The sequence below is a fragment of the Numenius arquata genome, chromosome 3, assembly GCF_964106895.1.
Source record: "Numenius arquata chromosome 3, bNumArq3.hap1.1, whole genome shotgun sequence".
NCBI lineage: Eukaryota > Metazoa > Chordata > Aves > Charadriiformes > Scolopacidae > Numenius > Numenius arquata.
The window spans coordinates 37689413-37791353 of NC_133578.1; the positions used below are offsets into that span (position 1 = coordinate 37689413).

General features: G+C 46.1%; 8 protein-coding genes across 10 annotated transcripts; all 8 read right to left on the reverse strand.

The window, feature by feature from the left end:
• Positions 1–2120: 2120 nt before the first annotated feature.
• Positions 2121–17659, reverse strand: LOC141463450 (nucleoporin NUP35-like). The gene is made up of 8 exons (XM_074145834.1): positions 17503–17659; positions 14718–14833; positions 13957–14026; positions 13206–13347; positions 12788–12857; positions 3367–3495; positions 2589–2759; positions 2121–2198 (listed from the first exon to the last, which is right to left on the reverse strand). The coding sequence occupies exons 1-8, from the start codon at positions 17657–17659 to the stop codon at positions 2121–2123; spliced, it is 933 nt and encodes a 310-aa protein (XP_074001935.1).
• Positions 17660–21010: 3351 nt separating this feature from the next.
• LOC141463451 (nucleoporin NUP35-like) lies at positions 21011–25736 on the reverse strand. Its single transcript, XM_074145835.1, has 6 exons — positions 25625–25736; positions 22894–23035; positions 22476–22545; positions 22257–22385; positions 21479–21649; positions 21011–21088 (listed from the first exon to the last, which is right to left on the reverse strand). The coding sequence occupies exons 1-6, from the start codon at positions 25734–25736 to the stop codon at positions 21011–21013; spliced, it is 702 nt and encodes a 233-aa protein (XP_074001936.1).
• A 1228-nt stretch (positions 25737–26964) lies between these two features.
• On the reverse strand, positions 26965–36599 carry LOC141463452 (nucleoporin NUP35-like). The gene is made up of 9 exons (XM_074145836.1): positions 36443–36599; positions 33641–33756; positions 32880–32949; positions 32129–32270; positions 31711–31780; positions 31492–31620; positions 30717–30842; positions 30273–30346; positions 26965–27310 (listed from the first exon to the last, which is right to left on the reverse strand). Exons 1-9 carry the CDS (start codon positions 36597–36599, stop codon positions 26965–26967), a joined length of 1230 nt encoding a protein of 409 aa, XP_074001937.1.
• A 3352-nt stretch (positions 36600–39951) lies between these two features.
• LOC141463453 (nucleoporin NUP35-like) lies at positions 39952–44680 on the reverse strand. Its single transcript, XM_074145838.1, has 6 exons — positions 44569–44680; positions 41835–41976; positions 41417–41486; positions 41198–41326; positions 40420–40590; positions 39952–40029 (listed from the first exon to the last, which is right to left on the reverse strand). Exons 1-6 carry the CDS (start codon positions 44678–44680, stop codon positions 39952–39954), a joined length of 702 nt encoding a protein of 233 aa, XP_074001939.1.
• Positions 44681–45909: 1229 nt separating this feature from the next.
• LOC141463454 (nucleoporin NUP35-like) lies at positions 45910–55542 on the reverse strand. Its single transcript, XM_074145839.1, has 9 exons — positions 55386–55542; positions 52584–52699; positions 51823–51892; positions 51072–51213; positions 50654–50723; positions 50435–50563; positions 49660–49785; positions 49216–49289; positions 45910–46255 (listed from the first exon to the last, which is right to left on the reverse strand). Exons 1-9 carry the CDS (start codon positions 55540–55542, stop codon positions 45910–45912), a joined length of 1230 nt encoding a protein of 409 aa, XP_074001940.1.
• Positions 55543–58894: 3352 nt separating this feature from the next.
• Positions 58895–74337, reverse strand: LOC141463455 (nucleoporin NUP35-like). Its single transcript, XM_074145840.1, has 8 exons — positions 74181–74337; positions 71484–71599; positions 70723–70792; positions 69976–70117; positions 69560–69629; positions 69341–69469; positions 59363–59533; positions 58895–58972 (listed from the first exon to the last, which is right to left on the reverse strand). The coding sequence occupies exons 1-8, from the start codon at positions 74335–74337 to the stop codon at positions 58895–58897; spliced, it is 933 nt and encodes a 310-aa protein (XP_074001941.1).
• Positions 74338–81359: 7022 nt separating this feature from the next.
• Positions 81360–87710, reverse strand: LOC141462764 (nucleoporin NUP35-like). 3 transcript variants are annotated; one of them, XM_074144755.1, is made up of 9 exons: positions 87214–87320; positions 86246–86416; positions 85125–85252; positions 84506–84566; positions 83763–83904; positions 83294–83363; positions 83075–83203; positions 82375–82545; positions 81360–82013 (listed from the first exon to the last, which is right to left on the reverse strand). In XM_074144755.1, the coding sequence occupies exons 1-9, from the start codon at positions 87245–87247 to the stop codon at positions 81936–81938; spliced, it is 984 nt and encodes a 327-aa protein (XP_074000856.1). In that variant the 5' UTR covers positions 87248–87320; the 3' UTR covers positions 81360–81935. The 3 variants fall into 3 exon arrangements, with proteins under 3 accessions (XP_074000856.1, XP_074000857.1, XP_074000855.1); XM_074144756.1 differs by lacking the exon at positions 87214–87320 and adding an exon at positions 87677–87710 and having other exon boundaries at positions 81720–82013; positions 86246–86419; XM_074144754.1 differs by having other exon boundaries at positions 81720–82013; positions 85125–85260; positions 86239–86416; positions 87214–87247.
• Positions 87542–95218, reverse strand: DUSP19 (dual specificity phosphatase 19). The gene is made up of 4 exons (XM_074144758.1): positions 94931–95218; positions 94561–94607; positions 93360–93512; positions 87542–88752 (listed from the first exon to the last, which is right to left on the reverse strand). Exons 1-4 carry the CDS (start codon positions 95151–95153, stop codon positions 88531–88533), a joined length of 645 nt encoding a protein of 214 aa, XP_074000859.1. The 5' UTR covers positions 95154–95218; the 3' UTR covers positions 87542–88530.
• Between the last annotated feature and the right edge of the window lie 6723 nt (positions 95219–101941).

Consider the following 101941-nt stretch of genomic DNA (forward strand, 5'->3'; position numbering starts at 1 on the left):
AAGAGCTACCACCTTTGCTAGAAACCGGAAAGCTGGCAAGTCTAAAGAAACGCACAGCAACAACAATTAATGTCTTCTTGCTGGTGTTCGATTTACCATTACCAAGAACAAAACCTATACGATTCCATATATTGGCAAGCTCCGCTGTTAATGCCATAGTCATCTGGAAAAAGTAGTCTCGTTAATATTAGACTGTCCTCTAGCCTGTATACAAGGGTGACCTCTCTGCAGTTTTTACTTCAGGACCTTCAGTCTGCAAATGAACATTTTCATATGTTCACAAGCACAATTCAATTACAAAGAAAGAGAAACCGTGGCACCTCAAAATCAATGGCCCGTTAGGATGGACAATTCTAACTCCATTTCATTGATTGACACGTGATACTACATGCTGTCCTAGTGCAAGCCTGGAAAATACTGCAGGCCTTCCCTCAGTTTCACTGAAGTCAGCAGCACGATCTTATCCACCGCTGCAATCCTACACAGCAAACACATCAAATTGGCAAACTTTAAAAGGAGAGCTAAGAGCACTCGGTGGGAAAGCCCAGTAACTCAAAGTACCGGCCAGCCGAGACAGCACCTTCTGCAAGAAAACCTTGTTACTTTGCAGCAAAGACGACGTTTGTTGTTTTTTTTTTTTTTAAAGAGGAAGTTTCAGAAGAGATTTGCAGAGAGAAGTGCAGCTGAAGACCTTTGAGAGCACCCTGCACTGGGAAGCAAAGCCTGGAAATCGGCACGACTGGATTTTCACCTGGCAAACACCCGACTGACCCACACTGAAATGCCACTGCGGATCCACACTAACACAGCCACAAATCAAAGCAGTAACAGTTGCCTGTAGTTTCCAGAGGACTGGAGAAAAAGCTGCTCTCTTCCCAGACAAAAGAGACCTTGATCTCAAAGACCAGGAGCTTCCATGACACACACGGTTACCCAAGACGCTCACCTCCAACAGAAAGCTTCAAGGGGGGTGCGGTGGGGGAAGTTCAATTTAGGAGAGAAAAAAAAAATCATCATTCGGCCAATACCTTTGTGCTGGTGGCATCCAAACCTCTATGACTAACTCTGTCAGTCATTTGGGTCAAGAGTTCTTGACAAGACAATGGGAGAGAAGGAACAAACGGACCTAAAACCAGGTACCCCAACCCTCAGCGGGCTGATTGTCCAAGAAACTTGGCTATACCTCATGAAATGCTCCCTGGGGGGGAACTTAGCAACTAATTGGAATATGAAAGCCACTCTTCTAGAAGTTAGGATACCCACCTCCACCTGAAGACCCCCACCCATTGAGCCAGCACAGGACAATTAAGAGACACTGCCCCTTTAATTGAAGATGACCACATTTGACACCAACCAGCTTCAAGACCAGGAATTGTGAGCACCAGTAAAAAGCTGATGAACAAGGAATATGTTAATTATGGTAACTTAAAATGTACAACTGAATGATTGTGTCAATGCTGGGCGGGCCAGCTTTGGGGAAATACCCCCTTGCCCCTTTTCTGCTAATAAGTAGCTAACACCTCCACCACTCTGTGTGTCATTGCCTTCCACACGGGGTAAACAATCCCACCTGTTTGGGGACAACACTGGTTTGGGATGGAAGTTGATTGTCTTCATAGTAGCTAGTATGGGGCTGTGTTTTGCACTCCTAAGAAACCTCACACTTGTTTAAAGAACAAGCTAGCTTTATTCATAAATCACAGAGTTAAAAGGTTGCTATGAGTTTTGAAGGTTCTTCCAGAGATAATTATAAAATAGCAAAGAATGCTAACAAAACGGCAAATACTAGGAACAGTCCCTGTCCCGAGGAGCCAGCTGGGCATAGGATTCTTCCTCCAAGGAGCACAACACCTTTCCAGAAATAAAAAAAAAAAAAAAAAAGAAACAAACAATAAGATTAAAGGCATCAGTAAATAAAGCTGCCACTTTAAACATTTCCAACTTACTGGGAAGAAATTTACAAAAAGTAATTACAGAGGAAAAAACGTAATTGCTGACAGGTTTTCTAGAATCAGGCAATCGGAGCACAAATGGGAAAAAAAGCTCTTTATTTAAACTTGCTGATTTTTTAAAACCATGTCTACATTGCCACCACTTAGTGTGTTGAGTCCTCCTGTATATTACCAGCCAAACACAGATTCCAGTGCTTTAGATACAATGCTCTCACCTTTCCTAGGAGTCTGTTTTTTCAAAAACACCTAGAAGGAAAGGAGAAAGAGGAACAAGGGAAAAAAAAGAGCATTCGTTATCACACTTAATGCTTTTTCAAATCCCCACGGCTTTTTCTTCTCCCAAGTGCTGCTATATTTTGACAAAGTATGTTTGAAAGATTTTCAAGACCTCTGGAAACGTGAAAGAAAATTCATTTCTTTATTTTATTACTATTATTATCATTATCACCATTATTGTTATTTACTATTATTTCTTAGACTGAACAGAGCGAGTTTGTACTTGAAGCACATCTTTAAGGAAATGACAGGAGGAGATCATCAGGGCTAAGCTCACACTGAGGTTAATGCGCGTACAGCCTCATACAGCTAAGAGGAGGCAGCACAAAGAAACACACGCTTCCCTTTCCCTTTAATTACCTGATAGTGACTGGAGTAACCTTTACGTGCTGGTGCAAGAGGTCTCATCGTGGGAAACCTTGTCATACGGTTTGCAGGCTGTACTGGTGCGCTGGCGACTGGTTGTGTATGTGGAGTAAAAACTGAAGACATTGAAGATGTAGCGCTTCTTGCAAAGCTTTCCATCACACTCTTAAAAAGAGGAATAAATATAATGTAAACAAGTACTAAAAGGCAGTCCTAAAAACCAATTAGCCTGAAATACAGCCAGCCCTACCCCAACCACTATGGAAAAGAAAGGAAGGTGGCTCGGTGGAGGCAGGGTGTCTTGCTCACAAATTCTCAATCAAATGGACCAGGATAAACACAAGAGCCAAAATCCCATGAAGAGTCCCATATAAATGAGGAACGAGGGACAATTAGGAGCAAGAACAGTCTCCATCTGCCACCACGTATCTACGGCAGGCCTTAGATGCCACCAGTTCCAGCCTAGGAAACTCTTTGAGCTCAAGCGTCTCCTATTGTGTGCTTCCACTGCAGATCTGGTGCAGCAACACCATCCTGTGCACTAGAACTTCCGAGCAGCACAGAGGTTTCCACGCGTGACCCTTCTCAGCAGGAAGCCCTGTCAAACACTTCAGAAAAACTCGTGTAAGGTACAGGAGACTCTACCTACTGAACTTAACTGCCCAGGCAATTTGCAATTCAAAAAGGAAAAAATAAAAGATGTCGGGGCAAATAAAGCGGAAGACCAAAAGCAGAGCGCCTTCTACTTAAATACGAGCAGCTGTTAACTCACTTTATCTGTACACGGCTTGACACCAATCCTGATGCAGTCACCAAAAATTCTTCCGTCTTTGCTCAAGGCTTTGCGGGCTTCAAGCTTAGACTGATAGCAAATGTGCATCCAGTTTCCTGTGTTGGACATCTAGAGGAGATTAAGGCACCACTGTGACATTCAGCCTTTTAAAGAAGGAGCCAGAACCTTTCCAGAAATGAATCCCAATCTAAGACATACCACATGCTTTAATATGTTTCCATACTGAGCAAACTGATGAAGAATGTAGGAAGATGATGCTTGACTAAACCTGAATGATGAAAAAAAAATATGCAAAAAGTTACAATGAGTAGTTTATGAAGGCTGGTGCTACAAGAGAACCCTAGGAAGGGGTTTTAGATATCCAAAAGAGACCAGGGAATTCATGCCGTTTTAGAAGCAGCGACTTGAAGAACACTCTCTTCAGATGCTTCACTAACAGAGGTGCATTTACTGACTTTAACCACAGCTGTATTTCCGGCAGAACCTAGGAATGCCAGACAACAGCAACGTCCAAGTACCTCTTCCCACATGTTACCAAGATTACACCCATGATTTTTCCTATACTTTGGAAATCCACTTACCCATATACGGTTACCCATCTGCCATCACCTTGATCCTGTGCTCTTGGAGCATAAACCGGAGCATAAAAACGATCTGGCTGAGCAGGAGACAGAGTCATGCTCCTTCGCTGCCACGCACTTGCAGGACTGAGCATACTTGGAGCTGTTAAATTGAAACGGCATTCGTTAACAAATCACTTTTGCCAGACAGACATCAATTTTGCTTAGGAGCCTAAACTGAAAGAATCAAGTCAGTCTCAAGCATTTCACTTGCTTATGGAAGACCCTGGGAGAGACTTAGTTGCAGACACAGACAAACAGCACATCAACCCAACCTTCTCATCTGCAAGCACACTAGGAAGACTTGTGACTCACAGCCCCGCTTTCCCCTTCAGCCCTGAACACCAGCAGCTGAACACAGACTCCCAAGAGGAACAAGAAAGAAGCAAGAAGCCATGGGCTCATACAGAAGATAGGAAACCTTACAAAGATGGAAGGAGACCCATCCAGCTCAGTGCCTTCACTCAACTACAGCCGCCTCTGCGCTCAGTTCAGCAACACATGTTGAAGAGGGACTAAGTAAAGCTGATTGCAATTCAGTCAGTCCCATTCAATTCCCCATTACCATCCACATCTCTTTTGAAAAGTTAGTAAAGAAAGATGCAACTCCTTTGTAAATTAGCAGGATTTGATGCAGCTTTAATGTAAAGATTGTTGTCTCTTGAGGAAAGCAGTAAGAAAGTCAATTTTCTATTTGGACAGGATATCTACCTGGTCCAGGATTTGGTTGCATAGTTCCATGGCTCCATATTAGAAAAAAGTTGGGCTGCATGAAAACACAGAAAGTGTGACAAATCATTCTCACAGGTACACTTCCCAGATCAGCAGCGATCATTTCCAAGGAACTTGAGCATCAGGCAAGTAAGAACAGACATTCCCATGTATATTTAGTACAAGATGATTAAAAGGTACTCATGAGAAGTTATTTGACAGTGTTTTTACATTCCAGCACACAGCCTAGCAGAGTCTGGACATGCAGGAGCCTCAGCTCTCACATTCTGGCATTTCCAGCTGACTACCAAGCCTTACAAGGTCTACAAGAAGAAAGCTTAGGTAGGCTTAGGGTGAGCTTTAGGAAACAGGAACCCCAAAATCCCTTACCTAACAGCAGTCCCATAGGCTTTGAGAAACCAAGTAGCTTTAGGTATTGGTATAGGTCACCAGCATCTGAATTTCACTGTCTAAAAGGTTAGAAATCATGAGAACATCATCCCCACTTGTAATCCTCAGCGTTCACTTTCGTTTCCTCTTAGTGCAACAGCACTGTAGGGAAGAATACTTCCAGTGTTAGCAGCTACTCACATTTTGAACCCACTCGTGCTTGACTGCTCAGCTGGGCAAAGTAGAGCAGCAGTTGACACAAACGAGTTAAAAGAATTCACTGAAGCACTGAACTACCTCACATCTTCTGCTAAGAACAAGTCAGTAGCTAAGCCACTTACTGGTATTCTTGAGCTTAGAGGCGTTGATCCAAGTCCAAGATCAGATAATTCATCATGCAGACTTCTAACTGGTGGAGGATCAAATCTATTAATACGAATAGGAGCTAATGGAAGTGAGGGAGATCCTTCTGCAATCAAAAGGAAAAAAGAGCCTGAGAAGTCTTGGAGTTTTACTCCACTGCTACACGTTCTTGAAACTTCAACAGGAAATTCTGCCGGGAAAGACTCTTGATTCTTTCACGGGGGGTTTACAAAATCATCAGGCCCACCAAACTCTTCAGGTTGGAATGTTCTAGGTAAGAATTTCACACACGTTTCACGACCTGCTGCCTTACACAAGAATCATCTAAAACTTTCAGACCTCCTAGTAACCCCCTATAGTCACTGTCGCACCCACTCGGACTTTTAAAACAGTTCCGAGCATAGCTACACCTTCCTGCTTTAAGGCAGGTTGGAGGTGGATTTTAATTGTCTCAGAGACTAACTCCCCTCCAGCCGAGAGGCAAAAGCAAGGCTTTTAAGACTCAAGACATTCTACATGCTAAAGAACCCTACCACAGTGCACGCAGACATTGCACAGGCTGCCACATTCCCACTCTCCAAATTCCTTCCCCTCCCATTAATCTTGTAGTCAAGTAAAACGGAAGCTCTTGAGAGCAGGGATGAGCTTGCATTTAGACAGGATGAAGTTAAGGCAGCCGCTCTCCCATTTGCAAAACTCTGGGACTTCCAGGAGAGCAGGGAATTAAACCGACTGGAAAACCTTGACCTATCTCTGCAACACCTTCTGTGTGTTCACCCCAAGGGGTAAAAAACCTCACACTAATAAAAACCAAACCCAAAATAACCCCAAACACATCCAAGAAGTATTACAGCGGATTCTACAAAGCACTCTCCTCCCAGCAAGTTTTCAGTTACAGGGACATACTTAACCACACCTTTGGGGAGGCCTGTGTTAGTATCCGACTGCTCCCCCTTTTCTGGAGTTGATACTCTGAGGCTGGAATAAACCCTTTTAAAAACAGTCAGGTGAAATTCACATGATTATCTTCAATTTCAGAAATATGTCCCTCAGAGACTTTTATTTGGCTGGAGGGGATGGGGGGGGAATACGGTGGAGGGGGGAAAGTGCGGCCAAGATGAAGAAGCAGGAGACCCACGGACCACCAGTCCTAGAATATCTCAAGTTGGAAGGGTCCCATAGGGATCATCGAGTCCAATTCTGCTTGAAATTGCAAGACAGGAATATCTACAATTGTCTTGCATGTTAATTCTCAGCTTCTCCTCCAGAATGACTAGCACACTAACACCGTCAGCTATTTCGATTATGCCAACTGATCTAATGCAAGAGCTAAGATCGCCCATGACGTCAAATTAATCAGTGAAGCTGTCAACGACTCACTCAGACAGCTCAGAGAAGAAAACAGACCTAGGATACCACCATCTTAGGAACAAGTCTGACAATCTGTAGGTGACTTTTTAGAATTCATCCCAAAGAAATCAGCAGCATTAGGAGAGGATCCTCTTACCTTCCCTGTAAACACAACATTTCCTGCACCAAAACTGCCATATTTAAAACATCTTTTAAACTTAAGTTTACTTGGAAGAATTTAGCCAAACTCCATTGAATACACTTGAGTTTATTCGACAAGTTGAGCTCATTTCTAGGAAGTTACAAAGCTACAGGAATTCAGGCCGAATTCAAGCCTGCAACGGTCCTGTAGAGCAGCAGCCAGACAGACCAAATGTCAGTTTCCAGGGGAATTTTTCAGCACGGAACGAACTCTGACCTGCAACTGGTGACCACATTTCTACACAACGACTGAAGGGCCGCTTAAAGTAGAGTCTGGGCTCCCGACCCAAGTAAACCGCCCATAATGCCAAAAAGCTCCCAAAAGCCGGCCGGCAGGAGAGCGGAGAGAGGAGGAGTATGGTCCTGCGGGATTATCCCCTTCCTCTGCACTATCCCCCCCCTTCCTCCCCGTTCCTCAGTGCCTGGTCATGGGGTTCATCCCTGGGGTCGTATGGGGGTGGTAGATTATCTAGGGGCTCCCACTTTTCTTCTTCCTTTTTCCCTTTCTTTTCCGCAAGATCCTTTGCCGTATATAAGGTGCGAGACCCTCTCCAACAAAAAGCACATTCGCTTTCCTCCTGACTTGCAGGCTTCTTACTATTTACACATGAATTCAGAGCCTGACAAACCCAATCTTCCCTGGACCCAAACTTTGGCCGATGCAATGGGTCAGACCTAATGGGTTCTTTAACCCATTCAAACACACAGTACCGTACCGTCCTTTTCTTATACTAGGCCTATATCCCATTGTCTTTTCCCCGGGTACAACCTTGCCCCCAATTCCCAAGCATCACCTTTAAGGACTGTGAGGTGGAATGCTCGAGGAGGGATCCTTGGATCCTTCTTTTTCTCTTAAAATCCCTTTTCCTAGGCCTATTTCCCATTATCTCTGTTTCCCGACGGACACCGTTCACCTGGAACCTTTTCACTTCGCCCCTTCTCCGGCCGGTCTCCTCACGGAGGAGCGGAACTGCGGTTAGAAGGGCTCCACACTGGCTTCGCAGATAATTCTGCGTCTCATTCACACACTCTCAGCCCCGCTCTCCCAGCCGCCCGAGTAATACCGAACAGTCGGTTTTCTGACCCGGGTCCCGTGCACAGAAATTACCAGCTGCCGCGCGTAACTCGGTTCCGTCAATTCATCAGCTCTTCCTTCCCCCTTCTTCTTTGCTTCGAGAGTCCTCCCTCCGGACAGGACCCGCTGCCCTTCACGGAACGAGACAGTAGGTTGGAGACCACTGAAATCAGCCGGGCGCGCCTCTCCGCTCTCGCTGCCCCGTCCTGCAGAAACAGGGGTGCTGATCCCCGACGAGCCCCCACATTGTGAGAAACGCTCGCTCACGAATAAAACGCAAAGAGGACAAAGGCTTCGGAGCAAAGATAAAAATTTATTAAAACAAAATGAATGAGTCGGCTGAGTCGGGATCCCCCCCCGCTCCCCAAAAGAGGCACACCCAGTTACAGAAGTTCAGGTATTTATACCTTCCTGTCCCTTCTCCCATTGCTTCGGTACTTCAGGGCTCACTTTCTTTCGCCATCGGTGAGCCTGTCACAGGCTCCATCCACTCTCTTTCCTTTTGAGGAGTTGTTCTCCTAAGTTACCCGATCCTACCCACGCCCCCAGCAACCAACCTCCTCCATACATCATCCCTCTCCGTGCCAAATGGCCAAAACCCACAACGTGGCTGAAGCAAAACCCGAGTTCATCTCCCACAACCGCATCGGGTAAAGAGCCCATCAGGAACTTTAGGCCCCGAAGGAAGGCATCAGCTCTCAGAAACTATTCCATTAACTCACAACCCTAACTGGGGAGATACGCAGGCTTTCTCAAATGCCTTTCTGCCTGCAGAGGAAAGGAGAACGGCGTTAGATTAGAAAGAAGAGGGAGGAAAAAGGAGCAGCAGGAGAATCCTCGTCAGTGCCTGCCTTTGGGGGAGGATCCAGACTGGGATGCGAATGCTGGGCTGGGAGAGGCTGAACTGGAGCAGTCTCAGGAGCTAATACTATCTGGAATACAGTGTGGGGTCCCAAACCCAAAGAATCCCTCTAAACTATAGGAAGAAAGTCCGTCGGCGCTTTCTGAGAAATTACGTGAAGCAGCTGAGAAGTGGACTGATTGGAGCCATACGAGGAGGCAAATCAGACAATGTTCAGCGTGTTCGATGCGTGACCTGCCTGGACGCGACGACCAGTTTGCTCAGTTACTAAGCCTCCAGACAGCCGGAATTCAGCAGCACTTCTTTTCAGGAGATGGTTATAGGAACCTCTCCTCGTACAGCTTAGTGGAGATTTATTTGCAGGCACAGACAAACAAGCATGCCAGGGAGTTTTAGAACTCGCAACCCTACTTTCCCCTTCAACCCTAGAACACCAGCAGCGGGACACAGAATCCAAACAGGAACAAGACAGCACAATTAAGCTACAGCCCTGTACCCCATAAACAATTTTGGACCATCTTCAGGGTTCAAAACAAAGAGTCTCTTAATAATAACTGGGTAATCCACACTACAGAACTATCAACCTACTTGAGTCAAAGAAATCCATAAAAGAAGACCAAAAGTCATTCACAGGGCTTTTAATTACGTATTCATTTCTAAAGGTAACTTCACCAACTGAACTCTCATTTATAAACACTAACAGAAAGTTGACAGGACTGGTTACGCTTTGATACTAACAACAGGAGCTAGCCCTGAAAAGGTTTACTTGAAGACCTTCCACGCATTTCAGAGACCCTTCAGACATGTCATTCTCCACATCCTCCGCCCTTTCACACACGGCCCCTGTACACTCATACAATTAATAACGATATTATCAGGCACACTTTGCAACAAAGCTGTGTGGTGGTTTGTGCCGCGTGGGACCGGAACATTCTCATACGTAGAAAACCCAAACCATCGATGCCGGGGTTTAACTAGTGCTCAACACTAAGGCAACGTGTGAAGTCTTAACCAGCAGTCTTTACCAGCAGAAGCCACCTCAGAAAAATTTCTTCATGATACTGTCCGGAAGTGCGCACACTTACCTGTTCTGAACTCTCTTCTCCTCCTACTTACTACTTCCAGAACCAAGTAAACAACATCCGCTGCTCCCAAGTGCTTTTCCTCTACAGGAAGCTGCAATGACCTATCAGTAAAAGCATTCCTCAAGCTATGAGAAGCAAGAGACTGAGGCAAACAACCGGGGGGAAAAAGCACCAACTTAGCACACTTCAAAATCTGGTACTTTGGGGTAAAATACGTCAGCCAAACTACCGGCTTGGGCTCCAACTCCTTCCGTATGCATTTAGGGATAAGCCATACCATAGGATGTCAGGCTCAGCGTATAAAGCTGGGGGAAGGAGGAGGGAGGGGGAGGTGTACAGAGTGAGGATGTCTGTCTTCCCGAGTCACCGCTACGCGTGATGGAGCCCTGCTTTACTGGAGACGGCTGAACACCTGCCTGCCGTTGGGAAGCGGTGAATGAATCCCTTGTTTTGCTGTGCTTTTGTGCGTGGCTTTTGCTTTACCTGTTAAACTGTCTTTATCTCAACCCACGAGTTCTTCCTCACTTTTGCTCTTCCCCTTCCCATTGGTACTACTTCAGTAAAAATCAGCAGCATCTGCTCTGCTGATCACACTTCAGCAAACATTTGGCGGCATCATACTAAAGAGTTAGGAAAGACCATTTGCAGTGCTCTTAACAGAACTCACACCTGTTGAAAAAACAACCTAAGAAAAACTTTATTTAGCATTATCTATAAAACAAAGAGTTAGAAGGTTGCTATGACATTTAGAACATGATGCATTTACAACAGCAGATAATTATAAAACAGCAACAAATGCTAGCAAAAACATTGACATCACAAATGCTAAGAACAGTCCCTTTCCCCGGGAGCCAGCTGGGCATAGTGTTCTTCCTCCAAGGAGCCCAAGACCTTTCCAGTAGGAAAAAAAAAAAAAAAAAAGAAAGAAAGAAACAAACAAACAATAAGTTTCAAAGCATCAGTACATAAAGCTGCCATTTTAAACATTTCCAGTTTACTGGGAAGAAATTTACAGAAATTAAGGACAGAGGAAAAATGTCAATGCTGACAGGTTTTCTACAATCAGGCAATCGGAGCACAAATGGGAAAAAAGCTCTTCTATTTACAGTTACTCCGTTTTCAAAACCATGCCTACGTTGCCATCATTTAAAGTGCAAGCTACATCTCTGCTGAATTAACTGAAGGCACAACAGGTGGGATGTAAGTTAAAACACTGCCACTGGTAGTCATACAACTAACCACGGATGCCAGTGGCGTATTTCCAACCCTGACCCACTTAGTGTGTTACGTCCTCCTGTGTATTACCAGCCAAACACATATCCCAGTGCTTTAGATACAATGCTCTCACCTTTCCTAGGAGTCTGTCTTTCCAAAAACACCTAGAAGGAAGGGAGAAAGAGGAAGAGAGAAAATAAAGATCATCGGTTAGCGCTTTTTTAAATACCCAGGGTTTTTTCTTCTCCCAAGTGCTGCTATATTTTGACAAAAGACGTTTGAAAGATTTTCAAAACCTCTGGAAACATGAAATGAACTTAATTTCTTCATTTTTTTACTATTATTATCACCATTATTATTATTGTTGTTGTTCCGACTGAACAGAGTGAGTTTGTACTTGAAGCACACCTTTAAGGAAATGACAGGAGGAGAAGATCAGGGCTAAGCTCACACTGAGGTTAATGTGCGTACAGGCTCATACAGCTAAGAGGAGGCAGCACAAAGAAACACACGCTTCCCTTTCCCTTTAATTACCTGATAGTGACTGGCGCAAGCTTTACACGCAAGAGGTCTCATTGTGGGAAACCTCGTCGTATGATTTATGTGCTGTACTGCTGTGCCATCAACGGATGTAGATGTAGAGCTTCTTGCCATCACACTCTTAAAAAGAGGGATAATATAATGTCAACAAGTACTAAATAGCAGGATTTCAACCTTTATTATCTAGCATTATTATTTGAATGATCTAGCTCAGGATCCAATTAGCCCAAAAAACAGCCTGCCCTACCCCAACCACTATGGAAAAGAAAGGAAGGTGGCTCGGTGGAGGCAGGGTGTCTTGCTAACAAATTCTCAGTCAAACGGACCAGGATAAACACAAGAGCCAGAATCCCATGAAGAGTCCCATATAAATGAGGAACGAGGGACAATTAGGAGCAAGAACAGTCTCCATCTGCCACCACGTATCTACGGCAGCCCCTAGATGCCACCAGTTCCAGCCTAGGAAACTCTTTGAGCTCAAGCGTCTCCTATCTCGCGGTTTCACTGCAGATCTGGTGCAGCAACACCATCCTGTGCACTAGAACTTCCGAGCAGCACAGAGGTTTCCAAGCGTGACCCTTCTCAGCAGGAAGCCCTGTCAAACACTTCAGAAAAACTCGTGTAAGGTACAGGAGACTCTACCTACTGAACTTAACTTCCCAGGCAATTTGCAATTCAAAAAGGAAAAAATAAAAGATGTTGAGGCAAATAAAGAGAAAGTCATAAAACAGAGCGCCTTCTACTTAAATACGAGCAGCTGTTAACTCACTTTATCTGTACACGGCTTGACACCAATCCTGATGCAGTCACCAAAAATTCTTCCGTCTTTGCTCAAGGCTTTGCGGGCTTCAAGCTCAGACTGATAGCAAATATGCATCCAGTTTCCTGTGTTGGACATCTAGAGGAGATTAAGGCACCACTGTGACATTCAGCCTTTTAAAGAAGGAGCCAGAACCTTTCCAGAAATGAATCCCAATCTAAGACATACCACGTGCTTTAATATGTTTCCATACTGAGCAAACTGATGAAGAATGTAGGAAGCTGATGCTTGACTAAACCTGAATGATGAAAAAAAAAATATGCAAAAAGTTACAATGAGTAGTTTATGAAGGCTGGTGCTACAAGAGAACCCTAGGAAGGGGTTTTAGATATCCAAAAGAGACCAGGGAATTCATGCCGTTTTAGAAGCAGCCACTTGAAGAACACTCTCTTTCTAACTTGAAAAAAATAACAGGCAGCTTATGTTCAGGTGCTTCGCTAACAGAGGTGCATTTACTGACTTTAACCACAGCTGTATTTCCGGCAGAACCTAGGAATGCCAGACAACAGCAACGCCCAAGTACCTCTTCCCACATGTTGCCAAGATTACACCCATGATTTTTCCTATACTTTGGAAATCCACTTACCCATATACAGTTACCCATCTGCCGTCAAGTTGATCCTCTGCTCTTCGAGAATAAACTGGAGCATAAAAACGATCTGGCTGAGCAGGAGACAGAGTCATGCTCCTTCGCTGCCACGCACTTGCAGGACTGAGCATACTTGGAGCTGTTAAATTGAAACGGCATTCGTTAACAAATCACTTTTGCCAGACAGACATCAATTTTGCTTAGGAGCCTAAACTGAAAGAATCAAGTCAGTCTCAAGCATTTCACTTGCTTATGGAAGACCCTGGGAGAGACTTAGTTGCAGACACAGACAAACAGCACATCAACCCAACCTTCTCATCTGCAAGCACACTAGGAAGACTTGTGACTCACAGCCCCGCTTTCCCCTTCAGCCCTGAACACCAGCAGCTGAACACAGACTCCCAAGAGGAACAAGAAAGAAGCAAGAAGCCACGGGCTCATACAGAAGATAGGAAACCTTACAAAGATGGAAGGAGACCCATCCAGCTCAGTGCCTTCACTCAACTACAGCCACCTCTGCGCTCAGTTCAGCAACACATTTTGAAGAGGGACTAAGTAAAGCTGATTGCAATTCCGTCAGAGTGGAAAAGTATTTCACATCCACATCCCTTTTGAAAAGTTAGTACAGAAAGACACAACTCCGTCGTAAATTTGCAAGGAGTTGATGCAGCTTCAACAACAGTCATGATTTTTGTCTGTTAGGCCAAGCAGTAAGAAAGTCAATTATCTATTTGGACAGGACGTCTACCTCGTCCAGGAGTTGATGCCATAGTTCCAACCAACGGGCTCCGTCCTAGAGAAGAGGTTTTTTTCATGGCCTGCAGGAAGACACAGAAAGTGTGACAAATCATTCTCACGGGTACGCTTCTCAGATCAGCTGAGATCATTTCCAAGGACTTGAGCATCAGGCAAGAACATTAACTGGTTGCCTTAAGGTCCTCCTCACTTTTCAGAGTAAGAACAGACATTCCCGTGTATATTTAGTACAAGATGATTAAAAGGTACTCATGAGAAGTTATTTGACAGTGTTTTTACATTCCAGCACACAGCCTAGCAGAGTCTGGACACGCAGGATCCTCAGCTCCCACATTCCGGCATTTCCAGCTGACTACTATAGCCTTACAAGCTCTACAAGAAGAAAGCTTAGGTAGGCTTAGCGTGAGCTTTAGGAAACAGGAACCCAAAAATCCCTTCAGTAAACGCCTCTAGTGCCCATTAAAAGAAAAGATAACGCGTATTTGGACCCTTCTGTCCATCAGCAGCCCAATACATTAACAAGAAGGGGAAAAGCTGCAACAAGTCTGCATTTGTCATGGACAAAGCACAGCAGAGGCAGGATTTGCATTTGTCATTCTCTACAGTACCGAAACGCAAAACCAGGAGATGACAGCTCCACAACTGCAGCTCGCGTTCAAGCCACACAGGAACAGGCACACCAAGCCACCAGACTAAGCAACAGCATGAGCTGAAGACTCACTGGGCACTTTTGCCAGTATCAAAGCCGCTTACTGGTGTTGATGAGCCGAGGGGTACTGATCCACGGCCAAGATCATACCGGCTTCTAACTGGTGGTGGATCACGTCTCTCTTCATCTGTAGGGACTACTGCTGGTAAGGGAGATAACCCTAAAATCAAAAGGGACAAATGAAGAGCCTGAGAAATCTTGGGAGTTTTACTCCACTGCTACTTGTTCTTGAAACTTCAACAGGAAATTCAACCAGGAAAGACTCTTGTTTCTTTCACTGGGGGGTTACAAAACCACCTGGTCCACTGTGTCAGGGACAATAGAGGATGGCCCTGGTGAGACACGATGGAAACTAACTAGGCAAACTAAGTCCAGTACACGCGCCGAGAAAAACAAGGGAACTCAGTATTGTTGTTGCCAAACTATGTGCGTACCCATGAGAACCTGACCTTCAGAGAAGGAAAACAACCAGAAGAAGATGCAACAATGTGGTCGCGTATCAGAAAGCCGCTGTTAGCCCAGTCGGAGCACGAGTCTGGGAGGCTCACTGCATGCACTGGCCACGCGTGCAGCGACCCGAGCTGGTGCTTTCCCACTCGCTCCGGTGCAGGATATAAGGGGGCTGTCTTGGGCAGTGGGAGAGAGAGACACGAGCGCACTTTGAAGTTACAGGGGACGCCCTGAAGGTGCTGTGCCTACCTCCCCCCCACCATACCCATGGGGCTCCTCGCCATCCTGCTGCTCGGCGGTGCTGCTACTATCTTTGGGTTGGCAAGGCTCTCCTAAATAACTGCTGTTCGTTGGTAAAACTCTAAGTAACTGTGGTTTCTTGGTTAAACTCTCCTAAAGTAACTTTTGGTTGTTGGTAAAACTCCTAAGTATTTTTTGGTGCATTTGGGAATTGCTTATCAAGGCTTCACAATAAAGCAGAGTTAACATTTTGTTTTTCATGTGAACTCTCATTTCTACGTTGGAAACCAGATACACCCACCAAACTCTTCAGGTTGGAATGTTCTAGGTAAGAATTTCACACACGTGTCACAACCTGCTGCCTTACACAAGAATCATCTAAAACTTTCAGACCTCCTAGTAACCCCCTATAGTCACTGTCACACCCACTCGGACTTTTAAAACAGTTCCGAGCATAGCTACACCTTCCTGCTTTAAGGCAGGTTGGAGGTGGATTTTAATTGTCTCAGAGACTAACTCCCCTCCAGCCGAGAGGCAAAAGCAAGGCTTTTAAGACTCAAGACATTCTACATGCTAAAGAACCCTACCACAGTGCACGCAGACATTGCACAGGCTGCCACATTCCCACTCTCCAAATTCCTTCCCCTCCCATTAATCTTGTAGTCAAGTAAAATGGAAGCTCTTGAGAGCAGGGATGAGCTTGCATTTAGACAGGATGAAGTTAAGGCAGCTGCTCTCCCATTTGCAAAACTCTGGGACTTCCAGGAGAGCAGGGAATTAAACCGACTGGAAAACCTTGACCTATCTCTGAACACCTTCTGTGTGTTCACCCCAAGGGGTAAAAAACCTCACACTAATAAAAACCAAACCCAAAATAACCCCAAACACATCCAAGAAGTATTACAGCAGATTCTACAAAGCACTCTCCTCCCAGCAAGTTTTCAGTTACAGGGACATACTTAACCACGCCTTTGGGGAGGCCTGTGTTAGTATCCGACTGCTCCCCCTTTTCTGGAGTTAATACTCTGAGGCTGGAATAAACCCTTTTAAAAACAATCAGGTGAAATTCACATGATTATCTTCAATTCCATAAATATTTCCATCAGAGGGTTGTATTTGGCCAGAGGGGGATGGCAGGGGATAGGGTTGAGGTGGGGAGCAGGGCGGACAAGATCCAGAAGCAGGAGACCCACGGACCACCAGTCAGAATATCTCAAGTTGGAAGGGTCCCATAGGGATCATTGAGTCCAATTCTGCTTGAAATTGCAAGACAGGAATATCTACGATTGTCTTGCATGTTCTTTAATTTTCAGCTTCTCCTCCAGAATGACTAGCACACTAACACCGTCAGCTATTTCAATTATGCCAACTGATCTAATGCAGAGCTAAGATCACCCATGACGTCAAATTAAGCAGTGAAGCTGTTAACGACTCACCCAGCTCAGAGAAGAAAACAGACCTAGGATACCACCATCTCAGGAACATGGGAAAGGGCTGCTTCTAGTCAGTACAAGTAGGCAGCTGGAAAGGGATTAGCATTTACAACTGGGAAAAGTCACTACTCCAGCCCAGCTACAGCAAGCATCAAGCCTGGGAATACAACCAGTTACTGAGTTGTTGTAACTGAAACAACTGGTTGCTGAGTAAGGAGTCGCTTGTAGTTCTTCTCCATCCAGCTGTTACAAGCCGGACAATCGGTAGGTGACTTGTTAGAGTTCATCGCAAAGAAACCAGCAGCTTGCACGAGCTGCTTTTCGGCTGCCAGCAGACGTGTCTGTTTGAAACAGAGAGAAAGCACTGATGGCCGTTCTCGCAATTGACTTGTGAAGAGCTGGATGAACTGATTTGACCTTACGAGAGGTTCCTCTGACCTTCCCTGTAAACGCAACTCTTCCTGCACCAAAACTGCCACGTTGACAACACTTTTTAAACTTCAGCGTACTTGGCAGGTTTTAGCCAAACCCCAGAGAACACGCTTGAGTTCCCCGATCGCTCAACGAGTTGAGCTCATTGCTAGGAAGTTACAAAGCTACAGGAACTCAGGCCGAATTCAAGCCTGCAGCGGTCCTGTAGAGCAGCAGCCAGACAGACCAAACGTCCCCTCTCAGGAGACTCTTTCAGCACGGAACAGACTCTGACCTGCAAGCAGCGCCCAAAATTCCCACACGCTGACTGTGCGGCCGCGCAAATCGGGTACGGGGCGACCCACTGCGTCGGGTAACGCGCCCATCAGGAACTCGGGCAGAAAGCGCCCATCGGCTCCTGCCTTCCGAGAGAGCGGGGCGCCGGGAGCCATCGCCTCGGCTCCTGCGCTACCGCCAAAAAGCTCCCGAAAGCGGCCGGGCCGCGGCGGGGGGCAGAGCCGGGCAGCCTGGGCCGGGCAGCAGCCACCTCTGAGGCGCCTCGCGCCGCCCAACGGCCGCCGGCAGCGGCTCGCGCGGGGCCCAACGGCCGGGGCCCGGCGGCGCGGGGCCGAGGCGCAGAGGGCGCGAGGCCGGGGAGGGGCGGCGGCGAATTGAGGGGGTTTGGTGTTTTCGGTGCTTTCGGTGCGAGGTGTTAAGGGTCGGAGCGCACCCTGGCTAATAGTCGTGTCCCAAAGCGGGATTCAAGGCAGAGGTTTACGCTTTCCCAGTGCACCCGCAGCGGCAGCAGACACCGCAGTAGAAGCTTCCAATACTCGGTGTGGTTTAGGGGACTTTGGTGATCGATATTTGTACAGCAGAAACGCTTCCCAATCCCTTGTTCAGACTGTCCTTCACGCCTTGCAAATTGCTTTAGTTGTTTCTGAATAAATCACTATACTTCTCCTGGTCTGTCTCATACGACGTATTCCACCGATAACACCCTGAATATCTGGTAGACACACATCACCTTGCTCAAGGTCCATTAGATGCCCATCTAGGGTCAGGGGCCACAAAAGTCTCCCAGAAATACAGCAGCTCTGCAGCTGCTCCTGCATCCCGTTTTGTTACGCTGTGACAGCCTGAGCTCCTGCAAATCAACTTGTTCTCCTCTCCTGGGGCACCAGAATGCCAGCTGCCACCACTGCGCTGCCACTAGTAATAATATATAACCTGTACTAGAGCTACAGCTGTAGTGTCAGGAGGTGGACGCCACGATCCTTACGAGTCCCTTCCAACTCACCCCATTCCATCAGTCTAGGTCTTTCAGGACCTTCCCTCGTGGCAATTCTATAGAGAGCTCAAAAAACGTTTCAAGACTCACCTAGTAGGACGCTCGCTGAGGACTAAACGGTCAAACCCAAAAAGACAGTCACTCCCACCACCTCCTCCATTAAAATACTAATCTCGCAGCTAATCACTGTATATCCATCTATGAGGCTAGTTGTCTCTGTAACCAAATACATAAAGCACATTTTATATTCTGAATGAGGCAAATATCTAGGAACAACAGTAGATTCACTTCCAGAAAGACGCTTTAAGCCTTTAAGTCAAGATGTAAATTCATCCTCTCCCCCGCCTAGAATTTACCTGCAGGGAAAGCAGTTTGATACTCCTCATTCTAAAGAGCTACCACCTTTGCTAGAAACCGGAAAGCTGGCAAGTCTAAAGAAACGCACAGCAACAACAATTAATGTCTTCTTGCTGGTGTTCGATTTACCATTACCAAGAACAAAACCTATACGATTCCATATATTGGCAAGCTCCGCTGTTAATGCCATAGTCATCTGGAAAAAGTAGTCTCGTTAATATTAGACTGTCCTCTAGCCTGTATACAAGGGTGACCTCTCTGCAGTTTTTACTTCAGGACCTTCAGTCTGCAAATGAACATTTTCATATGTTCACAAGCACAATTCAATTACAAAGAAAGAGAAACCGTGGCACCTCAAAATCAATGGCCCGTTAGGATGGACAATTCTAACTCCATTTCATTGATTGACACGTGATACTACGTGCTGTCCTAGTGCAAGCCTGGAAAATACTGCAGGCCTTCCCTCAGTTTCACTGAAGTCAGCAGCACGATCTTATCCACCGCTGCAATCCTACACAGCAAACACATCAAATTGGCAAACTTTAAAAGGAGAGCTAAGAGCACTCGGTGGGAAAGCCCAGTAACTCAAAGTACCGGCCAGCCGAGACAGCACCTTCTGCAAGAAAACCTTGTTACTTTGCAGCAAAGACGACGTTTGTTGTTTTTTTTTTTTTTTAAAGAGGAAGTTTCAGAAGAGATTTGCAGAGAGAAGTGCAGCTGAAGACCTTTGAGAGCACCCTGCACTGGGAAGCAAAGCCTGGAAATCGGCACGACTGGATTTTCACCTGGCAAACACCCGACTGACCCACACTGAAATGCCACTGCGGATCCACACTAACACAGCCACAAATCAAAGCAGTAACAGTTGCCTGTAGTTTCCAGAGGACTGGAGAAAAAGCTGCTCTCTTCCCAGACAAAAGAGACCTTGATCTCAAAGACCAGGAGCTTCCATGACACACACGGTTACCCAAGACGCTCACCTCCAACAGAAAGCTTCAAGGGGGGTGCGGTGGGGGAAGTTCAATTTAGGAGAGAAAAAAAAAATCATCATTCGGCCAATACCTTTGTGCTGGTGGCATCCAAACCTCTATGACTAACTCTGTCAGTCATTTGGGTCAAGAGTTCTTGACAAGACAATGGGAGAGAAGGAACAAACGGACCTAAAACCAGGTACCCCAACCCTCAGCGGGCTGATTGTCCAAGAAACTTGGCTATACCTCATGAAATGCTCCCTGGGGGGGAACTTAGCAACTAATTGGAATATGAAAGCCACTCTTCTAGAAGTTAGGATACCCACCTCCACCTGAAGACCCCCACCCATTGAGCCAGCACAGGACAATTAAGAGACACTGCCCCTTTAATTGAAGATGACCACATTTGACACCAACCAGCTTCAAGACCAGGAATTGTGAGCACCAGTAAAAAGCTGATGAACAAGGAATATGTTAATTATGGTAACTTAAAATGTACAACTGAATGATTGTGTCAATGCTGGGCGGGCCAGCTTTGGGGAAATACCCCCTTGCCCCTTTTCTGCTAATAAGTAGCTAACACCTCCACCACTCTGTGTGTCATTGCCTTCCACACGGGGTAAACAATCCCACCTGTTTGGGGACAACACTGGTTTGGGATGGAAGTTGATTGTCTTCATAGTAGCTAGTATGGGGCTGTGTTTTGCACTCCTAAGAAACCTCACACTTGTTTAAAGAACAAGCTAGCTTTATTCATAAATCACAGAGTTAAAAGGTTGCTATGAGTTTTGAAGGTTCTTCCAGAGATAATTATAAAATAGCAAAGAATGCTAACAAAACGGCAAATACTAGGAACAGTCCCTGTCCCGAGGAGCCAGCTGGGCATAGGATTCTTCCTCCAAGGAGCACAACACCTTTCCAGAAATAAAAAAAAAAAAAAAAAAAGAAACAAACAATAAGATTAAAGGCATCAGTAAATAAAGCTGCCACTTTAAACATTTCCAACTTACTGGGAAGAAATTTACAAAAAGTAATTACAGAGGAAAAAACGTAATTGCTGACAGGTTTTCTAGAATCAGGCAATCGGAGCACAAATGGGAAAAAAAGCTCTTTATTTAAACTTGCTGATTTTTTAAAACCATGTCTACATTGCCACCACTTAGTGTGTTGAGTCCTCCTGTATATTACCAGCCAAACACAGATTCCAGTGCTTTAGATACAATGCTCTCACCTTTCCTAGGAGTCTGTTTTTTCAAAAACACCTAGAAGGAAAGGAGAAAGAGGAACAAGGGAAAAAAAAGAGCATTCGTTATCACACTTAATGCTTTTTCAAATCCCCACGGCTTTTTCTTCTCCCAAGTGCTGCTATATTTTGACAAAGTATGTTTGAAAGATTTTCAAGACCTCTGGAAACGTGAAAGAAAATTCATTTCTTTATTTTATTACTATTATTATCATTATCACCATTATTGTTATTTACTATTATTTCTTAGACTGAACAGAGCGAGTTTGTACTTGAAGCACATCTTTAAGGAAATGACAGGAGGAGATCATCAGGGCTAAGCTCACACTGAGGTTAATGCGCGTACAGCCTCATACAGCTAAGAGGAGGCAGCACAAAGAAACACACGCTTCCCTTTCCCTTTAATTACCTGATAGTGACTGGAGTAACCTTTACGTGCTGGTGCAAGAGGTCTCATCGTGGGAAACCTTGTCATACGGTTTGCAGGCTGTACTGGTGCGCTGGCGACTGGTTGTGTATGTGGAGTAAAAACTGAAGACATTGAAGATGTAGCGCTTCTTGCAAAGCTTTCCATCACACTCTTAAAAAGAGGAATAAATATAATGTAAACAAGTACTAAAAGGCAGTCCTAAAAACCAATTAGCCTGAAATACAGCCAGCCCTACCCCAACCACTATGGAAAAGAAAGGAAGGTGGCTCGGTGGAGGCAGGGTGTCTTGCTCACAAATTCTCAATCAAATGGACCAGGATAAACACAAGAGCCAAAATCCCATGAAGAGTCCCATATAAATGAGGAACGAGGGACAATTAGGAGCAAGAACAGTCTCCATCTGCCACCACGTATCTACGGCAGGCCTTAGATGCCACCAGTTCCAGCCTAGGAAACTCTTTGAGCTCAAGCGTCTCCTATTGTGTGCTTCCACTGCAGATCTGGTGCAGCAACACCATCCTGTGCACTAGAACTTCCGAGCAGCACAGAGGTTTCCACGCGTGACCCTTCTCAGCAGGAAGCCCTGTCAAACACTTCAGAAAAACTCGTGTAAGGTACAGGAGACTCTACCTACTGAACTTAACTGCCCAGGCAATTTGCAATTCAAAAAGGAAAAAATAAAAGATGTCGGGGCAAATAAAGCGGAAGACCAAAAGCAGAGCGCCTTCTACTTAAATACGAGCAGCTGTTAACTCACTTTATCTGTACACGGCTTGACACCAATCCTGATGCAGTCACCAAAAATTCTTCCGTCTTTGCTCAAGGCTTTGCGGGCTTCAAGCTCAGACTGATAGCAAATGTGCATCCAGTTTCCTGTGTTGGACATCTAGAGGAGATTAAGGCACCACTGTGACATTCAGCCTTTTAAAGAAGGAGCCAGAACCTTTCCAGAAATGAATCCCAATCTAAGACATACCACGTGCTTTAATATGTTTCCATACTGAGCAAACTGATGAAGAATGTAGGAAGCTGATGCTTGACTAAACCTGAATGATGAAAAAAAAAATATGCAAAAAGTTACAATGAGTAGTTTATGAAGGCTGGTGCTACAAGAGAACCCTAGGAAGGGGTTTTAGATATCCAAAAGAGACCAGGGAATTCATGCCGTTTTAGAAGCAGCCACTTGAAGAACACTCTCTTTCTAACTTGAAAAAAATAACAGGCAGCTTATGTTCAGGTGCTTCGCTAACAGAGGTGCATTTACTGACTTTAACCACAGCTGTATTTCCGGCAGAACCTAGGAATGCCAGACAACAGCAACGTCCAAGTACCTCTTCCCACATGTTGCCAAGATTACACCCATGATTTTTCCTATACTTTGGAAATCCACTTACCCATATACAGTTACCCATCTGCCGTCAAGTTGATCCTCTGCTCTTCGAGAATAAACTGGAGCATAAAAACGATCTGGCTGAGCAGGAGACAGAGTCATGCTCCTTCGCTGCCACGCACTTGCAGGACTGAGCATACTTGGAGCTGTTAAATTGAAACGGCATTCGTTAACAAATCACTTTTGCCAGACAGACATCAATTTTGCTTAGGAGCCTAAACTGAAAGAATCAAGTCAGTCTCAAGCATTTCACTTGCTTATGGAAGACCCTGGGAGAGACTTAGTTGCAGACACAGACAAACAGTACATCAACCCAACCTTCTCATCTGCAAGCACACTAGGAAGACTTGTGACTCACAGCCCCGCTTTCCCCTTCAGCCCTGAACACCAGCAGCTGAACACAGACTCCCAAGAGGAACAAGAAAGAAGCAAGAAGCCACGGGCTCATACAGAAGATAGGAAACCTTACAAAGATGGAAGGAGACCCATCCAGCTCAGTGCCTTCACTCAACTACAGCCGCCTCTGCGCTCAGTTCAGCAACACATGTTGAAGAGGGACTAAGTAAAGCTGATTGCAATTCAGTCAGTCCCATTCAATTCCCCATTACCATCCACATCTCTTTTGAAAAGTTAGTAAAGAAAGATGCAACTCCTTTGTAAATTAGCAGGATTTGATGCAGCTTTAATGTAAAGATTGTTGTCTCTTGAGGAAAGCAGTAAGAAAGTCAATTTTCTATTTGGACAGGATATCTACCTGGTCCAGGATTTGGTTGCATAGTTCCATGGCTCCATATTAGAAAAAAGTTGGGCTGCATGAAAACACAGAAAGTGTGACAAATCATTCTCACAGGTACACTTCCCAGATCAGCAGCGATCATTTCCAAGGAACTTGAGCATCAGGCAAGTAAGAACAGACATTCCCATGTATATTTAGTACAAGATGATTAAAAGGTACTCATGAGAAGTTATTTGACAGTGTTTTTACATTCCAGCACACAGCCTAGCAGAGTCTGGACATGCAGGAGCCTCAGCTCTCACATTCTGGCATTTCCAGCTGACTACCAAGCCTTACAAGGTCTACAAGAAGAAAGCTTAGGTAGGCTTAGGGTGAGCTTTAGGAAACAGGAACCCCAAAATCCCTTACCTAACAGCAGTCCCATAGGCTTTGAGAAACCAAGTAGCTTTAGGTATTGGTATAGGTCACCAGCATCTGAATTTCACTGTCTAAAAGGTTAGAAATCATGAGAACATCATCCCCACTTGTAATCCTCAGCGTTCACTTTCGTTTCCTCTTAGTGCAACAGCACTGTAGGGAAGAATACTTCCAGTGTTAGCAGCTACTCACATTTTGAACCCACTCGTGCTTGACTGCTCAGCTGGGCAAAGTAGAGCAGCAGTTGACACAAACGAGTTAAAAGAATTCACTGAAGCACTGAACTACCTCACATCTTCTGCTAAGAACAAGTCAGTAGCTAAGCCACTTACTGGTATTCTTGAGCTTAGAGGCGTTGATCCAAGTCCAAGATCAGATAATTCATCATGCAGACTTCTAACTGGTGGAGGATCAAATCTATTAATACGAATAGGAGCTAATGGAAGTGAGGGAGATCCTTCTGCAATCAAAAGGAAAAAAGAGCCTGAGAAGTCTTGGAGTTTTACTCCACTGCTACACGTTCTTGAAACTTCAACAGGAAATTCTGCCGGGAAAGACTCTTGATTCTTTCACGGGGGGTTTACAAAATCATCAGGCCCACCAAACTCTTCAGGTTGGAATGTTCTAGGTAAGAATTTCACACACGTTTCACGACCTGCTGCCTTACACAAGAATCATCTAAAACTTTCAGACCTCCTAGTAACCCCCTATAGTCACTGTCGCACCCACTCGGACTTTTAAAACAGTTCCGAGCATAGCTACACCTTCCTGCTTTAAGGCAGGTTGGAGGTGGATTTTAATTGTCTCAGAGACTAACTCCCCTCCAGCCGAGAGGCAAAAGCAAGGCTTTTAAGACTCAAGACATTCTACATGCTAAAGAACCCTACCACAGTGCACGCAGACATTGCACAGGCTGCCACATTCCCACTCTCCAAATTCCTTCCCCTCCCATTAATCTTGTAGTCAAGTAAAACGGAAGCTCTTGAGAGCAGGGATGAGCTTGCATTTAGACAGGATGAAGTTAAGGCAGCCGCTCTCCCATTTGCAAAACTCTGGGACTTCCAGGAGAGCAGGGAATTAAACCGACTGGAAAACCTTGACCTATCTCTGAACACCTTCTGTGTGTTCACCCCAAGGGGTAAAAAACCTCACACTAATAAAAACCAAACCCAAAATAACCCCAAACACATCCAAGAAGTATTACAGCGGATTCTACAAAGCACTCTCCTCCCAGCAAGTTTTCAGTTACAGGGACATACTTAACCACACCTTTGGGGAGGCCTGTGTTAGTATCCGACTGCTCCCCCTTTTCTGGAGTTGATACTCTGAGGCTGGAATAAACCCTTTTAAAAACAGTCAGGTGAAATTCACATGATTATCTTCAATTTCAGAAATATGTCCCTCAGAGACTTTTATTTGGCTGGAGGGGATGGGGGGGGAATACGGTGGAGGGGGGAAAGTGCGGCCAAGATGAAGAAGCAGGAGACCCACGGACCACCAGTCAGAATATCTCAAGTTGGAAGGGTCCCATAGGGATCATCGAGTCCAATTCTGCTTGAAATTGCAAGACAGGAATATCTACAATTGTCTTGCATGTTAATTCTCAGCTTCTCCTCCAGAATGACTAGCACACTAACACCGTCAGCTATTTCGATTATGCCAACTGATCTAATGCAAGAGCTAAGATCGCCCATGACGTCAAATTAATCAGTGAAGCTGTCAACGACTCACTCAGACAGCTCAGAGAAGAAAACAGACCTAGGATACCACCATCTTAGGAACAAGTCTGACAATCTGTAGGTGACTTTTTAGAATTCATCCCAAAGAAATCAGCAGCATTAGGAGAGGATCCTCTTACCTTCCCTGTAAACACAACATTTCCTGCACCAAAACTGCCATATTTAAACATCTTTTAAACTTAAGTTTACTTGGAAGAATTTAGCCAAACTCCATTGAATACACTTGAGTTTATTCGACAAGTTGAGCTCATTTCTAGGAAGTTACAAAGCTACAGGAATTCAGGCCGAATTCAAGCCTGCAACGGTCCTGTAGAGCAGCAGCCAGACAGACCAAATGTCAGTTTCCAGGGGAATTTTTCAGCACGGAACGAACTCTGACCTGCAACTGGTGACCACATTTCTACACAACGACTGAAGGGCCGCTTAAAGTAGAGTCTGGGCTCCCGACCCAAGTAAACCGCCCATAATGCCAAAAAGCTCCCAAAAGCCGGCCGGCAGGAGAGCGGAGAGAGGAGGAGTATGGTCCTGCGGGATTATCCCCTTCCTCTGCACTATCCCCCCCCTTCCTCCCCGTTCCTCAGTGCCTGGTCATGGGGTTCATCCCTGGGGTCGTATGGGGGTGGTAGATTATCTAGGGGCTCCCACTTTTCTTCTTCCTTTTTCCCTTTCTTTTCCGCAAGATCCTTTGCCGTATATAAGGTGCGAGACCCTCTCCAACAAAAAGCACATTCGCTTTCCTCCTGACTTGCAGGCTTCTTACTATTTACACATGAATTCAGAGCCTGACAAACCCAATCTTCCCTGGACCCAAACTTTGGCCGATGCAATGGGTCAGACCTAATGGGTTCTTTAACCCATTCAAACACACAGTACCGTACCGTCCTTTTCTTATACTAGGCCTATATCCCATTGTCTTTTCCCCGGGTACAACCTTGCCCCCAATTCCCAAGCATCACCTTTAAGGACTGTGAGGTGGAATGCTCGAGGAGGGATCCTTGGATCCTTCTTTTTCTCTTAAAATCCCTTTTCCTAGGCCTATTTCCCATTATCTCTGTTTCCCGACGGACACCGTTCACCTGGAACCTTTTCACTTCGCCCCTTCTCCGGCCGGTCTCCTCACGGAGGAGCGGAACTGCGGTTAGAAGGGCTCCACACTGGCTTCGCAGATAATTCTGCGTCTCATTCACACACTCTCAGCCCCGCTCTCCCAGCCGCCCGAGTAATACCGAACAGTCGGTTTTCTGACCCGGGTCCCGTGCACAGAAATTACCAGCTGCCGCGCGTAACTCGGTTCCGTCAATTCATCAGCTCTTCCTTCCCCCTTCTTCTTTGCTTCGAGAGTCCTCCCTCCGGACAGGACCCGCTGCCCTTCACGGAACGAGACAGTAGGTTGGAGACCGCTGAAATCAGCCGGGCGCGCCTCTCCGCTCTCGCTGCCCCGTCCTGCAGAAACAGGGGTGCTGATCCCCGACGAGCCCCCACATTGTGAGAAACGCTCGCTCACGAATAAAACGCAAAGAGGACAAAGGCTTCGGAGCAAAGATAAAAATTTATTAAAACAAAATGAATGAGTCAGCTGAGTCGGGATCCCCCCCCGCTCCCCAAAAGAGGCACACCCAGTTACAGAAGTTCAGGTATTTATACCTTCCTGTCCCTTCTCCCATTGCTTCGGTACTTCAGGGCTCACTTTCTTTCGCCATCGGTGAGCCTGTCACAGGCTCCATCCACTCTCTTTCCTTTTGAGGAGTTGTTCTCCTAAGTTACCCGATCCTACCCACGCCCCCAGCAACCAACCTCCTCCATACATCATCCCTCTCCGTGCCAAATGGCCAAAACCCACAACGTGGCTGAAGCAAAACCCGAGTTCATCTCCCACAACCGCATCGGGTAAAGAGCCCATCAGGAACTTTAGGCCCCGAAGGAAGGCATCAGCTCTCAGAAACTATTCCATTAACTCACAACCCTAACTGGGGAGATACGCAGGCTTTCTCAAATGCCTTTCTGCCTGCAGAGGAAAGGAGAACGGCGTTAGATTAGAAAGAAGAGGGAGGAAAAAGGAGCAGCAGGAGAATCCTCGTCAGTGCCTGCCTTTGGGGGAGGATCCAGACTGGGATGCGAATGCTGGGCTGGGAGAGGCTGAACTGGAGCAGTCTCAGGAGCTAATACTATCTGGAATACAGTGTGGGGTCCCAAACCCAAAGAATCCCTCTAAACTATAGGAAGAAAGTCCGTCGGCGCTTTCTGAGAAATTACGTGAAGCAGCTGAGAAGTGGACTGATTGGAGCCATACGAGGAGGCAAATCAGACAATGTTCAGCGTGTTCGATGCGTGACCTGCCTGGACGCGACGACCAGTTTGCTCAGTTACTAAGCCTCCAGACAGCCGGAATTCAGCAGCACTTCTTTTCAGGAGATGGTTATAGGAACCTCTCCTCGTACAGCTTAGTGGAGATTTATTTGCAGGCACAGACAAACAAGCATGCCAGGGAGTTTTAGGACTCGCAACCCTACTTTCCCCTTCAACCCTAGAACACCAGCAGCGGGACACAGAATCCAAACAGGAACAAGACAGCACAATTAAGCTACAGCCCTGTACCCCATAAACAATTTTGGACCATCTTCAGGGTTCAAAACAAAGAGTCTCTTAATAATAACTGGGTAATCCACACTACAGAACTATCAACCTACTTGAGTCAAAGAAATCCATAAAAGAAGACCAAAAGTCATTCACAGGGCTTTTAATTACGTATTCATTTCTAAAGGTAACTTCACCAACTGAACTCTCATTTATAAACACTAACAGAAAGTTGACAGGACTGGTTACGCTTTGATACTAACAACAGGAGCTAGCCCTGAAAAGGTTTACTTGAAGACCTTCCACGCATTTCAGAGACCCTTCAGACATGTCATTCTCCACATCCTCCGCCCTTTCACACACGGCCCCTGTACACTCATACAATTAATAACGATATTATCAGGCACACTTTGCAACAAAGCTGTGTGGTGGTTTGTGCCGCGTGGGACCGGAACATTCTCATACGTAGAAAACCCAAACCATCGATGCCGGGGTTTAACTAGTGCTCAACACTAAGGCAACGTGTGAAGTCTTAACCAGCAGTCTTTACCAGCAGAAGCCACCTCAGAAAAATTTCTTCATGATGCTGTCCGGAAGTGCGCACACTTACCTGTTCTGAACTCTCTTCTCCTCCTACTTACTACTTCCAGAACCAAGTAAACAACATCCGCTGCTCCCAAGTGCTTTTCCTCTACAGGAAGCTGCAATGACCTATCAGTAAAAGCATTCCTCAAGCTATGAGAAGCAAGAGACTGAGGCAAACAACCGGGGGGAAAAAGCACCAACTTAGCACACTTCAAAATCTGGTACTTTGGGGTAAAATACGTCAGCCAAACTACCGGCTTGGGCTCCAACTCCTTCCGTATGCATTTAGGGATAAGCCATACCATAGGATGTCAGGCTCAGCGTATAAAGCCGGGGGAAGGAGGAGGGAGGGGGAGGTGTACAGAGTGAGGATGTCTGTCTTCCCGAGTCACCGCTACGCGTGATGGAGCCCTGCTTTCCTGGAGACGGCTGAACACCTGCCTGCCGTTGGGAAGCGGTGAATGAATCCCTTGTTTTGCTGTGCTTTTGTGCGTGGCTTTTGCTTTACCTGTTAAACTGTCTTTATCTCAACCCACGAGTTCTTCCTCACTTTTGCTCTTCCCCTTCCCATTGGTACTACTTCAGTAAAAATCAGCAGCATCTGCTCTGCTGATCACACTTCAGCAAACATTTGGCGGCATCATACTAAAGAGTTAGGAAAGACCATTTGCAGTGCTCTTAACAGAACTCACACCTGTTGAAAAAACAACCTAAGAAAAACTTTATTTAGCATTATCTATAAAACAAAGAGTTAGAAGGTTGCTATGACATTTAGAACATGATGCATTTACAACAGCAGATAATTATAAAACAGCAACAAATGCTAGCAAAAACATTGACATCACAAATGCTAAGAACAGTCCCTTTCCCCGGGAGCCAGCTGGGCATAGTGTTCTTCCTCCAAGGAGCCCAAGACCTTTCCAGTAGGAAAAAAAAAAAAAAAAAAAAGAAAGAAAGAAACAAACAAACAATAAGTTTCAAAGCATCAGTAAATAAAGCTGCCATTTTAAACATTTCCAGTTTACTGGGAAGAAATTTACAGAAATTAAGGACAGAGGAAAAATGTCAATGCTGACAGGTTTTCTACAATCAGGCAATCGGAGCACAAATGGGAAAAAAGCTCTTCTATTTACAGTTACTCCGTTTTCAAAACCATGCCTACGTTGCCATCATTTAAAGTGCAAGCTACATCTCTGCTGAATTAACTGAAGGCACAACAGGTGGGATGTAAGTTAAAACACTGCCACTGGTAGTCATACAACTAACCACGGATGCCAGTGGCGTATTTCCAACCCTGACCCACTTAGTGTGTTACGTCCTCCTGTGTATTACCAGCCAAACACATATCCCAGTGCTTTAGATACAATGCTCTCACCTTTCCTAGGAGTCTGTCTTTCCAAAAACACCTAGAAGGAAGGGAGAAAGAGGAAGAGAGAAAATAAAGATCATCGGTTAGCGCTTTTTTAAATACCCAGGGTTTTTTCTTCTCCCAAGTGCTGCTATATTTTGACAAAAGACGTTTGAAAGATTTTCAAAACCTCTGGAAACATGAAATGAACTTAATTTCTTCATTTTTTTACTATTATTATCACCATTATTATTATTGTTGTTGTTCCGACTGAACAGAGTGAGTTTGTACTTGAAGCACACCTTTAAGGAAATGACAGGAGGAGAAGATCAGGGCTAAGCTCACACTGAGGTTAATGTGCGTACAGGCTCATACAGCTAAGAGGAGGCAGCACAAAGAAACACACGCTTCCCTTTCCCTTAAATTACCTGATAGTGACTGGCGCAAGCTTTACACGCAAGAGGTCTCATTGTGGGAAACCTTGTCGTATGATTTATGTGCTGTACTGCTGTGCCATCAACGGATGTAGATGTAGAGCTTCTTGCCATCACACTCTTAAAAAGAGGGATAATATAATGTCAACAAGTACTAAATAGCAGGATTTCAACCTTTATTATCTAGCATTATTATTTGAACGATCTAGCTCAGGATCCAATTAGCCCAAAAAACAGCCTGCCCTACCCCAACCACTATGGAAAAGAAAGGAAGGTGGCTCGGTGGAGGCAGGGTGTCTTGCTCACAAATTCTCAGTCAAACGGACCAGGATAAACACAAGAGCCAGAATCCCATGAAGAGTCCCATAAAAATGAGGAACGAGGGACAATTAGGAGCAAGAACAGTCTCCATCTGCCACCACGTATCTACGGCAGCCCCTAGATGCCACCAGTTCCAGCCTAGGAAACTCTTTGAGCTCAAGCGTCTCCTATTGTGTGGTTTCACTTCAGATCAGGTGCAGCAACACCATCCTGTGCACTAGAACTTCCGAGCAGCACAGAGGTTTCCAAGCGTGACCCTTCTCAGCAGGAAGCCCTGTCAAACACTTCAGAAAAACTCGTGTAAGGTACAGGAGACTCTACCTACTGAACTTAACTTCCCAGGCAATTTGCAATTCAAAAAGGAAAAAATAAAAGATGTTGAGGCAAATAAAGAGAAAGTCATAAAACAGAGCGCCTTCTACTTAAATACGAGCAGCTGTTAACTCACTTTATCTGTACACGGCTTGACACCAATCCTGATGCAGTCACCAAAAATTCTTCCGTCTTTGCTCAAGGCTTTGCGGGCTTCAAGCTCAGACTGATAGCAAATATGCATCCAGTTTCCTGTGTTGGACATCTAGAGGAGATTAAGGCACCACTGTGACATTCAGCCTTTTAAAGAAGGAGCCAGAACCTTTCCAGAAATGAATCCCAATCTAAGACATACCACGTGCTTTAATATGTTTCCATACTGAGCAAACTGATGAAGAATGTAGGAAGCTGATGCTTGACTAAACCTGAATGATGAAAAAAAAAATATGCAAAAAGTTACAATGAGTAGTTTATGAAGGCTGGTGCTACAAGAGAACCCTAGGAAGGGGTTTTAGATATCCAAAAGAGACCAGGGAATTCATGCCGTTTTAGAAGCAGCCACTTGAAGAACACTCTCTTTCTAACTTGAAAAAAATAACAGGCAGCTTATGTTCAGGTGCTTCGCTAACAGAGGTGCATTTACTGACTTTAACCACAGCTGTATTTCCGGCAGAACCTAGGAATGCCAGACAACAGCAACGCCCAAGTACCTCTTCCCACATGTTGCCAAGATTACACCCATGATTTTTCCTATACTTTGGAAATCCACTTACCCATATACAGTTACCCATCTGCCGTCAAGTTGATCCTCTGCTCTTCGAGAATAAACTGGAGCATAAAAACGATCTGGCTGAGCAGGAGACAGAGTCATGCTCCTTCGCTGCCACGCACTTGCAGGACTGAGCATACTTGGAGCTGTTAAATTGAAACGGCATTCGTTAACAAATCACTTTTGCCAGACAGACATCAATTTTGCTTAGGAGCCTAAACTGAAAGAATCAAGTCAGTCTCAAGCATTTCACTTGCTTATGGAAGACCCTGGGAGAGACTTAGTTGCAGACACAGACAAACAGCACATCAACCCAACCTTCTCATCTGCAAGCACACTAGGAAGACTTGTGACTCACAGCCCCGCTTTCCCCTTCAGCCCTGAACACCAGCAGCTGAACACAGACTCCCAAGAGGAACAAGAAAGAAGCAAGAAGCCACGGGCTCATACAGAAGATAGGAAACCTTACAAAGATGGAAGGAGACCCATCCAGCTCAGTGCCTTCACTCAACTACAGCCACCTCTGCGCTCAGTTCAGCAACACATTTTGAAGAGGGACTAAGTAAAGCTGATTGCAATTCAGTCAGAGTGGAAAAGTATTTCACATCCACATCCCTTTTGAAAAGTTAGTACAGAAAGACACAACTCCGTCGTAAATTTGCAAGGAGTTGATGCAGCTTCAACAACAGTCATGATTTTTGTCTGTTAGGCCAAGCAGTAAGAAAGTCAATTATCTATTTGGACAGGACGTCTACCTCGTCCAGGAGTTGATGCCATAGTTCCAACCAACGGGCTCCGTCCTAGAGAAGAGGTTTTTTTCATGGCCTGCAGGAAGACACAGAAAGTGTGACAAATCATTCTCACGGGTACGCTTCTCAGATCAGCTGAGATCATTTCCAAGGACTTGAGCATCAGGCAAGAACATTAACTGGTTGCCTTAAGGTCCTCCTCACTTTTCAGAGTAAGAACAGACATTCCCGTGTATATTTAGTACAAGATGATTAAAAGGTACTCATGAGAAGTTATTTGACAGTGTTTTTACATTCCAGCACACAGCCTAGCAGAGTCTGGACACGCAGGATCCTCAGCTCCCACATTCCGGCATTTCCAGCTGACTACTATAGCCTTACAAGCTCTACAAGAAGAAAGCTTAGGTAGGCTTAGCGTGAGCTTTAGGAAACAGGAACCCAAAAATCCCTTCAGTAAACGCCTCTAGTGCCCATTAAAAGAAAAGATAACGCGTATTTGGACCCTTCTGTCCATCAGCAGCCCAATACATTAACAAGAAGGGGAAAAGCTGCAACAAGTCTGCATTTGTCATGGACAAAGCACAGCAGAGGCAGGATTTGCATTTGTCATTCTCTACAGTACCGAAACGCAAAACCAGGAGATGACAGCTCCACAACTGCAGCTCGCGTTCAAGCCACACAGGAACAGGCACACCAAGCCACCAGACTAAGCAACAGCATGAGCTGAAGACTCACTGGGCACTTTTGCCAGTATCAAAGCCACTTACTGGTGTTGATGAGCCGAGGGGTACTGATCCACGGCCAAGATCATACCGGCTTCTAACTGGTGGTGGATCACGTCTCTCTTCATCTGTAGGGACTACTGCTGGTAAGGGAGATAACCCTAAAATCAAAAGGGACAAATGAAGAGCCTGAGAAATCTTGGGAGTTTTACTCCACTGCTACTTGTTCTTGAAACTTCAACAGGAAATTCAACCAGGAAAGACTCTTGTTTCTTTCACTGGGGGGTTACAAAACCACCTGGTCCACTGTGTCAGGGACAATAGAGGATGGCCCTGGTGAGACACGATGGAAACTAACTAGGCAAACTAAGTCCAGTACACGCGCCGAGAAAAACAAGGGAACTCAGTATTGTTGTTGCCAAACTATGTGCGTACCCATGAGAACCTGACCTTCAGAGAAGGAAAACAACCAGAAGAAGATGCAACAATGTGGTCGCGTATCAGAAAGCCGCTGTTAGCCCAGTCGGAGCACGAGTCTGGGAGGCTCACTGCATGCACTGGCCACGCGTGCAGCGACCCGAGCTGGTGCTTTCCCACTCGCTCCGGTGCAGGATATAAGGGGGCTGTCTTGGGCAGTGGGAGAGAGAGACACGAGCGCACTTTGAAGTTACAGGGGACGCCCTGAAGGTGCTGTGCCTACCTCCCCCCCACCATACCCATGGGGCTCCTCGCCATCCTGCTGCTCGGCGGTGCTGCTACTATCTTTGGGTTGGCAAGGCTCTCCTAAATAACTGCTGTTCGTTGGTAAAACTCTAAGTAACTGTGGTTTCTTGGTTAAACTCTCCTAAAGTAACTTTTGGTTGTTGGTAAAACTCCTAAGTATTTTTTGGTGCATTTGGGAATTGCTTATCAAGGCTTCACAATAAAGCAGAGTTAACATTTTGTTTTTCATGTGAACTCTCGTTTCTACGTTGGAATCTCTCTAAAAGAACCAGATACACCCACCAAACTCTTCAGGTTGGAATGTTCTAGGTAAGAATTTCACACACGTGTCACAACCTGCTGCCTTACACAAACATCATCTAAAACTTTGAGACCTCTTAGTAACCCCCTATAGTCACTGTCACACCCACTTGGACTTTTAAAGAAGTTCTGAGCATAGCTACACCTTCCCGGTTTAAGGCAGGTTGGAGGTGGATTTTAATTGTCTCGGAGACTAACTCCCCTCCAGCCGAGAGGCAAAAGCAAGGCTTTTAAGACTCAAGACATTCTACATGCTAAAGAACCCTACCACAGTGCACGCAGACATTGCACAGGCTGCCACATTCCCACTCTCCAAATTCCTTCCCCTCCCATTAATCTTGTAGTCAAGTAAAACGGAAGCTCTTGAGAGCAGGGATGAGCTTGCATTTAGACAGGATGAAGTTAAGGCAGCCGCTCTCCCATTTGCAAAACTCTGGGACTTCCAGGAGAGCAGGGAATTAAACCGACTGGAAAACCTTGACCTATCTCTGAACACCTTCTGTGTGTTCACCCCAAGGGGTAAAAAACCTCACACTAATAAAAACCAAACCCAAAATAACCCCAAACACTCCAAGAAGTATTACAGCGGATTCTACAAAGCACTCTCCTCCCAGCAAGTTTTCAGTTACGGGGACATACTTAACCACGCCTTTGGGGAGGCCTGTGTTAGTATCCGACTGCTCCCCCTTTTCTGGAGTTGATACTCTGAGGCTGGAATAAACCCTTTTAAAAACAATCAGGTGAAATTCACATGATTATCTTCAATTTCATAAATATTTCCATCAGAGGGTTGTATTTGGCCAGAGGGGGATGGCAGGGGATAGGGTTGAGGTGGGGAGCAGGGCGGACAAGATCCAGAAGCAGGAGACCCACGGACCACCAGTCAGAATATCTCAAGTTGGAAGGGTCCCATAGGGATCATCGAGTCCAATTCTGCTTGAAATTGCAAGACAGGAATATCTACAATTGTCTTGCATGTTCTTTAATTCTCAGCTTCTCCTCCAGAATGACTAGCACACTAACACCGTCAGCTATTTCGATTATGCCAACTCATCTAATGCAAGAGCTAAGATCACCCATGACGTCAAATTAAGCAGTGAAGCTGTTAACGACTCACTCAGACAGCTCAGAGAAGAAAACAGACCTGGGATACCACCATCTCAGGAACATGGGAAAGGGCTGCTTCTAGTCAGTACAAGTAGGCAGCTGGAAAGGGATTAGCATTTACAACTGGGAAAAGTCACTACTCCAGCCCAGCTACAGCAAGCATCAAGCCTGGGAATACAACCAGTTACTGAGTTGTTGTAACTGAAACAACTGGTTGCTGAGTAAGGAGTCGCTTGTAGTTCTTCTCCATCCAGCTGTTACAAGCCGGACAATCGGTAGGTGACTTGTTAGAGTTCATCGCAAAGAAACCAGCAGCTTGCACGAGCTGCTTTTCGGCTGCCAGCAGACGTGTCTGTTTGAAACAGAGAGAAAGCACTGATGGCCGTTCTCGCAATTGACTTGTGAAGAGCTGGATGAACTGATTTGACCTTACGAGAGGTTCCTCTGACCTTCCCTGTAAACGCAACTCTTCCTGCACCAAAACTGCCACGTTGACAACACTTTTTAAACTTCAGCGTACTTGGCAGGTTTTAGCCAAACCCCAGAGAACACGCTTGAGTTCCCCGATCGCTCAACGAGTTGAGCTCATTGCTAGGAAGTTACAAAGCTACAGGAACTCAGGCCGAATTCAAGCCTGCAGCGGTCCTGTAGAGCAGCAGCCAGACAGACCAAACGTCCCCTCTCAGGAGACTCTTTCAGCACGGAACAGACTCTGACCTGCAAGCAGCGCCCAAAATTCCCACACGCTGACTGTGCGGCCGCGCAAATCGGGTACGGGGCGACCCACTGCGTCGGGTAACGCGCCCATCAGGAACTCGGGCAGAAAGCGCCCATCGGCTCCTGCCTTCCGAGAGAGCGGGGCGCCGGGAGCCATCGCCTCGGCTCCTGCGCTACCGCCAAAAAGCTCCCGAAAGCGGCCGGGCCGCGGCGGGGGGCAGAGCCGGGCAGCCTGGGCCGGGCAGCAGCCACCTCTGAGGCGCCTCGCGCCGCCCAACGGCCGCCGGCAGCGGCTCGCGCGGGGCCCAACGGCCGGGGCCCGGCGGCGCGGGGCCGAGGCGCAGAGGGCGCGAGGCCGGGGAGGGGCGGCGGCGAATTGAGGGGGTTTGGTGTTTTCGGTGCTTTCGGTGCGAGGTGTTAAGGGTCGGAGCGCACCCTGGCTAATAGTCGTGTCCCAAAGCGGGATTCAAGGCAGAGGTTTACGCTTTCCCAGTGCACCCGCAGCGGCAGCAGACACCGCAGTAGAAGCTTCCAATACTCGGTGTGGTTTAGGGGACTTTGGTGATCGATATTTGTACAGCAGAAACGCTTCCCAATCCCTTGTTCAGACTGTCCTTCACGCCTTGCAAATTGCTTTAGTTGTTTCTGAATAAATCACTATACTTCTCCTGGTCTGTCTCATACGACGTATTCCACCGATAACACCCTGAATATCTGGTAGACACACATCACCTTGCTCAAGGTCCATTAGATGCCCATCTAGGGTCAGGGGCCACAAAAGTCTCCCAGAAATACAGCAGCTCTGCAGCTGCTCCTGCATCCCGTTTTGTTACGCTGTGACAGCCTGAGCTCCTGCAAATCAACTTGTTCTCCTCTCCTGGGGCACCAGAATGCCAGCTGCCACCACTGCGCTGCCACTAGTAATAATATATAACCTGTACTAGAGCTACAGCTGTAGTGTCAGGAGGTGGACGCCACGATCCTTACGAGTCCCTTCCAACTCACCCCATTCCATCAGTCTAGGTCTTTCAGGACCTTCCCTCGTGGCAATTCTATAGAGAGCTCAAAAAACGTTTCAAGACTCACCTAGTAGGACGCTCGCTGAGGACTAAACGGTCAAACCCAAAAAGACAGTCACTCCCACCACCTCCTCCATTAAAATACTAATCTCGCAGCTAATCACTGTATATCCATCTATGAGGCTAGTTGTCTCTGTAACCAAATACATAAAGCACATTTTATATTCTGAATGAGGCAAATATCTAGGAACAACAGTAGATTCACTTCCAGAAAGACGCTTTAAGCCTTTAAGTCAAGATGTAAATTCATCCTCTCCCCCGCCTAGAATTTACCTGCAGGGAAAGCAGTTTGATACTCCTCATTCTAAAGAGCTACCACCTTTGCTAGAAACCGGAAAGCTGGCAAGTCTAAAGAAACGCACAGCAACAACAATTAATGTCTTCTTGCTGGTGTTCGATTTACCATTACCAAGAACAAAACCTATACGATTCCATATATTGGCAAGCTCCGCTGTTAATGCCATAGTCATCTGGAAAAAGTAGTCTCGTTAATATTAGACTGTCCTCTAGCCTGTATACAAGGGTGACCTCTCTGCAGTTTTTACTTCAGGACCTTCAGTCTGCAAATGAACATTTTCATATGTTCACAAGCACAATTCAATTACAAAGAAAGAGAAACCGTGGCACCTCAAAATCAATGGCCCGTTAGGATGGACAATTCTAACTCCATTTCATTGATTGACACGTGATACTACGTGCTGTCCTAGTGCAAGCCTGGAAAATACTGCAGGCCTTCCCTCAGTTTCACTGAAGTCAGCAGCACGATCTTATCCACCGCTGCAATCCTACACAGCAAACACATCAAATTGGCAAACTTTAAAAGGAGAGCTAAGAGCACTCGGTGGGAAAGCCCAGTAACTCAAAGTACCGGCCAGCCGAGACAGCACCTTCTGCAAGAAAACCTTGTTACTTTGCAGCAAAGACGATGTTTGTTGTTTTTTTTTTTTTTTAAAGAGGAAGTTTCAGAAGAGATTTGCAGAGAGAAGTGCAGCTGAAGACCTTTGAGAGCACCCTGCACTGGGAAGCAAAGCCTGGAAATCGGCACGACTGGATTTTCACCTGGCAAACACCCGACTGACCCACACTGAAATGCCACTGCGGATCCACACTAACACAGCCACAAATCAAAGCAGTAACAGTTGCCTGTAGTTTCCAGAGGACTGGAGAAAAAGCTGCTCTCTTCCCAGACAAAAGAGACCTTGATCTCAAAGACCAGGAGCTTCCATGACACACACGGTTACCCAAGACGCTCACCTCCAACAGAAAGCTTCAAGGGGGGTGCGGTGGGGGAAGTTCAATTTAGGAGAGAAAAAAAAAATCATCATTCGGCCAATACCTTTGTGCTGGTGGCATCCAAACCTCTATGACTAACTCTGTCAGTCATTTGGGTCAAGAGTTCTTGACAAGACAATGGGAGAGAAGGAACAAACGGACCTAAAACCAGGTACCCCAACCCTCAGCGGGCTGATTGTCCAAGAAACTTGGCTATACCTCATGAAATGCTCCCTGGGGGGGAACTTAGCAACTAATTGGAATATGAAAGCCACTCTTCTAGAAGTTAGGATACCCACCTCCACCTGAAGACCCCCACCCATTGAGCCAGCACAGGACAATTAAGAGACACTGCCCCTTTAATTGAAGATGACCACATTTGACACCAACCAGCTTCAAGACCAGGAATTGTGAGCACCAGTAAAAAGCTGATGAACAAGGAATATGTTAATTATGGTAACTTAAAATGTACAACTGAATGATTGTGTCAATGCTGGGCGGGCCAGCTTTGGGGAAATACCCCCTTGCCCCTTTTCTGCTAATAAGTAGCTAACACCTCCACCACTCTGTGTGTCATTGCCTTCCACACGGGGTAAACAATCCCACCTGTTTGGGGACAACACTGGTTTGGGATGGAAGTTGATTGTCTTCATAGTAGCTAGTATGGGGCTGTGTTTTGCACTCCTAAGAAACCTCACACTTGTTTAAAGAACAAGCTAGCTTTATTCATAAATCACAGAGTTAAAAGGTTGCTATGAGTTTTGAAGGTTCTTCCAGAGATAATTATAAAATAGCAAAGAATGCTAACAAAACGGCAAATACTAGGAACAGTCCCTGTCCCGAGGAGCCAGCTGGGCATAGGATTCTTCCTCCAAGGAGCACAACACCTTTCCAGAAATAAAAAAAAAAAAAAAAAAAGAAACAAACAATAAGATTAAAGGCATCAGTAAATAAAGCTGCCACTTTAAACATTTCCAACTTACTGGGAAGAAATTTACAAAAAGTAATTACAGAGGAAAAAACGTAATTGCTGACAGGTTTTCTAGAATCAGGCAATCGGAGCACAAATGGGAAAAAAAGCTCTTTATTTAAACTTGCTGATTTTTTAAAACCATGTCTACATTGCCACCAACTTAGTGTGTTGAGTCCTCCTGTATATTACCAGCCAAACACAGATTCCAGTGCTTTAGATACAATGCTCTCACCTTTCCTAGGAGTCTGTTTTTTCAAAAACACCTAGAAGGAAAGGAGAAAGAGGAACAAGGGAAAAAAAAGAGCATTCGTTATCACACTTAATGCTTTTTCAAATCCCCACGGCTTTTTCTTCTCCCAAGTGCTGCTATATTTTGACAAAGTATGTTTGAAAGATTTTCAAGACCTCTGGAAACGTGAAAGAAAATTCATTTCTTTATTTTATTACTATTATTATCATTATCACCATTATTGTTATTTACTATTATTTCTTAGACTGAACAGAGCGAGTTTGTACTTGAAGCACATCTTTAAGGAAATGACAGGAGGAGATCATCAGGGCTAAGCTCACACTGAGGTTAATGCGCGTACAGCCTCATACAGCTAAGAGGAGGCAGCACAAAGAAACACACGCTTCCCTTTCCCTTTAATTACCTGATAGTGACTGGAGTAACCTTTACGTGCTGGTGCAAGAGGTCTCATCGTGGGAAACCTTGTCATACGGTTTGCAGGCTGTACTGGTGCGCTGGCGACTGGTTGTGTATGTGGAGTAAAAACTGAAGACATTGAAGATGTAGCGCTTCTTGCAAAGCTTTCCATCACACTCTTAAAAAGAGGAATAAATATAATGTAAACAAGTACTAAAAGGCAGTCCTAAAAACCAATTAGCCTGAAATACAGCCAGCCCTACCCCAACCACTATGGAAAAGAAAGGAAGGTGGCTCGGTGGAGGCAGGGTGTCTTGCTCACAAATTCTCAATCAAATGGACCAGGATAAACACAAGAGCCAAAATCCCATGAAGAGTCCCATATAAATGAGGAACGAGGGACAATTAGGAGCAAGAACAGTCTCCATCTGCCACCACGTATCTACGGCAGGCCTTAGATGCCACCAGTTCCAGCCTAGGAAACTCTTTGAGCTCAAGCGTCTCCTATTGTGTGCTTCCACTGCAGATCTGGTGCAGCAACACCATCCTGTGCACTAGAACTTCCGAGCAGCACAGAGGTTTCCACGCGTGACCCTTCTCAGCAGGAAGCCCTGTCAAACACTTCAGAAAAACTCGTGTAAGGTACAGGAGACTCTACCTACTGAACTTAACTGCCCAGGCAATTTGCAATTCAAAAAGGAAAAAATAAAAGATGTCGGGGCAAATAAAGCGGAAGACCAAAAGCAGAGCGCCTTCTACTTAAATACGAGCAGCTGTTAACTCACTTTATCTGTACACGGCTTGACACCAATCCTGATGCAGTCACCAAAAATTCTTCCGTCTTTGCTCAAGGCTTTGCGGGCTTCAAGCTCAGACTGATAGCAAATGTGCATCCAGTTTCCTGTGTTGGACATCTAGAGGAGATTAAGGCACCACTGTGACATTCAGCCTTTTAAAGAAGGAGCCAGAACCTTTCCAGAAATGAATCCCAATCTAAGACATACCACGTGCTTTAATATGTTTCCATACTGAGCAAACTGATGAAGAATGTAGGAAGCTGATGCTTGACTAAACCTGAATGATGAAAAAAAAAATATGCAAAAAGTTACAATGAGTAGTTTATGAAGGCTGGTGCTACAAGAGAACCCTAGGAAGGGGTTTTAGATATCCAAAAGAGACCAGGGAATTCATGCCGTTTTAGAAGCAGCCACTTGAAGAACACTCTCTTTCTAACTTGAAAAAAATAACAGGCAGCTTATGTTCAGGTGCTTCGCTAACAGAGGTGCATTTACTGACTTTAACCACAGCTGTATTTCCGGCAGAACCTAGGAATGCCAGACAACAGCAACGCCCAAGTACCTCTTCCCACATGTTGCCAAGATTACACCTATGATTTTTCCTATACTTTGGAAATCCACTTACCCATATACAGTTACCCATCTGCCGTCAAGTTGATCCTCTGCTCTTCGAGAATAAACTGGAGCATAAAAACGATCTGGCTGAGCAGGAGACAGAGTCATGCTCCTTCGCTGCCACGCACTTGCAGGACTGAGCATACTTGGAGCTGTTAAATTGAAACGGCATTCGTTAACAAATCACTTTTGCCAGACAGACATCAATTTTGCTTAGGAGCCTAAACTGAAAGAATCAAGTCAGTCTCAAGCATTTCACTTGCTTATGGAAGACCCTGGGAGAGACTTAGTTGCAGACACAGACAAACAGTACATCAACCCAACCTTCTCATCTGCAAGCACACTAGGAAGACTTGTGACTCACAGCCCCGCTTTCCCCTTCAGCCCTGAACACCAGCAGCTGAACACAGACTCCCAAGAGGAACAAGAAAGAAGCAAGAAGCCACGGGCTCATACAGAAGATAGGAAACCTTACAAAGATGGAAGGAGACCCATCCAGCTCAGTGCCTTCACTCAACTACAGCCACCTCTGCGCTCAGTTCAGCAGCACATGTTGAAGAGGGACTAAGTAAAGCTGATTGCAATTCAGTCAGTCCCATTCAATTCCCCATTACCATCCACATCTCTTTTGAAAAGTTAGTAAAGAAAGATGCAACTCCTTTGTAAATTAGCAGGATTTGATGCAGCTTTAATGTAAAGATTGTTGTCTCTTGAGGAAAGCAGTAAGAAAGTCAATTTTCTATTTGGACAGGATATCTACCTGGTCCAGGATTTGGTTGCATAGTTCCATGGCTCCATATTAGAAAAAAGTTGGGCTGCATGAAAACACAGAAAGTGTGACAAATCATTCTCACAGGTACACTTCCCAGATCAGCAGCGATCATTTCCAAGGAACTTGAGCATCAGGCAAGTAAGAACAGACATTCCCATGTATATTTAGTACAAGATGATTAAAAGGTACTCATGAGAAGTTATTTGACAGTGTTTTTACATTCCAGCACACAGCCTAGCAGAGTCTGGACATGCAGGAGCCTCAGCTCTCACATTCTGGCATTTCCAGCTGACTACCAAGCCTTACAAGGTCTACAAGAAGAAAGCTTAGGTAGGCTTAGGGTGAGCTTTAGGAAACAGGAACCCCAAAATCCCTTACCTAACAGCAGTCCCATAGGCTTTGAGAAACCAAGTAGCTTTAGGTATTGGTATAGGTCACCAGCATCTGAATTTCACTGTCTAAAAGGTTAGAAATCATGAGAACATCATCCCCACTTGTAATCCTCAGCGTTCACTTTCGTTTCCTCTTAGTGCAACAGCACTGTAGGGAAGAATACTTCCAGTGTTAGCAGCTACTCACATTTTGAACCCACTCGTGCTTGACTGCTCAGCTGGGCAAAGTAGAGCAGCAGTTGACACAAACGAGTTAAAAGAATTCACTGAAGCACTGAACTACCTCACATCTTCTGCTAAGAACAAGTCAGTAGCTAAGCCACTTACTGGTATTCTTGAGCTTAGAGGCGTTGATCCAAGTCCAAGATCAGATAATTCATCATGCAGACTTCTAACTGGTGGAGGATCAAATCTATTAATACGAATAGGAGCTAATGGAAGTGAGGGAGATCCTTCTGCAATCAAAAGGAAAAAAGAGCCTGAGAAGTCTTGGAGTTTTACTCCACTGCTACACGTTCTTGAAACTTCAACAGGAAATTCTGCCGGGAAAGACTCTTGATTCTTTCACGGGGGGTTTACAAAATCATCAGGCCCACCAAACTCTTCAGGTTGGAATGTTCTAGGTAAGAATTTCACACACGTTTCACGACCTGCTGCCTTACACAAGAATCATCTAAAACTTTCAGACCTCCTAGTAACCCCCTATAGTCACTGTCGCACCCACTCGGACTTTTAAAACAGTTCCGAGCATAGCTACACCTTCCTGCTTTAAGGCAGGTTGGAGGTGGATTTTAATTGTCTCAGAGACTAACTCCCCTCCAGCCGAGAGGCAAAAGCAAGGCTTTTAAGACTCAAGACATTCTACATGCTAAAGAACCCTACCACAGTGCACGCAGACATTGCACAGGCTGCCACATTCCCACTCTCCAAATTCCTTCCCCTCCCATTAATCTTGTAGTCAAGTAAAATGGAAACTCTTGAGAGCAGGGATGAGCTTGCATTTAGACAGGATGAAGTTAAGGCAGCCGCTCTCCCATTTGCAAAACTCTGGGACTTCCAGGAGAGCAGGGAATTAAACCGACTGGAAAACCTTGACCTATCTCTGCAACACCTTCTGTGTGTTCACCCCAAGGGGTAAAAAACCTCACACTAATAAAAACCAAACCCAAAATAACCCCAAACACATCCAAGAAGTATTACAGCGGATTCTACAAAGCACTCTCCTCCCAGCAAGTTTTCAGTTACAGGGACATACTTAACCACACCTTTGGGGAGGCCTGTGTTAGTATCCGACTGCTCCCCCTTTTCTGGAGTTGATACTCTGAGGCTGGAATAAACCCTTTTAAAAACAGTCAGGTGAAATTCACATGATTATCTTCAATTTCAGAAATATGTCCCTCAGAGACTTTTATTTGGCTGGAGGGGATGGGGGGGGAATACGGTGGAGGGGGGAAAGTGCGGCCAAGATGAAGAAGCAGGAGACCCACGGACCACCAGTCCTAGAATATCTCAAGTTGGAAGGGTCCCATAGGGATCATCGAGTCCAATTCTGCTTGAAATTGCAAGACAGGAATATCTACAATTGTCTTGCATGTTAATTCTCAGCTTCTCCTCCAGAATGACTAGCACACTAACACCGTCAGCTATTTCGATTATGCCAACTGATCTAATGCAAGAGCTAAGATCGCCCATGACGTCAAATTAATCAGTGAAGCTGTCAACGACTCACTCAGACAGCTCAGAGAAGAAAACAGACCTAGGATACCACCATCTTAGGAACAAGTCTGACAATCTGTAGGTGACTTTTTAGAATTCATCCCAAAGAAATCAGCAGCATTAGGAGAGGATCCTCTTACCTTCCCTGTAAACACAACATTTCCTGCACCAAAACTGCCATATTTAAAACATCTTTTAAACTTAAGTTTACTTGGAAGAATTTAGCCAAACTCCATTGAATACACTTGAGTTTATTCGACAAGTTGAGCTCATTTCTAGGAAGTTACAAAGCTACAGGAATTCAGGCCGAATTCAAGCCTGCAACGGTCCTGTAGAGCAGCAGCCAGACAGACCAAATGTCAGTTTCCAGGGGAATTTTTCAGCACGGAACGAACTCTGACCTGCAACTGGTGACCACATTTCTACACAACGACTGAAGGGCCGCTTAAAGTAGAGTCTGGGCTCCCGACCCAAGTAAACCGCCCATAATGCCAAAAAGCTCCCAAAAGCCGGCCGGCAGGAGAGCGGAGAGAGGAGGAGTATGGTCCTGCGGGATTATCCCCTTCCTCTGCACTATCCCCCCCCTTCCTCCCCGTTCCTCAGTGCCTGGTCATGGGGTTCATCCCTGGGGTCGTATGGGGGTGGTAGATTATCTAGGGGCTCCCACTTTTCTTCTTCCTTTTTCCCTTTCTTTTCCGCAAGATCCTTTGCCGTATATAAGGTGCGAGACCCTCTCCAACAAAAAGCACATTCGCTTTCCTCCTGACTTGCAGGCTTCTTACTATTTACACATGAATTCAGAGCCTGACAAACCCAATCTTCCCTGGACCCAAACTTTGGCCGATGCAATGGGTCAGACCTAATGGGTTCTTTAACCCATTCAAACACACAGTACCGTACCGTCCTTTTCTTATACTAGGCCTATATCCCATTGTCTTTTCCCCGGGTACAACCTTGCCCCCAATTCCCAAGCATCACCTTTAAGGACTGTGAGGTGGAATGCTCGAGGAGGGATCCTTGGATCCTTCTTTTTCTCTTAAAATCCCTTTTCCTAGGCCTATTTCCCATTATCTCTGTTTCCCGACGGACACCGTTCACCTGGAACCTTTTCACTTCGCCCCTTCTCCGGCCGGTCTCCTCACGGAGGAGCGGAACTGCGGTTAGAAGGGCTCCACACTGGCTTCGCAGATAATTCTGCGTCTCATTCACACACTCTCAGCCCCGCTCTCCCAGCCGCCCGAGTAATACCGAACAGTCGGTTTTCTGACCCGGGTCCCGTGCACAGAAATTACCAGCTGCCGCGCGTAACTCGGTTCCGTCAATTCATCAGCTCTTCCTTCCCCCTTCTTCTTTGCTTCGAGAGTCCTCCCTCCGGACAGGACCCGCTGCCCTTCACGGAACGAGACAGTAGGTTGGAGACCGCTGAAATCAGCCGGGCGCGCCTCTCCGCTCTCGCTGCCCCGTCCTGCAGAAACAGGGGTGCTGATCCCCGACGAGCCCCCACATTGTGAGAAACGCTCGCTCACGAATAAAACGCAAAGAGGACAAAGGCTTCGGAGCAAAGATAAAAATTTATTAAAACAAAATGAATGAGTCAGCTGAGTCGGGATCCCCCCCCGCTCCCCAAAAGAGGCACACCCAGTTACAGAAGTTCAGGTATTTATACCTTCCTGTCCCTTCTCCCATTGCTTCGGTACTTCAGGGCTCACTTTCTTTCGCCATCGGTGAGCCTGTCACAGGCTCCATCCACTCTCTTTCCTTTTGAGGAGTTGTTCTCCTAAGTTACCCGATCCTACCCACGCCCCCAGCAACCAACCTCCTCCATACATCATCCCTCTCCGTGCCAAACGGCCAAAACCCACAACGTGGCTGAAGCAAAACCCGAGTTCATCTCCCACAACCGCATCGGGTAAAGAGCCCATCAGGAACTTTAGGCCCCGAAGGAAGGCATCAGCTCTCAGAAACTATTCCATTAACTCACAACCCTAACTGGGGAGATACGCAGGCTTTCTCAAATGCCTTTCTGCCTGCAGAGGAAAGGAGAACGGCGTTAGATTAGAAAGAAGAGGGAGGAAAAAGGAGCAGCAGGAGAATCCTCGTCAGTGCCTGCCTTTGGGGGAGGATCCAGACTGGGATGCGAATGCTGGGCTGGGAGAGGCTGAACTGGAGCAGTCTCAGGAGCTAATACTATCTGGAATACAGTGTGGGGTCCCAAACCCAAAGAATCCCTCTAAACTATAGGAAGAAAGTCCGTCGGCGCTTTCTGAGAAATTACGTGAAGCAGCTGAGAAGTGGACTGATTGGAGCCATACGAGGAGGCAAATCAGACAATGTTCAGCGTGTTCGATGCGTGACCTGCCTGGACGCGACGACCAGTTTGCTCAGTTACTAAGCCTCCAGACAGCCGGAATTCAGCAGCACTTCTTTTCAGGAGATGGTTATAGGAACCTCTCCTCGTACAGCTTAGTGGAGATTTATTTGCAGGCACAGACAAACAAGCATGCCAGGGAGTTTTAGGACTCGCAACCCTACTTTCCCCTTCAACCCTAGAACACCAGCAGCGGGACACAGAATCCAAACAGGAACAAGACAGCACAATTAAGCTACAGCCCTGTACCCCATAAACAATTTTGGACCATCTTCAGGGTTCAAAACAAAGAGTCTCTTAATAATAACTGGGTAATCCACACTACAGAACTATCAACCTACTTGAGTCAAAGAAATCCATAAAAGAAGACCAAAAGTCATTCACAGGGCTTTTAATTACGTATTCATTTCTAAAGGTAACTTCACCAACTGAACTCTCATTTATAAACACTAACAGAAAGTTGACAGGACTGGTTACGCTTTGATACTAACAACAGGAGCTAGCCCTGAAAAGGTTTACTTGAAGACCTTCCACGCATTTCAGAGACCCTTCAGACATGTCATTCTCCACATCCTCCGCCCTTTCACACACGGCCCCTGTACACTCATACAATTAATAACGATATTATCAGGCACACTTTGCAACAAAGCTGTGTGGTGGTTTGTGCCGCGTGGGACCGGAACATTCTCATACGTAGAAAACCCAAACCATCGATGCCGGGGTTTAACTAGTGCTCAACACTAAGGCAACGTGTGAAGTCTTAACCAGCAGTCTTTACCAGCAGAAGCCACCTCAGAAAAATTTCTTCATGATGCTGTCCGGAAGTGCGCACACTTACCTGTTCTGAACTCTCTTCTCCTCCTACTTACTACTTCCAGAACCAAGTAAACAACATCCGCTGCTCCCAAGTGCTTTTCCTCTACAGGAAGCTGCAATGACCTATCAGTAAAAGCATTCCTCAAGCTATGAGAAGCAAGAGACTGAGGCAAACAACCGGGGGGAAAAAGCACCAACTTAGCACACTTCAAAATCTGGTACTTTGGGGTAAAATACGTCAGCCAAACTACCGGCTTGGGCTCCAACTCCTTCCGTATGCATTTAGGGATAAGCCATACCATAGGATGTCAGGCTCAGCGTATAAAGCCGGGGGAAGGAGGAGGGAGGGGGAGGTGTACAGAGTGAGGATGTCTGTCTTCCCGAGTCACCGCTACGCGTGATGGAGCCCTGCTTTCCTGGAGACGGCTGAACACCTGCCTGCCGTTGGGAAGCGGTGAATGAATCCCTTGTTTTGCTGTGCTTTTGTGCGTGGCTTTTGCTTTACCTGTTAAACTGTCTTTATCTCAACCCACGAGTTCTTCCTCACTTTTGCTCTTCCCCTTCCCATTGGTACTACTTCAGTAAAAATCAGCAGCATCTGCTCTGCTGATCACACTTCAGCAAACATTTGGCGGCATCATACTAAAGAGTTAGGAAAGACCATTTGCAGTGCTCTTAACAGAACTCACACCTGTTGAAAAAACAACCTAAGAAAAACTTTATTTAGCATTATCTATAAAACAAAGAGTTAGAAGGTTGCTATGACATTTAGAACATGATGCATTTACAACAGCAGATAATTATAAAACAGCAACAAATGCTAGCAAAAACATTGACATCACAAATGCTAAGAACAGTCCCTTTCCCCGGGAGCCAGCTGGGCATAGTGTTCTTCCTCCAAGGAGCCCAAGACCTTTCCAGGAGGAAAAAAAAAAAAAAAAAAGAAAGAAAGAAACAAACAAACAATAAGTTTCAAAGCATCAGTACATAAAGCTGCCATTTTAAACATTTCCAGTTTACTGGGAAGAAATTTACAGAAATTAAGGACAGAGGAAAAATGTCAATGCTGACAGGTTTTCTACAATCAGGCAATCGGAGCACAAATGGGAAAAAAGCTCTTCTATTTACAGTTACTCCGTTTTCAAAACCATGCCTACGTTGCCATCATTTAAAGTGCAAGCTACATCTCTGCTGAATTAACTGAAGGCACAACAGGTGGGATGTAAGTTAAAACACTGCCACTGGTAGTCATACAACTAACCACGGATGCCAGTGGCGTATTTCCAACCCTGACCCACTTAGTGTGTTACGTCCTCCTGTGTATTACCAGCCAAACACATATCCCAGTGCTTTAGATACAATGCTCTCACCTTTCCTAGGAGTCTGTCTTTCCAAAAACACCTAGAAGGAAGGGAGAAAGAGGAAGAGAGAAAATAAAGATCATCGGTTAGCGCTTTTTTAAATACCCAGGGTTTTTTCTTCTCCCAAGTGCTGCTATATTTTGACAAAAGACGTTTGAAAGATTTTCAAAACCTCTGGAAACATGAAATGAACTTAATTTCTTCATTTTTTTACTATTATTATCACCATTATTATTATTGTTGTTGTTCCGACTGAACAGAGTGAGTTTGTACTTGAAGCACACCTTTAAGGAAATGACAGGAGGAGAAGATCAGGGCTAAGCTCACACTGAGGTTAATGTGCGTACAGGCTCATACAGCTAAGAGGAGGCAGCACAAAGAAACACACGCTTCCCTTTCCCTTAAATTACCTGATAGTGACTGGCGCAAGCTTTACACGCAAGAGGTCTCATTGTGGGAAACCTTGTCGTATGATTTATGTGCTGTACTGCTGTGCCATCAACGGATGTAGATGTAGAGCTTCTTGCCATCACACTCTTAAAAAGAGGGATAATATAATGTCAACAAGTACTAAATAGCAGGATTTCAACCTTTATTATCTAGCATTATTATTTGAACGATCTAGCTCAGGATCCAATTAGCCCAAAAAACAGCCTGCCCTACCCCAACCACTATGGAAAAGAAAGGAAGGTGGCTCGGTGGAGGCAGGGTGTCTTGCTCACAAATTCTCAGTCAAACGGACCAGGATAAACACAAGAGCCAGAATCCCATGAAGAGTCCCATAAAAATGAGGAACGAGGGACAATTAGGAGCAAGAACAGTCTCCATCTGCCACCACGTATCTACGGCAGCCCCTAGATGCCACCAGTTCCAGCCTAGGAAACTCTTTGAGCTCAAGCGTCTCCTATTGTGTGGTTTCACTTCAGATCAGGTGCAGCAACACCATCCTGTGCACTAGAACTTCCGAGCAGCACAGAGGTTTCCAAGCGTGACCCTTCTCAGCAGGAAGCCCTGTCAAACACTTCAGAAAAACTCGTGTAAGGTACAGGAGACTCTACCTACTGAACTTAACTTCCCAGGCAATTTGCAATTCAAAAAGGAAAAAATAAAAGATGTTGAGGCAAATAAAGAGAAAGTCATAAAACAGAGCGCCTTCTACTTAAATACGAGCAGCTGTTAACTCACTTTATCTGTACACGGCTTGACACCAATCCTGATGCAGTCACCAAAAATTCTTCCGTCTTTGCTCAAGGCTTTGCGGGCTTCAAGCTCAGACTGATAGCAAATATGCATCCAGTTTCCTGTGTTGGACATCTAGAGGAGATTAAGGCACCACTGTGACATTCAGCCTTTTAAAGAAGGAGCCAGAACCTTTCCAGAAATGAATCCCAATCTAAGACATACCACGTGCTTTAATATGTTTCCATACTGAGCAAACTGATGAAGAATGTAGGAAGCTGATGCTTGACTAAACCTGAATGATGAAAAAAAAAATATGCAAAAAGTTACAATGAGTAGTTTATGAAGGCTGGTGCTACAAGAGAACCCTAGGAAGGGGTTTTAGATATCCAAAAGAGACCAGGGAATTCATGCCGTTTTAGAAGCAGCCACTTGAAGAACACTCTCTTTCTAACTTGAAAAAAATAACAGGCAGCTTATGTTCAGGTGCTTCGCTAACAGAGGTGCATTTACTGACTTTAACCACAGCTGTATTTCCGGCAGAACCTAGGAATGCCAGACAACAGCAACGCCCAAGTACCTCTTCCCACATGTTGCCAAGATTACACCCATGATTTTTCCTATACTTTGGAAATCCACTTACCCATATACAGTTACCCATCTGCCGTCAAGTTGATCCTCTGCTCTTCGAGAATAAACTGGAGCATAAAAACGATCTGGCTGAGCAGGAGACAGAGTCATGCTCCTTCGCTGCCACGCACTTGCAGGACTGAGCATACTTGGAGCTGTTAAATTGAAACGGCATTCGTTAACAAATCACTTTTGCCAGACAGACATCAATTTTGCTTAGGAGCCTAAACTGAAAGAATCAAGTCAGTCTCAAGCATTTCACTTGCTTATGGAAGACCCTGGGAGAGACTTAGTTGCAGACACAGACAAACAGCACATCAACCCAACCTTCTCATCTGCAAGCACACTAGGAAGACTTGTGACTCACAGCCCCGCTTTCCCCTTCAGCCCTGAACACCAGCAGCTGAACACAGACTCCCAAGAGGAACAAGAAAGAAGCAAGAAGCCACGGGCTCATACAGAAGATAGGAAACCTTACAAAGATGGAAGGAGACCCATCCAGCTCAGTGCCTTCACTCAACTACAGCCACCTCTGCGCTCAGTTCAGCAACACATTTTGAAGAGGGACTAAGTAAAGCTGATTGCAATTCAGTCAGAGTGGAAAAGTATTTCACATCCACATCCCTTTTGAAAAGTTAGTACAGAAAGACACAACTCCGTCGTAAATTTGCAAGGAGTTGATGCAGCTTCAACAACAGTCATGATTTTTGTCTGTTAGGCCAAGCAGTAAGAAAGTCAATTATCTATTTGGACAGGACGTCTACCTCGTCCAGGAGTTGATGCCATAGTTCCAACCAACGGGCTCCGTCCTAGAGAAGAGGTTTTTTTCATGGCCTGCAGGAAGACACAGAAAGTGTGACAAATCATTCTCACGGGTACGCTTCTCAGATCAGCTGAGATCATTTCCAAGGACTTGAGCATCAGGCAAGAACATTAACTGGTTGCCTTAAGGTCCTCCTCACTTTTCAGAGTAAGAACAGACATTCCCGTGTATATTTAGTACAAGATGATTAAAAGGTACTCATGAGAAGTTATTTGACAGTGTTTTTACATTCCAGCACACAGCCTAGCAGAGTCTGGACACGCAGGATCCTCAGCTCCCACATTCCGGCATTTCCAGCTGACTACTATAGCCTTACAAGCTCTACAAGAAGAAAGCTTAGGTAGGCTTAGCGTGAGCTTTAGGAAACAGGAACCCAAAAATCCCTTCAGTAAACGCCTCTAGTGCCCATTAAAAGAAAAGATAACGCGTATTTGGACCCTTCTGTCCATCAGCAGCCCAATACATTAACAAGAAGGGGAAAAGCTGCAACAAGTCTGCATTTGTCATGGACAAAGCACAGCAGAGGCAGGATTTGCATTTGTCATTCTCTACAGTACCGAAACGCAAAACCAGGAGATGACAGCTCCACAACTGCAGCTCGCGTTCAAGCCACACAGGAACAGGCACACCAAGCCACCAGACTAAGCAACAGCATGAGCTGAAGACTCACTGGGCACTTTTGCCAGTATCAAAGCCACTTACTGGTGTTGATGAGCCGAGGGGTACTGATCCACGGCCAAGATCATACCGGCTTCTAACTGGTGGTGGATCACGTCTCTCTTCATCTGTAGGGACTACTGCTGGTAAGGGAGATAACCCTAAAATCAAAAGGGACAAATGAAGAGCCTGAGAAATCTTGGGAGTTTTACTCCACTGCTACTTGTTCTTGAAACTTCAACAGGAAATTCAACCAGGAAAGACTCTTGTTTCTTTCACTGGGGGGTTACAAAACCACCTGGTCCACTGTGTCAGGGACAATAGAAGATGGCCCTGGTGAGACACGATGGAAACTAACTAGGCAAACTAAGTCCAGTACACGCGCCGAGAAAAACAAGGGAACTCAGTATTGTTGTTGCCAAACTATGTGCGTACCCATGAGAACCTGACCTTCAGAGAAGGAAAACAACCAGAAGAAGATGCAACAATGTGGTCGCGTATCAGAAAGCCGCTGTTAGCCCAGTCGGAGCACGAGTCTGGGAGGCTCACTGCATGCACTGGCCACGCGTGCAGCGACCCGAGCTGGTGCTTTCCCACTCGCTCCGGTGCAGGATATAAGGGGGCTGTCTTGGGCAGTGGGAGAGAGAGACACGAGCGCACTTTGAAGTTACAGGGGACGCCCTGAAGGTGCTGTGCCTACCTCCCCCCCACCATACCCATGGGGCTCCTCGCCATCCTGCTGCTCGGCGGTGCTGCTACTATCTTTGGGTTGGCAAGGCTCTCCTAAATAACTGCTGTTCGTTGGTAAAACTCTAAGTAACTGTGGTTTCTTGGTTAAACTCTCCTAAAGTAACTTTTGGTTGTTGGTAAAACTCCTAAGTATTTTTTGGTGCATTTGGGAATTGCTTATCAAGGCTTCACAATAAAGCAGAGTTAACATTTTGTTTTTCATGTGAACTCTCGTTTCTACGTTGGAATCTCTCTAAAAGAACCAGATACACCCACCAAACTCTTCAGGTTGGAATGTTCTAGGTAAGAATTTCACACACGTGTCACAACCTGCTGCCTTACACAAACATCATCTAAAACTTTGAGACCTCTTAGCAACCCCCTATAGTCACTGTCACACCCACTTGGACTTTTAAAGAAGTTCTGAGCATAGCTACACCTTCCCGGTTTAAGGCAGGTTGGAGGTGGATTTTAATTGTCTCGGAGACTAACTCCCCTCCAGCCGAGAGGCAAAAGCAAGGCTTTTAAGACTCAAGACATTCTACATGCTAAAGAACCCTACCACAGTGCACGCAGACATTGCACAGGCTGCCACATTCCCACTCTCCAAATTCCTTCCCCTCCCATTAATCTTGTAGTCAAGTAAAATGGAAGCTCTTGAGAGCAAGGATGAGCTTGCATTTAGACAGGATGAAGTTAAGGCAGCCGCTCTCCCATTTGCAAAACTCTGGGACTTCCAGGAGAGCAGGGAATTAAACCGACTGGAAAACCTTGACCTATCTCTGAACACCTTCTGTGTGTTCACCCCAAGGGGTAAAAAACCTCACACTAATAAAAACCAAACCCAAAATAACCCCAAACACTCCAAGAAGTATTACAGCGGATTCTACAAAGCACTCTCCTCCCAGCAAGTTTTCAGTTACGGGGACATACTTAACCACGCCTTTGGGGAGGCCTGTGTTAGTATCCGACTGCTCCCCCTTTTCTGGAGTTGATACTCTGAGGCTGGAATAAACCCTTTTAAAAACAATCAGGTGAAATTCACATGATTATCTTCAATTTCATAAATATTTCCATCAGAGGGTTGTATTTGGCCAGAGGGGGATGGCAGGGGATAGGGTTGAGGTGGGGAGCAGGGCGGACAAGATCCAGAAGCAGGAGACCCACGGACCACCAGTCAGAATATCTCAAGTTGGAAGGGTCCCATAGGGATCATCGAGTCCAATTCTGCTTGAAATTGCAAGACAGGAATATCTACAATTGTCTTGCATGTTCTTTAATTCTCAGCTTCTCCTCCAGAATGACTAGCACACTAACACCGTCAGCTATTTCGATTATGCCAACTCATCTAATGCAAGAGCTAAGATCACCCATGACGTCAAATTAAGCAGTGAAGCTGTTAACGACTCACTCAGACAGCTCAGAGAAGAAAACAGACCTGGGATACCACCATCTCAGGAACATGGGAAAGGGCTGCTTCTAGTCAGTACAAGTAGGCAGCTGGAAAGGGATTAGCATTTACAGCTGGGAAAAGTCACTACTCCAGCCCAGCTACAGCAAGCATCAAGCCTGGGAATACAACCAGTTACTGAGTTGTTGTAACTGAAACAACTGGTTGCTGAGTAAGGAGTCGCTTGTAGTTCTTCTCCATCCAGCTGTTACAAGCCGGACAATCGGTAGGTGACTTGTTAGAGTTCATCGCAAAGAAACCAGCAGCTTGCACGAGCTGCTTTTCGGCTGCCAGCAGACGTGTCTGTTTGAAACAGAGAGAAAGCACTGATGGCCGTTCTCGCAATTGACTTGTGAAGAGCTGGATGAACTGATTTGACCTTACGAGAGGTTCCTCTGACCTTCCCTGTAAACGCAACTCTTCCTGCACCAAAACTGCCACGTTGACAACACTTTTTAAACTTCAGCGTACTTGGCAGGTTTTAGCCAAACCCCAGAGAACACGCTTGAGTTCCCCGATCGCTCAACGAGTTGAGCTCATTGCTAGGAAGTTACAAAGCTACAGGAACTCAGGCCGAATTCAAGCCTGCAGCGGTCCTGTAGAGCAGCAGCCAGACAGACCAAACGTCCCCTCTCAGGAGACTCTTTCAGCACGGAACAGACTCTGACCTGCAAGCAGCGCCCAAAATTCCCACACGCTGACTGTGCGGCCGCGCAAATCGGGTACGGGGCGACCCACTGCGTCGGGTAACGCGCCCATCAGGAACTCGGGCAGAAAGCGCCCATCGGCTCCTGCCTTCCGAGAGAGCGGGGCGCCGGGAGCCATCGCCTCGGCTCCTGCGCTACCGCCAAAAAGCTCCCGAAAGCGGCCGGGCCGCGGCGGGGGGCAGAGCCGGGCAGCCTGGGCCGGGCAGCAGCCACCTCTGAGGCGCCTCGCGCCGCCCAACGGCCGCCGGCAGCGGCTCGCGCGGGGCCCAACGGCCGGGGCCCGGCGGCGCGGGGCCGAGGCGCAGAGGGCGCGAGGCCGGGGAGGGGCGGCGGCGAATTGAGGGGGTTTGGTGTTTTCGGTGCTTTCGGTGCGAGGTGTTAAGGGTCGGAGCGCACCCTGGCTAATAGTCGTGTCCCAAAGCGGGATTCAAGGCAGAGGTTTACGCTTTCCCAGTGCACCCGCAGCGGCAGCAGACACCGCAGTAGAAGCTTCCAATACTCGGTGTGGTTTAGGGGACTTTGGTGATCGATATTTGTACAGCAGAAACGCTTCCCAATCCCTTGTTCAGACTGTCCTTCACGCCTTGCAAATTGCTTTAGTTGTTTCTGAATAAATCACTATACTTCTCCTGGTCTGTCTCATACGACGTATTCCACCGATAACACCCTGAATATCTGGTAGACACACATCACCTTGCTCAAGGTCCATTAGATGCCCATCTAGGGTCAGGGGCCACAAAAGTCTCCCAGAAATACAGCAGCTCTGCAGCTGCTCCTGCATCCCGTTTTGTTACGCTGTGACAGCCTGAGCTCCTGCAAATCAACTTGTTCTCCTCTCCTGGGGCACCAGAATGCCAGCTGCCACCACTGCGCTGCCACTAGTAATAATATATAACCTGTACTAGAGCTACAGCTGTAGTGTCAGGAGGTGGACGCCACGATCCTTACGAGTCCCTTCCAACTCACCCCATTCCATCAGTCTAGGTCTTTCAGGACCTTCCCTCGTGGCAATTCTATAGAGAGCTCAAAAAACGTTTCAAGACTCACCTAGTAGGACGCTCGCTGAGGACTAAACGGTCAAACCCAAAAAGACAGTCACTCCCACCACCTCCTCCATTAAAATACTAATCTCGCAGCTAATCACTGTATATCCATCTATGAGGCTAGTTGTCTCTGTAACCAAATACATAAAGCACATTTTATATTCTGAATGAGGCAAATATCTAGGAACAACAGTAGATTCACTTCCAGAAAGACGCTTTAAGCCTTTAAGTCAAGATGTAAATTCATCCTCTCCCCCGCCTAGAATTTACCTGCAGGGAAAGCAGTTTGATACTCCTCATTCTAAAGAGCTACCACCTTTGCTAGAAACCGGAAAGCTGGCAAGTCTAAAGAAACGCACAGCAACAACAATTAATGTCTTCTTGCTGGTGTTCAATTTACCATTACCAAGAACAAAACCTATACGATTCCATATATTGGCAAGCTCCGCTGTTAATGCCATAGTCATCTGGAAAAAGTAGTCTCGTTAATATTAGACTGTCCTCTAGCCTGTATACAAGGGTGACCTCTCTGCAGTTTTTACTTCAGGACCTTCAGTCTGCAAATGAACATTTTCATATGTTCACAAGCACAATTCAATTACAAAGAAAGAGAAACCGTGGCACCTCAAAATCAATGGCCCGTTAGGATGGACAATTCTAACTCCATTTCATTGATTGACACGTGATACTACGTGCTGTCCTAGTGCAAGCCTGGAAAATACTGCAGGCCTTCCCTCAGTTTCACTGAAGTCAGCAGCACGATCTTATCCACCGCTGCAATCCTACACAGCAAACACATCAAATTGGCAAACTTTAAAAGGAGAGCTAAGAGCACTCGGTGGGAAAGCCCAGTAACTCAAAGTACCGGCCAGCCGAGACAGCACCTTCTGCAAGAAAACCTTGTTACTTTGCAGCAAAGACGATGTTTGTTGTTTTTTTTTTTTTTTAAAGAGGAAGTTTCAGAAGAGATTTGCAGAGAGAAGTGCAGCTGAAGACCTTTGAGAGCACCCTGCACTGGGAAGCAAAGCCTGGAAATCGGCACGACTGGATTTTCACCTGGCAAACACCCGACTGACCCACACTGAAATGCCACTGCGGATCCACACTAACACAGCCACAAATCAAAGCAGTAACAGTTGCCTGTAGTTTCCAGAGGACTGGAGAAAAAGCTGCTCTCTTCCCAGACAAAAGAGACCTTGATCTCAAAGACCAGGAGCTTCCATGACACACACGGTTACCCAAGACGCTCACCTCCAACAGAAAGCTTCAAGGGGGGTGCGGTGGGGGAAGTTCAATTTAGGAGAGAAAAAAAAAATCATCATTCGGCCAATACCTTTGTGCTGGTGGCATCCAAACCTCTATGACTAACTCTGTCAGTCATTTGGGTCAAGAGTTCTTGACAAGACAATGGGAGAGAAGGAACAAACGGACCTAAAACCAGGTACCCCAACCCTCAGCGGGCTGATTGTCCAAGAAACTTGGCTATACCTCATGAAATGCTCCCTGGGGGGGAACTTAGCAACTAATTGGAATATGAAAGCCACTCTTCTAGAAGTTAGGATACCCACCTCCACCTGAAGACCCCCACCCATTGAGCCAGCACAGGACAATTAAGAGACACTGCCCCTTTAATTGAAGATGACCACATTTGACACCAACCAGCTTCAAGACCAGGAATTGTGAGCACCAGTAAAAAGCTGATGAACAAGGAATATGTTAATTATGGTAACTTAAAATGTACAACTGAATGATTGTGTCAATGCTGGGCGGGCCAGCTTTGGGGAAATACCCCCTTGCCCCTTTTCTGCTAATAAGTAGCTAACACCTCCACCACTCTGTGTGTCATTGCCTTCCACACGGGGTAAACAATCCCACCTGTTTGGGGACAACACTGGTTTGGGATGGAAGTTGATTGTCTTCATAGTAGCTAGTATGGGGCTGTGTTTTGCACTCCTAAGAAACCTCACACTTGTTTAAAGAACAAGCTAGCTTTATTCATAAATCACAGAGTTAAAAGGTTGCTATGAGTTTTGAAGGTTCTTCCAGAGATAATTATAAAATAGCAAAGAATGCTAACAAAACGGCAAATACTAGGAACAGTCCCTGTCCCGAGGAGCCAGCTGGGCATAGGATTCTTCCTCCAAGGAGCACAACACCTTTCCAGAAATAAAAAAAAAAAAAAAAAAAGAAACAAACAATAAGATTAAAGGCATCAGTAAATAAAGCTGCCACTTTAAACATTTCCAACTTACTGGGAAGAAATTTACAAAAAGTAATTACAGAGGAAAAAACGTAATTGCTGACAGGTTTTCTAGAATCAGGCAATCGGAGCACAAATGGGAAAAAAAGCTCTTTATTTAAACTTGCTGATTTTTTAAAACCATGTCTACATTGCCACCAACTTAGTGTGTTGAGTCCTCCTGTATATTACCAGCCAAACACAGATTCCAGTGCTTTAGATACAATGCTCTCACCTTTCCTAGGAGTCTGTTTTTTCAAAAACACCTAGAAGGAAAGGAGAAAGAGGAACAAGGGAAAAAAAAGAGCATTCGTTATCACACTTAATGCTTTTTCAAATCCCCACGGCTTTTTCTTCTCCCAAGTGCTGCTATATTTTGACAAAGTATGTTTGAAAGATTTTCAAGACCTCTGGAAACGTGAAAGAAAATTCATTTCTTTATTTTATTACTATTATTATCATTATCACCATTATTGTTATTTACTATTATTTCTTAGACTGAACAGAGCGAGTTTGTACTTGAAGCACATCTTTAAGGAAATGACAGGAGGAGATCATCAGGGCTAAGCTCACACTGAGGTTAATGCGCGTACAGCCTCATACAGCTAAGAGGAGGCAGCACAAAGAAACACACGCTTCCCTTTCCCTTTAATTACCTGATAGTGACTGGAGTAACCTTTACGTGCTGGTGCAAGAGGTCTCATCGTGGGAAACCTTGTCATACGGTTTGCAGGCTGTACTGGTGCGCTGGCGACTGGTTGTGTAGGTGGAGTAAAAACTGAAGACATTGAAGATGTAGCGCTTCTTGCAAAGCTTTCCATCACACTCTTAAAAAGAGGAATAAATATAATGTAAACAAGTACTAAAAGGCAGTACTAAAAACCAATTAGCCTGAAATACAGCCAGCCCTACCCCAACCACTATGGAAAAGAAAGGAAGGTGGCTCGGTGGAGGCAGGGTGTCTTGCTCACAAATTCTCAATCAAATGGACCAGGATAAACACAAGAGCCAAAATCCCATGAAGAGTCCCATATAAATGAGGAACGAGGGACAATTAGGAGCAAGAACAGTCTCCATCTGCCACCACGTATCTACGGCAGGCCTTAGATGCCACCAGTTCCAGCCTAGGAAACTCTTTGAGCTCAAGCGTCTCCTATTGTGTGCTTCCACTGCAGATCTGGTGCAGCAACACCATCCTGTGCACTAGAACTTCCGAGCAGCACAGAGGTTTCCACGCGTGACCCTTCTCAGCAGGAAGCCCTGTCAAACACTTCAGAAAAACTCGTGTAAGGTACAGGAGACTCTACCTACTGAACTTAACTGCCCAGGCAATTTGCAATTCAAAAAGGAAAAAATAAAAGATGTCGGGGCAAATAAAGCGGAAGACCAAAAGCAGAGCGCCTTCTACTTAAATACGAGCAGCTGTTAACTCACTTTATCTGTACACGGCTTGACACCAATCCTGATGCAGTCACCAAAAATTCTTCCGTCTTTGCTCAAGGCTTTGCGGGCTTCAAGCTTAGACTGATAGCAAATGTGCATCCAGTTTCCTGTGTTGGACATCTAGAGGAGATTAAGGCACCACTGTGACATTCAGCCTTTTAAAGAAGGAGCCAGAACCTTTCCAGAAATGAATCCCAATCTAAGACATACCACATGCTTTAATATGTTTCCATACTGAGCAAACTGATGAAGAATGTAGGAAGATGATGCTTGACTAAACCTGAATGATGAAAAAAAAATATGCAAAAAGTTACAATGAGTAGTTTATGAAGGCTGGTGCTACAAGAGAACCCTAGGAAGGGGTTTTAGATATCCAAAAGAGACCAGGGAATTCATGCCGTTTTAGAAGCAGCGACTTGAAGAACACTCTCTTCAGATGCTTCACTAACAGAGGTGCATTTACTGACTTTAACCACAGCTGTATTTCCGGCAGAACCTAGGAATGCCAGACAACAGCAACGTCCAAGTACCTCTTCCCACATGTTACCAAGATTACACCCATGATTTTTCCTATACTTTGGAAATCCACTTACCCATATACGGTTACCCATCTGCCGTCACCTTGATCCTGTGCTCTTGGAGCATAAACCGGAGCATAAAAACGATCTGGCTGAGCAGGAGACAGAGTCATGCTCCTTCGCTGCCACGCACTTGCAGGACTGAGCATACTTGGAGCTGTTAAATTGAAACGGCATTCGTTAACAAATCACTTTTGCCAGACAGACATCAATTTTGCTTAGGAGCCTAAACTGAAAGAATCAAGTCAGTCTCAAGCATTTCACTTGCTTATGGAAGAGCCTGGGAGAGACTTAGTTGCAGACACAGACAAACAGTACATCAACCCAACCTTCTCATCTGCAAGCACACTAGGAAGACTTGTGACTCACAGCCCCGCTTTCCCCTTCAGCCCTGAACACCAGCAGCTGAACACAGACTCCCAAGAGGAACAAGAAAGAAGCAAGAAGCCACGGGCTCATACAGAAGATAGGAAACCTTACAAAGATGGAAGGAGACCCATCCAGCTCAGTGCCTTCACTCAACTACAGCCGCCTCTGCGCTCAGTTCAGCAACACATGTTGAAGAGGGACTAAGTAAAGCTGATTGCAATTCAGTCAGTCCCATTCAATTCCCCATTACCATCCACATCTCTTTTGAAAAGTTAGTAAAGAAAGATGCAACTCCTTTGTAAATTAGCAGGATTTGATGCAGCTTTAATGTAAAGATTGTTGTCTCTTGAGGAAAGCAGTAAGAAAGTCAATTTTCTATTTGGACAGGATATCTACCTGGTCCAGGATTTGGTTGCATAGTTCCATGGCTCCATATTAGAAAAAAGTTGGGCTGCATGAAAACACAGAAAGTGTGACAAATCATTCTCACAGGTACACTTCCCAGATCAGCAGCGATCATTTCCAAGGAACTTGAGCATCAGGCAAGTAAGAACAGACATTCCCATGTATATTTAGTACAAGATGATTAAAAGGTACTCATGAGAAGTTATTTGACAGTGTTTTTACATTCCAGCACACAGCCTAGCAGAGTCTGGACATGCAGGAGCCTCAGCTCTCACATTCTGGCATTTCCAGCTGACTACCAAGCCTTACAAGGTCTACAAGAAGAAAGCTTAGGTAGGCTTAGGGTGAGCTTTAGGAAACAGGAACCCCAAAATCCCTTACCTAACAGCAGTCCCATAGGCTTTGAGAAACCAAGTAGCTTTAGGTATTGGTATAGGTCACCAGCATCTGAATTTCACTGTCTAAAAGGTTAGAAATCATGAGAACATCATACCCACTTGTAATCCTCAGCGTTCACTTTCGTTTCCTCTTAGTGCAACAGCACTGTAGGGAAGAATACTTCCAGTGTTAGCAGCTACTCACATTTTGAACCCACTCGTGCTTGACTGCTCAGCTGGGCAAAGTAGAGCAGCAGTTGACACAAACGAGTTAAAAGAATTCACTGAAGCACTGAACTACCTCACATCTTCTGCTAAGAACAAGTCAGTAGCTAAGCCACTTACTGGTATTCTTGAGCTTAGAGGCGTTGATCCAAGTCCAAGATCAGATAATTCATCATGCAGACTTCTAACTGGTGGAGGATCAAATCTATTAATACGAATAGGAGCTAATGGAAGTGAGGGAGATCCTTCTGCAATCAAAAGGAAAAAAGAGCCTGAGAAGTCTTGGAGTTTTACTCCACTGCTACACGTTCTTGAAACTTCAACAGGAAATTCTGCCGGGAAAGACTCTTGATTCTTTCACGGGGGGTTTACAAAATCATCAGGCCCACCAAACTCTTCAGGTTGGAATGTTCTAGGTAAGAATTTCACACACGTTTCACGACCTGCTGCCTTACACAAGAATCATCTAAAACTTTCAGACCTCCTAGTAACCCCCTATAGTCACTGTCGCACCCACTCGGACTTTTAAAACAGTTCCGAGCATAGCTACACCTTCCTGCTTTAAGGCAGGTTGGAGGTGGATTTTAATTGTCTCAGAGACTAACTCCCCTCCAGCCGAGAGGCAAAAGCAAGGCTTTTAAGACTCAAGACATTCTACATGCTAAAGAACCCTACCACAGTGCACGCAGACATTGCACAGGCTGCCACATTCCCACTCTCCAAATTCCTTCCCCTCCCATTAATCTTGTAGTCAAGTAAAACGGAAGCTCTTGAGAGCAGGGATGAGCTTGCATTTAGACAGGATGAAGTTAAGGCAGCCGCTCTCCCATTTGCAAAACTCTGGGACTTCCAGGAGAGCAGGGAATTAAACCGACTGGAAAACCTTGACCTATCTCTGCAACACCTTCTGTGTGTTCACCCCAAGGGGTAAAAAACCTCACACTAATAAAAACCAAACCCAAAATAACCCCAAACACATCCAAGAAGTATTACAGCGGATTCTACAAAGCACTCTCCTCCCAGCAAGTTTTCAGTTACAGGGACATACTTAACCACACCTTTGGGGAGGCCTGTGTTAGTATCCGACTGCTCCCCCTTTTCTGGAGTTGATACTCTGAGGCTGGAATAAACCCTTTTAAAAACAGTCAGGTGAAATTCACATGATTATCTTCAATTTCAGAAATATGTCCCTCAGAGACTTTTATTTGGCTGGAGGGGATGGGGGGGGAATACGGTGGAGGGGGGAAAGTGCGGCCAAGATGAAGAAGCAGGAGACCCACGGACCACCAGTCCTAGAATATCTCAAGTTGGAAGGGTCCCATAGGGATCATCGAGTCCAATTCTGCTTGAAATTGCAAGACAGGAATATCTACAATTGTCTTGCATGTTAATTCTCAGCTTCTCCTCCAGAATGACTAGCACACTAACACCGTCAGCTATTTCGATTATGCCAACTGATCTAATGCAAGAGCTAAGATCGCCCATGACGTCAAATTAATCAGTGAAGCTTTCAACGACTCACTCAGACAGCTCAGAGAAGAAAACAGACCTAGGATACCACCATCTTAGGAACAAGTCTGACAATCTGTAGGTGACTTTTTAGAATTCATCCCAAAGAAATCAGCAGCATTAGGAGAGGATCCTCTTACCTTCCCTGTAAACACAACATTTCCTGCACCAAAACTGCCATATTTAAAACATCTTTTAAACTTAAGTTTACTTGGAAGAATTTAGCCAAACTCCATTGAATACACTTGAGTTTATTCGACAAGTTGAGCTCATTTCTAGGAAGTTACAAAGCTACAGGAATTCAGGCCGAATTCAAGCCTGCAACGGTCCTGTAGAGCAGCAGCCAGACAGACCAAATGTCAGTTTCCAGGGGAATTTTTCAGCACGGAACGAACTCTGACCTGCAACTGGTGACCACATTTCTACACAACGACTGAAGGGCCGCTTAAAGTAGAGTCTGGGCTCCCGACCCAAGTAAACCGCCCATAATGCCAAAAAGCTCCCAAAAGCCGGCCGGCAGGAGAGCGGAGAGAGGAGGAGTATGGTCCTGCGGGATTATCCCCTTCCTCTGCACTATCCCCCCCCTTCCTCCCCGTTCCTCAGTGCCTGGTCATGGGGTTCATCCCTGGGGTCGTATGGGGGTGGTAAATTATCTAGGGGCTCCCACTTTTCTTCTTCCTTTTTCCCTTTCTTTTCCGCAAGATCCTTTGCCGTATATAAGGTGCGAGACCCTCTCCAACAAAAAGCACATTCGCTTTCCTCCTGACTTGCAGGCTTCTTACTATTTACACATGAATTCAGAGCCTGACAAACCCAATCTTCCCTGGACCCAAACTTTGGCCGATGCAATGGGTCAGACCTAATGGGTTCTTTAACCCATTCAAACACACAGTACCGTACCGTCCTTTTCTTATACTAGGCCTATATCCCATTGTCTTTTCCCCGGGTACAACCTTGCCCCCAATTCCCAAGCATCACCTTTAAGGACTGTGAGGTGGAATGCTCGAGGAGGGATCCTTGGATCCTTCTTTTTCTCTTAAAACCCCTTTTCCTAGGCCTATTTCCCATTATCTCTGTTTCCCGACGGACACCGTTCACCTGGAACCTTTTCACTTCGCCCCTTCTCCGGCCGGTCTCCTCACGGAGAAGCGGAACTGCGGTTAGAAGGGCTCCACACTGGCTTCGCAGATAATTCTGCGTCTCATTCACACACTCTCAGCCCCGCTCTCCCAGCCGCCCGAGTAATACCGAACAGTCGGTTTTCTGACCCGGGTCCCGTGCACAGAAATTACCAGCTGCCGCGCGTAACTCGGTTCCGTCAATTCATCAGCTCTTCCTTCCCCCTTCTTCTTTGCTTCGAGAGTCCTCCCTCCGGACAGGACCCGCTGCCCTTCACGGAACGAGACAGTAGGTTGGAGACCGCTGAAATCAGCCGGGCGCGCCTCTCCGCTCTCGCTGCCCCGTCCTGCAGAAACAGGGGTGCTGATCCCCGACGAGCCCCCACATTGTGAGAAACGCTCGCTCACGAATAAAACGCAAAGAGGACAAAGGCTTCGGAGCAAAGATAAAAATTTATTAAAACAAAATGAATGAGTCGGCTGAGTCGGGATCCCCCCCCGCTCCCCAAAAGAGGCACACCCAGTTACAGAAGTTCAGGTATTTATACCTTCCTGTCCCCTCTCCCATTGCTTCGGTACTTCAGGGCTCACTTTCTTTCGCCATCGGTGAGCCTGTCACAGGCTCCATCCACTCTCTTTCCTTTTGAGGAGTTGTTCTCCTAAGTTACCCGATCCTACCCACGCCCCCAGCAACCAACCTCCTCCATACATCATCCCTCTCCGTGCCAAACGGCCAAAACCCACAACGTGGCTGAAGCAAAACCCGAGTTCATCTCCCACAACCGCATCGGGTAAAGAGCCCATCAGGAACTTTAGGCCCCGAAGGAAGGCATCAGCTCTCAGAAACTATTCCATTAACTCACAACCCTAACTGGGGAGATACGCAGGCTTTCTCAAATGCCTTTCTGCCTGCAGAGGAAAGGAGAACGGCGTTAGATTAGAAAGAAGAGGGAGGAAAAAGGAGCAGCAGGAGAATCCTCGTCAGTGCCTGCCTTTGGGGGAGGATCCAGACTGGGATGCGAATGCTGGGCTGGGAGAGGCTGAACTGGAGCAGTCTCAGGAGCTAATACTATCTGGAATACAGTGTGGGGTCCCAAACCCAAAGAATCCCTCTAAACTATAGGAAGAAAGTCCGTCGGCGCTTTCTGAGAAATTACGTGAAGCAGCTGAGAAGTGGACTGATTGGAGCCATACGAGGAGGCAAATCAGACAATGTTCAGCGTGTTCGATGCGTGACCTGCCTGGACGCGACGACCAGTTTGCTCAGTTACTAAGCCTCCAGACAGCCGGAATTCAGCAGCACTTCTTTTCAGGAGATGGTTATAGGAACCTCTCCTCGTACAGCTTAGTGGAGATTTATTTGCAGGCACAGACAAACAAGCATGCCAGGGAGTTTTAGGACTCGCAACCCTACTTTCCCCTTCAACCCTAGAACACCAGCAGCGGGACACAGAATCCAAACAGGAACAAGACAGCACAATTAAGCTACAGCCCTGTACCCCATAAACAATTTTGGACCATCTTCAGGGTTCAAAACAAAGAGTCTCTTAATAATAACTGGGTAATCCACACTACAGAACTATCAACCTACTTGAGTCAAAGAAATCCATAAAAGAAGACCAAAAGTCATTCACAGGGCTTTTAATTACGTATTCATTTCTAAAGGTAACTTCACCAACTGAACTCTCATTTATAAACACTAACAGAAAGTTGACAGGACTGGTTACGCTTTGATACTAACAACAGGAGCTAGCCCTGAAAAGGTTTACTTGAAGACCTTCCACGCATTTCAGAGACCCTTCAGACATGTCATTCTCCACATCCTCCGCCCTTTCACACACGGCCCCTGTACACTCATACAATTAATAACGATATTATCAGGCACACTTTGCAACAAAGCTGTGTGGTGGTTTGTGCCGCGTGGGACCGGAACATTCTCATACGTAGAAAACCCAAACCATCGATGCCGGGGTTTAACTAGTGCTCAACACTAAGGCAACGTGTGAAGTCTTAACCAGCAGTCTTTACCAGCAGAAGCCACCTCAGAAAAATTTCTTCATGATGCTGTCCGGAAGTGCGCACACTTACCTGTTCTGAACTCTCTTCTCCTCCTACTTACTACTTCCAGAACCAAGTAAACAACATCCGCTGCTCCCAAGTGCTTTTCCTCTACAGGAAGCTGCAATGACCTATCAGTAAAAGCATTCCTCAAGCTATGAGAAGCAAGAGACTGAGGCAAACAACCGGGGGGAAAAAGCACCAACTTAGCACACTTCAAAATCTGGTACTTTGGGGTAAAATACGTCAGCCAAACTACCGGCTTGGGCTCCAACTCCTTCCGTATGCATTTAGGGATAAGCCATACCATAGGATGTCAGGCTCAGCGTATAAAGCCGGGGGAAGGAGGAGGGAGGGGGAGGTGTACAGAGTGAGGATGTCTGTCTTCCCGAGTCACCGCTACGCGTGATGGAGCCCTGCTTTCCTGGAGACGGCTGAACACCTGCCTGCCGTTGGGAAGCGGTGAATGAATCCCTTGTTTTGCTGTGCTTTTGTGCGTGGCTTTTGCTTTACCTGTTAAACTGTCTTTATCTCAACCCACGAGTTCTTCCTCACTTTTGCTCTTCCCCTTCCCATTGGTACTACTTCAGTAAAAATCAGCAGCATCTGCTCTGCTGATCACACTTCAGCAAACATTTGGCGGCATCATACTAAAGAGTTAGGAAAGACCATTTGCAGTGCTCTTAACAGAACTCACACCTGTTGAAAAAACAACCTAAGAAAAACTTTATTTAGCATTATCTATAAAACAAAGAGTTAGAAGGTTGCTATGACATTTAGAACATGATGCATTTACAACAGCAGATAATTATAAAACAGCAACAAATGCTAGCAAAAACATTGACATCACAAATGCTAAGAACAGTCCCTTTCCCCGGGAGCCAGCTGGGCATAGTGTTCTTCCTCCAAGGAGCCCAAGACCTTTCCAGGAGGAAAAAAAAAAAAAAAAAAGAAAGAAAGAAACAAACAAACAATAAGTTTCAAAGCATCAGTACATAAAGCTGCCATTTTAAACATTTCCAGTTTACTGGGAAGAAATTTACAGAAATTAAGGACAGAGGAAAAATGTCAATGCTGACAGGTTTTCTACAATCAGGCAATCGGAGCACAAATGGGAAAAAAGCTCTTCTATTTACAGTTACTCCGTTTTCAAAACCATGCCTACGTTGCCATCATTTAAAGTGCAAGCTACATCTCTGCTGAATTAACTGAAGGCACAACAGGTGGGATGTAAGTTAAAACACTGCCACTGGTAGTCATACAACTAACCACGGATGCCAGTGGCGTATTTCCAACCCTGACCCACTTAGTGTGTTACGTCCTCCTGTGTATTACCAGCCAAACACATATCCCAGTGCTTTAGATACAATGCTCTCACCTTTCCTAGGAGTCTGTCTTTCCAAAAACACCTAGAAGGAAGGGAGAAAGAGGAAGAGAGAAAATAAAGATCATCGGTTAGCGCTTTTTTAAATACCCAGGGTTTTTTCTTCTCACAAGTGCTGCTATATTTTGACAAAAGACGTTTGAAAGATTTTCAAAACCTCTGGAAACATGAAATGAACTTAATTTCTTCATTTTTTTACTATTATTATCACCATTATTATTATTGTTGTTGTTCCGACTGAACAGAGTGAGTTTGTACTTGAAGCACACCTTTAAGGAAATGACAGGAGGAGAAGATCAGGGCTAAGCTCACACTGAGGTTAATGTGCGTACAGGCTCATACAGCTAAGAGGAGGCAGCACAAAGAAACACACGCTTCCCTTTCCCTTAAATTACCTGATAGTGACTGGCGCAAGCTTTACACGCAAGAGGTCTCATTGTGGGAAACCTTGTCGTATGATTTACGTGCTGTACTGGTGTGCCATCAACGGATGTAGATGTAGAGCTTCTTGCCATCACACTCTTAAAAAGAGGGATAATATAATGTCAACAAGTACTAAATAGCAGGATTTCAACCTTTATTATCTAGCATTATTATTTGAACGATCTAGCTCAGGATCCAATTAGCCCAAAAAACAGCCAGCCCTACCCCAACCACTATGGAAAAGAAAGGAAGGTGGCTTGGTGGAGGCAGGGTGTCTTGCTCACAAATTCTCAGTCAAACGGACCAGGATAAACACAAGAGCCAGAATCCCATGAAGAGTCCCATATAAATGAGGGATGAGGGACAATTAGGAGCAAGAACAGTCTCCATCTGCCACCACGTAGCTACGGCAGCCCCTAGATGCCACCAGTTCCAGCCTAGGAAACTCTTTGAGCTCAAGCGTCTCCTATTGTGTGCTTCCACTGCAGATCTGGTGCAGCAACACCATCCTGTGCACTAGAACTTCCGAGCAGCACAGAGGTTTCCACGCGTGACCCTTCTCAGCAGGAAGCCCTGTCAAACACTTCAGAAAAACTCGTGTAAGGTACAGGAGACTCCACCTACTGAACTTAACTTCCCAGGCTTTGCAATTCAAAAAGGAAAAAATAAAAGATGTTGGGGCAAATAAAGAGAAAGTCATAAAACAGAGCGCCTTCTACTTAAATACGAGCAGCTGTTAACTCACTTTATCTGTACACGGCTTGACACCAATCCTGATGCAGTCACCAAAAATTCTTCCGTCTTTGCTCAAGGCTTTGCGGGCTTCAAGCTTAGACTGATAGCAAATGTGCATCCAGTTTCCTGTGTTGGACATCTAGAGGAGATTAAGGCACCACCGTGACATTCAGCCTTTTAAAGAAGGAGCCAGAACCTTTCCAGAAATGAATCCCAATCTAAGACATACCACATGCTTTAATATGTTTCCATACTGAGCAAACTGATGAAGAATGTAGGAAGCTGATGCTTGACTAAACCTGAATGATGGAAAAAAAAATATGCAAAAAGTTACAATGAGTAGTTTATGAAGGCTGGTGCTACAAGAGAACCCTAGGAAGGGGTTTTAGATATCCAAAAGAGACCAGGGAATTCATGCCGTTTTAGAAGCAGCCACTTGAAGAACTCTCTTTCTAACTTGAAAAAAATAACAGGCAGCTTATGTTCAGATGCTTCACTAACAGAGGTGCTTTGGCTGGCTTTAACCACAGTTGCACTTCCGGCAGAACCTAGGAATGCCAGACAACAGCAACGTCCAAGTACCTCTTCCCACATGTTGCCAAGATTACACCTATGATTTTTCCTATACTTTGGAAATCCACTTACCCATATACAGTTACCCATCTGCCGTCACCTTGATCCGCCGATCTTAGGGAATAAACCGGAGCATAAAAACGATCTGGCTGAGCAGAAGAGAGAGTAGTCTTCCTAGGCTGCCCAACACTTGCAGGACTGAGCATACTTGGAGCTGTTAAATTGAAACGGCATTCGTTAACAAATCTCTTTTGCCAGACAGACAAGCTTAGGAGCCTAAACTGAAAGAATCAAGTCAGTCTCAAGCATTTCACTTGCTTATGGAAGAGCTTGGGAGAGACTTAGTTGCAGACACAGACAAACAGCACATCAAACCCAACCTTCTCATCTGCAAGCACACTAGGAAGACTTGTGACTCACAGCCCCGCTTTCCCCTTCAGCCCTGAACACCAGCAGCTGAACACAGACTCCCAAGAGGAACACAAGAAAGAAGCAAGAAGCCACGGGCTCACACAGAAGATAGGAAACCTTACAAAGATGGAAGGAGACCCATCCAGCTCAGTGGCTTCACTCAACTACAGCCACCTCTGCGCTCAGTTCAGCAACACATTTTGAAGAGGGACTAAGTAAAGCTGATTGCCATTCAGTCAGAGTGGAAAAGTATTTCACATCCACATCCCTTTTGAAAAGTTAGTACAGAAAGACACAACTCCGTCGTAAATTTGCAAGGAGTTGATGCAGCTTCAACAACAGTCATGATTTTTGTCTGTTAAGCCAAGCAGTAAGAAAGTCAGTTATCTATTTGGACAGGACGTCTACCTCGTCCAGGAGTTGATGCCGTAATTCCAACCAACGGGCTCCGTCCTAGAGAAGAGGTTTTTTTCATGGCCTGCAGGAAGACACAGAAAGTGTGACAAATCATTCTCACGGGTACGCTTCTCAGATCAGCTGAGATCATTTCCAAGGACTTGAGCATCAGGCAAGAACATTAACTGGTTGCCTTAAGGTCCTCCTCACTTTTCAGAGTAAGAACAGACATTCCCATGTATATTTAGTACAAGATGATTAAAAGGTACTCATGAGAAGTTATTTGACAGTGTTTTTACATTCCAGCACACAGCCTAGCAGAGTCTGGACATGCAGGAGCCTCAGCTCCCACATTCCGGCATTTCCAGCCGACTACTATAGCCTTACAAGCTCTACAAGAAGAAAGCTTAGGTAGGCTTAGCGTGAGCTTTCGGAAACAGGAACCCAAAAATCCCTTCAGTAAACGCCTCTAGTGCCAATTAAAAGAAAAGATAACGCGTATTTGGACCCTTCTGTCCATCACCAGCCCAATACATTAACAAGAAGGTGAAAAGCTGCAACAAGTCTGCATTTGTCATGGACAAAGCACAGCAGAGGCAGGATTTGCATTTGTCATTCTCTACAGTACCGAAACGCAAAACCAGGAGATGACAGCTCCACAACTGCAGCTCGCATTCAAGCCACACAGGAACAGGCACACCAAGCCACCAGACTAAGCAACAGCATGAGCTGAAGACTCACTGGGCACTTTTGCCAGTATCAAAGCCACTTACTGGTGTTGATGAGCCGAGAGGTACTGATCCACGGCCAAGATCATACCGGCTTCTAACTGGTGGTGGATCACGTCTGTCTTCATGTGTAGGGACTACTGCTGGTAAGGGAGATAACCCTAAAATCAAAAGGGACAAATGAAGAGCCTGAGAAATCTTGGGAGTTTTACTCCACTGCTACTTGTTCTTGAAACTTCAATAGGAAATTCAACCAGGAAAGACTCTTGTTTCTTTCACTGGGGGGTTACAAAACCATCTGGTGCGTACCCATGAGAACCTGACCTTCAGAGAAGGAAAACAACCAGAAGAAGATGCAACAATGTGGTCGCGTATCAGAAAGCCGCTGTTAGCCCAATCGGAGCACGAGTCTGGGAGGCTCACTGCATGCACTGGCCACGCGTGCAGCGACCCAAGCTGGTGCTTTCCCACTCACTCCGGTGCAGGATATAAGGGGGCTGTCTCGGGCGGTGGGAGAGAGAGACACGAGCGCACTTTGAAGTTACAGGGGACGCCCTGAAGGTGCTGTGCCTACCTCCCCCCCACCGTACCCATGGGGCTCCTCGCCATCCTGCTGCTCGGCGGTGCTGCTACTATCTTTGGGTTGGCAAGGCTCTCCTAAATAACTGCTGTTCGTTGGTAAAACTCTAAGTAACTGTGGTTTCTTGGTAAAACTCTCCTAAAGTAACTTTTGTTTGTTGGTAAAACTCCTACCTATTTTTTGGTGCATCTGGGAATTGCTTATCAAGGCTTCACAATAAAGCAGAGTTAACATTTTGTTTTTCATGTGAACTCTCGTTTCTACGTTGGAATCTCTCTAGAAGAACCAGATACACCCACCAAACTCTTCAGGTTGGAAGAGTTGGAACACGTGTGTTGGAACACGTGTGTTGGAATTTCACACACGTGTCACAACCTGCTGCCTTACACAAGAATCATCTAAAACTTTCAGACCTCTTAGTAACCCCCTATAGTCACTGTCACACCCACTTGGACTTTTAAAGAAGTTCTGAGCATAGCTACACCTTCCCGGTTTAAGGCAGGTTGGAGGTGGATTTCAATTGTCTCAGAGACTAACTCCCCTCCAGCCGAGAGGCAAAAGCAAGGCTTTTAAGACTCAAGACATTCTACATGCTAAAGAACCCTACCACAGTGCACGCAGACATTGCACAGGCTGCCACATTCCCACTCTCCAAATTCCTTCCCCTCCCATTAATCTTGTAGTCAAGTAAAACGGAAGCTCTTGAGAGCAGGGATGAGCTTGCATTTAGACAGGATGAAGTTAAGGCAGCCGCTCTCCCATTTGCAAAACTCTGGGACTTCCAGGAGAGCAGGGAATTAAACCGACTGGAAAACCTTGACCTATCTCTGAACACCTTCTGTGTGTTCACCCCAAGGGGTAAAAAACCTCACACTAATAAAAACCAAACACAAAATAACCCCAAACACATCCAAGAAGTATTACAGCGGATTCTACAAAGCACTCTCCTCCCAGCAAGTTTTCAGTTACAGGGACATACTTAACCACACCTTTGGGGAGGCCTGTGTTAGTATCCGACTGCTCCCCCTTTTCTGGAGTTGATACTCTGAGGCTGGAATAAACCCTTTTAAGAACAATCAGGTGAAATTCACATGATTATCTTCAATTTCATAAATATTTCCATCAGAGGGTTGTGTTTGGCCAGAGGGGGATGGCAGGGGATAGGGTTGAGGTGGGGAGCAGGGCGGACAAGATCCAGAAGCAGGAGACCCACGGACCACCAGTCCTAGAATATCTCAAGTTGGAAGGGTCCCATAGGGATCATCGAGTCCAATTCTGCTTGAAATTGCAAGACAGGAATATCTACAATTGTCTTGCATGTTAATTCTCAGCTTCTCCTCCAGAATGACTAGCACACTAACACCGTCAGCTATTTCGATTATGCCAACTCATCTAATGCAAGAGCTAAGATCACCCATGACGTCAAATTAAGCAGTGAAGCTGTTAACGACTCACTCAGACAGCTCAGAGAAGAAAACAGACCTGGGATACCACCATCTCAGGAACATGGGAAAGGGCTGCTTCTAGTCAGTACAAGTAGGCAGCTGGAAAGGGATTAGCATTTACAGCTGGGAAAAGTCACTACTCCAGCCCAGCTACAGCAAGCATCAAGCCTGGGAATACAACCAGTTACTGAGTTGTTGTAACTGAAACAACTGGTTGCTGAGTAAGGAGTCGCTTGTAGTTCTTCTCCATCCAGCTGTTACAAGCCGGACAATCGGTAGGTGACTTGTTAGAGTTCATCGCAAAGAAACCAGCAGCTTGCACGAGCTGCTTTTCGGCTGCCAGCAGACGTGTCTGTTTGAAACAGAGAGAAAGCACTGATGGCCGTTCTCGCAATTGACTTGTGAAGAGCTGGATGAACTGATTTGACCTTACGAGAGGTTCCTCTGACCTTCCCTGTAAACGCAACTCTTCCTGCACCAAAACTGCCACGTTGACAACACTTTTTAAACTTCAGCGTACTTGGCAGGTTTTAGCCAAACCCCAGAGAACACGCTTGAGTTCCCCGATCGCTCAACGAGTTGAGCTCATTGCTAGGAAGTTACAAAGCTACAGGAACTCAGGCCGAATTCAAGCCTGCAGCGGTCCTGTAGAGCAGCAGCCAGACAGACCAAACGTCCCCTCTCAGGAGACTCTTTCAGCACGGAACAGACTCTGACCTGCAAGCAGCGCCCAAAATTCCCACACGCTGACTGTGCGGCCGCGCAAATCGGGTACGGGGCGACCCACTGCGTCGGGTAACGCGCCCATCAGGAACTCGGGCAGAAAGCGCCCATCGGCTCCTGCCTTCCGAGAGAGCGGGGCGCCGGGAGCCATCGCCTCGGCTCCTGCGCTACCGCCAAAAAGCTCCCGAAAGCGGCCGGGCCGCGGCGGGGGGCAGAGCCGGGCAGCCTGGGCCGGGCAGCAGCCACCTCTGAGGCGCCTCGCGCCGCCCAACGGCCGCCGGCAGCGGCTCGCGCGGGGCCCAACGGCCGGGGCCCGGCGGCGCGGGGCCGAGGCGCAGAGGGCGCGAGGCCGGGGAGGGGCGGCGGCGAATTGAGGGGGTTTGGTGTTTTCGGTGCTTTCGGTGCGAGGTGTTAAGGGTCGGAGCGCACCCTGGCTAATAGTCGTGTCCCAAAGCGGGATTCAAGGCAGAGGTTTACGCTTTCCCAGTGCACCCGCAGCGGCAGCAGACACCGCAGTAGAAGCTTCCAATACTCGGTGTGGTTTAGGGGACTTTGGTGATCGATATTTGTACAGCAGAAACGCTTCCCAATCCCTTGTTCAGACTGTCCTTCACGCCTTGCAAATTGCTTTAGTTGTTTCTGAATAAATCACTATACTTCTCCTGGTCTGTCTCATACGACGTATTCCACCGATAACACCCTGAATATCTGGTAGACACACATCACCTTGCTCAAGGTCCATTAGATGCCCATCTAGGGTCAGGGGCCACAAAAGTCTCCCAGAAATACAGCAGCTCTGCAGCTGCTCCTGCATCCCGTTTTGTTACGCTGTGACAGCCTGAGCTCCTGCAAATCAACTTGTTCTCCTCTCCTGGGGCACCAGAATGCCAGCTGCCACCACTGCGCTGCCACTAGTAATAATATATAACCTGTACTAGAGCTACAGCTGTAGTGTCAGGAGGTGGACGCCACGATCCTTACGAGTCCCTTCCAACTCACCCCATTCCATCAGTCTAGGTCTTTCAGGACCTTCCCTCGTGGCAATTCTATAGAGAGCTCAAAAAACGTTTCAAGACTCACCTAGTAGGACGCTCGCTGAGGACTAAACGGTCAAACCCAAAAAGACAGTCACTCCCACCACCTCCTCCATTAAAATACTAATCTCGCAGCTAATCACTGTATATCCATCTATGAGGCTAGTTGTCTCTGTAACCAAATACATAAAGCACATTTTATATTCTGAATGAGGCAAATATCTAGGAACAACAGTAGATTCACTTCCAGAAAGACGCTTTAAGCCTTTAAGTCAAGATGTAAATTCATCCTCTCCCCCGCCTAGAATTTACCTGCAGGGAAAGCAGTTTGATACTCCTCATTCTAAAGAGCTACCACCTTTGCTAGAAACCGGAAAGCTGGCAAGTCTAAAGAAACGCACAGCAACAACAATTAATGTCTTCTTGCTGGTGTTCGATTTACCATTACCAAGAACAAAACCTATACGATTCCATATATTGGCAAGCTCCGCTGTTAATGCCATAGTCATCTGGAAAAAGTAGTCTCGTTAATATTAGACTGTCCTCTAGCCTGTATACAAGGGTGACCTCTCTGCAGTTTTTACTTCAGGACCTTCAGTCTGCAAATGAACATTTTCATATGTTCACAAGCACAATTCAATTACAAAGAAAGAGAAACCGTGGCACCTCAAAATCAATGGCCCGTTAGGATGGACAATTCTAACTCCATTTCATTGATTGACACGTGATACTACGTGCTGTCCTAGTGCAAGCCTGGAAAATACTGCAGGCCTTCCCTCAGTTTCACTGAAGTCAGCAGCACGATCTTATCCACCGCTGCAATCCTACACAGCAAACACATCAAATTGGCAAACTTTAAAAGGAGAGCTAAGAGCACTCGGTGGGAAAGCCCAGTAACTCAAAGTACCGGCCAGCCGAGACAGCACCTTCTGCAAGAAAGCCTTGTTACTTTGCAGCAAAGACGACGTTTGTTGTTTTTTTTTTTTTTTTTAAAGAGGAAGTTTCAGAAGAGATTTGCAGAGAGAAGTGCAGCTGAAGACCTTTGAGAGCACCCTGCACTGGGAAGCAAAGCCTGGAAATCGGTACGACTGGATTTTCACCTGACTGACCCACACTGAAATGCCACTGCGGATCCACACTAACACAGCCACAAATCAAAGCAGTAACAGTTGCCTGTAGTTTCCAGAGGACTGGAGAAAAAGCTGCTCTCTTCCCAGACAAAAGAGACCTTGATCTCAAAGACCAGGAGCTTCCATGACACACACGGTTACCCGAGGGGCTCACCTCCAACAGAAAGCTTCAAGGGGGGTGCGGTGGGGGAAGTTCAATTTAGGAGAGAAAAAAAAAGTCATCATTCGGCCAATACCTTTGTGCTGGTGGCATCCAAACCTCTATGACTAACTCTGTCAGTCATTTGGGTCAAGAGTTCTTGACAAGACAATGGGAGAGAAGGAACAAACGGACCTAAAACCAGGTACCCCAACCCTCAGCGGGCTGATTGTCCAAGAAACTTGGCTATACCTCATGAAATGCTCCCTGGGGAGGAACTTAGCAACTAATTGGAATATGAAAGCCACTCTTCTAGAAGTTAGGATACCCACCTCCACCTGAAGACCCCCACCCACTGAGCCAGCACAGGACAATTAAGAGACACTGCCCCTTTAATTGAAGATGACCACATTTGACAACAACCAGCTTCAAGATCAGGAATTGTGAGCACCAGTAAAAAGCTGATGAACAAGGAATATGTTAATTATGGTAACTTACAGTGTATAAATAAATGATTGTGTCAATGCTGGGCCTCCTCTTCTCCAAACTAAACATGCCCAGTTCCCTCAGCCTCTCCTTGTAAGACTTGTTCTCTAGACCCCTCACCAGCTTGGTGGCCCTCCTCTGGACACGCTCCAGCACCTCAGTGTCCTTCCTGTAGTGAGGGGCCCAGAACTCAACAGAGTGAGGCCTCACCAGGGCCGAGTACAGGGGGACAATCACTTCCCTACTCCTGCTAGCCACGCTATTCCTGATATAGGCCAGGATGCTGTTGGCCTTCTTGGCCACCTGGGCACACTGCTGGCTCATGTTAAGCTGGCTGTCCACCAACACTCCCAGGTGCTTTTCTGCTGGGCAGCTTTCCAGCCACTCTTCCCCAAGCCTGTATGGCTGCCTGGGGTTGTTGTGACCGAAATGCAGGACCCAGCACTTGGCCTTGTTGAACCTCATCCCACTGGCCTCAGTCCATCGATTCAGCCTGTCCAGATCCCTCTGTAGAGCCTTCTGACCCTCAAGCAGATCAACACTCCCACCTAGTTTGGTGTCATCTGCAAACTTACTGAGGGTACACTCAATCCCCTTATCCAGATCATCAATAAAGATATTAAACAAGACTGGCCCCAAAACTGAGCCCTGAGGGACACCACTGGTGACCGGCCGCCAACTGGATTTCACCCCATTAATCACAACTCTCTGGGCATGGCCATCCAGCCAGTTTTTTACCCAGTGAAGGGTACACTTGTCTACGCCATGATTCGCCAGCTTCTCCAGGAGAATGCTGTGGGGGACGGTGTCAAAGGCCTTACCAAAGTCCAGGTAGACAACGTCCGCAGCCTTCCCCGCATCGAGAAGGCGGGTCACGTGGTCATAGAAAGTGATCAAGTTGGTTAAGCAGGACCTCCCTTTCATAAAGCCATGCTGGCTGGCCCTGAGCCCTCGGCTGCTCTGCACTTGCTGTGAGAGCTCACTCAAGATGATCCTCTCCATGATCTTTCCCGGTACCGAGGTCAGACTGACAGGCCTGTAGTTCCCTGGATCCTCCTTCCGGCCCTTCTTGTAGATGGGTGTCACATTGGCCACCCTCCAGTCATCTGGTACCTCTCCTGTTGACCAGGATTGTTGATAAATGACAGAGAGAGGCGTGCTGAGCTCTCCCACCAGCTCCCTGAGTACTCTTGGGTGAACCCCATCCAGCCCCATCGACTTATGTGTGTCTAGGTGCAGAAGCAGATCATTAACTACTTCCTCCTGGATTATGTGACGGGTTCTTCTGCTCTCCACCCTTATCTTCCAGCTTAGGAGGCTGAACACCCTGGGGGTAGCTGGTCTGAGTATTAATGACAGAGGCAAAGAAGACATTAAGTATCTCAGCCTTCTCCTCGTCCTTGGTCGCAATGTTTCCCCCCGCATCCAGTACGGGATGGAGATTCTCCCTGACTCTTTGTTGATGTACTTACAAAAACTTTTTTTGTTGTCCCTTGTATTAATTCCCAGGTTGAGTTCCAGCTGGGCTTTTGCCTTCCTAATTTTCTCTCTGTATAACCTAACGAGATCTCTGTACTCCTCTCGAGTTGCCTGTCCCTTCTTCCAAAGGTGGTAAACCCTCCTTTTCTTCCTAAGTCCCCTTAAAAGCTCCTTGTTCAACCAGGCCGGCCATTTTCCCCTCCCTTTAATTTTGCGCCTCGTGGGGACAGCCTGCTCCTGGGACTTTTAAGATTTCCTTCTTGAAGAGCGTCCAGCCTTCCCAGACCCCTTTGCCCTTCAGGACTATCTCAACCAGTGTTCTGAATAGGCCAAAGTCCGCCCTCCAGAAGTCCCCAAGGTGGAGGTTTTGCTAACCCCTCTCCTTACATCACTAAGAATTGAAAACTTGACCAAGTCATGGTCACTGAGCCCAAGACAGCCTCCAACCACCACATCTCCCACTAGTCCTTCTCTGCTTGTGAACAGTAGGTCTAGCGAGGCACTTCCCCTGGTAGGCTCACCGACCAGTTGTGTCAGGAAGTTATCTTCCATACACTCGAGAAACCTCCTACCCTGCCTGCTCTCTGCCGTGTTATATTTCCAGCAGATGTCCGGTAAGTTGAAGTCCCCAACCAGAACAAGAGCTGGCGATTTTAAGACTTCAGCCAGCCTCTTATAGAATACTTCATCTGCCCCCTTGTCCTGGTTGGGCGGTCTATAGCAGACTCCCAGCACAGAATCTCCCTTATTTGCCTTCCCCTTCATCCTTACCCATAAACACTCAACTTTATCATCACTGGAATCAAGCTCTATACAGTCAAAACACTCCCTAATGTACATAGCCACATCCCCACCTCTCCTTCCTTGCTTGTCTCTTATGAAGACCATATAGCCATTTATCACAGCATTCCAGTCGTGACAGTCATCCCACCACATTTCTGTGATGGCAACTACGTCATAGCTGTCCTGCTGCACAATGGCTTCCAGCTCATCCAGTTTGTTGCCCAAGAAGCATCATTTAGGAACAACATTAGCATCTGAGGGACATTAGCCATGCTCCCGGACTAACCTTGCAATGTCATTGCACTGGAGAAGCGCAGCTGAAGAACTTTGAGAGCACCCTGCACTGGGAAGCAAAGCCTGGAAATCAGTACGACTGGATTTTCACCTGGCAAACACACGACTGACCCACACTGAATTTCCGCTGTGGATCCACACTAACACAGCCACAAAATCAAAGCAGTAACAGTTGCCTGTAGTTTCCAGAGGACTGGAGAAAAAGCTGCTCTCTTCCCAGACAAAAGAGACCTTGATCTCAAAGACCAGGAGCTTCCACGACACACACGGTTACCCGAGGGGCTCACCTCCAACAGAAAACTTCAAGGGGGGTGTGGTGGGGGACGATCATTTTCGGAAACAAAAAAAAAAAAAAAAAAATCATCATTCAGCCAATACCTTTGTGCTGGTTTTGGCTGGCTGTCCTGGTTTAAGCGACACGACTAATTTATCTTCTAATGCTTGGGAAAACTGCACTTTTAGAAGACTCTAAGTTTCTGAATTCGTGAAAATATTTACTTTATAGCCAGCTGGGCCATGTGGGATTTAAGGTCTCAGTGGTTTTTAGCCTTGCCAGGTGCGGGAATGAGGATCGAGGCCCAAGCATTTGACCCAAGGCTGGCCAACAGGATTTTTTCATACAATGAACATCACATTCAATATCAATTAGAAAGTTTTCTGCATAGTTCTCTCTCTCCCTTGATGGCAGCCATCCAGAGAACTTCTTGCCCTGGCAGTAGACCCCTGAGGCCTTTCCTTCCTCCCAAAGCCGTAGCACTCAGTGTCTGACATTTGCTGTTCGCTGCTGGAGTGCCCGGCTTCCTACTGATAGAACTGGCCGAGTATAATCACAGCATATTTTATATTACTATCGGGATCAATACTGGTTCTTTAATGTTATCATTAATTATTTAGTCTTATCCCATTAAATCTAATTTATATTTCAACCCTCATGTTGGGTTGGTGGGAGGGGTGATGGGGGTTGATAGAGTGTCTCAACAACAATAAACTGTTACGGGTTTTCTCATTCCGTAACTCTGGGGTAGAGTTAACTTTCTTCACAGCAGCTGGTATGGGGCTGTGTTTTGGATTTGTGCTGGAAGCAGTGTTGACAATACAGGGATGTTGTAATTACTGCTGAGCAGGGTTTGCACTGAGTCAGGGCCTTTTCTGCTCCTCACATCCCCCCGCCAGCAAGTGGGCTGGGGGTGCACAAGAAGTTGGGAAGGGACACAGCAGGATAATCCATACCATAGGATGTCAGGCTCAGTGTATAAAGCTGGGGAAGGAAGAGGAAAGGGGGGGGAACATTCAGACTTACAGCGTTTGTCTTCCCGAGTCACCGCTACGCGTGATGGAGCCCTGCTTTCCTGGAGACGGCTGAATACCTGCCCACTGTTGGGAAGCAGTGAATGAATTCCTTGTTTTGCTTTGCTTTTGTGCGTGGCTTTTGCTTTACCTGTTAAACTGTCTTTATCTCGACCCACGAGTTTCCTCACTTTTAGTGTTCTGATTCTCTCCCCCATCCCCCTGGGGGTGAGGGTGAGCGAGTGGCTATATGGGGCTTGTTGACAGCTGAGGCTAAACCACAACAAGCTTAGAGAAAATTTCTGAGAAGAGTGCTGAAACGAAAGCAGCATTGGTCATTGACACATTGAATTGGTCTACTCAGTTACTTCAACTCCAAATTTCATAGCTTAGAAAGCTACAGTAAAATGCTTTAGAAATTATCAGCAGCATCTGCTCTGCTGATCACACTTTAGCAAACATTCAGCAGCATCACACTAAACAGAAAAGATGATTTGCGGTACTCTCTTCAGAGGACTCACACCTGTTGGAAAAACAATCTAAGAAAAACTTAACTTTATTTAGCATTATCTATAAAACAAAGAGTTAAAAGGTTACTACGAAATTGAGAACTGATGCGAGAGATACCTGTAAAAAAGCAATGAACGCTAACAAAAAGCTTAACATCAGATACACTAAGAAAAGTCCCTGTCCCAGGGACCCAGCTGGGAATAGTGTTCTTCCTTCAAGGAGCCCAACACCTTTCCAGACAAAAACCCAACCAAACAATAAGTTTAAAGGCATCCGTAAATAAAGCTGCCACTTTAAACACTTCCACCTTATTGGTAAGAAATTTACAGAATGTAGAGGAAAAATGTCAATGCTGATAGGTTTTCTAGAATCAGGCAATTGGAGCACAAATGGGAAAAAAGCTCTTTATTTACACTTACTGAGTTTTTAAAACATGTCTACATTGCCATCATTTAAAGTGCAAGCTACATCTCTGCTGAATTAACTGAAGGCATAACAGGTGAGATGTAAGTTAAAATACTGCCACCGGTAGTTATACAACTAACCACAGATGCCAGTGGCGTATTCCCAACCCTGACCCACTTAGTGTGTTACGTCCTCCTGTGTATTACCAGCCAAACACATATTCCATTGCTTTGGATACAATACTTTCAACTTTTCTAGGAGTCTGTCTGTCAGAAACCACCTAGAAGAAACGGAGAAAGAGGAAGAGAGAAAATAAAGAGAATCAGTAAACAAACAATTATTTTCATACTAACCAGTTGTTTTTTCTTTCCTGAAGTGCTGCTGTATTTTGACAAGATATGTTTAAAAGATTTGCAAAACAAGTCTTTAAAGTTCTGGAAACATTACATTAATGTCATTAATTCTTTACTATTATTTTTTAAACTGAACAGAGTGAGTTTATACTTGAAGCACATCTTTAAGGAAATAAGAAGAGGAGAAGATCAGGGCTAAGCTCACATTGAAGTTAATGTGTGTTTAGCCTCATACAGCTAAGAGGAGACAGCACAAAGAAACACACGCTTCACTTTCCCTTAAATTACCTGATAGTCACTAGTGGAAGCTTTATATGCTGTTGCAAGCGGTCTCATTGCAGAAATCCTCATTGTATAATTTGCAGGCTGTCCTGGTGTGCTGGCGACAGATTGTGTAGGTGGAGTAAAAACTGAAGACATTGAGGATGTAGCGCTTCTTTCAAAGTTTTCCATCACGCTCTTAAAAAGAAGGATAATATAATGTAAACAGATACTAAAAAGCAGTATTTCAACCTTTATTATCTAGCATTATTATTTGAATGATCTAGCTCAGGATCCAATTAGCCCAAAAAACAGCCTGCCCTACCCCAACCACTATGGAAAAGAAAGGAAGGTGGCTCGGTGGAGGCAGGGTGTCTTGCTCACAAATTCTCAGTCACACGGACCAGGATAAACACAAGAGCCAGAATCCCATGAAGAGTCCCATAAAAATGAGGGATGAGGGACAATTAGGAGCAAGAACAGTCTTCATCTGCCACCAGGTATCTATGGCAGCCCCTAGATGCCACCAGTTCCAGCCTAGGAAACTCTTTGAGCTCAAGCGTCTCCTATTGTGTGCTTCCACTGCAGATCTGGTGCAGCAACACCATCCTGTGCACTAGAACTTCCGAGCAGCACAGAGGTTTCCAAGCGTGACCCTTCTCAGCAGGAAGCCCTGTCAAACACTTCAGAGTGCCTTCTACTTAAATAAAAGCAGCTGTTAACTTACTTTATCTATGCATGGCTTGACACCAATCATGATAGATTCACCAAAAATTCTTCCATCTTTGCTTAAGGCTTTCCGCGCTTGAAGCTTAGACTGATAGCGAATATGCATCCAGTTTCCTGTGTTGGACATCTAGAGGAGATTAAGGCACCATTGTGACATTCAGCCTTTTAAAGGAGGAGCCAGAACCTTTCCAGAAACGAATCTCAAACTAAGACATACCACATGCTTTAATATGTTTCCATACTGAGCAAACTGTAGAAGAATATAAGATGCTGATGCTTGAGGGAATCTGAAAGACGGAAAAAAATTACCAAGAAAATTATGGGGAAATTCTCTTGCTGAAACAGAACCCTATAAAGGTGTTTTAGAAATCCAAGAGAGACCAGGGAATTCATGCCATTTTAGAAGCAGCAACTTGAGGAATAGTCTCTTCTAGGCTTTTTTACCCCACCACACCTCAGGGGTGGAATCTGCCTTTCTAACTTGAAAAAAAACAACAGGCAGCTTAAGTTCAGGTGCTTCGCTAACAGAGGTGCATTTGCTGGCTTTAACCACAGTTGTATTTCCGGCAGAACCTAGGAATGCCAGACAACAGCAACGTCCAAGTACCTCTTCCCACATGTTGCCAAGATTGCACCCATGATTTTTGCAATACTTGCAAAAGTGCAATTTTTGGAAATCCACTTACCCAAAGACTGTTACCCATGTGCCATCAAGTTGATCCTCTGAAGTTAGGGAATCACCCTGAGTATAAAAAGGATCTAGCTGAGCAGGAGAGAGAGTAGTCTTCCTAGGCTGCCCAACGCTTGCAGGACTGAGCATACTTGGAGCTGTTAAATTGAAACGGCATTTGTTAACAAATCTCTTTTGCCAGACAGACAAGCTTAGGAGCCTAAACTGAAAGAATCAAGTCAGTCTCAAGCATTTCACTTGCTTATGGAAGAGCCTGGGAGAGACTTAGTTGCAGACACAGACAAACAGTACATCAACCCAACCTTCTCATCTGCAAGCACACTAGGAAGACTTGTGACTCACAGCCCCGCTTTCCCCTTCAGCCCTGAACACCAGCAGCTGAACACAGACTCCCAAGAGGAACAAGAAAGAAGCAAGAAGCCACGGGCTCATACAGAAGATAGGAAACCTTACAAAGATGGAAGGAGACCCATCCAGCTCAGTGCCTTCACTCAACTACAGCCGCCTCTGCGCTCAGTTCAGCAACACATTTTGAAGAGGGACTAAGTAAAGCTGATTGCAATTCAGTCAGAGTGGAAAAGTATTTCACATCCACATCCCTTTTGAAAAGGTAGTACAGAAAGACACAACTCGTCGTAAATTTGCAAGGAGTTGATGCAGCTTCAACAACAGTCATGATTTTTGTCTGTTAAGCAAAGCAGTAAGAAAGCTGATTATCTGCTTTGACAGGACATCTACCTGGTCCAGGAGTTGATGGCATAGTTCCAACCAACGGGCTCTGTGCTACAGAAAAGCTGGCCTGCATGAAAACACAGAAAGTGTCAGAAATAATTCTCACAGGTACACTTCTCAGATAAGCAGAGATCATTTCCAAGGAACTTGAGTATCAGGGAAGACCACTAAGCCTTACAAGGTCTACAAGACGAAAGCTTAGTTACACTTAGGATGACCTTTAGGAAATAGGAAGCGAAAAATCCTTAACACCAATCCCAGTGTTCGGTAATGTATATTTGGACCCTTCTGTCCATCAGCAGCCCAATACATTAACAAGAAGGGGAAAAGCTGCAACAAGTCTGCATTTGTCATGGACAAAGCACAGCAGAGGCAGGATTTGCATTTGTCATTCTCTACAGTACCAAAACTCAAAACCAGGAGGAGACAGCTCCACAACTGCAGCTCGCGTTCAAGCCACACAGGAACAGGCACACCAAGCCACCAGACTAAGCAACAGCATGAGCTGAAGACTCACTGGGTGTTTTGCTACAACAGTTGACAAAAATGAGTTAAAAGAATTCTCTGAAGCTGTAAACTACCTCACATTTTCTGCCAAGAACAAGCCAGTATCTAGGCCACTTACTGGTATTCTTGAGCTTAGAGGCGATGAGCCAAGTCCAGGACTAGATAATTCATCATACAGGCTTCTCACTGGTGGAGCACCACTTTTATCTTTATGCGTAGGGACTACTGGTTGTGGGGGAGATCCTCCTGAAATGAAAAGGAACAAATGAAGAGCCTGAGAAATCTTGGAGTTTTACTCCACCACTACATGTTCTTGAAACTTCAACAGGAAATTCTGCCGGGAAAGACTCTTGATTCTTTCACTGGGCGTTTGCAAAACCATTTGGCCCACCACACTCTTCAGGTAGGAATGTTCTAGGTAAGAATTTCACACACGTGTCACAACCTGCTGCCTTACACAAGTATCATCTAAAACTTTCAGACCTCCTAGTAACCCCCTATAGTCACTGTCACACCCACTTGGACTTTTAAAGAAGTTCTGAGCATAGCTACACCTTCCTGGTTTAAGGCAGGTTGGAGGTGGATTTTAATTGTCTCAGAGACTAACTCCCCTCCAGCCGAGAGGCAAAAGCAAGGCTTTTAAGACTCAAGACATTCTACATGCTAAAGAACCCTACCACAGTGCACGCAGACATTGCACAGGCTGCCACATTCCCACTCTCCAAATTCCTTCCCCTCCCATTAATCTTGTAGTCAAGTAAAATGGAAACTCTTGAGAGCAGGGATGAGCTTGCATTTAGACAGGATGAAGTTAAGGCAGCCGCTCAGCCATTTGCAAAACTCTGGGACTTCCAGGAGAGCAGGGAATTAAATGGACTGGAAAACCTTGACCTATCTCTGAATACTTTTCCTGTGTTCACTCTCAGGGGGGAAAAAACCCCACACCAATAAAAACCAAACCCAAAAAAACGCCAGACACATCCAAGAAGTATTACAGCGGATTCTACAAAGCACTCTCCTCCCAGCAAGTTTTCAGTTACAGGGACATACTTAACCACGCCTTTGGGGAGGCCTGTGTTAGTATCCGACTGCTCCCCCTTTTTTGGGGTTCATACTCTGAGGCTGGAATAAACCCTTTTAAAAACAATCAGGTGAAATCCACATGATTATTTTCATTTTCATAAGTAATTTCTTAAGAGGCTAGTATTTGGGGGGGAAGGACAAGAGACAAATTCTGACCTGCAAGTAGTGGAGACCTCATTTCCATTACACCAACTGAAGGGCCGCTTAAAGCACGTGTTTGTGGAGTCACTGGTGCAGGTAAGTCTCCCATCAAGAATCCAGGAAGAAACTGAGCACTAGCTCCTGGTTTTGGAGATGTTGGGGAACCAAGAGTCATCGGCTCAGCTCCTGTGTTAATGAAAAAAAAGTTTAAAAACACAGAAGACAAGAGATGAGCCTTTTCCATGGCTTAAATGTTCATTCTATTAAAGAAACATAAAGCAATATACAGTAAGAGACCATGATGGTTCTAATAATTTTCCAAGCAAGTGAAGTCTGTCACCATCTGGCAGTGTTTCTGCACCTGCAACAACTGCCACGCTGAGACTTCACTGTATCGGTTACTGCTGGATTTCTGGCTTTGGGGGTAATCACGGGGTTTGGGTGGTTTTGACGGCTTTCTGATGTAAAGGCAATCACGCCAAGGCGGGATTCTCCTCCGCTGCCGGCCGGTTCCGCGCCCCAGCCCGGGGAAGGCGCTTCCAAAGAGCACCGCGGCCTCACGCCGCCCACTTAGCGGCTTCCCCACAGCCCTGCCGCCACCGCCGGCCTCGCCACACCCCTGGGCCGTCCCCGCCTTTCGCAGGGCTTCAGGGGCGGCTCTGGCGTCGCGGAGCAGCGGCTGCTCGGTCCGAGCCCAGGCGTTACCCCAGAAGAAGGCGCTCATCCCGCCGCCGTCTCCCATCACCCCGCTTCAGCCCGGCGGCGCCCGGCCTCCCCCAACGCCTTCCCCAGCCTGGAGCAGGGGGCCGGCCCCGGCCCCAGCCCCCTCGGCAGGAGAGCGGAGCGCGGGCCGCGGCGGGGGGCAGAGCCGGGCAGCCTGGGCCGGGCAGCGGCCACCTCTGAGGCGCCTCGCGCCGCCCAACGGCTGCCGGCAGCGGCGGAGCCAAAGGTGGGGAAGCGAGCAGCCCCGCGAGCCGCCTCACCTGCGGGCGCCGGCTCCGCGGCGAAAGCGGCCATCTCGGCCCGGGCGGCGGGGCAGAGAGCGGCGGGAGCTTCACCGGGCGCTTTCAAACGGGACGGAACTTCCTCCCGCGTCACTTCCGCCCCGCCCTCCCGCCGCCGCGCGGAGCGGCGCCCCCCGGGCGGGGCTGCCGGCGCCGCGGGGAGGGCCTCGCCCCCAAGGCCGCGGCCTCGGCCTCGCCCCCGGGTGGGCCGCCGAGGTGTCAGAGCCAGCTCCTGAAGAGAGGGTATGAGATAATCGCGTACCCGTTCTTGAAACCACACCTTTCAAATCACTTCTACACAAAGTTTATCCAAACACAGTGTTCTTACTTTATTGTATATTAATATATCAAACTATTTAGAACTGTCGTGAAGGCCACAAAAAATACTATTAAAATCTTTTACAGATTTATCTTTTTCTTTTTTTTTTAAACATGCCATCTTAAGACAGTGATTCCAGCTCGAGATCTGGCAGGAGGGTCAAAGTTACCCCCCCCATGAGGTCTCTTCTCTATACCTGATGCGTGACAGAGCGAGGGGAGAGCAAGTGAGGACCCAATGCAAAGAAAAGGGAGTAGTAGCGAGGCAGAGGTAGGCTTTTATCAACATTTTTCCTATCTCCACCAAAATGATCTTCAAAACTCCCGCCAGCCTGCTTCCAGCACTTTGAAAACATCATGTTCGTGCGCTTCAAATCCCTACTTGATGAGAAACAGCGGAAAGACATGAAGCATTAAAGCATCCCACACATCTTGAGCATCCTCAAAAGACTCTTTTAATTTCAAAAAATATTTAATGCTGGCTAGCCCACAACATTCAACAACATCCTCTTTGTTGCAATACAAATTTAAAAACCAATATGAAGGTACTTTGTTATACGAACATTTTATTTTGTATCTAACTAGAATCCATAATTTGGGTTAGTATTAAACAGGGCAACATCTCGGTGATTTTATTTCCTTCCTCTATTGCCTGCATTTTCTGATGGTTCAATAAAGAACATCATTCTGGTTTTTTCTAATATTTCAAGGAAAATTGAACTTTATCTTTTTATTAGCGCTCAGGAAGAGCTTGTTCTTGGGCAAAATAATCTCTGAATGCTGTGGAATACCATTCGGCATTTATATATGGTAAATGCTGAAAAAGAGGGGGGTCGAAGGAGGGACACAGGAAAAAAAAATTGTAGAGAAAAACTTTAAAATGCATATGTGAAAGGGGACCGCAAAATGACAGATTAAAGTACATCCAGCAGCTGTTACTGTATAGTCAAAACAAATCGTTTCAATTCTCCCTTTTGATCAGTCGTGGTCATTTATGCTTCCATTTGCCTTTATGTTCTGCTCTTGGTACTTGTGAAGCTGCTCCATGAAGCCGGGATTTGGACAAGCTGCAGGCCTTGCATCTTTCACCAAGGAGAAGGCTCTAGCGAAACTCAGTCTTTCTGAATTCATTAGAAATCCGATGACTACTGCTGCTGCACGAGAGACTCCTGCGTTACAGTGGACCAGTACCACACCATCCTTCAAGAAACAAATGAAATATTAGTTGGCATATTCATTAAGTAGTAATAGGTACTATAAACTTTACATAAAATCTATTAGGATTAAAAGCTCCTCGCTGAGCTCGAAGTTAAATATTTACACATATAAGTAACTCCAAACACAGACGTATAAGCCCCAAATTAAATGTTTTTCTAACCAAAGCCACTTTATTACTATCAAATACTTCAAACCTAATTCATACTTTAGAACTAATAAAAACCTTCCTCTGTCCCTTTCCCCCAGACCTTGCAGCAGCCCCCTCCTGTAAAACCCACAATCACAGACACCTGGGACACTAATGTATCTGATCTAATTGGGTGCCAATTTAAAAATAATTTTATTTCCAATATGGACGGTGTCTTGTTACTAGGTTAAAAACCCAGCAAAGGAGCAAACAGGCAGGCACAGCCGCAGATCTTGGAACACCTTGTAGTTTCAGTCGCACATTTCTTCCCGACCCTGAAGTTCTTCGGTGAAGAATCCGGGTAAGGAGGATCATACATAGGAATAGAAAAACCAGCAGAGATATCGTGCGATTTGCAACAAATCTCTACCTCCCCACTACCCCGTTGGTAGAACTGTAGCGGTTGGTACAGCTGGTGCAACTAAGGTCCCGTAACCGGGGGACAAAGGGGCAAAATCCAACACTACTGAACCTCCCATAAATTCACAAATGCATCTCCTGGGGCTTAAAGTCAGGCTCATCCTGAAGGATAATTTTTTTATCCGACTTAAAAGACAATGAGACAGCTCAGTCCAAGCTGAGCCACTTTCACCAAAAAAAAAAACCAACCCCCAAATCCCTATCATCTTCATATTCTGAATAAACATACTGAAACATGACAGAGATTTGAGGCTAAAGAGATATCTTCTAGACACAAACAGCCTGCTCTGTCCGCCCATAGCAAGCACAAATTATTCAATGAGCATTCTACCCAAAGGAAAAAAAAAAAAAGCCTTGTAACCATCAGGGTTCCTTTCCAGGAAGGTTATGACTTACCTTACAGATCTGGGAGTTGCAATTATCTGGTATTTTATTAAACATACAGAGCAGAAAATGGTTCCTGCTCCAAAAATCTTCCAGTTTAAATAATAAGACAATAAAGTATGAAATAGAGTGTTACTATCCGCGTTGAAGAAATGCCAAACTGACACTAGAAGAATGAGTTGCTCAAGTTAACACAAGATGATTATGGCAGAGCTGAGAACTGCATCTAAGCTCCTGCATCCCGGCACAATGAATCACGATAACACCATTATTTATTTATTTATTTTTGGCGATGGAAATCACATCCCTTTTGCACTGTCTGCTGGAAAGCGTAATCTTCACTCCCTTTCTCACGTTCCCAGAGGCACGTTTCCTGATCACACAGACTACAGCAGAGTGCAAAGCAGACTATCTGTTGTAGATCTGGAGTAGTTTTTACTGATTCAATGGGGTGGTTTTTTTCAGACATCATGTGCCATAATCGAGATTGCTATCTAGCGGTGGCACCGAGGGTAAAAAACAAGCATTGAAAGTAATCCTTTTTTTTTTTCTTTGTACAGTTCATGCTTTATTTTGCTCCTTCACATTTATTTTAAGGTTTTTTTGTTTGTTTGTTTGTTTTTAATGACTGTTCTGTTGTACATTGCCAAAAATTATACAGTGATGTCCATGGAACAAACCTGAAAAATCACTGAACGTGAATGAACAGAGGCAATAACATTAAATCCAATTTAATACTGGGAACATTTATCTTTCCTTGCTACGCCCTGTCATTTCTTTATACAAAGATGAATTTGCCATGTAATTCTTAAGTAAATTTGTATTAGATGCGAATACAGAATAAAACTAAAAAAAAAAAAACAAACCAGACTGCAGAAATGAAATGAATCTTTATTTACTAAGAACTCCCTGCTACAATCATCCTAGCCTAACCTTTGCCTACCCAGAAATGGTCTACGGTCTTGCAAGAACCTCTTAAGATTCAAGACCAAGTTGTTTGGGTTTTTTTGTAATTTTTGTTTTATACAGGGAGAAACAAAACCACCTTTCACCATGAGAAACAGTGATTATACAGTGGTTATACACAGTGAAAAAAAAAACCTTACTGAGGAAAGAAACAAAAAAGCCTAAAGCTTTTGGTTAAGAGCCATGGGCTAGTGTAGCTCAAGGATCCACTCTACTTTGCAGTGGTGCCAGGGCTCACTCTTTAGGAGGGACAGAACGAGTAGTCAGGAGAGATGTTCATGAAGGAGCTAAGATTTTCTCCCAGAGCCTAGAAAGACAAGATTTTAGAGGTTTTATGACTAGATACTAAACAGAAAGGTAAAAAAAATATCCCTTGTTCACAGCACTATGATTTGACATGGGTCATCTAAAACGTCATGGAAAATCTGCCAGCTAACGTGGAGCCTAGAAGAAAACATAAGCTCTGATCAGTATCAGAATTTGTACCATGGTGTCTACAGACCTGAGAAGTTACAGTTTTAGAAAAGTCCATCCTGTTACAAGTACCAGCTGGCAGTGACTTACTGAACAGCGCAAGTTTACTTTCATTCTCAAATTTAAGCGCTCTCATGCTCCTTCCTCAAGTTAACCATGTTCTAGTAATAATTTCTCATAGATCATGCTCTCTCACCAGCAAACATCTCTCCCTCCCCCACGTTAGGAGATGAAACAGCAGTATCTCTTTGTGACCACTTACACAGAACACTTCACAATACCATTTATCATAGGCTCTTTTAACACTATGTCCTGGGTTGAGAGACACAGAACTAGCTTTTCTTCTAATGCTGGGGAAAATTGCACTTTTAGAAGACTCTAGTGTCTGAATTTGTGAAAATATTTACTTTATAGCCAGCCAGGCTCTGTGGGATTCAAGGTTAGTGTTTTCGAGCCTTGCCAGGGGCAGGGACAAGGAGGAGCGAGGCCTGGGCATTTGACCCAGGCTGGCCAACAGGATTATTTCATACCATGAACGTCACATTCAATATAAATTAGAAAAGTTTGCTGCGTAGCTGGCTCTCTCCCTGATGGCGGCGGGTCCAGGCAACTCCTTGCCCCGGTGCCGGGACCCTGAGGCCTTCCCTTCCTCCTGAAGCCATTGCGCTCCCAGTGTCCGCCATTTGCTGTCCCTGCTGGGAGTGCACGGCTTCCTGCTGAGAGAATTGGCCGAGAATAATTCCTGTATATCGTACATCAGTATCAGGATTAACACTGGTTCTTTAGTATTATTGTTAATTATTTAGTCTTAGTCTATTAAATCTATTTATATCTCAACCCTTGTGTTTCTTCGTGTTCCCCGATCCCCATTTCTGGGTGGGGAGGGGTCATCGGGTGATAGACTAATTGTCTAAGGACAATAGATTGTTATGGGTTCTCTCAAACCATAACACACTACTTTGACGAAGCAAACACAGTGATTCAAACCACCCAGAGACCTGTCTCTGCGTACTACTATCACATGCTTCATGATCCTGGAGAACACCTATTCCACCAATTACCTGGTCTTTTACCCAACTCTCCTGTTAGAAAACTATTAATATTGCTGTAAAAGTTTTCAGGAAAACTCCTTAGCTCACAAAGTAATAACTGGAACATAAACACCAGAGGCAGGAAGGAGCACTACGCAGTTATGAATGGCAAGTCTTATTTAGAAATGAAGTGGAAACCGTAACTAGAAACCTCGAAAAGGTCATGAAGTGACAATGCATATCACATAGCTCATAAATGATAAATGAGAGAAGGAAAGTACATTGTGTGACACAAAGACAGCTAGGGCAAGATTATCTTTTTTTATCCCAATCTGCATAAATAATGAATATGGTAGATATGGTGGAATAACGTGCAGTAAGGGTTAGTTTTTCAAGTCATAGTTTTGATACCGAAGCAAATGGTGGTCATAAATGACACAGTAACCCTGAATTTAACTAATAGGAGTCAGGGATGGTCTGCCAAGCAACCCCAGAAGGAGTCCCTTCATCCTATTTCCTATGCCATGTCTTTTTCAGGATTTCGTTACTAGTTAAAAATCACTGGTTGGCTCCAAGACTAACACATTCTCTGACAGCCTCGGTACATAACAGTATGTGGATTCAATAGCTCAGTGTGTTGCATCTTCAATACACGATGGAGGAAAAGCACAAGGATGGCGTGTAGCTGATGACAAAACACATAGATCTGTAAAAGCCCCGCTAGGCTTTCTGCTAATCCAAAACAACACCCCCGATAGATAAATTATAGAAAGTAAAAGTTTCCCTCTGTTAGATGTAGTGACTTGGACTTACAACGGGATTATGATGGGTAAAGTCAACCACTGTTCCAACCCTAATAAAGAAGCATTTCTCTAAAACACGCAAGACAGTCATTCTTAAAAAAAAAAAACCAATACTGGAGGGAATGGGGCTTAATAATAGTGCCACATCTCTAGGAATACTTAGAAATTGCTTGGATTTTCTACTTAAAATTAAAAAAGGCAATGGCAAAACTATTTGTTTGGTACCATACTTCCTTTTGAGAAAAGAAACTACTTTTCATTTTAAATAGGGTAATAAATAATTTAGACAGGATACTAGTAGCATTAATTATTGATATACTCTACCTGGGTCTTGGCTGTCTCAATAAACTCGAAACATTCTGGAAAATAGGAGGTAATATCAGTTTCTGGGAGGTCCAGAATAGAAATAGTCTTGTATGTAAAGTCATCGAGGAAGGCATTTTGTACTCCATATGCCACATTTAGAACATGAGTAACCTAAGGTAAAAAAAAAAGAAAAAGGCATTTTCTGAAGACAGCAAGCAAAATCAGCAGTAGCAAATGTGCATTATTCTTTAGGTATACACAGATTGTAACTAAAACAACTGCATCGTTCAGTTTTACATACATACACTGTCCATGGTGTGCTTTTCTCCGAGCAAAATTTTACTGTGTTAAAATATATTGTGATAAATTTCAGTTTTCCTTCTTTAGAGAGAAAATGAGAAGATCTGTGCCCAACCAAACACAGACTGAAGTAAGGATTTTCAACAGAAAAGGGAGCTGTCAGCGCACAGACGGAAAATAAAAGAGAAAACAATAGGAATGAGAGGACAGACCACCCAACAATCGCCCAAATTTCAAGCCTGCCCTAGCCCACCAGCTCAATGTTCCTCCTACTGAGTTACCATTCACTGGAGCAGAAGGACTTCAGAGTAAACTATACCCGCACTTTGGCAGGTGAGACCACCGCTGGCCTCCTGCCACCTCTGCTCTGTTCAGGCTACAGCCAGGTTGTGGATCATTTTAACTTACAGCCAAGTGACATTTAGGTGGCACCAGATGCCAGACTGGTGCACTCCCTGTCCTGCAGAACCACCGCTGTCCGAAGGCCTTATCACCCCATTACTGTAACAGAGAAGAGTAAAAAGACCGAAGTTCGGGACAGACTTAAGAGCTGATGCTTTCTTTTTCTCGTCTCACCGACCCCCGTAAGGCAAGCCAGCCTAAAGCTGCTCAGTGTCTGCAACGGAAACGCGTACGGCAAAGCGGGAATCCGTCCATTCAACAGCTCTGAACAATCATTATTAGTCTGGCAGCAAACTATTTCAGCTTCTTGTGAAGCTCGCAGGCATCCATCCATCCATCCATCTGTCCATCCATCCATCCATCCATCCGCAAACGCAGCAGCCCCGTAAACACACAAATGTAATACAGGGTTTTTTTTTTTAAGTTACTTGAGAACATTTCGGGCTTTTTAACTTAAAAAAAGAAATCCACCAGCCAGCGCTGTGCCAGAGGCGTTTTGATCTCCGCATAACGTTACCTTATGCTTCCTCATCGTCTCCAGGTCGTGTGCTGCATCCTGCGACCCTGCGGACAAAGCCAGCCGGTTGCCATGCTGAACCCTCATTCCTGGCAGGCGGCACCCGCCGCCCCGGGGAAGCTCCTGGACCCCTTCCCCGCTCCCCGGTTCCCTTCACGGGACGAACCGCGGCCTTTAGGGCGGTCCCCCCCATCTCGGTCTCCATCTCCGTCCCCTTCTCCATCCCCTTCTCCATCCCCATCCCTGTCTCCGTCCCCATTTCTGTCTCCGTCCCCATTTCTGTCTCCGTCCCCATTTCTGTCCCCATTGAGGCACGACACAGCCACCCCTGGTCCCGGGGCCTCCCGCCGCCGCCCCCGGGCCCACTCACCCAGCAGCAACCAAGGCTTCACCACGCCGACCTGGAGGTCAGCGCTGAGGTCCGGTACGTAGCCGCCGCCGCCGGGAGCCGCCTCCTCGTCCTCCTCCACCTGCAGGCAGGCGCCGCGCCACGTCTCGATGATCCTCCGGCCGGTCAGCGTCGTCACGCGGGTGCGCTGCTTCCGCAGGTTGGCCCTGGAGAAGCTGCGGATCTCCTGGGCGAGGGAGTGCATGGCCCGGACACCGAGCGCCGGACACCGAGCGCCGCTCGCCCCGCCGCTCGCCCCTCCGCTCGCCGCCCCTCCGGCCGACGGAGCCGCTCCCCTCTCCCCCCGCCCCTCCCCTCACCGCCCGGCGGCCGCTACGCACAGCCCACCCGCCATTGGCCGAGCGCGGGCGGCTCCCATTGGCTGCCGGCCCCGGGGGGGCGGGGCGTCGGCGCGCAGTCGCGGGAGTGCGCGGTAGTTGTTACGCTCCGCTCCGCGGCGGCGGGTTTCTGCCGCTCGGTTTCCCTGTGGGACATTGGGTTTAGCCCGGGGGGGTGTCCCTGTAGCCGGAGGGGGGGTGTCCCCGGTGCCGTGGGGGGGCCCCCGGTGCTGTGGGGCCGGTGGCTGGTGTCGTGGGGGGGCCCCCGGTGCCGTGGGGCCGGTGGCTGGTACCGGGGGGGGGCCCCGGTGCCGTGGGGCCGGTGGCTGGTACCGGGGGGGTCCTGGTGCCGTGGGGCTGGCCCCTGGTGCCTGGGGGGCCCCCGGTGCCGTGGGGCCGGTGGCTAGTGCCGGGGGGACCCTGGTGCCGGGGGGAGACCCTGGTGCCGGGCTTTTCCGCCTGTGTCGAGCCCTCGACGTGGGAAGTGAACTCCCCGCGAGGCGTTGAGGTGGCCCGGGAGAGCTGAGAGTGGCCTGGTCTTCGGTGGGGCGGGCAGAGGAGATGTGCCGACGCTTATTCTTTAGCGCTGACAAGCCTGGGAGGAAGGTTTGGGTTTGCCTAAGGCTGTGGAATTTTAAGTTGGTTTTGGTGTTTTGGTTTTTGTTGGTTTCTTTTTTTAATGATTATTTCTGGGGTTCTGGTCTGCCCGCGAGGAATGCAGCAGGTGTAGTTGAAGTAGCCTTTCCATTGGAAATGCTCGTTCTTGAAATAAGTGCTGCCGCTTTGAAAAGCAGATCATGCGGCAGTGCCTGCCTGACGTGGGACTCGCTTCGTGGGAAGCGTGGGAAAATGCTGTAAAGCAGTTAAATGGAAAATACCAGAATTAAATACCTCTGCCCCCCGCCGAGTCCTTGGGCTAGTGACCAAAAGCTAAACAAAATCAGCTTCTTGCGTTGACCAAAGAAGCAAAACAGGAAGAAAAGGGAGGCAAGGGGAGGCTGGTTTTCCCTTATTCCCAAGCCACTAAATGCCTGTGTTTTCATGTATTCTCATTAGAGCGCTAATTGTGGCGTTACACAGCTAGGGCACGAGGATGTGAAGATTCCGTGTGTGAAGTTAAACGCTAACACTGTTAACCTAAATTGTACCAGAAATATGCCTGTTTGTAGGATAAGGATGTATCCGGGGTGCTTCCCCTCTGATGTTAGAATCACAGAATGATAATGGGGTTGGAAGGGACCTCTGGAGATCATCTAGTCCAACCCCCCTGCCAAAGCAGGTCCACCTAGAGCAGGTTAATCAGGAACCTGTCCAGGTGGGTTTTGAATGTCTCCAGAGACGGAGACTCCACCACCTCTCTGGGCAGCCTGTTCCAGTGCTCTGCCACCCTCAAAGTGAAGAAGTTCCTCCTCGGTTCCTCCTAAACTAAGAAGTTTAGGTGGAACTTCTTATATTCAAGTTTGTGCCCATTTCCTCTTGTCCTATCCCTGGGCACCACTGAAAACACCAGCCCCATCCTCTTGACACCCACCCTTTAAGTATTTATAGGCATTGATCAGATCCCCCCTCAGCCTTCTCTTCTCCAGACTAAAAAGGCCCAAGTCCCTCAGCCTTTCCTCGTAAGGGAGATGCTCCAGGCCCCTAATCATCTTTGTAGTCCTCTGCTGTACCCTCTCCAGCAGTTCCCTGTCCTTCTTGAACTGAGGAGCCCAGAACTGAACACATACTCCTCAAACCTATGCTGGCAGGATATGGTGAATCTGAAAAGGTCCTTGTGATAGCCCCTTAGAGTGCAGTCCAGAACAAAGGCAACTTGGTTTCATGTAAAGAGGTCTACAAGTGCCTTGTCAAGTCAAGAAGCAGAGAACAGTGTTAGGAAGTGCAAGAGCATTAGTTATTTCTAGGAATGCCAGAGGCAATCTTCTCACATAGGCATAATTAGACATAAAATCAAGTTCGCCTCCAAAAAAAGGCAGAATAACTCCCTCTGGAAGGGAGGAAAACCGCTCTCTGGAAAACCAAGACTCTGAACAAAGAGATAAAAATGAAGGAAGATGCTTAAGATGGGGAGAGGAACAGAACAGAGATCTGGGCTGGATCAGACATCAGGGTAACAAAGGTGTCAAACACAAGGTTCCAGGACAAAACATAATTCTCAGCAACCGGTTTCTGCAACAAAAATTGAATTTGAAATGCAAGTGGGAGGTTTTGGAACATTCTGCATGGTAGATGCGTACTCAGTAGCCTCTTTCAAAGTGGACTGTGGCTTGTAGCAGTTAACATAAACCAGTAATGATGTAGCAGTTGATTCATTCATTTTTGTGAAGGTCAACTCAATAATTTTGATGCAACTGATCAGGAGAAAGCAACGGAGAGCTTTAGGTCTGTGGGTTAAGGCAGCAATCGCGCAGTATTTCGTGTCTGTTTTCCAAGCTGCCTTGGCTTGCTACAGCTGCCCCTGTGAGAGACCTAGAATCATAGAATGGTTAGAGTTGGAAGGGACCTTAAAGATCATCGAGTTCCAACCCCCCTGCCATGGGCAGGGACACCTCCACTAGAGCAGGTTGCTCAAAGCTCCATCCAGCCTGGCCTTGAACACTTCCAGGGATGGGGCATCCACAGCTTCCCTGGGCAACCTGTTCCAGTGCCTCACCACCCTCACAGGAAAGAATTTCCTCCTAATATCTAATCTAAACCTCCCCTCTTCCAATTTAAAACCATTAACCCTTGTCCTGTCACTACCTCTCCTGACAAGGAGTCCCTCTCCGGCTCTCCTGTAGGCTCCCTTCAGATATTGGAAGGCTGCTATGAGGTCTCCCCGGAGCCTTCTCCAGGCTGAACAACCCCAGCTCTCTCAGCCTGTCTTCATAGGGGAGGTGCTCCATCCCTCTGATCATCTTCGTGGCCCTTCGCTGGACCCGTTCCAACAGGTCCATGTCCTTACTGTGTTGAGGACTCCAAAGCTGGACACAGTACTCCAGGTGGGATCTCACGAGCACAGAGTAGAGGGGTAGAATCACCTCCCGCAACCTGCTGGCCACGCTTCTCTTGATGCAGCCCAGGATGCAGTTGGCTTTCTGGGCTGCCAGTGCGCACTGCCGGCTCATGTTGAGCTTCTCATCCACGAGCACTCCCACGTCCTTCTCCTCAGCCATTCTCTCCAGCCGTTCTCCACCCAACCTGTATTTGTGCCTGGGATTGCCATGTCCCAGGTGCAGGACCCTGCACTTGGCCTGGTTGAACTTCATGCGATTTGCACGAGCCCATCTCTCGAGCTTGTCCAGGTCCCTCTGGATGGCATCCCTTCCCTCCAGCGTGTCGATCGCGCCACCGAGCTTGGTGTCGTTGGCAAACTTGCTGAGGGTGCACTCTATCCCACTGTAGGATATCCTGCAAGAACGAGGAGAGCCTCATGCATCGGGAAATTGGCAAAGCCTGAGCAAAATTTCCTTGCAGACCAGACCCAGAAGCCTGCCGTTAAGAGTGGTAAGGCCGTAGGGATGGGCTTTGTCACCAACTTCTGCCCCGTACCACGACACGGGGACACGCCGGGTAAGCGTTTGCAGGACTAAGCTGTGACGGGGCTGTAAGATACTCACATGGAGCTCAGTGATACAGCTACATGCTGTTTGTTAACCTCCGAGGAAGGGTCTGCAATACGCGTGGACACAGGAAGGCAGCTGATTCCAAAGTAATTGAGGCATTTTCTGCTACGAATGTTTATGGTTGTTATAACTACTTTAAACACCAGGGGACACTACTGGACACAAAATTTGTGCTATTGCTACCTCTCTGAAATCCAGTCGGTCTGCAGATACTTATATGCAGAATTAGTATATTATTATTTAATTAGTGTGTCCAAATCATAAGCCTTAGATCTAGCCTGGATATTCATAGACACTATTTTTTATGATGCAGGCATTTACATGCTGCTGTCAAGTTGTTCATACTTTCCATTACAAGACAGAAGATAATAATCAGATTAGAGATTAAAAATGGGATCTCAGTTCTCAGATGAACACTTCCTCTTGCATGCTTTGCTGGGGGTAGAAGAATTCTCTAAATTCTTCTAATAGTCTCTATTATTCTGTAAATAGTCTCTCACCAGCTGGGTGCTGTCGCCACTCCATTGGTTGAATGCATTTATGGTACTGCTGGATCTTCAGGTTTTCGGTAAGCTACCTACCAGTGCAAATGCAGTAGAGCTTTAAGTAATTTTTAAGTTCATGGTTCTCCTGTTTTGCCAGTCAAAAAATTCAGCAGAACCTGTTGTAGCGGGTATAAACTGAGAAACGTGTAACATAGACACTAATTATTACAGAAAGCAGCTTGTACACATTCAGAAAGCTCATATGATGATACATCATATCTCTGTTGTTTGTGTTTCCTTCCACTATTCATTTTGGTCTAGGTACTGCCTGTACTTACCAATGCAAAAGAGCTAGCTTCTGTCAGGGAAATGATAACCAGACATTCCAGATAGCTGAGAAACCAGCCTTGCATTCTGAAAAATGCATAGATTAGAGGGCTGAACTTGATTGTAAAATGCACCAAAAACTGAGAGTCGATTGCTTATCTCAGTAATTTAACTGAAGCAGAGAATCAAACCCTAATTAGTACATTAACTACATCACGTTTTAAACTGCAATAACTAGATGACTTGAAGAGTAAGAAATGGGGAAAAAATAAAAATATTGTCAGCTAATATCTAACTAATAATACAAGCCTCTGCTGCAGACTCTATGTTCATTAGTTGAAAATAAATAACTGTGTGCAGCGGTTGGTCACAGGATGACACTGAGTCACGAATGTAGTGTGGTGAAGAGAAAGGGAAGCATGACCATAGAACGCATCAAGAGGTATTTGAAATAGGGAAAGGGAAACAATAATGCTATTGTATAAAGTTTTAATAAGCCTTTTCTGAAGTGCATTGTGCTATTTGAGGATGACTGTATTCAAGAAAGATGATCTCATACTTGAAACAGGTGCAAAAAATAGCTTAAAGCTTAAGTTGCACTGCACTATATACGCTAGACTCTCATCAAAGCAGTCCGTGGTACTTGGACCCCTTGGGACAGGCAGCTCCTGTCCGTACTGACTTGAGCGGGAGTAGTTCCCTGGCATAGTAACTATTTCACCACCACTGATGCCAATACGCATATAAACACTTCTAGCAATGACTTGTCTGCCTCATACGGACTGAAATACTGTGCCCCACACAGCGTGGAGGCCCTTACGTGGCGCAGAGTCTCCGTTTCAGCTTTGCAAAGTTGTCAAGACATGACGCCTACTCCTACTGTCTTTCCTTTTTCTGTAGAAGGGAGCACTTTGGAGTTCAGGATCACTCACACCCTAAGCAACAGGGCAAGATGGTACACGGGAGGATGGCTGAAGCATGACATGAGAGAGAGAAAAAGAAATACCACTTTTCTCTTTAGGGGCATTTGCTTTGGTACATGTTGGTGCTCCATGTCATTTCCCTCATGTAGAGAGGTTTTGGATGGGAGACATTTGTTCTCATTCATCGTTTTCCACCCTTTAGACTTGTTTACATCTGGTAGGCATGGAAAGAATATTCTGGAAGAAAACTAGAGTCCCAGAAAAGTGAGAGTGAAGTTGATGGAAAATGACATGTCCTCTTCTCCATCCTGGTTGTGTACCTTTGTCCCATACCCTGAATGAGGACACAGATACTACCTCTTTTGTCCTGGTATCCAGTAGCATGCCTGGAAAATCTATCCTAAGTGGGATCCTGACGGGGAAGTGAAACATATGACCTAAAAAAGCTACTTAAAAGAGTAGATAAAATCTTGAAGTATCATTTTTACAGGGAAGAATGAATTTGTAGCAAGGCCTCCTCTGGAACTGAATATAGTGAAGAGTGAAAAGCCTGCAAGGATCCTCAGTTTCGTGTACTGAGATCACTGCATCACTGAGGTGAGCCATATAGGCCTAAGAAACTGTAAGGTTGCCAATTATTGTAGGGTGGGGTTTTTTTCTGTTCTAGGATGGTAGGAAAAAGGGGTGAAGGCAGGGGCAGATTGTTAAGTATATGGCATTTTAGAAGTGTTGCCGTAGTTGTTGGTCCAGATGGAGAAAGTTACAGGAAGCAGGACCATGCTGAAGGCTACGTACAGAAAGTCATCAGAACAAGCAGCTGACAGGGCATTTCTGGACGTGTTGCTGTAGCTACATGTATTTTGTGACCTAGATTGTTAGTAAGCCGGGCTTCAGTGTAAGGTGTTAGTTTGTTTGTGGATTTCGGGCTCTTCCCGTTTGTAACACATTAGAAGGACTAGATCCTGTTGGCTAAACAATGTGCAGTTACTTGTGTGTGGGAATGGGGTGAGGCCAGAGGTGGTGGGAGCCTTCTTGAAATTTTTTGTGTGCTTTGGTTCTACATAATAGTGGTGCTCGTTTACAGCAGAGGGTTTCCCATTGTAGGGGCTATATATCCTAAGCAGACATTTACATATCCTTTCCTCTTACACCCCTTTAACGTACAAATCAAGTCGTCCATTAAAGCTATGCTTCTAATGGATGCTACATCATCCTTCACCAGCTTTACCTATGTAGCGTTTCTTCAGGTGAGAGCAGAGCAGAGGAGGCATCTTGGTCAAGCCCAGAAATAGAGCCAGTTCCTCAAGTCTTTGAG

Coding starts and splice junctions, on each gene's coding strand:
- DUSP19 (XM_074144758.1), bottom strand. CDS start 95,153: ATGCACTCCCTCGCCCAGGAGATCCGCAGCTTCTCCAGGGCCAACCTG. Junction 93,513..94,560: donor AGACGATGAGGAAGCATAAG/GTAACGTTATGC, acceptor TTTTTACCTTAG/GTTACTCATGTTCTAAATGT. Junction 88,753..93,359: donor TTGAGACAGCCAAGACCCAG/GTAGAGTATATC, acceptor TGTTTCTTGAAG/GATGGTGTGGTACTGGTCCA.
- LOC141463451 (XM_074145835.1), bottom strand. CDS start 25,736: ATGGGCGATCTTAGCTCTTGCATTAGATCAGTTGGCATAATCGAAATA. Junction 22,546..22,893: donor AGATGGGTAACTGTATATGG/GTAAGTGGATTT, acceptor TTCATCATTCAG/GTTTAGTCAAGCATCAGCTT. Junction 22,386..22,475: donor GAAACATATTAAAGCACGTG/GTATGTCTTAGA, acceptor AATCTCCTCTAG/ATGTCCAACACAGGAAACTG.
- LOC141463452 (XM_074145836.1), bottom strand. CDS start 36,599: ATGGCTCCCGGCGCCCCGCTCTCTCGGAAGGCAGGAGCCGATGGGCGC. Junction 31,621..31,710: donor GAAACATATTAAAGCACGTG/GTATGTCTTAGA, acceptor AATCTCCTCTAG/ATGTCCAACACAGGAAACTG. Junction 30,347..30,716: donor CTTGCGCCAGTCACTATCAG/GTAATTTAAGGG, acceptor CCTTCCTTCTAG/GTGTTTTTGGAAAGACAGAC.
- LOC141463454 (XM_074145839.1), bottom strand. CDS start 55,542: ATGGCTCCCGGCGCCCCGCTCTCTCGGAAGGCAGGAGCCGATGGGCGC. Junction 50,724..51,071: donor AGATGGGTAACTGTATATGG/GTAAGTGGATTT, acceptor TTCATCATTCAG/GTTTAGTCAAGCATCAGCTT. Junction 49,290..49,659: donor CTTGCGCCAGTCACTATCAG/GTAATTTAAGGG, acceptor CCTTCCTTCTAG/GTGTTTTTGGAAAGACAGAC.
- LOC141463453 (XM_074145838.1), bottom strand. CDS start 44,680: ATGGGCGATCTTAGCTCTTGCATTAGATCAGTTGGCATAATCGAAATA. Junction 41,977..44,568: donor AATTAACATGCAAGACAATT/GTAGATATTCCT, acceptor TCAATTTAACAG/CTCCAAGTATGCTCAGTCCT. Junction 40,591..41,197: donor TCAAGCCGTGTACAGATAAA/GTGAGTTAACAG, acceptor CCTCTTTTTAAG/AGTGTGATGGAAAGCTTTGC.
- LOC141462764 (XM_074144754.1), bottom strand. CDS start 87,247: ATGGCCGCTTTCGCCGCGGAGCCGGCGCCCGCAG. Junction 82,546..83,074: donor TCAAGCCATGCATAGATAAA/GTAAGTTAACAG, acceptor CTTCTTTTTAAG/AGCGTGATGGAAAACTTTGA. Junction 82,014..82,374: donor CTTCCACTAGTGACTATCAG/GTAATTTAAGGG, acceptor CGTTTCTTCTAG/GTGGTTTCTGACAGACAGAC.
- LOC141463450 (XM_074145834.1), bottom strand. CDS start 17,659: ATGGCTCCCGGCGCCCCGCTCTCTCGGAAGGCAGGAGCCGATGGGCGC. Junction 14,834..17,502: donor ATTTTGGGCGCTGCTTGCAG/GTCAGAGTCTGT, acceptor TTTTGATTTTAG/GGTTATCTCCCTTACCAGCA. Junction 2,760..3,366: donor TCAAGCCGTGTACAGATAAA/GTGAGTTAACAG, acceptor CCTCTTTTTAAG/AGTGTGATGGAAAGCTTTGC.
- LOC141463455 (XM_074145840.1), bottom strand. CDS start 74,337: ATGGCTCCCGGCGCCCCGCTCTCTCGGAAGGCAGGAGCCGATGGGCGC. Junction 70,793..71,483: donor CTCTCGGCTCATCAACACCA/GTAAGTGGCTTT, acceptor GTCTTCCTGCAG/GCCATGAAAAAAACCTCTTC. Junction 69,470..69,559: donor GAAACATATTAAAGCATGTG/GTATGTCTTAGA, acceptor AATCTCCTCTAG/ATGTCCAACACAGGAAACTG.